General features: G+C 39.8%; 2 protein-coding genes across 3 annotated transcripts; one reads left to right on the forward strand and one right to left on the reverse strand.

Moving 5' to 3' along the window:
- Nucleotides 1-14,180: 14,180 nt before the first annotated feature.
- ATP6V1G3 (ATPase H+ transporting V1 subunit G3) lies at nt 14,181-25,428 on the reverse strand. The gene is made up of 3 exons (XM_063165541.1): nt 25,271-25,428; nt 17,851-17,951; nt 14,181-14,613 (listed from the first exon to the last, which is right to left on the reverse strand). The coding sequence occupies exons 1-3, from the start codon at nt 25,350-25,352 to the stop codon at nt 14,440-14,442; spliced, it is 357 nt and encodes a 118-aa protein (XP_063021611.1). The 5' UTR covers nt 25,353-25,428; the 3' UTR covers nt 14,181-14,439.
- Nucleotides 25,429-48,408: 22,980 nt separating this feature from the next.
- On the forward strand, nt 48,409-105,565 carry PTPRC (protein tyrosine phosphatase receptor type C). 2 transcript variants are annotated; one of them, XM_063165542.1, is made up of 30 exons: nt 48,409-48,478; nt 48,564-48,679; nt 81,100-81,132; nt 82,492-82,590; nt 83,941-83,973; nt 84,208-84,435; nt 84,973-85,110; nt 85,933-86,076; nt 86,711-86,839; nt 87,377-87,535; nt 89,588-89,784; nt 91,466-91,526; nt 92,190-92,298; nt 93,136-93,167; nt 94,322-94,437; nt 94,961-95,051; nt 95,148-95,224; nt 95,454-95,490; nt 95,902-95,999; nt 96,871-96,996; nt 98,414-98,571; nt 98,953-99,088; nt 99,629-99,778; nt 100,223-100,313; nt 100,658-100,791; nt 101,631-101,765; nt 102,079-102,201; nt 102,635-102,813; nt 103,475-103,610; nt 104,362-105,565. In XM_063165542.1, exons 2-30 carry the CDS (start codon nt 48,613-48,615, stop codon nt 104,632-104,634), a joined length of 3,489 nt encoding a protein of 1,162 aa, XP_063021612.1. In that variant the 5' UTR covers nt 48,409-48,478; nt 48,564-48,612; the 3' UTR covers nt 104,635-105,565. The 2 variants fall into 2 exon arrangements, with proteins under 2 accessions (XP_063021612.1, XP_063021613.1); XM_063165543.1 differs by lacking the exon at nt 82,492-82,590 and having other exon boundaries at nt 104,362-105,564.
- Nucleotides 105,566-110,923: the final 5,358 nt, after the last annotated feature.

Here is a 110,923-nt window from a genome sequence, read left to right on the forward strand (position 1 = left end):
TAAATGTGAATGAATGAAATAAATTATTTAATACTGCTGCTGATTACTTTTTCCTTGCAACTGCATTGTGTAACATCAGCTCCTTGTTTGTTTGAGCAGAGCAGCAGCTGCAGCTGGTGTATTTCAGGCTGACTCCCAAGCAGGTGGTGGCTCCTGTTTTGTAACTTTCTCTTCTGTTTTAAGCAGGCACAGGATGCTGTTTTAGTGAAGATGTTGAGCATGGTCTACGGACACTTTGGCACCAATTGAAAATCATTTTTTGTACTGGTGGGAGTTAGAGGCCTCATGTTTAAACTAAGACTCCATATCCTTCCATATCCTTGATATCATGAAAACATAAGTGTCTTCCTTCTACATGGGCACAGCCCTGTGACCATGGAAAGCATCAGAGGAACCTCCTTGCAAGCTCAGAGGTTTGGCAACGGAACATTGGCAACAGGACTGTGCCAGTTGTCTGTGGCCTTTCCTGCCCTGATATTTTGAAAGTAAGTAAATAATGAGGAGGAGCAGGAGGATGGATTCATACCTGAATGGATTCATACCTGAAGCTCTTTGGAAACTGGGGCACAGAGAGACTGCCTACAAATACAGTTAGTTTTCTAATATTAAATAATTACTATTGTCGCTTCCATTTTACAGGCAAGAGATGGAGAAGCTATGTAAAAATGCAAGCTTACCATTGCAGTGTTTTTCACAGAGCTGAAAGCAGATCACAAGACCCCTGAGTGTAGTACCAAGCTGAGGGATGGTCTGAAGAGGCAGGGAGGTAGTGGCAGCACACCATCAGAAGAGGCATCCAGAGCTGTAAAGTGAGCAGTGCCCATCATCCCCATGCATTACTGAATCTAAAGGAGCCAGGAACTTCACAAACCTACAGTCAGCCTGAACCATTGATCCACAGAAGTAAATGTTTTTTATTCAATATAAGGAAGAAGTTACTGTAATTGTATCTTGAACTTATTTGCTAAGACTTTGAAATGTTGTTGTTCAGTCTTACACAGTCATTGTGCCATTCACAGCGCAAATCTGGGCAAGGCAATATCAAGGCTTAAGTTTTCCATCTGACTCAGACCAGGAGTTCGTCTTAATGTCTAAAGCAAAGGTGCCTTCCCTCTGGTCTGGGAGAATATGGTAGCTATCAGGCTGCTACAGAGCAGACCTCTAGTTTTTCCTTTTTCCCCACAGTTCTTTCCCTGTCTGTGGAAAACTTAGCTTTACCCTGGCACTAGGCCTGGAATTGAGGTTGTGTCTCTCAGGTGACAATCCAAAATCTCTCATTTCTGTCCTCCCAGCCAAAATATCTGCCATGCGTCCATGTAAGCACAGAAGAGCATGAAAAGCATCTGGAGGAAAAGATGCTCATGTAGAGGGCTCTGCCACGGTGGTTTGGGTGCACTGTTGAAAGGGCAGGTGTGGGTTCAGGGTGCCTCCTGTCCTTTGGAAGAACGGAGTTATTACCAAGTGTGTAAGTGGCCTACACATCTCCTTTGATTTATAGCAAGCAATTATTTTCCTTTCTTTTTACCACTTGGAAGTGAAGTACACTAGCACAGCAGAAGGGCAGGCGAGAGTTATGCTGTTTACAGAAAGAAAAAGTTAAAAAGAGTTGAATTCCAAGCAATTCTACTGTTGTTTTCCAGCCCAGTTTTCAGACTGGAAACTGGCTGAAAAGTGACAGTGCAGCTGGACATGAGGTTGTATGGCCCACGATTTTTAGAAGAGCCACAAGCGATTTTGCAGCTTTTCCATCAGACAGTTGGTACAGACGGCAAGACTTCCACAGGGATTTGCTCCAGGTCTTCCCCTGTGCCTCTTGCAGGTGCCATGGGGAAGCCTGGAATAGCTGAGCCTCGGGGATGATTTAATTCCTTGCTTCTGCCCTGTCATTTAATCTCCATTGTTCTGCCTTTTCCCTGTGAATATGGCTTCTGACAGTATGTTTGCTGCCTTCTCCATCAAGATCACTTGTGCCTTGCTCTGGGGACAAGTGACATAAAGCCCTTCTTGCTCAACAAGCGAGGCTCCTTGTGCTGCCATTACAGAGCTCTGACTGAATGCAAAACCCAAGCTGGTATTGCTCATACTTAATCAATTGTGTCACTGCTGAGGTATTGGTAATTCCTGTGCCTGCTAGGCAGGCTGGGAAAATAGTAAGGAATGGTCAGGAAGAAAAATCACTTTGCAACAACCAGACGTGCAGAGTCTGAAGTGGCAAAAATTTATGGCATCTGCTTCTTGGGCCTGAGACAAGATGACTCCATGCAATGCAAGGTAAGCTCGTCTTTCTACTTTTGTGCTGCTTTCCTCTCTAAATCTCAAACATCAGAGTTTCACTTCAGTGCCATGGATGAAACTGTTGATTGAATGCTCTCTTCTGTTGGGAAAATATTTGTTTTTTGCGTGGTAGGACTATTGCTTCTCAGAGCAATACTTGTTTACTGAACATTTTAATTATTGCTTATTGAGAACAGGATAAATGGAGCTTGAAGTCCATAGCACTAAAGCTATCCACAGAGAGCCCAACTGTGCCTGTTACTGTGCTTAGATGATGTCAGCAGCATACCATTTACCTAACCCATAAATGTCACTGATGTGATTTGTGCTGCTGAAGAAGATTTGGGGAGAAATTCTAACACGCAGCGAAAGAAAGAAACCTTTAAGGAACAGATGGACAGGCAGGATTTTCACACTCACTGTTCATATGTAAGAGCACAGAGAAGCCCATATTTAAGGCAGCAGATTTCTGCTGGGGGTGAGCACATCTTGCACATCCTTTGGCACCTGTGCCAAGGAACCACCTTCCCATGGCAGTCTGTGCCCACAGCAAAGCCCTGTGTGAGCCTGGTGGGCCTGAAGAGGTGCCAAGTGGGTGCCAGCTCCATGTCTGCCAAAAGAATTATCCTGCCAGCAGGGGTAGAGATGGCATGGCTGGGCCAGGGGAAGGGCAGATACCCAGACACACCAAACTGCTCCTTTGAGCAGAGCTTGCTCCTGCCTCTGCTGGAGCTGTGGGCTCATGCTGTGCTTTTTCAGGGATGTAGGGCACTGGTGAGGGACAAGGGGAAGCTGCCTCTACCAGCCTTTGAATTCCAAGTAGAAATTTTGCTGTTTGAGAGGAAGAAAAAAGTCTTGCAAACTCTTGTGCCCTGCCTGCTCTCAGCCTGTGGTTCCCTGGGTGGGCTCTGGACAGAGTCACTTGTGACTCTGAACCTGTGCTGCAGCAGCATCTGCAACTCTGCCTGCAGCTTCTCCTCTGAGCTCCCTGCTGTGCTGCCCCTGGGTCCCCCTTCCAGCCCAGGGGACACCTTCTACTCCAGAGGTGCTGTAGAGGGCAAGGGGAGGTCAGAAGGAAAGCTGGGATATTTTTTATTTTTTTTATTTTTTACAGTCTCACAGTCAGCCATGAGACAATGTAGGTCAGTGGCAGGGCAAGGCTGGGGACATTATAGGTGTAGCTGCTCTTTGTGCATCAGGGTGTCACACAGCATGTTCCACAGCCTGTTTTATTTTTGGAGGGGTAGCGTGAGGGGAAAGTTACACCCTCTGAATTTAATTCTTGATTTATGTGTGTCAAGTTGGGTGTATGTTTTTTTCCTTCTGTTTTCCCCCCTCCTTTTAGGGGATGAATTTATACTTCTTTCTGGTCTCCATCCTGTTTGATGAATTCATGGTGCCATCTGCTGATTAGAGATGGAATTAGCACGGAGCTCTCGTCTGGGATAGCATTCTGCACTACAGTTCAAAATAGAATTTAATTGTGATTAAACAACATTTTTAAACATGGAAAGCACACAATGCATGGACTTTCTTTTTCTCACCAGAAAAGCTCAGCACCTCTAAATTGCCTTGACTGCTTTGGCATATATTCCTGTCTGTGGAGGAGCTGGAATAAGATCTGTACCTCCAAAATGTCATTCTAAAAGCACAGTGGAGGCTGAAGGATGTCTCCGTGCCCCTGTGCTCAGAGCATTTGTATACTTTTGCCCCTGCTCCTCCTCTCAGACTGAGAAATAGGTCTCAAAAATATTTGAGCTTTTTGTAAAAAGGGAAGATCATGTTTTTTCCCTTTTTTAAAAAAACAGCAGTAACAAAACCCAGCAGAGCAAAATGTATGCTTTGAATTTGTTTGTGAAGCAGACAAATTCTTTCCCCTTTTATTTGAAATCAGCAATATTATGCAACATGATCACACGGGCAAATCTGCAACTTAGAAACCCCAAACAAACAAACCACCAGTGAATGAGGAAAAATTGATCTTGTCTTTACATAGATTATTTCTAAATTTCAGATTTCCAAAAGCCCCAAATCTCTTGACTGGGAAACAAATAAATAATTTGCCAGTTCTACTGATGGTACATGAACAGGGATGAGCTTTGCTCCTGCAGATCTCTCCTCCAGCTGTCTCGTGCTATTATTGTCTTTCCTGAGCTGACTGCTCCTTCTCTCCCAAGCTATCTATTTCTCCTGAAGCAGCCAGCTCTTCAGGAGTTTTATTCCTGTCCCCGGGCAGATGCACAGCATCGCCAACCTGGCAGTCAACCTGGAAAACAGGGTATGGGGCTAGAGTAAGGGATCCAGGACACCTCCCATCCCCAGGTGGCTGTTGTCTTTTGACAGGCTCTCTATGAAGAGTGAGCAATAGAAAATGTGTGGGAATCAAGGGGAAACATCTTTAAAAAATATATGTATTTCACGGAAAGCAGAAGAGCTGAGAGGCTTAATTGAGATACTTTTGGCTTTGCTTCTGAAGTATCTGGTTATTTTTTCATTAGAAGAAAACACAAAATGTATCCAAAATGGCAAACATTTTCCACATAGGCTTTTAAAGCACAGCCCCCTTTCTGTCCTTTTTCTGTAAGCACAGTGATTGCTCATAATAGCTTGCCTGTGTTCCTAAGGTTAACAGATAAAATAGATAAGAGATAATAGTGTTCCATGTAGCGGTGCTTTAGGGAATACTGTGAATATTGAGGTAATTGGGGAAGTCTGTAATGGGGAACAGGGGGTCACTGAAGAGAAGTCAAGGTAAGATTAGAAAAGCTGAGCTGCAGATCTCAGGAATACTTGATAAAGGTCAGAACTAGAGGCCACCGGATCACTTTCTCTTGAAATACAGAGTCAAATGAAAAAAGGAGAGGGTAGGACTAGAGCAGCACCCTTTATTTCTGACATCTAATTATTGTATACATATTGTTATTTTAATAGGATTAGCCAGCAGTAGTGGTAAAGCAGAAGTCCCTTCCCTTTATATACCTGAGAGATTAGTCAGCCTACCAGCAGTGCAGTGGCATGCTTAGAGATGGGCATAAAAGATGATGGATTGGTTAAGAAATAACTTTGATGGTTTCCTTATCTCTTTGTACAATTAGGTTCAACTTTGAACAAGCTGTTAATGACAGGTGGTGGTGAGCCAGCTACAAGTTAAGAACAGGCTTGAATTATGCTATAAATGGACAACCAGTATTTACATGAAGAATGTTTGGAATTTGGATGGTCGTTATTTTTAATCCAGGTCAGACCTGTTAAATTAAAGTCTTTCAGTAAAAACAATGCAAATGGGATTTTTTTATAATGGGCCTTTTTAATCCCACCCCAGGGATAAACACATGGAATATTTTTTGCTTTCTAGTAAGTGTAAGAGGGACAAGTTAGAATTACCTATGGCTTCTCAGTTTAAAATGTTCCTCAGTCATTCTGTTGTATCAAAGCCCATACAAACTCTGTTGTTTAATTGGAATAATTTGTGTTTGATGACTCCTGGGTACCACAGCCGTGGAGCAGGACTGCAGTGAGGCTGGGACTTGGAGCTGAGGTCAGAAGGGTGGATGGTTTGTGTCTGCAGGAGTTGGTAGCACAACGTGGCAAAAGATGAATGGGGAAGTCAGAACACAAAGAAACAGAGATGCTGTTAGGTAGTAGCTTCAAAACACAATTCTTTTTTGCCATGCTCTTTTGGTAGGACTACTAGGAGTGTAGAGAAGGAAAATGAAGCAATGTGATGTGTGTCTATGATGAATTCCTGTTAAAGAAGGAGAAAGCATCAAGATAATTATCTGGAAAAGTAATTAGAGGATATTGGAAACTGGATGCATAACTTAAGTGGAAATTAAGGACGTTATGGTGGGAATAAATTAGGGTACACATTAGACATAAAGAAAAGCAGATTGCATTTTGTGTGAGAAAAATCTTGGCCTGATGAAAGTGATAAGCCAGGAAAGTTTTGGAGGGCCTTATATTTTTGGTTTTTTTCACTCTTCACAGTGGTACTAGTGGCTGTGCCAAAGAGACTAACCAAAAAATCATTACTAGAGCATGCCTGCACTCCCTTGGTGAGATACATATGCTTAATTTGAGCAGAGATCCTGTGAAAGGCAGATGAAATCTGTGTACAGGATTATGAAGAGATGACTTCAAGTTTTTCAGTTAAGTCGGCAGTGTGATCTTTGTAAATAAGCCTTCTCTGCCTCGTTTTATTAGAACAAATACACAAAAAATATAGGGTACCCCACTGGTGTGTGACAGCCCCCACTGTGCAAAGGAGCTGGATATTGCACATCTAGCAATTTCCTTAGGGCAGTAGCCTGAGGCTTTAAGTCAAGAACTGGACCTCCTACAAACCCATGCTGTTGGAGTGTGCCTCCTCTCGTTTATAGGTCTGTGTTAACATTGCTCTTCAATTCCCAGCTCTTCCATAGACACGCTGAAGTCTGAACACCAGGAGCAGCCTGTAAGGTCAGCAAATGCCTCTGTCTGTGCCACTGATGTTCTTTTCTCCACAAACATTTGTAAGCACTGCAGTGCCAGCTCCTGGGCTGACTCCTGCCCTCGGCTGCTCTTGGTGCTCTGCATGCTCCAGTCTTACACGAGCTGCTGAAGGGAAGCAGGGCACTGAAACACAAACTCAGGCAGCTCATGCACCTTCACACTGATCTTCACCTTATGTGGACCTGAATTTACCTGGCAAAGGAATAGTTAAAAGACTTGGAGCCAGTTGCAGATGAGTGAGAAAACAAAGAGGCTCATTAAACTTTATGTCTGCAAGTCAACTGTAAACTGCATAGTGCCATTTTTCTTAATGCTTTGAATTTTAATTGCATGCTGTCTTAACTAGTAAACATTTAATCTTACCTTTTCCACATGGAAACAGAGAATGAATCTCAAGTTTAATTTAAAAGCTGCACAAGATTTTGAGGAGCTGGCATCCATGTTAGTATGTAGGATACAAGTTTGCTCTCCATTTCAAGGACAAGGAAGATATTTTCACTCTGAAGTACATCAGGGACTTGATTTTACTATCCACAAAGCAATTAATAGTATATTAGTAGATATGACTATATTTGGTGTTTGCTGACAAGTCCACATGCTTCTGTGCACAACATATTTTCTTCTGAATACAACATTCTTCTTAACCACCAAAGAGTACAAATATTGGTCTTAGTGCTTGAACAAGTCACATATCAAACAAGTGAATCATTCCTAAACACCATGCTTTACTGTGGAATTGCTGAATTTCTGTGCAGATCAAAGCTGTGACAAATTTTCATGTTTCACTGAACATGGCTGTACCCATTTGTTCTGTTCAAGCAGACTTGGTACAGAGAGTATTGCAGTGTGCTTCAGAATGAGTTCTCTTCATTAAAGCTATTAAAGATATTCACATTGAAAATAATAGAGCACAATTTTAAGCTTGAGCTGATTGAAAAAGTTTTCATGGAAAGTTCTCTCAGAAAGTACCAGTTTTCCCGAGAGGCACTCCCACTTTGAAATTCTCTTTAGTTCTCTGGTGTACCCTGCAGCCTGTGTCATTGACAGTGGGCTATTTTGGGCAGCAGAGAGCCTGCACACAGACCTGGCACAAACTGTGACCATGCACTCATCCTTCTTGTGCCTTCTTAGGCTGGTGACTCCCTCCATCACAAGGTGTTTTTCTTACTGAATCTAGTTTCAGTTAGGAGCAATAGCATCAGCAGAGCAGCAGATGTGCTGGGACATTGTGCAACAGCACAGAAAGTGCCTCAGCTGGATGCAGAGCTCACAGATTTTCACAAACCTGTGTTGATTGCTACCCTGTTGGTATCATCTGATTTACAGAGATTCCCAGCAGCTGACAGTCAGGCCTTTGGTGGTTTTCTCACAATAGTTCTACAAAAACAAAAGTTTGGAAGGGATATTTCCAGGTCTAAAATCCTTTATGATGAATATTGGCTCTGTTAGGTAGTGATTAAGTGGAAACTGGTGAATCACTAAGGCTTGAATTTGACACAAAAAAGTAGAAAAGTAGTTTTTGTTTATTTTTCCAAGGTAGATAGATACTTCTGTTCAGAAAGAGAAGCCGAATGAATAATGAAAATTACTTGAACTTCTTGAATACAAAGGATACATATGGGATGTATATATTTGCTCATATACATAAATGTATCAGTCAAAATTGTAGAAGTTAGTAGGAATTGGAAATGAGTGTACTTATGGAAGTGGGTGAGGATTCTCCAGACTCTTTACCTTGGAGTAAATTATTGTCTCAATGTCACTTTTGTGGGTGACTCCAAAGGATATGGAAGAAAAATGGTTTAAAAACAGGAGAAAAGTGCTGAATGCTAATTTGCTTACTCCAGAGCTGAATGGAAAAGGCATTAGGGAAAATACTCTGATGGATTTGGCAGCCTGTGCCATAAGAAACATTACCCATAGCACATGCAGACAGAGCAGTTAAATGTCAAGAGGAAACAATACTTTGTTTTTTCCTTGAAACTCATCTTAGTAGATATGTTGTTAAGAAGTGTAAATCTGTTATAAGACACAATTATTTCACTTATTAAACATTCTTTGCTTCTGCTAACAGCTGGGAAACCATGTGTAAGAGGTAAAACATATCCTCCTGATGCCTGGGGAGCCAGGTGTTTGGAAAGTCAAGGCTGTGTGTTCATGGGCTGGTAGAAACAGCAATGTTGGTGTGGGGTGCAGGGCAGCCACTCTTGGAGAAGAGACGTGGATCAGAATTCATGGCAGGAGCAGTTCTGAGCACCCACATGCCCTGGCAGTCTGTCCTTGCTGCTACATCTCACTTCTGTACTTGGAGCTGCTTCCACACTTCACCTTTATTCCATTTAAAACACAGGTATGAGTCATCCTGCTGCCAGCAATGGGACTGCTCATTTCCCGTGAGTAAGTCTGCATGGAAACGACACTGGCACAAAATGCTAGATTTATTTGCCAAAGACACACGTGGTTAGATTACATTTATGTTAGATATCTCTTTTTTCTACCCGTCTCTTTTCTACCATAAATCAGTGCCACAGGATTGTTAAATAAATATTTACATGAAATACATAGAGAAGGTTATACAAATTAGGTTATATTGACATTGATGATCTGTTTTATATTAATATTTATGCTCTTTGGTTTGTTACAGGTGAATTATAAATACTGTGTTTCTTAAAGCTAGGTTTATTTAATAGCAAGTTTTGAGGTAATTTTCCTGGCATATTTTGTGGAAAGCTTGTTTTTGGAGCACAACTCTACTCAAAAATCCTGTATTTCCAAAAGTGATAGGGAAATTTGGTAGCATATTGGAGTCTGATGCCCCTGGAAATCAATCAGATCTGGGGCCAGAGGAACTTCCAGGAATCACCCAGGGTCAGGTAGTTCAGTTGTGGCATATCTTTCATAAAAGTAATGAGAAATCTCAGTAAGTTAATAAGCTTGCAAGTCATCAGATTTTCCACATGCAGTCATGTAGTGCAAATGCAATAGAGTGTATTAATAGTACTCCAATGTAACATTTTCCAAGTGTTTTGTAGTAATACTGGTTGGGTCATGTACTTCTAACAAGCATTAATGTTCCTTGGGGAAGACTCAGAGTATAAGTGCCTTGTAGTACCATAAAATGTGGAATAATCAAATCTGTGAAGGACAGGCCACAGTGAAGCTGACAGGAATACACGATGCTTGTGTATTGTGGAACAGACATCCCCTCTATTTCAATGAGGATCTGGAGGAAATTATTTTGAAGAATATGCATTGTATACATTAAGCAGAATGTAATTTCACATAATGCTCAAATTTCCTACTTAATCAACATGTGGCCTTGGGGGGCTTCCAGAATAGAAAAGACCTGGAATTGCTGCTGTTACCCCAAAATCTTTGCCCGGTGTCCTTTGCTCCCCTTGTGTTTACTTTCAATAGCACACCAGGCTCTGCACTGAGTTGTTGGACAGTCAGGGCCAGAGTTTGGAGAAGGTGATGCTGAGGTGCCACATGGGTACCATTCCCATGAGTTAGTCTTTTGGTGAGGACATGTTAGAGTGCGACCCTGACTTGTGGCTGAGGCTGAACAAGAATTGTGTCTCGACAACATTTGGTTAGTCTGCATGCTGTTATTTTGAGAAAAAACCAAACCTATAGTTGAAAGATGCATCCAGTTAAGAGAAGTTCCAGGTGAACATAATGTATTTGCATTGATGGACCACTGGGGTAAGGTTGATTCTTCCTTTTGTAAGAACTGTTCAACTGTTCCTGTTCACATGTCTTTAATTGATGGCAGAATTACCTAATAGCTAACAGCCAGTGCTGCTGCAAATGACTTTATAGCCTAACAATGTCTTTAAATTTCAGCCCCAGACTCAGTCTGATGTCTGACCAAATTTGTGCCCAAAGTTTGACCCTGTCCCCTGCTGCAGGGATGCCCAATATATCCTTACACATAGACATCTTCCCTGCTTTGTCTGCACTTAAGGATGCTTCTGGGCAAGGCTGTGTGTGAAAGTATGGATCTGCAGGTTCACATCTCCTGTGACTGTATGTCATGGCAGTCAGTTGCCACCTGCCCTGTGGTGGTTCCTGAGCTCTGCAACAGCAGAGCATCCTGTCCCAACTTAGAGGGAAACATTCCTCACAGCCCTGGAGCTACAAAATCTTTTAAGTCAGGGACTGAAATATTTTGTTCTGTTAAAACTTCATACACACACACTTATACCCTACATATGATGATTTACAAGAACAACTTATGTTTTACAGATTGCATGAACTTCCAAGTATATTTTAATATGGAAACATTTCAGTTAATATCATAATCCATGTAATGGATTAACATCTGGTTCTGATTTCCCAAACCTCGGCTTCCAAACTCTTCAGAAATTAATGGGAAAGTCAGTAGACAACTTCAGCACAGAGTGTAGTATTAATTCTTCATGTCTGTTTCATTTTACTTTATTTAGACTTGAAAGATATTCTGTCTTACTGGCATGAGTTCAGAGATCTGCCCTCATCACCCATGAATGGGAACCACATCACTACATCCTCATATATTATAACTCAAAGGAGAATTTTGAGGGAGAACAGCCAGAGAAATTCAGCCCAATCCATGTCATGAGCTGTATGAAACAGTTCTTGTACTTTCCACTGGTATGAGCCTTTGTTGTTATTTATGACCTAGTTGTTAATTGAGATACTTGAATCAGCAGATTTAGAATTTATTTATTAAAGAAGTCTTCATTTCCCAACAGAAAGAGCCTTATTAACCCCTGTTCTGTAAGCCAGTGAAGAACTGGGCCAATCTAGGAAACTCAGGTTTGTTGTTTCAGTCCTAATATGTCACACTATGGAAAATTTGCAGTTGATTTCAATGGTAATTATGAAACAAAAGAGGAAGGTTTATATAAGTGCTATCTGTGTGTGGCTTTCTGTGTCTTAAAATCTGTTTGTGTTGTGACATGTGAGATATTGCCATTTTATTTGGCAACTGCATTGGTGCATACTAGGTAATACAGTGTCAGGACACTGTGAGTACTGGGGGCTCCCATGGGTCTGGGAATATCCCCAGGAGATGAAAGGGCATTTGTAACCATCCCTGGTAGGTGACTGCTAATTCAGAGTAACCATTTTAACCTTTCTTTTATGCATTAAAAAAATTTTGAAATTAACCATCCTTTTTTTCCTTTTGCATGGAACAATTTTTTGCCATTAGCATGAGTATGTAACTGTCACATACAAGGTATTTTGTGCCCTTATAAACTCAGCATGTGCTTTTTTGGCACTCCAATGTTCCCTTGCTGCAGCTGCTAATTTACGCTCTTCATTCAATATAATCTTGCTAAATTATATGAAGTCTAGTTTGACCCTTCCCTCTGTACATCTAAAAGTGATGGTATGAGCAATTTTTTTATGTCCAGAAGTAGGACTGAATGTAGAGGAGAGTAAATGCTCAGAGTGCTAAATGCTCTCAGATTTGTATCTTGAGATCAAAGACCTAATCTTATCAAATTAATTCCTTTTTCCTGAGTGGTAGCCACAGAGTAGCCAGAGTTCAAGAACATAAGCATGTTCAAAAAAGTTTCATAACCTAAGACTTGGTGAGTACCTCAGGTATGCAGGTGATAACAAGGATAGAGGCAGGTCATGGCTGTGACTGCAGGGCAGAGGATATTTAAATAAGAGATGTGTCCCTGGCCATTAGGACCAGAAGGGTAGACAGCCTTGAAGGCTTTGCAAGAGAAGCACTTGGTGAGAGAAGACAGATTTTGGCAAGAATGAGGGAGAGAGGGATTGTAATAAAAAGAAGCAGGGTAACAAGGAAGACAAACCTTTATTCCATGTAACTTGGGTTGCTGCCCACTAGGCTGTGGCAATTTTGCTCTCACCATAGCGAGGTGGGAGTGTTTTATCCCATGCAGTTGCCAATGGGAGCTCCATTGCTTCAGTTCTGCAGCTGAACCTGCAACATTTCTGTATGTTTAGAAGTGAGAGCTGGAGGCAAGGGTACTGAGGTAGCCCAGAGGGCACAGAGCAGTCTGAGCACTGCAGTGAGACCCTGTGAGGTGTTAGTGTTCACCTGGGTGACTCTTTAGGCTCACAGATCTGTGTTTCACAGCTGAGCACTGCACTGGGGCTGCAGCCATGACCCAAGCTGGAGGCATGTGCCCCTGGGCTGTGAGACAGTCCTGACTGTCCCCAGCTGTGCAGGAAGGTGCCTGCATTGGGTCCTGCACATGGGCTGGCACTGGAGTGCCTACATCCTCTCAGTAAATCAAAGCCTATCACACATTGATTCAAAGCCCTCCTAAATAAATGAGCCTTTCAGCTGATGTCAATAGGATTTCTAGTTTCTTTCCCATTCCTCAGCATCCTTGGGTCCCCAGGGTATATAATCAAGCACAGGAGACTGTAACAATCAGGGCTTGGAGATTATGTGGTATCCAGGCACAGCCTTGAGGAGTTGTGTTTGCTGACATTAGGTTGACTACAGCTTTACGGTCATTTTACACATGACAGCACGTCAACTCTGTAAACCTTGCTGGAACAGGAGATTGCCTATGACTAGCTGCTGTGAAATGGAAAGGATTTCTCTGTCTCTACATGGACTGAAAATCATGGCTGCTGTTTGCTAGTCATTGCCATTTCTCAAGCTTCTAATTTAGTGTAATTTTGTAGTGGAGACAAGGCATTAAAGGAGCTCACAGTGCAGGTGTGTATCAGATCCCCACTTGATCAGTGCCTCCCATCAGACTGAACGGGCTTCACCTTGAGAGCACAGATCATATTGTATTTTCACAACTTCAGCAGAATTTATTCCAAGGGAAATCTGTGCTCCTGCACAGAGAAGTATTACTCAAGGTTGCTTAGGGTAACAGAAATGAGCTGTAGCTGATGTGATTTCTGGTGGACAACCTGTGGATTCAGGATTTAGCATAACTGGTGTAGAGTTTGAGCCCTTGGATTCCTGTGCTTTCAGGGAAACTGTATGGAAATAATACATGTGCTAGCCTGCCCTTTGCACCATAGCAATTTTGTAAATAATGATTATGCCTGTTCTCATTTTTCAGATTTAACAAAGCTATATAAAGTTTGTGGTGCAGTTAAATTTTAGTATAATAATTTAAGTATGGATTTAAACATAGTTTTGTACAAGTTAACTACATTTTGCTTTAAGCTAACATAGAAAAATTGAAAATGCTTTGACCTATTATTTTTGACCAAAATCAAATGTTCCTGTATGGTCCATAACCTGACCACTCCATGTGTCACAAGAAAAACAGAAATGTTCCATTTTTGTTTTTTGTGATATTCTACTTCACATGACTTGAAGCGCAGTAAAGATTAGGATAAACAGACTTTATGCAACATAATATCCAAGTACAGAACATTTTATAAGACAAAAGGAACAAAGACTCACACTGAAAACCTGCTGGTGCCAAATAATCATTTATTTTGCTGTTGTTGACTTGTCCCTGCCTAAATGACAGGGGCTTAGCCACAGGAAACAATATTTCAACAAATGCTTGTGAAACCCTGTATAATTCCTGTCACATCAAAAGCCTGTGTGAAATTGCGTGCTTTTGGCTTCAGTGCTCTTTTTTTCTCACACATACAGAAACAATAGATGAGAAAGTATTTATGCTTATCAAGAAAGAAGGCTACTTTGCTTTGCAAACACATCAATGAATCTTAAACTGCAGGTCTGAAGTTTGGGTGAATTTCAGGGCTGATGTCAAATATTGTGCTCAAGAGCTTTTTCATCATGCTCTCCATGTTCTTGTGGTAGCTGCTTGTGAGGTTTTGGATGGCTTCTGTTGTTTGCTCTTCTATTTTGGCAGAGAGGTTACCTTGGGAGCCCATTACCTGAAAAGCAGAAGACCTCTGAGCAAAATGAGAGGTTATATATAACCATGTTTATTGTACTTTTCTTCATCATGTAGCACAAGCATAACACAAACACATCATAGTGCCTCTGAACCATGAGGGTTTGATCTGGGTTCAACTGGAGGCATAAAAACAGGATTAAAGGCAACTCTCATATGCTCATTAGCAATGGGAATCTCCCTATGTAATGAAAGTTTCCCAGCTCGCTGTGGGAAAAACATTGTGTATGTTTTGTCTTTTATATGGCTCATTTTAATTTGGTTTCTATTTTAATGACTAGGCAGCTAAGTTCTATCACTGTGTGCCTTCTTTTGGCCTCACTGAGAGTGCCTGTGAGTGCAGCTAAGGACCAAACATGGAAAAGCCTTCCTGAAAATGCATAATTACAGTTTCAGAGTACTTGAAATGTCTTCAGCAGTTAGTGATGTATAACCCTCAACAGGCCTCAGACAAGGTCTTTTAATGTTACATTTTCTTATCTGGCGAAATACCAGACAGCTTCTGGCACAGTTAATATCAGGACATTCGCTTAGAATTTAATTGACTCTGGACTCACTGAACATTTTAGCAAGGTTATGTTATAAACAGATGCACACGTTCCAAATCTGTGACTTTGCTCCCTCCTCCCCCACTGCCCCAACATCCCTTGAATTCTTCCCTTATGGAAAAGTCCTTCAGATACCAGCAGAGAAACTGATTTCCAGCTAAAGAATTCCATGTGGAGAGAAGAAGACATTTCTGCATGCTGGCAGAGTAAGAAAGGAATAAGTAACACATTGTTCTTGTTTCTGCCACGGTTCTCTGGGGTGGACTAGCAGGTGGAGCTAACCTGTGGTATATTAGTGGGGTACCTAGAGCATGACCAGAAACAAAGGAGGGGTCATTGACTCTATTTCCCATGTGGTTTCAGCCCAACTTAGCCCTTAAAAGAAAGAAAAGCATCTTTTGCATAGGCCACCTTCCCTTTTCCATTTATCAGTACCTGGCAACATAGTAAGACATTTGTCCATAATCCACACGTAAACCATTTTTCAGTTTGGAAGAAATGTAGGTTGTAGACATAATAGTAAGTATTGGGAAAGGATTATAGTTTTCTATAATATCTATTTTTAGCTGACATTTTATTAAAACTTTTAGACAAGTTGCAAGGGTTGCATGTGGGAAAGGTTGTACAGCTTAGACCAGATTTATGGAACTGAATTTTTCCACTGGGGAAAGTAACTTTCTAGAGATCCCAGATGGTTGCATGTTATCCAGCGACTAAATACTTTTGAAAAGTCTCAAGAAAAGTATTATAATTTTAAGAGGAGCCTCTGCAGACCCGCTTTCTTGGCTCATGCTAATGTTGTCATTTGAGATGGTAAATTCTTACACTTCTATGTGTTTTCCCTCTCTTCTTCAGCTTCTGAGTTTGAGGACATTTTTCTTGCAGAATGCAGGCAATGCTCTGCTTGGTTTATGATTTTTGCTGACCTTGAAGGTTTTTCCCTTATTTTTCCCATACATACTTTATGCTAGTGTAATTTCAAAGCTGCTAAAATATTACATTGGCTCCGAAGCCACAAGAAAAGTCAGAACTAGGCTGCACATCTCTAGAGTTAGGTGACCTCAATGAGTGAAAAAACAAAACTGGTTTGAGATTCAGGCAAAAAATTTTGCATGTTTTGAAAAGAGATTTTGCGTATTGTCATTCTAACCTCAATATTTATTTTTCTGTTGTTGTTCTTAATTATGGATGGATATGAAGCCTCTCATAGTATAAGAAAATTTCCTCCTCTTTGGATACAAGTGACGCAAAGTATGAGGAAGGATGGCATTAGGGGAGACTGTGACAGAGAATTAAAAATCCTTGTGTCGAAATACCCAAGAAAATAAACTGAACCAGGCATCAGAGCTCCCCCTACACTGCCTTGCTGGAGCTCCTGGCTGCCTCCAGACACAGGTTAATAATGATGGCATTTGTCTGGGAAGGTGAATGTTCGACATAATGGGGTCAGGGAACGTGGAGGAGGACTGCAAGTATCTTGTACAACATGCTGTCATTTGAGGAGCAATATGTGCTCTGTCCTGCTCATGTGAAACCTTCCGTCGACAAATAGTGGCCTTTCCCTGCAGCTTTAATTTGGTTGTGGTGAAAAAAATGGAGTTCACAGAAAAGCAGCATCTTTACTCTTCTGCTATCAGGACCTAGAACAAGAACTCTGGCTTGACTGAAAAGGTGAACAAATGTTAGAGGTATTTATACTTTATTTTGGTGTCAGTAAACAACAGAAACTGTACACTTAAGACATTTTTATCTGGCCTGCCTGTGTGACAGTGTGTCTGGGGGTTGGCAGGGTATGATACCAATACTTTGTGTGTATAGATGTTCCTAAGGGTTGTGATCCCTGCCAGAAAATGTTTTATGTAAAGTGTGACTGAAATGACAGGTTGGTAAAACAGATTTTGTTTGACCTCTTTGGCTTTTTTTTTTGCTTTTTGTGCCTGCTTTTGCACAAAACTTTCCTTGTCATTGCATGATACAACCTGGGAAGAAAAAAACAAGACCAAGAATGTAGGAGGAAGGTCACCTGGTGAAAAGAGAATGGTTTGTGAATTTCATGGAAATACTAGAGAAAAATTCAAGATGCCATAAATGTATAAAATGGGTTTATTCAGATAGGAAAATGTATAAAATGGGTTTATTCAGATAGGAAAATATCGAGTCAGACCACTGTGACTATAGAAACAGTGAAAACCTCTGAAGTTTTGGTGACTTCAGTTGACAAGGGATGTAGTCTTATATGTAATGAAAAGAGACAGCTGAAGTGCAACAGAAATGGAAAGAAACATTTTAAACTTTTGTTTTTACTGACACATCCATGTTACTGAATCCTCCAGTTTCAGGACAGGAACTACGTCTGTCTGTGGTTATAGAAAAAGGACCCAAAAGTATTTTTCCTTAAGGGACATACATCTTCAAAGCATAAACATGAACCAAATATGCAATCTGGGCCATTTTAGTGGTGAATGTCCACAATTTCTTCTACAAATGCACTCAAAGCCTGTGAAAAAGTCCAAATGAAGCATATAGACACTGCAGATGACACATCCTGTGTTTAATCATTATGACCACACTGCTTTGCACGAGTCTCCAGGTAATACTCTTGGAAGCAATTTGGTTTACCATTAAGCAGTTTGGTAAGACAAAAGAACACACACAGGTTTCTTACTTACATTTGTTTCCTTGTTTCTAAATTCCTTCTCCCTCTGTAGTCTGTAGTGGTCTATCTCAGCTGTGGCTTCTTCCTTGGCCTGCTTCAGCCTTTTACCCTTTCCTAGAGGGGCAAGAAAGAGGCCTTTATTTCACACCTTCCCTTGTATCCCCAAAGATGAATCTCTCTAAATCAGAGATACTTTAGATATATCTCTCTAAATCAGAGATACTTCTGCCATAGTAGAACACTAACTTTGCTGAAAGTCTTGTCCATTGGATTTATTTGCACAAGAATGGTCAAAAGAGACAAAGTGATTTATTCAGAATACCTTTTGACTGCAAGCAAGGGGTCATGCAAGTACCCCTCTTCTGAAACTAACTTCCTGTGCAGAAGCACACCTCAAGTGAAGAGCTTCTTGATTTACTGACAACAGAAGTCTTTCTGCAAGTAGACATCTTCCTGTAACACAAATGCCTTTTTTCTAATCACAGCTTGGTGTTTAAATAAATATCTATCTTTTCTTCATCAGCAATAGTAGCATCCAGATAACAGATTTTAGTTGTCACGGATGGGAAAAGACGTTATTCTGTAAGATTTCCTGTATTGATTGGTTGCCAGAATCCCTTCATCCCACACCAACTGGATTCTGCTTAGAGCTGGCAGATATCCAAAACAATGCAAGATGTCTTAACCACTACCAAACTGAGTTGCAACTTTCAAGCTTTGTCCTTTCTTCCCCCACTCTTTTCTACTAACCTTTGTTAAAAGCAGAGGTGGGTGACTAAGAGAAGGAGGTCAATTCTTTGCCAGTGCACAGAAACCACGAAAGGGATTCAATGTTTTTTTGCTTTTCATTTTAAACAAGAAGGAGATCTGTAAAGTGACATTTCAGGGTGTGGTGGAAACTAGAGCCTTCCTCCTCACCAGGCATGCTTACATACCTAATTCTGTTTGCTGTGAATAGTTTGTTTTAGGTAAAACACTATGGGCTTGTCAAATCAAGAGCATGTAAGTCACTGCAGGACTGGACATAAGATCCTTCCTGGATCTAGCAGGGTTGTCATGTAAAGAACAAGAGTAAATAGTTTGATGGAAATGTGATGTTTAAGGTTCTACATGAAGGAGCTGGCAAGCTTGTCATAAAACCCCTGTGGGCTTCTCTGTCATTTATAAAGTCAGTAAAGTTGCATGGAACTCCTCAGGTCCTCAGGATTCTGCTGCACTACCTTGTGAGGAAACAGTAATTTTCTAAGTGTAAACCTCTTGCATGGAATGTTGGTATGCTATACTTGATTCCTGGGCTGGTGCTGATTTTTGGGGTCTCTTTCTGCTGTACAGCCAGAATTTTAGGAGTGGGAGGAATACGGTTGGTCCATTTTCTTAACAAGAGAAATATCTTCAGTGGCTGAAAAATTGCTTAGTTGCTTAAATTAGGATATCACAAGAATGTGAGAGTGGCAGCCTAGGCAGCTGAAAGAGCCATCTTGATCTCTTGTGGCACACTGATTTATTTACTTAAGATAACAACCTATTTAACACCACTGAGCAATACCAACTTTTTTTTTTAGGCTCTTAATTCAAACACAGAAGACAAAAGATACCTTTTCTCCTTTCCTGAAATCCTACAAAACATTCTCTGTCTAGACTAGGAAGACGAACATAAATATTTCTCATTTTCTTTCTCCAAGCTGTTACACTGGTTTGGTTACATCTGAGCTGGGCTTCTCAAGCCTTATCAGGAGTGTCATATAGCAACTTGCTCCCACTGAGCATGGCATAATGAGGAAGCTGAAGCTTGGGAGGAAGACTGTTTTAATACATCTGAGAATCAGCAAAAGCCTGGGTAAAATACCTGATTCAGCAGGAAATTACTTCTCCAGCTGATTGCTCCTTCCAAAATAATTATCTGCAGATGGGTGAGTAGAAGCAGAGAGATGCACAACATGGGAATTACTTTTTAAATCTTGATTCCTGGACTGTTGGCTTACTGTGGAACCTTGGGGGTGGCATGTACACAGGCTTTCTACAGGAAGGAGCAGCCTACTGAGGAACCACATAGCTTTATTGACTCCCGGTCCATCAGTGCAGGGCTCTCACATGGGGGAAATTATATTTCTCAGAGTCCTTCTCCCTTGAGCCACTGTGCTTATGTATGAAGGAGAGACAGGCTGTTTTAAACCTAGTGGGTACTTTTCCAGAGTTTGTATTTGTTTGAAAAAGGCTGATTTCCCCCAGCTTCTCCCACTCACTGTATGAAGTGTTGGGACCAGGATGAGCAAACTGACAGATCTGTGTAAGAGCCTGACATAAGTCTGGACAACAAAATTTGGAACCAGGTTCAAGTCTGTATTTTGAAATTTCCCTTATTCTCCTCTCCAAATTTGGAGCTGATCAGCCTTTTTGTAGAGTTTCCACTTTGTAGGAGTGGAGCTGAGGGGTGATTCTCTGGAGCTGGCAGTCAGGGGGAGTGACTACGATGAAGCTTTGCCAATTTCACCAGCTGAGGAACTGGATCTCTATAGCAAATTAAATTATTTCAAAATCAGTGGGATTTTAATTTCAAATTCCATCTGGGGGGCCATCTGTAGTAAATATGTTGCATATTTGGCCACCAGATAGATAAATATATCCATTTAAAATACAGAAAATGGAAAGAGATTAAGTATAAAACAACAGTTCAGTTGCCTCTGACAATGTAGACAGTGAACCAAAGAGTGTATATATACACACATACGTGTCAGCTCGACAGTGCTCTGGTGTAAGCACAATACATAGGGTGTCACTGGAGGGTGGCAGCCATTTCATTTTTCCATGATGCCTTTAGGATTGGCACAGCAGGAACCTGCTGCTTCTTATTTAATTAAGTGGAAAAGCTGTGAGTAAATTACTGCTAGGCCAACAACGTTGTGGACAGAATCGGCAACTGCCAACATATGCGATGGTGCATATGCTGCACCTGATTAAGTTAAGCAGAAACTAGAGCTTAACCTGCTGTTCCACTAGGGACAAACCAAAATTAATTAATCAGTCTGTTGTTAACCACTTGTCTGCTACCGTAGCTGTGCAATACAGGACCGCCTTTTCAAAGCCGTACTGATCTGCTGGGCTGGTTCTCTGCAGAGCACAGCCGAGCTGAAATCAACCCTTACACGCTGAAGGGGATGGTGGAGCACTGAAATTTGACCAAAATCATGCAAAAAGAGGGAAAGAAGTGCTGGAGGATGGGCAAACTAGCCTGGCCCTATGACATTTCCTCAGGATCATTGAGGTGAGGTACAGAAAACCCCAAATTTGAAGAGATTTTTTGCCACAAAGGTCATGCTGTGGGAGCCAGGATTGCTGGCCCTCTGTCCCTCCTTCCATCCTTGAAGATGGGGAGCAGCAAAGCAGCTGTGCTATGCCTGGTTTCCTTGTCCACAGCCTATAAATTTTTAGGCATTGTGTTAAATTGGCCAAATTTAAAAAAACTTACTGTGACCAGTCAGCACTGTACAGGATTTTCTTGCCTAACGTGGCAAGGTGTTATTAGCATAGAGAAAGGCTGTATTCTTCTTTCTAGGTATTTCTATGATGTTCATTAAACACTTTGCTCTGGTTAGATCCACAAGAACTGGTGTCTTTTAGGTTGTTGGAGTTTTTTAGATCTTGTAAGAAAGACAGTAGGAGGCAAAAATGTTGCATTCTAATTTGTTCAAACACTAAGTTATCTTACTTTCCAAAAATTGCAATGCTAAAATTGGAGTTTTGTTTTCAAACATACCATCTAGGCTCCTAGCTGAATTTCTGCATAGAAATCAAGTCGTTTGAAGAAGCTGCCAAAAATTAATCATATTTTCTTAAAATAGAACCATTTCAGTTGTCTTTGGTAAATTGTCTGGAAAATGGGATTTGGGGATGTGCATTGTGACAAAACAATTTTGTACTTTTAATAAAATAGAGTAGAGGCAGCTGAACATTATGTATAGCTTTCTCAGTAGATAAAATATGTCTTGGATATTGTCCAAGAGAGCGCCATGGATATAATTCTGTTTACAATATCTTATTTTGATTAACATTTGGTTTTAATCTGTTTTTTTATAATCTTTCATCTGAGTTTTCTTTTTATTAGGCATGAGAAATTCAAGGGAATATATAAAAATCTATAGGAGAACAAGTTTTGCTAAGCCCAGTGTTCATGACACATTGTTTCCCTTGTTTTACCCAAAAGGATTTTCAGGAATTGATGTCTTGGCGCTGACAATGCTCAGTTATTCTGGGATCTAAATTGTGCTTAAAGTAAAAATTATAGATAAAGCAGCACCATGTTCAAATTGTCACAGGATTGCAGACTGGTTTGGCTTGTGTTTAATCAATCTAATAATTTCAGCCTTGCACATGTTCATTTAATTGATTATTTAAATATTAACAATTTTTCAGGTATAAATGATATCAGCTAATGATATCATGCCAGAAAAAGGGTATTGAGCAAGAAGTAAGAAAAAGCATGTACAGAGGATCTTTAACATAATATTTTTGTTTTGTTTTGTGTGTATCAATATAATTTTATTCACTGATTTTTTTCAGTTACTTCAAGTGGCTTTTGCATTACTAACAACTGCACATATGTCAGCAAAAGCTAGGCCCATTAACTGTTTATATACAATATTATGTGTGTTCACACTACATTTTGATTGGTTATGTGAGTATCAACTGTAAACATGGAAGGCTTTGCATCAGGGTAGTTTTGCCAGTCCCATTTCCTTGCAAATGCCTTTTCCTGGTGTGTCCCAGGAAGAAGCTGCCAGCTGCTGCCCCAGTGCCAGCACAGCAGCCAGACCCACGGTGCAGTGGTGTTGTGCAATGCCTGCTTGGGGTGACAGACGAGGTCACAGGGCTGGGAGGGCTCAGTGCTTTCCCTGGCAGCCCAGAGCTGCAGAGCAGGCCCTGAGCAGCAGCTGCTGATCCCAGCTGGAGCCAGGTGGATCTGAGCTGCCCATGCTGGGGTGAAGCAGCACCTCCCTCCTTGCTCCACCCAGCTGAGTGTGCACAGGTCAGCCAACTGCACTGCACAGATCTGTTGCATTTCATGTATTGCTTTTCAGCTTAGCTTTTATGCTCAGAGACAAACTCTGCAATCCTTTGTTTTGATCTAACTGCAGAATCAATGTGGGGAAGACACTGCTGAAGTAACTCCAACTTAGAATAGCCAGACTTATCTCTAAAATAATCCCTTTTGCCCTTGTCCCACAGTATTTAACTTATGCTGGCATAGTTATCTAAGGTGGTGTAGTGACAGTGGTATGAAAATACTTTAATCAGGGACAACATGGGCAGTTTGTTTTGTAGCTTCACTGCAAGCTTCTTTCAATGTTGAATATAATGGTTGTCCAGGTATCTTTATGCTGATTACTTACAGATTACCTTTAACGCTTGGTTTAGAACAAAATCCAGGGTGGATTTATTTAAACTGTTTGCCCTTGATCAACGAATTTTGGAAATTCTTGAGGTTTTTCATGGAATCACACTGAAGTGCTGAGGCTGGAAGGAGTCCATGGGACACACTTCCTGATGGAAGCAAGGGCAGCTTGATTGGGGCCATATCCAGTGGGTTTTGAATGTCTCTGAGAATGGAGATTCCCCAGCGTCTGGGCAGTCTGTTGCTCCCTCACAGTCACTGGGTTGTTTTGTTATGTTTAAATTTGTGTATTGAAACTTGAATTTTCCTTAATAATTTTTATAAATGCAAAAAATTATGATCTTAAAAGTAATAGAAAAGAAAGCCATAGTGATGATATATTTTTACTCTGAATAATTTTACTGATAGCAAAATTCTTAATAGCTGTTTTTCTGTAGCTGGTTAATAACTCCTACTGGTGTGTTAGTGTTGAGGTAAACACTGGTAGTGGTTTAATTCAAGTTTCTGACTCAGAAGGGTGTGAAGATACTTTATCTGTAAGAAATCCTGTTTTTATCACAAGCACTCCAAGTGAGGCTGAGGTGGTGACAAGGGAATGTGTCTTTTGCAGAGTAGAGTAAATGCATCCATAACTGTGTCTGGATTCTGTAAGACATTCATCTTTGGTCATCAATTTTATGTTATAATTTCTCTTTTCATTTTTGGAGTTTCTTAATTTATGGATTTATCCTTTTTAAATGACCGTTGTAGAAAAAGCTAAAGTGACTCTTCTGGTTTAAAAACAAACACAAATCAAATCAAAGCCACAAAACCCCCCCTCCAAACCCAAAAATAATCCACTTCAAGCTAAGACCTGATTCTGTAGTCTGTGTTCAGGCCAAACTCCTTCCACTGAGGCTGTGGCTTTCCAGGTAGTGTTCCCTCTTGATTTGAGGGGCAGTGTTTCCTTTGCCCTACATGAGAAGGGAAAAACCATCCCTCCCAGAGCTCCTAGTTTGGCTGTGGAAGAGGTCAAAACACTACTTAACTATCCCTTGCCTTCAGGTTTCTGCCTGAGAGTTCTGTTTTATGAAGGTGGGAGGATTTGCTTTAATCTCTACTGTCTGCAAGGCACAGGCAGTGCCTGGGTGCTTAGTGAGGGGACTTGCCTTTCTATTTATTTTTGTGTGCTGCTGTTCAAATTGATACATCACACTAAAGATTAATGAGCATACAACAATGCTGACTCACATGCAGAAGGGATAGGGAAACTATACAAATTATTCTGTTTAGCTTCCATTTCTCCACGGAAAACAATATTCCTTTAATTGTGCTCTTGCTCCACATGACATCAGTGACATCCATTTTCTTTGTATTCTGCTGCTGGTTTCTGAAGCAAGATCACTCCAGAAAACAGCATTAATATTCCAGTGCTAGTGCAGGTCAATGACTCATGTGGTTGTACCTGCACTCAGGAGAATAATTGCTTGTACCATGTAATAAAACTTCTGTGAATGATCTATTACAGTACTGAGAGTGCTCACGGTTTTACTGTGACTTTGATTACTATCAGGGTGTTGAAGTCTCCCCTTAGTTTTCATATAATTTTTTGAAGCCCAGCTTCAATTAGGAGACAAGTTACTGGATTTTGCAAGTAAGGAGGAAGACCAAAAACTCTTAGCAAAACCTATTAAGAAAAGTAAAGAGTTTGGAGTCTAGTCCTCCAGAGCTGGCAGCCAAAGGCATGTAAGATTTTAATTTAAATAGCAAGGCAGTAATGGCATTAACAACACTGAGATAAAGGAAAAACAAATGCAGCTGACAGGATGAATATAAAAAAGAAAACATTTTTTAATGTTTTAAGGCACATGCACATGTACACGTAGACACAAGCACAGGGGATTTTAAGCAAACTCTGAATATTCAGGCTTGAGTAAGTGCCTGGCTGCAGTCAAGGCACAGCACTAGTGCATGTATACAGATGAAATAATCTTTTTCTGTGAGCTACTGTTATTCTGAAGGGCTTGCACTTGAGAAGTACAGTAAAACCAGGCCAACTACTTACTTTTTTTGGCTTCCTCCAGTTTGTCCTTGGCACGTTTTTCTGCCTGCAAAAGCTGCTGGATTCCCTGAGACTGGCTGGTCATGCTGCTTGCTGGGGCTGGTGAACTTCTGTGGAGACTGGAGCTCAGAGGGAGTTTTATACAGCTGCCAGGCTCTTCCTTGTGTTTATTGTTCTGTGTGCTATTGCAACAAGCTTCCAGATTGTACCAACCCAGCTGGCTGTGCCTGGATTGCTGCTGGGCACACAGGCCTGGGAGTGCAGTCAGAAAAACACAGCAGTGAGGCTGAAGGGAATGTCCTCCTCTCCTCAGGGTCACAGAGAACTTGAATCTCTGATTAACACATTGGGGCAAAAAAGAGCACTTCAGATGGCTTGTATTTTAACAGGGATTTTTTTTTTTAGGCTCTTATTTCTGAAGAAGAATACAGTTAATCTTGTCTAGGAACTGAGGGGAAAAATATTTTCTTGGCATTTCCTTTAAATAAAACTTCCCCTCAAAGTGAAAAATCAAGTTCAGTTAACAATTAATTTTGGTTGAACACCAATAACTGCTTGCAGGCTTCTGTTTAATGTTACTTCTCAACAGTACTTATTGGGCTTTTCACTCTAAAAAAATATACAATAGGAATGAATTCACTGGGGACTAAAGTTTAAAAAAGCATTTAGTGATTGAGGTATGCTCTGCCTTGTAATCTGCCACGATGGAGGTGAGTGGAGGTGAGATGGACTGAGAAACTCTGGGATTAGCTCTAAGACCCAGACTTTTGCAAGGTATGAATGGTGGGCTTGGTTTTACTTTCAAGTCATAATGCACACAACAGTCAAATGAATGCCTGTGCATGACTGTAAATGCACATCCCATTCCCTACAGAAGGGAAGAGTGGTTTGTGAGCTACTGCATGAGGAAGCAGCATGTTCATCTTCTGAATCCTCATTAAAAAAAAAAAAAAACAACCAAAAAATCCCAGCTGTTACAGGTACTTCAGCCATTGCATAGGAGAGGGACATGTCATGTTGCATAATTAAGATAGATCTATTTTTTGTAAAAAAATACCTCACAGCATGAGTAAAGTTTATTTATTTCAGGTTCTTGATAAAGCTCTGCCAGGACTGGAGATGACCTCCTGATATAAAAGTTTTTTTTCATGCTGCAATTCTGTACACATAGTTATATATTTATACATGTGATACAATTTCTGCATATATTATAAAATATATTTATATAAAAATTATTTGGTGCTCTCTGTTAATGGCTCTTATTCTAGGGCCCTTTGTTTTCTGGGGCTTCCCAGGGCAGCTGTGTCATGCTGCTACTTTGCTGTGCTAGGCTGTTACCTGTTCCTGATGAGGAAATACGTACTACGTCTATTAAGCTGTTTTTTTCCCCTGCCAAATAGCTGTAGGTTTGAGAGAAAATGGAAGGAGAACCCTCTGGCCCTATTATTGTCTTTGGCAGTGCTCTGAAGGACAGCAGCACTGAGACCTGGAAAAGGAATTTGTTTTGGTTTTTGTTCTATTGTTTCTGTGCTATTGCAAAGTCAAATTTCACTCAAGCTCCGCCTTTCTTACAGTGTACCAAACACTGCGTTTATTTCTCAAACACTGAGTTTATTTCTTCATCCAGGAGCTGCGTGACATGTTTGCATATCTCCAGCACTGAAACCAGAGGTTCACTCTAACTGCAGGACAGCAGACATGGCACTGTTTTTAGAAGATTTTAATGCGTAGCCTTGAAGTTTATTTTATTCAGACACAGAAGAAATGATGATCAATTCTACAGAAAATGTAGAAACTGTAGGGTTAGGAAGCCATTTGCCACTGTGATTCAGCTACCAGTGATATTACTGGCAGAGAAAAGCAGAAGTGGAAAATGAAAATAAAAAATGAAGAGATCTGGTTTACTTGGGGCAGGAAACTTGAGCTTCGAACTTTAAAGCAGAAGTTACTTAAAAATTAAATAGGAAGTGGAAATGTCAGGCTTGTCTCAGACATCAAAAGTAAATCCCTTTCCAGGCAAAGGGTCTCGTCAAGCAAATCTCACTGCTGCGAGAAATGTTACAGAAGTACTGGCAAATTAAACTGCTTCAGTTTCTGGACTTGGCTGAAAACATTATGGGTGAGACCCTTTGAATCTTCAGAGCAGTTCTCAATAATTATAGTATTTGGGCATCACTAATGATCTGAATTTTGACATTTGCAATCTATTAATTAATTTTTCATAGAAAATGATTCTATATGATGAATTTTTAAGGAAAAAAGATACAATCTTCAAGAGACTATAAAGTTCTTCCATTGTGAAAAAATTAATATATTCCTTAGGCAGATCATTTGAACTGCATATGTCACAGTTCACACTTTTAATATTTTTCTGAATTTAAAAAAAGTCTCAGTTTATAATTTTCCTTGTGGCTGGTTTCCATACAGTGGGGTGGCATGCCATGCTGGCCCTCATGGCATCAGGCAGGTAGTGGCACACATCTGCAGGGGAGAAGATGATAATTTATTTTGGCTGGTGCTCATACACATTTTGTTAGACTCCACACGAAGTACTGCCACTCAGAGCTAATTTCAAAGCTTGTCTGATGATGCTGGCGATGACCTCAGACTATGCTGACATGGCACCTCTATGTATCCCACCTCATGGATAATTCATTAAAATAAAGTAGGTTAAGCCATGGACTGGCCAAACAGGCTCCTACTTCATCACACAAACCAGTAAGAAACTTCTCTGTGTTGTAGTTGCTGGCTTTCTTTCCAAGTCAGCTCCAGACTCATTTAATTAGAAAAGAGAAGCTGATGTGGTGACTGGCAATGGGGGTAGGAGAGGTGTTACCAAAGTGAAAGAGGACAGAAAAGGAGTTTTTTTTTTAAAGTCTCTTTTTTCTTCTCAGCATTTTGTCTATCTGTCTTGGCCTCCAGAATTTCCTGAGCCTTTTCTGGTTATCCCAACAGACAGAAAGGGAAAAATGGGCTCAGTTCTGGCATTCTTACTCCTTCAAAGCAAAGCTGTAGAACAAGAGCTCTTGAAGACTGTTACAAGGGATAAGAGACCCTGCTGAGCTCTCCCTGCTGACCCACAACTTGAACAGCAGAAACACTCTAAATCAGGCATTTAGAGTTTAGATGCAGGCTGTGCAGCTGCTATTTTATCTCTGCAGTGGGAAGGCCAGGGCCAGTGGCTGAATTCACCCCAGGTAATTTAGATTATTTGGAAAAAATCTGTTTGCTGTAACTCAGATTGAGCCTTATCTAGCATGAGTTTACCACCTTCTCAATCCACTTGCTACTGAGCAGCCAAGGTAATGCTGTGGCATCCTTTTATTGTGGTTTAAGTGTGCACAGACTCTCCTGTATGTAGGAGGGCAGTAGGCAGAGTTTCCACTGAAATGTGTTGAACTTGAAGGTCTCCCATGCACTGTCTCTGTGGCTGTACTTCCCAAGGCAAACACTTGAAATCTCTTTTTTTATAATTAGGAACCAAATTCTTTCCAAATGAGCTGCTATGACTGCTAAGTAGCACACTGCTCAGGATGCAGATGTTGATTCACTGATAGAGCCTAAAGATCAGCAGTGTGTCAGGCAGGGCAGCTGCCTCGGGTGCTTTTTTGGGTTTGTGTGCCTTTTGTTTCGTTGCTCTAGAAAGGCCTAAGTGAGGAAAAGCAGGGTGCACACCTGCATGGCTTCTGCAGCACGGTGGGGGCTGTTCCTCCTGAAAATGGAGCACCTTCTGATGCAGTAGGATCTGTCAGGCTGAGAAAGAGAGATGGGCTCCTGTTAGCATCAGTAGCAAAAGCTCTTTGTACACAAGCATGGTAAGTATGCAGTGAAAACCATCACACATATCTGAAAATTCTGGCCTTTTCTCTCTGAATTCAAGACCCCTGCTTGCTTACATTAGAAGAAAAAGTTATGAAGTTTGTACTGAAGTTGTAATCATGTCTGCAAGCTAAGATTCTTTCTGCAGCCATTTTCTGACACTGAGAGTTTCACTCTGATGACCTCACCACAGCTGACTTCAGCAGCCTGAATTTCACGCATCAGCCTGAAAAATATGGGAACGAAAAGGTATGCAAAGATGAATAAATATTAAAATATTGCTAGAGGCAGCTTGCTGCCACACTGTCTGGGTGACCTTATTGACTGCTGGCCAAGTCTGCAACACAGCTCCAGCTTCAGCTGGTGTAGCACTCTGATGACCCTATACTGAACACATACTTTAAACCAGCTCATATTTTTTCCTAAATTTGGCCTGTGTCTTAATGGAAATAATTTTTTTTTTGCAACTATAGGAGGTTTCACATTCAGAGACAGCCAGTGTGAGCTGTATATTTAATAAATTTTCCTAAAAATCTCTTCAACATCCAGGAGAAAAGAATAAAGAAAGTGTCCTTTTAATAACTCTCACTACCCATGTGAAAATTTAGGTAAAGCAAATATTAATTTTAAAAAAGTGCAAAAGAAACTGCAGCAGGAAAAAAGCCATAGTTTCTGTGTCTGTAACTTCCAGGTTAATTTATAATTTCACTGTCATTATGGTTGTGGTTATTTCCTATTCTCAGTTTATGGAGTGATCACCTCAGCCAGCAGATCACATACTCCCCCACAGTGGCATGGAGGAGAGAATCACAAGTGCAACAGTGTGAAAATGTGTGCGTCACGGTATAAAAGCAGTTTTAAAATGAGGGGAAAGGGTAGGAGGACACAAACTGACCAACAAGAAGTCATTTCTGACCTCCCACAAGCACAGCAGTGCCTAGTCAGCCTCCAAAGAGGGAATTCTGAGGAAGGGCCAAACCCCAGCTCTGCGGCTGAGCTGGCACTACGTGACACCCCTTTGGTCAGCCCGTGCTGCTGTCCTGGCTGTGCCCACTCCCAGTTTCCTGCCAGCCCCATGGGACACAGAGCTGAGGAGCAGAGAAAGCCTTGACACACTGCAAGCTCTGTTCAGCAACACCTCCAACACTGGTGTGCTATCAGCGCAATTTGAGCTGCAGGCTGGCAAGGTGCAGGTTGCAATGAAGCAATTAACTCCATTGCAGCCAGCCCCAGCACACAGCTTCATTGCAAGGAGTTTTCTTTTTTTTTTTTTTTTTTTTTTTTTTCTTTCCTTAGTGCAGCTATTTGCTGTCTTCTTTCCCATTCTTCTGTTTCTTCTGCACCATGACAGTGCCTCTTCCTTTATTACATCCTCTCTATGATTCTTCACATTGCTGCCTTTCCCAAAAGAAGTTTGTAACGTCATCAGTGTATTTGTGCACCCAGGCAGGCAGGGAGGGGAAGTGGGGAGCCATGTAAGTATATTTTAAACTGTGTAGGCTAACCAACAACTCATATCCGTGTCACAGCTCAACATTCACTTGAAGAAAACTGAGTGTACTATATCAGAAAAGTTCAGCTCTGTCTCAATTTAGACTTGACAAGATCAACAAAGATACCACAAAGAAAATAGTTCAACTTTGCAGCATAGAGGAGCTGAACCTATGGTCCTCTGCATTGTACTTAAGTGCTGTTGCTTTGTGTATAGTTTAAGATTGTTTAATCAATTTTCTAACTTGTAACACTACTTTAATTTTCTACTCAGTCTTTTCACTGTATTTCATTCCAGCTCTGAGCAACACCAGCTTAAACTAAAAGTGAGAAAAAGGAGTAAGAATTTCCTTTCTTGTAGTGAAAGTATTAATACCTCTAATAGGAAGAAGGAAAGCTTTATTTGGAAAGGTAAGAGAGAAAAGATGGGATGGAAAAAATGAGAAATACTGGCAACCTTTCCCTTATGACTAGAGTGGAAGTTGCTTTAGCTAAGGTAGTCTGTAAATTTTCCTGATGTTATTCTGATACAATTCTGAAGCTGAATGGGGTGTTTTTCTCCTTACTTTGTAAAATCAATTTTTAATTAGTGCTCCCAAACACTAACATGTGCATGTATTTGTGTTAGTACATGTGAGTACTGAGATTTAAAAATCTCTACTCCACCACTTTCCAGTGACCTCTAGGATTTTTGGTGTAATTAAAAAAATAAAAATAGAACTTATCCTCCCTTTTTAAAAGAAATCAGAACATTAACTAATTTTAGCCTATCCACCACTTTACATCACATCTCTGGTATTTCTGTTCTTGTTTCTCTTGCTTGTCATGTGGCTGTGAGAGTAGTGAGTCTTGTCTCAGGCAGTTCCTCATTTTAGAGGGGGAAGGATTTGTGTAGTGCAGTACTAACACTTTTTTTTTTCCTTTTTTTGTCATTCTCTTGGTAGCTCGTAGGGACTTGGGTTTTCCTCTGCAGAACGTAATTCTGCCGGTGAGGATCTCTGTATGATTTAACGTAGAGTCTCTCACAGACTTGAAAAAAGGTCAGAATTCACGATCAGTTCTGCTTTTCTTTCAAACACTTCACTTGCCAGTACCGTCAGAGTTTATGAAGCACCACTATAGCGTGTTAAACATGTCCGAAACCTGGCTGCCCACACGGCTGCGTGCGGACTATGGCTGCGCGCGGACTATGGCTGCGCCTCCCGCCTGGCCTCCCCCGGCCCCGGGCGCCCTTTCCGCTCGGCCCCCGCCTGGGGCCGGCCTGCTGGGGAGGGAAGGCCGGGAAGGCAGCCTGGGGCCGGCCCGCTGGGGAGGGAAGGCCGGGAAGGCAGCCTGGGGCCCGCCCGCTGGGGAGGAGCGGGCAGGGAGGGCAGCAGCCTAAGGAGGAGCGGGCAGGGAAGGCGGGCAGAGCCGCGGCCGGGCCGGGCTGCCGGCGCTGGGAGCGGGGTGGCGCCGGAGCCGCCGGGGAAGCGGGGCCCTCACAGCGCCTCCCTGCAGGAAGGGCCCGCCTCGGCTCCGGACTGTGCTTCAGCCCGGGCTTGTTTGAAATTGTCCTTGGCTGGGATGGGAAGTAACAGGAGTGGTGATCCAAAGATAGGTCAGAGGTGATTGGTGTCATTGTCGTGGAATAGACTGAAAAAGGTGCATTTCTGACAATAATTGTGCTTACAACGGTGAACCTTGGAGCCTGGGCCACCATGGAAGAGCTCCCTGTGGGCCTTCCTCAGCTCCTGTGCGGGGAGTTTGGCTCTGTATTTCTGTGGTTATGGCACAAAAGTTCTAGGGGTCAAACTTTGTCTGGGAGAACAAAGAGAAACAAAAGATTTTATAGAAGAACATTTTGGAAGATCCTAGGGAATATTTTCTGGCTCTGCAGAGAGCCACAGGATTTTTGCTATCACACAGCATTTAAAGGGGAGCCTCACTGCTGTCTGTGCTATTTTGAAGTCATAACAACAACAAGCTGAATGACTTAAAAAAAATATTTTTGATATGAAAGGGAACTTCATTTACATACAGTTAATGTTACTATGAAAAGTTTGCTCTAGTAAATATGGGTTCTGGTAGGAGCTGCTAGAATCAAAAATAAAGGCAAACTATTATCAATTTGGCAATTCTGAGCAGCTGCCTATTTTATCTTTTAAATAAATGCCTGGATTTTGGTTTTGTTTGAGAAAAAATTTGAATTAGGCTACTATGAAAGCACAAAAGTATTCTCCCTATTTCTGTCTGAGGATATTGTGAATATTTGCACTGCTCTTTTTTGACGCTATGGGTAATGGCAGAAGCAGCATGGATTAAACCTTTCTCACAGAGCATGGCATAGACTGTAATAGAAGTCTCTCAAAAAAAATAATTGCTTTGAAAAACCTCAAAAGATACATTAAAAAAGAGGCTTCATGCTTATGGTTATGGTAACCCTTGATAAAAGCTACACAGTGTTGGCTCTCAAAACACTCTTGAAATTAAATTAAATCCATTGAAATTCTTTAGTAAAGGCCTAAGAAGTGATAGCTTTTATTCTGTCAGTGTGCCCTACTGGATCTTTCCCTTCCAAGCCACCTGAGATCCTCCTCTTAATAGCAGAGATGATTGTAGATATGTGTCCCAGAATCCACAGCATTACAGCAGTTCATCTGTCCATTTCACTTCTCCCCCTTTTTGAGGTAGGGGTGAGCACTGTATGCAAAGTACTGAGAGTCTCAGAAATTACTCTTTTTCTCCCTCTTTCTGGCCACTTGACTCCTCTTCGCCTTCAGAACAAAACCAGCTCTGCTTTCATGAAATAAGCTGTGACAGTACACATCCATTCCTGCATTTTGCCCATGCCAGCAGCTCCCTCTCCGTGCTGCTGCCCAGGGCCTCATGCTGAGTCTGTCCCCAGCTGCAGGTGTAGCACTGCAGCCTTTTTGCTGGCTCCTACAGCCATGTTTTTAATGAATCCCACATGGGAAGAAGAGGGACAGACATGGTGATGAAAAGACAAGGCTTTCATCTTGTGAGCTTCAGTGAGGTGCAGGGGCTTACCTGCATATATCAAATAAATGTTGTGCTACAGTGTCAAGTGGGGATGTTGTGCAAACTGACTGTAATAGCAACAGGTTGATATATTTTTCATAATGTGCATATTATGTCCCATATACTCCAGGAAAAAACCCCAACAGGAATGTGTGCTGTTACCCTGGGGACTGCTCTGAAGCATTTCTGGTAAAGCACTATCATTTCCTTAAATTTCCAAGCATAAATTACCCCCTCTTATTGTAATATCTTTGATATCAGTGTTTACTTCTGAGTCTCTCACATTTCTGTTTTTGCAGCTCTGCAGTATGTGAAACACCTGTTGTTAGAAGTATGGATGATACTGAAGAAATAACAAGGCTCTGCAGCATAGAAACCTGTGTCAATAGGTATGTGAATTAAAGGGTAGGAGGGGAGCTGACGGTAAGAAGTTCAGAAACCTGACTCTTTACAGTAACCTTGACTTCCTCTATATAAAATATTGCTGTTTTGAAGTTTGCAGGTTAAATATATAAAGGGATGACTTGGCTGTGGGAACTTTCCCCTTCCTCAGACAGTATCTGATAAGGTTGCTACTGACAAATCAAAGGTTTGTATGAAAATATGCTTATGCCTGTGGTTAGGTGTGTGTTATCCTGTTACTTGGCTTACAAATCTTCATAGCAGCTTTGCAGCCTACCTTGTCAAAGAACATGTTTGTTTTAGAAAACTGACCTAAATAATAATTTTGCAAGGAAAACCCCTAGAGTTCTCTGCAGGAGCATGTTTTGAACACATTGACTCTTACTTGAGAATGAAATTGGTTTAGTTCCACACCTACCAGCAGTTTGCTTGACCCCTGAGGCAGCAGCACAGAGGCATCCTCAGCCCCCAGGGTTCAGAGCAGTGAGTGCCATGGTGTGACAGGGCCTTTACTGCAGTCTGTGCACAGCCTTGTCTGTTCCCCTGCCTAGAGAGGATACAAAGTTGACCCAGTCCTTTCCTGCGCCCCATGATGTCTCTCAGGTTGTGTAACAGCTGCAGGTAGCAGTGGGGAAAAAGTGGTGAAGTTTAATTTCTAAGGTTTGTTCAAGGAATGTAAAGAGGAAAAACTCCTGCATACATCTAGGCTGTAACTGCTAGAGTTAGTGTACTCTAGCTTGCATTAATATCCATGTTGGGAAATGGAGAGGCCTTAGAGACTCTATTTCTTCCTCTGTAATCACCCAGAGCTCAGTTAAATGTTTTCAGGCTCGTGGTTTTCAGTCATGTTACTGAATCACAGGCTCTACACAGCAGCCATACAGCAGCAGGCTTTAAAAGTCCAGCAGAGGAAAGTCTAAGTACTGGGGAATGGCTTGAAGATTTCATTGCATTTACTGCAGTGATTACACAGACTCTCAAAGTTCAGTTTTAGCAGTAGGTGAGGTGGCAGTAGGCTCTGTGTTCGGAGGAAACCCTCATATTAAAGAGAATGTTTCACAGCAGAAGTGTTTCAGACTCCCATATAAATAGGAAATAGGATCCAGAGTGGCATAAATGAAAATAGATTCCCTGTTACTAAAGGAGGTGAATGGAAATGAATTTAGATATTGTGTAGTCTTATCTAATGTCTTGGGTGTTCTTACCCAGGATGTTAGATAAGACTAAACAATATCTAAACGTTCTTACATGGGCAAGCATTGCCAGATTAAAATATATTATTGTGTGTAGGTTGAATGATACTGCAGTGTTTAGTGGGAAGAGATTTCTTTGATGAAGTCTAGAGAGCTCCCATACAAAAACATGGGACCCTCATTCTGCCATGTTTTGCAGTGTGGAATCTTTTTTCAGTGTATACTGGGCAGTTATGGATCAGGGAATAATCTTCATTGGATGTGTGGTGGTGGGGTGTGCATGTGCTCATGCATCATGTCCACAGCAATGTTGATGAAAAGCTACCAGTGCTACTCTGTTGCAAAAATAATTTTCAATCTCTAGCCCTCTCTCTGAAACATCTTCAGGATGATTTCACAGATAAGGAGAAACACAAAGGTAGGATTCAGAAGGCAAAAGTTGTTCATAAACTAGAAGGGGAAAAATCTTTTTAAAATAAATAAAAATCCCCCAACAAAATAAATGCATTGATCACTTTGAACTACCCAGCTAGACCTGCTGCTTCTGTCTTCTGGCTGTTCTATCCTCTCTTCCTGAAATATCATTTTAGTAAGTTCACAAAGCTGATTTAAAACATAAGACACCACGGAGTCCTATCACAGGGAAGCATTAGCTGATGATAGCAAAGAGTGTGTTTGTTTCAAATGTATTCTAACTAAAACTAAGAAGGATGGGACAGGCTTTTCATCTGGATAGCTCTGTGTGGAATGGTGCATGAATATACAAGCATATATATGTGTCTAAATAGACATAGGAATAGTCATATTAATGTCAGAAAAAGCTGCTCAAATACATGGCAATTGGTCTTTAGTGTTTATTTGGTGCATTATAAATACAATTTTTCTTTCATATAGACTGTATTTTCAAGTTCCTTTTCTTTCTGTCCTTCACCTCACTGGAGTATTTCCACCTAAGACCAGCAGGAAGTCTGTAAAATTGCTTTTTTTAAGCTTTTTTAAAATGTTCTATAGTTTTGGTGTAGATGAAAGAAATAATGTATTTCTTTGAAAAAAACCCAAGGAAAATCAGGACCATTTTGTTCAATACTACATCACTGTTTTCAGTAATTGCCTTGTACAGTTTGCAAGTCTTTCCACTTTATGTAAATACATTTACTTCTGAAAATCCCTTCTAGCTGTGAGGTGGGGCCTTTTGAAGGAGGTGTTCTTTTGAACGTTTGAGGGTCTCTTAAACACACATTTTCTTTCTTCAAAGGAAATCTTGTAGACTCCCTGTCACAAATCCTTCTTGTTAGGAATTCTGCTTGAAGAACTGTTTGAATTTCAATATCAAGTATTTCAAACAAATACATCTAATGCCTCAATACATTTTTCTTAGGGTCAGTAAGTGGCCCTAAATAAGAAAGGGAACCTCTGATAATTTGAATTCTATTCCCAGAAACTCTTTGAAGAAAAGAATAAAATAAAATCTGAGCTTTTTTTTATAGTTAATCCTGGAAACCAGGAAAGGGGAAGTAACTGTAAACTTCCAATTTTTGAAGCTGCTTTCTCTGCTTCTTTATTTTGTGCTCCCATTCCCTTTATTTTTGTAAGATGAGTGAGTGGTGAAAAACTGTAACAGAAAAGAATGCAATAACTTAAAGGTAGGTTTTGGTCTTGACTCCTAAACAGAAGGAATAATTAAGTATAAGCATGAGTGTTATTATCAGTGTAAGCTGTCAAGTGAATAACAGTTTTATTTGAGTTTTCTGTAGTGAAATCCTGTTCTAGAAAATTTTAATGATAGCAGGACAAATGGTTTGTTTACACATCATGGAAAAAGTGAGTCCATAAGACTGTAAGCATTTACCTCTGAATTTTTATTGAAACTAAGAATGGATATTTTTCTTGATATAAATTTGAAAATTTACAAACGTTATGATGCAAAGATTGTGTAGGCTACAAATCAAGAAAGAGAAAAGGTACTTTTAAAATTTGGATATGGAGAAAAAGAATCTAATACTCTCAAGAAATGTGCATAATAAAAGCTAGAATTGTGCTCAGTGTCTCTGCATCTGCGGATGTGAGGAAGTACATAGCTCATCTTGGTTTTAAAGCCTTTAGCTATGAGACAATTAAGGAAGAACATAGATTTCTTAAAAGATTGTCTGGTTTTTGTTACAAGATATACAGCTCAGGACACCTTGTTAAGAAAACCAGAAGTATACTTTCTTCTTTAAGTCCAGTCTCATTTTTATAGTCAGGGTCTCCAGGAAATAAAATCATAAATCTGGAACGTTATAAAACACTTTCCCATAATTCAAGGTCAGGTTATAAATCTAAGTTGCCGTGTCTCCTGCTAGATATGTATTTGCTCTGGTTCTTAGAACTAAAAGGTTGCAAGAAGAGACCCTTTAAATGCTATTGACATTAATTTTAGCAGCAAATTTGAACATGACCCTTGCTGAGCTGGGCACTTTGAGCTGCTTAAAACAAGTATATGCTCAGAGGTTCTTGTGCAGCATGGAACACAAAACATTTAAAGGATCATCTTTACCTGATAACACTTCCATTGAGAAATGGCAACTAGTCTGCAACTTCATGCATCTTTACATAGTCATATACATGTTCCTGTATGTACCTACAGATACACTGAGAATCCTGTGGATCATTGCCCTTTGGAACACTTCTTGGGACTTCACAAATGCCTGTAGAGCTGAGGGTAGGGCCCAGCAGCGTGACGTCTGGGTGGAGCTGGGTGTAGTAAAAGCACATTGCATTGTACTGGTGTCCTGTGCTTTCTCTGCTGAGATTTTTACAGCATCCTGCTTGCATATGTACAGCTCTCAGTGACCACTACTTCTTGCTCCATGATCTGCTTTTCTCCTCTGCTCTCCTCTTCCCTCTCCTCTCCTTCCCTCCCACTCACAATTGCATTGCTTGACCAGAACACGAGTGTGCTGCACAGAGCTGGCGGCCGAAGGGTGCCCTTCCCTGAGCACTGCTCTGTCCAGGCACAGCTGGGGAGAAAAGAAAGCCTCTGTCAGTGCTTGTCCTCAGCTTAGGAGAGGGACAGCACAAATCTCTGCACTGACAGTGTATGTCATCCAATGATGAAAGCGTTCAAATTATTCCACACAATCCTGCAGAAACAGCCATAAAGCAACAGCGATATCTTTTTAAACATAGAAAACTTGACCTCACACTTCAGCAGGTAAGGGTAACTGTGTATACCACAGGTAGATTAAAATATGTGATTGAAGTACAAGCTGAGACACACTGAGAGATAAAATGCACCCCATCAAAGGTGCTGCCCCAAAGTGTTTTGGGAGAGCTGTGTAATGGATCATTTTGCTCCATACAAAAGTCCTGTCCTGTCAAAAGGGAGGTATTGACAAGCTGAAAGAGCAGCCAGGGGCCAGGAAGAGCGAGAGATGTGCTCTGAGCACTTGGACTGGACAGAACTTCAAATGTCTGCACACTTCTGCAACATCTCCCCTGCCTCAGAGCAGGGTTTGTAGGTCCTGCAGCACCTGGGATTCAGTGTCAGGTGTGCTTTAGTTCAGTGCAAGCTTCAAATCACCCAATGTATTGTGGCAAGGGCTAAAAAAGCAGCTTATCAGTTGAGGAAAACCTGAGGCATCTGTCTCTAAAAGTTTTGCCAAATCTGTAATATAGTCTTTAGATGAGAATATGCATGGTATTTATCTGTCTCTGTACTTTTCTGCTTTCAGTAAGAAAGTGCTGGCACCTGTGGCAGGGAGATTGGTGAAAAGGAGCTTGGTACCTCTGATGTACAGAATGAAAGCTGAGATATCAGATAGGTTGTTCCCAAGGGATCAATCTTTAAATCCAAACAATCCAAAGGTAAGGAGGCATGGACTCACCTCAAGTGTTTCAGTGTGTTAAATTGAGGTTGGGGATTGAGGGCCAGGATATCAACACTGCCGTTTTCAGCTCCCAGAGTATTCCTTACTTCAGGGACCCACAGTGGGCTGCATCAAAATGCCTTAGCTGATCTCCAGAAAGTCCGTCTGCAAAGAGAGCTACCAGAGACAACATAAATGAAATTGTGGCTTCACTGATGTAGCTGGAATTTCACTTAGCTGGAAAAGAAGGTTATATTCAGTTCCTCAGTTATGACTTTTGCAGCTCCGCACCATTTCTGGGCCTTGGTAATTATCATACAGGAACCACAGAGTGAAACCAGCTTGGAAAGCTGAGAGCAGCAGCGATTTATGGGCCAAGCTGAGGCAAGAGCAAGAAGCAGCAGTCAGAAATTTTTATTGTTTTTCAGTTATAGCTTTATTTGGTCTAATAGTCTTAATCTAGCAATCTTGAAAAACACTGCTGGTGACCTTTCACAACAGTAAAGGTATTAAATATATCTGATGTTGCAGTTAAACAAAACTTGCTTCAGCTACATACATTTTTTACAAGTACAGCATAAGAAGTACTGTCAGTAGTTTAAGTGGGTATCTGCTGGGATTCAAGATAAATCATCTATTTGATAGGATTTTGGGGTTTTGTTTTTCCTTTTGAGCTCTTACTTGTTCAATAAATGGTTGTAGGTGGTTTGGGTTATTGGTAGATAATTTATAAAACTGGTTTCACATAATTTAACTATTGTAAATCATGAAAACAAAACTATTTTGCTCCTTAATTAGTCTGAATGTTAATGAAAGGATAGAACTATTTAAAATAGGTAAATAAGAATAGATGCATGATCTTCAGAGAGATCCCATGGTTGTATGGTTATACAAAGAATATGTACATTTTCAGCTGCTCAAATTTCTGACATGAGCTAGGCCATGTATACAACCCAGGCTTTCTCAAAACTACTTTTTCTACTTCCTGTTACCTCTTGGGGTAGAGCAGAGGCCATTGTGGAAGCAGCAGAGAAAAGCTCTTCCCACCTTGTTTTTGAACTTCTCTTTTCTCACCCTGCTTGTGTTCCTCATGCAGAAATATGCACGGAGCTTATTTTCCTCAGGACTGGTGTTTTGGTGCCTAAAAATTGTAGCAGTATGTGAAAGGTATTTCCAGCTACAATACAGTGTAAGTCTGACCTTACAGATTCATGATTCAAGAAGGTGAACTGTCTGTGAAGAGTAGTGAGATAGTTTAGGATTTTTTTCAGACTGATGTGGGAAGTTTGGAGAAGGGAAGGTTCTGAGAGCAAGGAGTAGCACCAAGGATTCTTTGATCAGGGACAGTGGGTGGCAGGCAGGTCATGTTTTGTTTGCTATCATCTGTCTTTAATTTGTTCCTGTTTAGAGTAGAAGAAGGAAAGGAAAATGAACAGGTTATTTGCTTTTCCTAGGCAAATTTATTTGTGAATCTGTATTTTTCCATGGTCTCCTCCACCTAAAATGACAATGTGCTGATGGAGTGGGTAAAGTCTCTCAGAAAATTCACCCCTCCAGAAAGTGTCTCTATTGATCAGTGTGGAGCAACTTTCTGAGCCTCAGCAAACTGAAAATTAGGCTGGGCTATGAAACTAAAATGAGGTTCAGATTGCTCAGCATAGCTTAGTCTGAAGGAGAAGCCTTACATTTTGTTTACCAGGTTGTAGGTTTGACAGACTGACTTTGTTCTAGGAACTGGCTCTTTATTTTTGGTTTGCATCAAAATAATTTTTAAATAATGCCTCTGTATTTTTAATAGAGAATCTCATAAACTCTAAAGAGGATCTTCTTATGAGAAGAAGACAAAAACAGACAGAGACTCTTGCTAAATAATTGTTGCATGAAGTTTCATCTTCTGTGATATTTCCTAACCTAGTAAGTGTAGGAAGTAACACTTGCTGTAAGGCAGAAAGAGGATGTGCAAATATTTTATGCTGATCTGGGGAGTGAGAGCACATTACCAAATTAGTATATCAGCCTGAGCTTGGTATGGGAAAAATGAGCTATTCTTGATAATAATTTATATTGCCAGCATTTTATCACTTTTTAGAATAAAACTTAAAAAACAATAGTGGTACTAGGTTTTTTGCCTTTTTTTTTTTTTTGATAGAGACTAGAATTTTGGCAGTGTACACATGAGCACATGTTATAAAACAGTTGTGAAATTGTGTTGTTTCTTAGGGTCCTGTTTTATGAGAAACATGGAAAGGGTTTTTTTTTTCTTAAAACAAATGACTCTGATACTGTTTTGCTTCTCTTGTGATTCAGTGGTTTACACTGAGAATTCCAGGTGTTTGGTGAATATCACAGCATGGGATTACCAACCTCCCCTCCTCCCCTTCCACCATCCTTTTCTGGTTATTTTTGGCTCTTCTATTGCACTGTATGCACAGATTGCATGTATTTATAAGGCCTCAGGAATATGTTTCTTGAGCTTTGTGACCCAGTTAAAATAGCCAATTTGTGCAAAATGTCATTGAGTGCTTATTGTGAAATCTCCTTTAGTGAAATAGAAATTAGCTATAAAATCCAAATATCAAAAAAAATCTATTTATGTCAGTGCCTGTCTTCCCAATGCACTCTTTTCTCTTACCTGTTGTAAGTCACTCAAATATTTGCTTGACTCTGCCAAAATTTGTCGCGCACATGTCTACTGTTTGCATGATTGTTATTTTCAAAGTAAATATCCAATATTTTTGCACCTCTGTTAGCTGACTCTAATTATGCCCATTAACAGGAAGTGATTAAGAAATATTTTCAATTACATGAATGACTTTTGCATTACTCTTTTACTTTAAAGTTTAGAATTTATTGTCTTTGCTAAATATTCTGGGGTTTTTTTAGTGTGAGAATAAACCAAGACATCCAGTGCATCTTTAGACAGACTTTTGTTTTTTCCAGAGTATCAGCACTATGAAGTTGTGACATTTTAAGGTGGCTTGTAGTGTGTGTGAAACAAATAAACTGAATGGCTTGAAGGCATGGAAACTGAGGGAGGGAGACACCGACCCTGATGTACCCTGATGCAGGTAAATAAATCAGTGGGATCATTTTGGGTTCCTAACTGTTTCAAATTCAAAGATGACTATTGTGAGTTTAGATTATAGAAATCTCTCAGACTCTTGTAGATTTATAGCAGTAGTTCCTTGACAAGCCACTGAGGGAGAAGTAATGCCTGCCACATGCTTGTTCTTGGAGACATCTCTCTAACCCTTTTGGACAGCCCCAGAGAGAAAATCATGTCCCAATGTGAAGAAGGGCAGGAGATGGGCTATCAGAAGATGACCGACAGCATCACTGTGAGCAGACCAGCCTGCTAGGTAAAGATTTGTGGTTTATGCCTATAAATACCTTGCTCAAAGGCATTTTGTGCTTCTATACAGTAATGACTACAATCAGCAGTGGGACTGCATCTCCATCCAAAACATAATCATAGCTGGGATGTTAGAAAAACATTTGCTATAGGGTAATCCTGTGTTTTATTGGAAAAATGCACACAAATACTCTTGGCTATAAGCACTGTCATCTGACAGATAGTGAAACACCAGGACAGCTTGTAGAGTGCAGCTAATAGGGTGTGACAATCAATCTGGCACCCCAGGTGAGGAGCAGTCTGGGTGGAAGCAGGACACAGTGGTAGAAGCAAAGAAAACAGAAGTTAAAATCACAGAAGATTCCTGCTTGGGAAAAACAGAAAAGGGGGGTCAGAACTCACAGAAAGCAAGCTGGTCTGCTCATTTACAACAAAGACTAGAGAGCAGTTAGCTCAGAAGTAGCATATTGTAGGAAGATAGTCTGAAACATGGGTTCAGTAGCCTACCCTGACCCTGGTCCTGGCTTGCTTCAGCTAAAGTTGAGCATTAAAAAAAGATGAAAAAAAAGAGCCCACCCTGTGTATTACCTTCAGAATAAACAGACTGGTCATTGTATTTGGTGCAGAGCACACAGGAAGCAATATTCAAGAGATAAGGGAATACCCAATGATCTGCAATGAAACCAGAATGTAAAGACTTTGGAAAAGACTAAGCATTTTCTTCTTTTTCTGTGTGGGTTCTTTTGTGTTGTCAGGTGCTACTATTGCTTTACTCATGTTCTGTCAGGCCTTCTGCAAACATGGCCCAACTGTGACTTTATGGTGCAGGTAAGATAGCATTTACTGCAGAGTGTGATGTAATTAAGTATACTTCTGCATATAGTTTGGGAAAATGAACCAGCAGGTATAGATTAGCTAATACCAAGCCATCAGCTGAAGGCAGGGTGGGTTTTGTGCATGTGACAGGGGAGACCCTGCACAGAGGGAGCTTGTTTAGTACCTCCAGCTGGGGTGGTATTCCTGAATTTCAGCCTGATTGTTCAGAGGACAATGCTCTGCCTAGAATTCAGCTCACTGCCCTTTAAAATTGTGGTTCTTCATTTGTTGAGACAGTCATATGAGTGCCTATAGAACCCAGAAGTTGGTACTAGGAAATGAAACTGGGGGGGAAAAAGCAGAATCGGACTAAGAGGAGGAAAAAATCTGCCACTGTTGAAGAGCTCTTCAGAATGAGAGTTCAAGAAGTGGTCCAGGGGAAGCAAATATTCAATTAATTGTCATCCCTTCTTTTCATTTTCCCTTTCAAAGTGAATCATGGAAGGATACAAAGAAAAGATGCTACAGATAAAAATGTTTATTTGATGTTTTATATTATAAAACTATCTCATTCACTGGGCAATAGTTGAACACGTTATACAAAGCTAAATCCTGAGCTGTTCTCAGCATCCAGCACCCATTCATAACCAGGAGGCAGAGCAGATGGTCAACACAAATCTAACAAATCCCAGGATTTATGGTTATGCTGACACTGTTTAAGGGTAGCAATTCTAAGTGAGCATGTTAAAAGAAGCTATTCAAGAACGTTCATTTCACAATAACTGAGCCCACTGTTATCTTGCATTGATTTTATGTGTAAGCAAGAAGTAGGTGCCTGGCAATTGCAAGAGCTTCTTGTAGGCTTATTGCTCATTTTGGGCCAGATTGTGTGCAGAGTGCCTCAGGGATACCAGAATACGTTCTCTGTCCTGAGCAGGTACAGCACAGATCATGCAGGCAACATATGAAGTGAAGATGTCAAATCATCCTTGCCTGAGGGTTGATAGCAGCAGAGCAGTATGCTTGCTCAAAGAGCTCTATTGTTTACTCTTGACCTTAAAATAATTTGATCCAATATGACACATTAAGTAGAAATGTTTTCTTTCTTCAGGAAATAGTTCTTGGCAATTGAAAACAAGCCTGGAAAAGTATGTAAAAAATAGATTTCTTAGCAAATGTTCAGTGAAACATTAAGACTGTTATAAGATATGTTCTCTAGCATGAACAATGTTTTCACAGTAAGACTGTCACATTAATTTTACTGGATAAAATGCGTAATGCAGGTAGCCCCCTTGATTTAAACAGTTGCCCTTGGGGTAAATTTATCCTCTGTCCCTTAGTGTTTGCAAAAGCATGTGACTTCAGTTTCTGTGAACTGCTAAATTCTGATATGCAGTGTGCTGAACATCACTGTAAGTGAGCTGAGTCATATGAGATGACTTCAGTGCAAGGGAAATTATGCAAAAAGAAATCTGCATTACTTTAAATGCAAATGATGTATGGAGTATGTAGAGAATTTACTTTTTATTTAGTTACATGCTTTGTAATTTATTCTTTCAAGGCCTCTGAACAAAAGGAAAACACGAAAACTAATTCATACTACATTTTGTAAATGCATTAACAGAAAACAGCATTAGGTTTAGGTACCAGTGAAGAACACCATTGCCTGAATTAATCTTCCCCCTCCATGCCATTATACCCTCCAAAAACCAAATAAATCCCAGTTAAAATTCTTGGTGATGGATGCCAAAGTGAAACCATAATGACTTCAATAATCTGGACTCAGAAGCTGTGTTGTGTGAGGAATGTGAATGCTGCAGTGTTATCTGGCTAAACTCTTAGGGAAATGAACACAGGGTGAAATTGAGCAGCATGAAAACATATGAAGAGAGAACAGTGAGGTTTCACTAGCATCTTTCAGTCCTGCTTCCTGTGTTTAATGTGTGGCATTAAACACACTGAGCACCAATGGTCATTTGTGGGTGGCAGAGGCCCCGTAGGTGTCAGAGTGCAGGGGAAGTGTGGCTGTTGGTATCTGGTGGCAGATGCAGGGTGGGCCAATCTTTGGTGGCAACCTGTGACAATCAAACCTGAGGCACAAATTTATTTGACTTGTGGCTGTATTAAGATGCTGTTTATACCCTGGTTACTGCTACTGTTGCCTTGCTTTAATATTTCCAGTCTATTTCCTCCTGGCTCAGTAGTACCAGGCAGAGATAGGGAATGGTTTGGGGAACACTCTTGGAGTAGAAAAGGGGACTCTCTGAATAATATCTCATGGTTGAAGAGTTCATGCTTTTCCTTCTTTTAGGGTAAATAGTGGTGAGCTTTATGGATGTTCTCTACTTTGCTCTACCATTCACTGGAATAGGAGGCAGCTCCTTGGCTTCTCCCCAAAGAATAATAAGGTATTTTTTAGCTGCATTAGCATATGGTGGAGTTGTTCTGGGGCAGAAGTGTCACGCATTCGTGCTTGTCCCCTTTCTCTCTGTCACACCCTACAGTCTAATGCCTCTGGGCCACACCACTTACAAAACAGAGCTACAGAAACACCTCCTGGTAGAAGGCAAGTTAGCAGGGACTGTGGAGGCTATGAGAGACTTTGGTGTCTCTCAGCTAGCTCAAGACTGTTTGGAATCTGGGCACAGCTTTTGCACAGTCTAGCATCAGTCACTGAGCACCTACAGCAGTTTTGTCTGCTGTCTGATGAGAAGCTGTGCACGTAGATGGGTGTGTGGAGTGTTTTGAGGATCACAGCTCCTGGCTCCAGTGCTGTGGTCTTATTAGCAGTGAGAGAACCAGACCCTCCCTCCCAGGTTACCCAGGGGGATGAGTACAAAAGAGAAAGACTTCCAAAGAAATGGGTAACTTTAGCAGCTGAACATTTTTAATGTCATTTTAGAAATCCTTATTAATACAAATGGATGGTTCTGGCTTTGATTCTTTCCAGGACAGGGGAAGTATACTGCTGTAGTTACATACTGACATAATCATGTTGGCCAATTAAAAATTCAGGCTCTGTCCTGAGAAAGGATTTATTTTAACAGTCCACTGTTTAATGTGCAAGTGGAGTAAATTAATTCTCTTCTTCCCTCAAAAGGAAAGTTCTGGATTTAACCTTGGGAAAGGAGACTGCAGTTTGTGTCTGGAAAAAGACTTCACGAGTTCTAACAGAATCATAGAATGTTAAAGTTGGAAGGGCCCTTGAAGATCATCCAGTTTCAACCCTCCTTTAGTGGGCAGAGAGATCTCCACTAGACCAGGCTGCCCAAGGCCTTAGCCAGCCTGGCCTTGAACACTGCCGGTGTTTGGACATCCACAACCTCCCTGGACAAACTGCTCCAGTAACGATCCTCACACTAAAGATTTTCTTCCTAATATCTAACCTAAGTTTCCCTTCTTTCAACTTGTACCTGTTATTCCTTGTCCTGTCACTACACTTCTTGGTGAAGTGTCCTTTGGCTTCCCTCTAGGCCCCTTCAGACAAGGTCTTCACACGACTTTCTTCAGGCTAACAGCCACAACCTTCCCAGTCTGTTTTCATAGGGAAGGTGCTCCAATCCTCTTATCAACTTTGTGACCCTCCTCTGGACTTGCTCCAACAGTTCTGTATCCCCCTTTTGTAAATTTGTAACTTTGGTCATTAATTTTAACAGCTGATAGTTTATGGTTAGCAGTATACCTAGAACAGTGGGATCACTGGAGAGTGTGATGTTTTCACTAAATAATATATAGGGCATAGTGCAATATTTCAGTGCTGTGGAAGCTCTGTAAATATCTCACAGCCAGAAAAGATCCATTCTGCAGGAATTTGTGTTGGGGTTGCAACTAGAGTTGAGTGGAGATTGTATAAAACTACTGGGGAAGGTCAGGTGGGAACGGAGCCTGGTTCTCTTTGAGAACCTTTATGAGAAATTCTTCACAGGCTGGCATGCACTCTGCCCATCAGATGGCACATGTCAGCTGTGCTGGTGTCCTGCTTTTGTCTAGGATAAAAGGGACTGAGATGTCAGGGCTGCAGGCAGTGTATGGCTGTAGTCCAAATTTAATTTGTGACAACTCCAGAATGATGAAGTTATTTTATATCAAAATTAGAGTATCTGGAGTGTCAATATCATTGGATCAGTTTTGTTCTGAACACATTTAAAATATAATTATTATTACAGCCACTTTGTATACAGACATACTGCTTAATGAAAGCTAAGATTTTGGTCTGTGTTGTAAGACTTGACTCAAAATTGTAGAAGATGTATTTAATCTTCTGAGGAGTTTGATTCAGTCATGTCATTTGTGAATTAAGTGAATTTTTGCAACCTTTTCCTGTGTGTTGTTAGGAAGTCTCTGAAGGACTTAGGAATAGGCAGCACAAAGGTATTCTCTTCTTTATCTGTCTTATGACAGAGTTCTGCTGGTTCTTTTAGAACCTTGAGATCTTCAATAAGAGAAGCAATCAAACATTTCTTCCCCTTGTAATCTACCAGATAAGGGACATTTGTTACCAATATGTTGAGAACTGCCTCAGTGCATGCAGTGAGGGAAAATGCCTGTGCTGTACCTTGTATTAAGTCCATGAAAGCAACAACAATTCTCCTGCACTACCATGGTAAAGAATTGTATTGAGTTCTCCAATTCTAAACATTACAGAAAACAGAACTGGACTGCCTCTATCCATTTGTTGTGTATGACTGTCATACCCAGAAGAACATCCTTGTAGAAAGATTCAGAAATACATCCCACCAAATCACAAAATAGTTAGGAGTTGGACTGGGCCTCTAGAGATCATCTAGTTCAACCCCATGTTTCAATGGTTTTCATTTAATCATCATTACTTCACCTGAGGATGCATTTTTATGAAGGCCTTGTTGTCAGAACAAGTGTTTTGGTGACTCGTGGTTAGGGTTTCTCTTTCTCTCAAGAGAAATCTCAAGAAACATACATAACATATATGGGAATCCGTGAATGTGAGAAGGAAAGTGCACATGATGGGAAAAAAGTGACTTGGCTAAATCCAGTCCTATGAAAAGTGAAGTCTTGTGTAGCTCCTAAGTACAAGGGGAGAAATAGCTGAAAATAATCTACTTTAGTTGAATTAAGGAAGCTAAGTATTACTGCAGGAACCTAAGAAAAACCCCTTTGACTTCCTGGAAACTGAAAGAAGTTTTTTTGAAGAAGTAATTGTCTCTGACATCACTACAGTGCATTGCGAGTTTGCGAGTGGTTAGTTAGGGTAACAGAGGAAGCAGCTCCTTCACAGATAAGCAGGCAGTGCAATGTATGTGCCTAGTTAGTCTCCTTCTGGGTTCAAGTTTTGTGAAGAAATTCTTTTGCAGACAGATAACATTTATTTTGCTTTCCAGAGAGACACATGCTGTTTCATAAGGATACGCCTGATTTCCAGAAATAACCATGTTTTTGTGGCTTAAACTCTTAGCATTTGGTGTTGCATTTCTGGGACAGGATGCTTTTCTCAAAGGTAGGTCACAAACTGATCTTTCTTTCTCTCATTTTGATCCCTCAGTATCCTCTGTAGATGTAAAACCAGTGAAAAGCTTTGCAAAGTGCAGAAATACCATCTTGGTTCAGAAATTAGAATGCAATTGTATGCAGTGGTGTAAGAACCTAGGTCAGGAGGACTGGTGCATCATGTATGAGGCTAAAATGTCTCCCGCGTGGTCCCATGTGAGAGTCAGACAGACCATTTAAAACAACAACCACATTTGTAGCTGAATTTGAAAAAGAATACATTTAGGTCTCTTCTATAAATCTGTTCCGTGTAGTTTTCATGTTTAGCTTCATCTCATGATGTAGTACTGGTTTTCTGTGTTTAAATCCTTCAAGAAAAAAGTCTTCCCATCAATGTTATCCACTCCCTGATCGCAGAATCTGCTTACAGTTCCTCAAGTTTTGATTTTTTTTTACTGCAGGAGGGTTAGTAACAAGTTCTAAAAGTTGTAAATTAATCTCTACTATTGGTAAATTACTTATTTTGTAAAACATTATTTATTTTCTTTGTAAAAACTGCTCCTTAAATAGTCTTTGGAATATTTAATTACCTTAGTGCTGGTGAATTTGTTGCTTGACTTTTTAAGAGAAAGATCGAGCTCAAGAGGATGATCTTGCAAAACATGTTCGATGCTACAGATAAAGAGTAGCAAGAAAAACAATTAGTCTTGAGGTAATACTTAATGTAAAGAAAATAATTTTTTTTCCTGTTCAAGAAAATATTTTCTTCAGAAGAAAATGCAACATTTTATGTATATGTATCTTCCATCAGTTTAGCTAGTAATGTAATTTGAGATAGTTGATGGCAGACGCAAAGTGGCTTGAAATATTTTTTCTGAAATGGCAGCCCGTTATATGCAGGGCTGAAATATCTTTTCGTTTACATTGAATCTATTCATGCTTCTACCCTCATGTTCACTATAGTAACTCCAGGTTTATACTGATGTAAGCAACAAAATGATCTGCCTTTAGTTGATAACCAGCTAAGAAGAGCATTTGAAGCCTGAGCATTAGCTCTCTTGTCCCTCAAAGTCTCTGAACAGACAGCACTGCATAAATCTGGTTGGTAGCTGCTGGAGATTATAAGAAAACAAGTGAATGCTGCACTGTAGAGGAAGAGAACAAAAGCTCTTGCTTTTTCCTATAGTTTTTTTTTTAATCTGCTGTCCTACTTTCCATTTTATAAGTCCTTTTGAGACTTCCCACTGCTACCTTTTCTCCAGAAAAGGCAGGTTACTGTCTGCTCTCAGCCACCTCCACAGTCAGTCAACGTGTTAGCTGACAGAGAGGGCTGGAAGACAGATAAATGGGTAGTAGCTTTTTATTTCAAGTAATATTTATTTTTCTCTGTTCACAACAGTAGTCTGATGTGAGCCAGTTCATCCCTACATTTTCTAAACTGAAGAGCCTCAAGGAAATATTTTAACTCCTCTTTACTACACTTAATTAAATCTCATGCTGTAGTATCAAGTACAGGGTGACAGAGCCATTATACTTCATATTTGCTGTGCAGATTGCTGTGCCTTGTGGCCAAGGGACACTGGGCAGTCTCTTAGGGAGGGGTTTGTTAATGGAGGAGCAGCAATTTGAAAGGATGGCGTAGGCTTTGGTTTTATGGCAATCACTTATCAGGCACTTGATTGTAAGTGTTTGATGGGCATTTGGACTTTTGTTATTGCTAAAATTATTTTCCAGCAACCTATTGTACCTAGTGATTTTGAAAACTTAGCAGGAGAAATTTCAATGTTGTCTTACTTCCTCCACAAGCTCAGACATCCTATAGAATATCACTTAATTTCTGTAATCACCAATTCACATTTTAGAGCATCAAACTACATTAAACCAAACAAAATAGAAGTTAGAGCCTGCACAAAGGCCTTTTCATGGTGTAAATCCCTCAAATAAAGAGCATGTGTCCAATTAATTTTTCTGATAAGAAAGAGACATGTAGTGGTAATCAAAAACCCTAAAAAAACGACTAATACCCCAAAGCCCTCCCCCAAAAACCCCTAACCCAAGCCAGAAAAATCAGAAAAACACTTTTGCTTCCCTTTAGAAAAAAGAAATGCTAGCAGAACAAGCACTGTTTCCATTAAATCATTATTTCAAGTTTCCCCCCTTCTCCACAAAAGTTTTAGCAATTTGACAGCTTTCAAAAGCTTTCGCCCAGTTTTGAGCCACTTCCTTTATTTCAGGAAACTAAATAATTGCTTGATAGTTTTGGGTGTGACTTTTTTTTTTTTCCCCCCAAGTTAAAAGTATCAAACTTCTGCAGGCACTCTGTGCTGGTTTTGTCTGGGAAAGTGTACTGGACACAGTAGCTAGTATGGGTTTGTGCTGAAATCCATGTTGATAATAGAGGTAGATAACCATCACCTGCCTTCCCATCCTTTGGTGTAATACACAGACACCACTGCAAAGTGTTCATGAGATGTCCACCACACCTCCATTGAGTCCATTTAGTCCATGACTTTGGGCTCTGTGTTGTGGTGATACTCAGGACAGGAGAGGTGATTTGTTTTGTGGTTATTGGGCATCAAAGCCAGCTCAATTTGGATTCCTGGTGCACTTGCTCTGTTCCTTGTAAGGTTTTTCCTCCATAGGTTTGGGTGGTTCTTGTTATAATAATTCCTATAACATGCAATTCAAATCACAGGTTACAACAATTTAAAGGTATTTCTACTACAATCTCTTACCCACTCCCTATTGGGTTTAACAATGCAATGAACTCTTCCCCTTGCCCTTATTCCAGCTTGGATTTACCCACAGACTGCAGTCCCTTAGGGTTGTATGTACTCCAGGTGGAGCCTTGTCTATGAGGCAGTCTCTTCAGACACACCTGCTGGTGTATGGGGTTATCCAAGCCAAGGAGCTCTGAGGGGCAGCTGTTCCAGCACAGTCCTGTCCACAGCCCTGACCTTTGGAGATAGACCTGCCCCAGCACGGCCTCACCCACAGCCACTGTCCCCTCAGAAAGCAATCCTGTCCAGCCTGGCCTTGCTCCTGGCTGCAGTCCCTGCAGGCTGCTCCTGCCCTGCTGTGGGTTTGTCCATGGCCCCACCCTTTGAGGCGCTCCAGCAGGGCCCCATGAACAGCCACTGGTGCTTCAAGGTGTCCCTGCTGCAGCACAGAGCTGGCCTTGGCCCCTGAGGCCTTCAGGGGTGCCCCTGCTGTCCACTGACACAGCCACGGCCCCAGCCACAGGCACTTCCAGAGGTACCTGCTCTGCTGTGGACTTATTAATGGCCAGAGAAGCTTCTGGATATCCTGCTCCCGCGTGGGCTCACCCACAGGTCACAGTCCCTTTGACTCAAGCTCACACTGGAGTTCCAGTATGTCCAGCACTGCAGCACAGAAACAGCAGCGATGCCCTGGCCATGTGCCAGTCCCTGTGCAGCACCATGGCTGTCCTCAAAATGTCCTCAAGCACAGCAGAGTGAGGGGAGCAGCAGCACCACAGAGGGAAAGCAAAAAGCAGCCACAGATGAGCCCTGCCCTGATGTACTGTAAGGCATCAAGCCCAGGGCAAGCACAGGAGCAGCCAAAGAGCAATAACAGCTATAAATTCCATCTAACACATTCCAATCAAAGCTCTTATCTTGAACCTTCTGAGCTCTTTTGGGCATCAAAAGGAGCTGTTGTGGTTTAACCTGAGGTGGTAACTCAGCCCTACACAGCTGCATGCTCACTGCCTCCCAGTGGGATTGGATGAAAAGGTGAGAAAAATCATGGGTTCAGATAAAGAGAGTTTAATAGGTAAAGAAGAACAAAAAGTAAGGAATCAATTCACTGTTTCTTCTGGGCAGGCAGGTGTTCAGCCATCCTCAGGAAAGCAGGGCACCATTGCATGTTACTTGGGAACAAAAATGCTATCACTCTGAATGTCCCCACTTCCTCCTTCCTTCAGCTCCCAGTACTGAGCATGATGCCATATGTAATATCTCTTTGGGCAGTTGGGTCACTTGTCCCAGCTGTGTCCTCTCCCAGCTTGTTGTGCACCCACAATCTCCTTCCGTAGTGGGGTGGTATGAGAAGCAGGAAAAGCATTGACTGTGTAAGCGCTGCTCAGCAGTAATGAAAACATCTCTGGATTATTAACCCCATTTCTCACCATAAATCCAAACATTGCCCCAAGATAGATAATGTGAAGAAAATTAACTCTACCCCAGTCAAAACCTGAAATTCTGGTCATGTTGTCTCCATGCTCGAGCTGTGCAAGTTTCCAGCTGGAAGTGTTGCATTTTCTTTTCAGATAGCTTATCCTATGGCTCTGATTTTCCATTAAAATCTTTTTCACAGGCCAGTCTATACCCTTGGCAAGAGTCTGGCCAACTGAATTTTTTAAGCAGTGGGACTTGGTAATATTGGTTCATTTTATGCGTGGGATAAAATATAAGGGGAATTGCTCTGGCAGGAGAATGTATATTAAGGTAGGAGAAAGTGAAGAGCATCACCACTGATGCTGTCCTCTTACAGATGCCCCACTGCAGGTTCTGTTTGGGACTGTTCTTTTTTGTTGTACTGGTACACTCGAGGGTTTCAGAAATGCATACCCCAGAGTCCTGTGCTTAGGGACCTCTTAACCCTTTACAACAAACTGCTTTACACACTGTGCACCACCCCAGTGCTTTATTCCCAGTGAATGGAGGCAGGGAGAGGTGTGCACACAAGTGCCTGGCAGCTCTGCTCGCTCCCTGGGCTGGCCAGACACAACTGCTGAGCTGGAAGGAGTTCAGTTTCCTCCTGGTGTGATACCTAAGCTACAGGCAGGACACAGGTTGGTTGGAGCTCAGCAGAACTCTGGCTTAACAACGTACTTTCTGGAATTAGATACAGATTTTGACTAAATATTTGATTTATTTTTACTCATTAACCTAGACCTGTTCAAACATAACAAGCAGATGGCTGGGTTGTGGATGTGCTGTAGGTTTATCTGTTGATGCAGACAGCACAAGAGACATTGGTTCTGGACTAGCGAGTCTTTCTTACATAGTAGGGAAAAGACATGTTTGGTTCATTTTTGTTCACTCACATCAGTATATTGATATACTAAGAATATTTTACCAGTGTATTCCTAAAGCCAAAAGAACTGTCATGCAGAGACCAGTTCTAAAGAGGGTCCAGCTCTTGGTGGTTTGGTATTTGGAACCATTTCCTTTAGTTTCAATTTGGTGAACTTTTATTTATATATTAAGGTTCTGAAAAACAAATCAACAGCAAGCATATTAGAAATACTGCATGTATAATGAAATAAGGCAGAAGAAATGGGGGGAGGAAACAGGATGAAGTGATTTTCCAAATGTGCTGAGTGTCAGGAATCAAGCTCTGTTTTTCTGACTCCCATGACCTCTCTTCAGAACTGCCTGCTAGTCCAGTAGCATGTGTATGCATTAAAGCAGCAGTCTCCACGCTGAAGATGGGAATACATTGTATGTATTTTGTTTTCCTTTGCTGTGCAGCTGCATTGTGGTATTTATTGAATCCTGCTGGGAGCTAGGAGAGAACAGCAAACCATGGTAATGTTTCTTCTCTGTTTACATTCTCTATCTACTTTAGGAGTAAATATTCAGAAGCATAAATCTGGTCTGCCAGGAAGGCAGAAGAAATTCACCCACGTTGAAGTCTGCTGACATGGCTTGACTCTCTGTACTCAGTCAACTACCTGGTGTAGTTACCTCAAGTATCTCTGAAGTGTCTGCATGTTAGAGAAGGGCAGACTTAGTCATTCTGCCTTCTTTGGGAGGCTGTTCCTCCTCTGCTGCCAGTCCTAGGGTGAGAACCAAAGTGGGGAGAGCACAGCACGGGGGTGGCTGCAGAGATGGAACCCAAAACAGCAGAGGAGTGAGAAGTGCTGCAGGAAGGTGTGAAGTGCTGGACAAGGCCTGCTAGCATTTCAGCTCAGTGGCTGTGAGCTCCTCTGAGCCCCAGCAGGGGCTGTGTGCTACAGGAGTGCATGGCTTAGGCAGGGCTGGGCGGGTGTTCGTGCCTGCTCAGAGCAGATGGGCTCCCCGAGCTGGCTGCTGGCGCTGTGACTGCCACTCTGCCCGTGAGACAGCGATTGTCCCCGAGCTCTGCTGCTTCCTGCATCCTCCTGAGACACCCATCGCTCACACTGATTTATCTTAAGTCCTATACAACAGAAATCAAGCAGGCTTTTTCTTTCAGACAAACTTATTAAGTGCATCCAGTGTATTTTGGAGGAAGTAGTTGCCTCACAAAGCTCAGTTTAGGCCCTGAAACACTTCTGTGCAAAAAAAAAAAAAGATGAGAAGTTTTAAGGAGTGGCAAAACTCTGACTTCCTCCTGTAAATATCAAGATTAAAATAACAAATACAGTTACAAAAGTTGTTTATTTCCCTGCAACTTGACTGTTCTTTTAGCCTGCATGTCCTGATGTATTTCCAGGCTATCCATGCACTTGCAAACAGGTCTTTTTCACTGGTGTTTCAGTAACTGTTACAGCATTTTATCTATTTCTAGGCTTTTTTCCCTTTCAAGTAAAGCAGTTTGGGGCCTTCAATGCCAGGATTTTAGAAACTTGCTGTGAGCACTTCAGTGCTAGCTTATATTATCCATAGTGTTGTATAGCTAACAGGATCCACTTCTTTTCTTTTATACCACTACTTTGCAGTACTGTTCTTGCAGTTATTCCCTCTGTGTCAGTGCCTTCTCGGCTGGCCTGCTTGCTTAGGTTTCTATTCTTTAGTTTCAAAGACTTCTCTCACAATCTGTCTGTTCTTCATTCATAATCCCACTGCCTTGCAAAGAGCTCTAGAGGTACCTTTTTTAGGGCATGAATGACTTTTTTGTTGTTTCAAAAATGTGGACTCCACGGAGGAATATTTTTAATTGCCTTTTGAAATAGATTCTTTTCCTGACAGTAAGAGAAATAATCAAAATAGCTGTCTAATAGAAAAATGAAGCCATACAATGAAGCTCTTCGTAAAATATATAAGGAAATAGTAGTTAGTTAACTGGAGCATATGTCCTGTATGAGTTCAAAGATTTTTACACTCAGAGAAGTATATAATACAGAACCTCAGCAGAGATGTAACAAAAATATAGGGCTAGCATTGCCTTTCCAGGTAATCATGCACACTGCAAAACTGAATTGAATATTTAAGATAGTATTAAACTCTGAACTGTTTCTGGAGGCTTGAAAGTTAAGATTTATGTAGGGAAAAATAGGGTAAGATAAACAACAAAGCAGAGTCAGGCTTCTAGAATAAGATCTAAGAGACAGAAGTCAGCTGCAGTCTAGGCTGTCTCAGAAACTCCTGGTGTGAAGTGTTGCTTTCATTTCTTCAGACTTCAGTTTCATCATCTGTCAGACTGAAGATAGTAACACTTACCTTGCCGAAAATGTAGAGTCCTAATTCCTTAAATATTTACAGGTATGCTTGTGTCTTGCAACATGTAAACTACCACCAATTAATGCGATGAAACTGGCTGTGGATTAGAGTATTTTGGCTAGAGTATCTGAGCAAAGAAAGCAAAAGTATGGGGCAAATGACTTGTACATAAATTTATACCTTTTTGTCAGTCCTAAGGCACAGGTATTGTCAATGGGGAGCTGATAGTTATGTGCTGAGTAAAGAACAACCCATATTGTGCTTAACCCTAGCAAATCTGAAATTCTGTAAAACATGATCATATCAACTTAATGTCCATTTTACCCATTACTGGGTGAAATATCTGAACCTGGTCAATGAGTTCTTGAGACACCAGAACAGGACCACCAGCCTTTTACTTCCCATCTCTGAGGATGAGCAGAGGTGTGCTAAACAGACCACAGCTGCAAAAGGATTCATGTAAGAAACAATCCTCCACACCTAAGGGTAAATACAATAGGAAGCCTGTCTAGTAAATTAAGTGTTTTAGGAATCTCAGTGGTAGCAGTTATAACCCTGAACAACTGTTCTAGAGAAGTGCAGGCCAAGTTGACTTTGTCAGCATATAATGTAAAATCGTACACTCATGTGACCAAAGGAAAGATGACCAGTGCTGCTACTGCAGCAGTTTGACTAACCTCTTAAGATAGACCTTTGATGTCTAAAATGAATGCAAAACCACATGTGTATGCATCTTAGAGAAATCTTCTGGTTTTAATGAGTTTTGGATAGAGTATCTGGAGCATTTCTTTATTCATATCATACTTTCTTGGAAGACTTTAAATGATGAAACGTGTATTTTTTAAATTACGTGGATTTTTTTTATTCGATCCCTGATGGCAGTAAGAGATGATTGCCCTAGATCTCTTGTATGCAGTACACAAGGTCCCTCCTCCCAAAATGCAGTGTGTGAATATGCATGCCTGTGCAATGTGTGTGAGTGGAAGAGTGCTATTTGGGATATCTCAGACTGCTTAACAAGTACAGAAAAAAGCTTGACTTGGTTTGCAGCTTCATTAATGCTGCTGTGCTCAACTGTGCTGCCTCAACAGAAGTGAAAGATGTTTCTACATCCTGTACACACCTGCAGTCTGGTGTCTTAGTCTGAGGTAAGAAATGTGGTTAAAGTTTGAGGGAAAGATGTGAAAGAGCAGAAAGAAATATGCTTTAGTAGACATTAGTAGCGTTTTTGATTTTGCTGTCTGTCTGCTAATGAAATGACAGAAAGAAATGTTTCTGAGAGATATCCAATATTCCTGCTCTTAGAAAAAAATGTATGAATAATAACAGTTTAACCCAGTGTCAGCTTCCTCTCTACAGTTTAGAAGGTTTACAGTGGAATGGTGCTGAATACAAGGGAGGCGGCTCAAGGAAGTGAATGTGTATTTTGTAAAGAGTTATATAACCTTGACAGTAACGGATCAAGGCTTTGTAATACTCAGACATGAAACTTTCATAAAACCCTGTGTTGTTTGGATGCCAAATTTAGCATTTTTTACTTTTCTGCAGACTGGTTGGTTCAGCCATGAGGATTTTGAAGTGATAAAATATTTAAGTTTTTTCTATGTAGTAAGATATTATTTATAGAAGCATACAGTTCTGGAAGTCATCTACAGATGCCTTTTGAATCAACACATGATGCATTAAATTAATTAGAAATCATAGAACAGTTCAGGAGAAAAATGCCAAGATATGTGCATCAATTATTGCAAAAGATAATAAAAAAGCAACAGCTGCATTTGTCTTCCTCCTGTAATTAATGCTCAGTTCAGTGGCCTGCTAAGATGCAGTTTTGCACTGCCCTAAATAAATAGGCAAGTGTTTGGTGCAGTAGCTGGTCGAAGTTTTTGTGTTAATATTGGAAAGAAAACCATTTACAATGTGGATGTCATCAAGTGTGTTGTCATTGTGGGAGGGTGCCTTAAATGGCGAGGGAAGGACTGCTTGCAAACCATGGCTTCTAAAAACCACACTTTTCACCAAGCAAGGGAGACATTTTCATAACAAAATGCATGTCAGTAATGCCATTTTCAGTTGCTCTCACTGCAGATGATGCTCTCTGTTTCTCTTCACAATAGAATTGCTGCTCACCTGAGTCTCACCTCAGTGGTGACGTCAGTGGAAACTCTGAAAAGGCTTTTCAGTGTCCTACAGAATTTATTTTATCTTTCTGGTTTTGCTGGTTTGGGTTTTGGGTTTTTTTTTGTTTGCCTTTTCTTTTTTTTTCCTTTAAACCTACTAGGGGTCTTTGAACTTCAAGTGCCTGAGAAAGTTGTTTGGAAAAGATACCCCTGGCTTTGACTATAAGCTCCAAAACACTTGGGAGCTGTTAATATATAGAATAAAATGATCAGATTTTCAGAGGACCTCCATGTGTTGGTCACTGACACAATATGAAAAATTGTGGTGTTCAGATGCAAGTTAATATTTTCTGAAAGTTTTTCTGAATACTTGGAAAGGAAAGAAAGAGCTACTTGGGAAGTCAGGAAGGAGCTGCTCCTCTGTGTGGTTGTGACTGTCTTACTTCTGTGTTTCTAGGAGGGCTCTTTTCCATAGCTGTGGTCTTGCTGGGCCAGGTGCTGGACAAATGTAGGATGAAGTCTGGCCTTGTCCTCGAAGAATTTCTGATCTGATTCTGGATAGCATGGATATTTCTTAAAAGGGAATGCTATAGAGGTGAAAGGAAAGATTGAGAATGGAAAAAGTGATAGCAGCATATGTGGCCAGCCAGAGAACTTGCACAATCCCCTGTGGTGTTTATTTCCTTTTCTGAGAAAGGGACATACAGCACCTCATTCAAAGCAGCATGCAATCAATTATTCCCAGAATTCAAGATAAACTGTCTTACACAGGCCCATGTATTGCACATATCATCACATTGTGGTCTTTAAACCTTTATACATGGCAACAACTGGTGTAAGTATTCCTGGGATAACACTTAATGATAAAACTACTGTGGGTAAAAAGGTAGCTTTTCTCTTGCTGAGTGGAAACAATAAAAAATCAGGTCACATACAAAAGCACTATATTTATTTGCAATGATTATTTTCTCCAGCTGTTGAATCCTTTCATTAACATATTGCATTCCCCCACCAGTGAGTGAAATACAGTAAACAAACAACAGAGTGTGTGGATGATGTGTTACAAACACACACACACATTCACTGTCTGGTATGGGAGAGCATGTAATCCCACCCTCCTGATTCTCAGTTCTTGTAGCTGTTGCTCTGCCTGCAGGAGATGGGCTAACATGAATAGCATCTGGATGGGCAAGAGAGGTTCCACATTCCACATTCAGTTCAAAAAGATTTCAGGTTGCATTCAGCACTTTCATATTTAAGTGCTCATAAATAGTAATAGCAATAATAAATTATTTTGACTTGTAATTGATCTAACTGATTTATTTAGACTGTAAAGAAAAAAAATTAAAAAAAATCATATTTCCTCATTATCAGAGGGTATATTCTGTAGATGCAAGATCTGTAGATGCAAGATCTGCAATTAATTCAAGTGTGACCTGGATCTGTAATACAGTACAGAATATCTTTTTACAGATATCTACTGGACACTACAGAGAGTTGAGGGGTTTTGGTTTGGTTTTTGTTTGTTTGGTTTTTGTGGAATTGGTTGTTTCTAGTTGCAGTGTAAGATTTCAGGGTCATAAGGACTTTTGGGTCCTGGATGGCTGCAAGTTTGAGTGAAAAGGTTTTGTATAAAATGTTAAGCATTTGGAATGGCTCTGTTTGCAAATGCAGTAGTTGATGATAAGATACAGCTGTAAGCAGAGCCTTGAATGGAGTTGTGTTGTGTAAGATGTGTGTAATAACTGTTTATTAATATAATCTTTCTGTAAAATCTGATCTCTTCTGGTATGACAGCCTTTCTTCGAGATAATGAGTAACCATAAGGGGAAGGAAACAGGTACAGTAACCCTCACACTTTTTAAAAATTGCTTTAGATCTCTAAGGTAGTGTTTGAAGAGCACTGCAGTTACAGAGTGATAAAGCTGACATATGGCTGATACCAGATCTTTGCAGTGGTGGTGGATGCAATCAGTATTTTCACTGAAAGAAGTTCTTCAGAACTTCAGAAAGAAGTTTTTCCTTTACTGGATTCTCTTTTCTGTGAAGAGAATGAAAACCTGTTCAGTGTTTTATATCTCTGTTGCTCAATGTACAGTTCAGGCCATATTTACAGAATTGCTACTGAAAACTTTCTACAACTAGAAATACTTGTTTCTTTTTATGTTTTTTGAAGCTGCTGCTGCTGATCTTCTCTAGCTAAGTGCAACATCCATACAGATTTTGATACCTGTGATGATAAAATGGCCCAAAGAGAAGATCAGTCTAATAATCAGAAAAATTAACTGAAGTTAGGGGTGCTTTAAGGAGAGGGGTGCTTGTCTCAGATTGATTTTCAGTTTTGAAAGGTCACCACTTCTGTCAGTCAGACTGGTATAATTAGGAACCTGTTAAATACAGACCAATTAATAATGTTTGCTGCATGTGAAATTTAGTCTGAGTACATTATATAACATCATGCAAGAATTCTTTGATGAGAGCTGGAATATTCATCCTGTTAGCTAAGCCACCATTTCCCTACTTAGCTGTGAGATCTCTGTGTTCTCAGGGCTCTTTGCCTCCCTCACTCCATGGCTCAAGCACAGGATCAGCTCTGCAGGTGAAAGGTATCTTCACCACCTGCTCTGGAGCTGTGTTCTAAGCTGGACAAAAGAGCAGTCTGTGATCATGGAATGAAACCTTCCTGTGAATGTTCAGCAGTGTTAGGAAAGGAAAAGGACTGGCAATACAAATGGATATTTGCCAGCTCTTGACTATTCATCTTTGCTCCCTGGACAATGACTTTGGAACAGCTTATGTGTGTGTGATTTTGTTATAAAAAACAGCCCTGATGCTGGTAAATATTATTTGTTAAAGGAAACACAAAAGAAAAGAGCCTTGGGACACCTGTTCATCATAGCAAATTTTCACCTCATAGAGCTGATATAAAATATTTCTACTTCATAAATGGACTTCAGTGCTCCTTTCTAAATATCTTACTGTTCCACAGAGCTCAGAACACTTTATCAAGTAAAGGTTATTTTACTTTATAAAAAGACATTTCTTTTCTTTCCCTGGAAAGAAAAAATCAGTAAATCAGGAAGTTTCTCATGAAAGACTAAATTAGTACTGCAGGCACAATCACCTTTTGGCATTAGTCTAAAGAGGATGAAACCCTACTGGCTTGTCTCCAGCATTTCTTCAGTGATAGCATTTTTTTCGCCCTTTTCTCTTTTTTGGCTTTTTTCTTTTTTAAAACTAGTGCTCGGCCCATACTCATAGCTGTCAGAAGTAGTGCAGAAGTCTAGTTAGCCCTCTAGTTAGCCCAGGAATCCTGACTGATTCCTGCTCAGCCCTTTGTCCCCTGCCCCCAGCTCCAAAGCCAGGGAAGAGCTGATTGGAGGGCCACAGTGACAGAAGCTGTGGAATCTGCTACCATTGTAATTCTGAGCATGCTTGGAAACAGTCATGGAAATAGTGCACTTCATTTTCTTAGTGATTATATCTGATCTGTTTTTGAGGGAAAATCACTAACACTCTCTGATTCATTAGGATAGGTAGCATCTTTGTCTCCAGATGAGTATGAAAGTTACCTGACCTTTGATGGATATTTTGATAAAAGCAGACACACAGGCCTAGGCACAGTTTCCAGGAAGTGTAGGCAGAACATTCTCATTCTTCCAGTCTAAGAAAGAGTATAGGCAATTCTTATAGGTGTAGGGGGAGGAATTCTGCTTAGAGAAAGGATTATGGTGCTCATGGAGCTGATATAAAATATTTCTACTTCATAAACAGACCTCAGTGCACCTTTCTAAATATCTTACTGTTCCACAGAGCTCAGAACAATTTAGTAAGTAATAGTTATTATTTCTGTGTTAAATGGAAACATTCAGATAGCTGACTTCCAAAAGGTCACTTGAAAAGCTGCTGAAAAAAAAAAGAAAAGCTCTTACTTTTGCTGAGTAAGAAGCCAAAAAAAAAAAAAAAAAAGAGGGTCCAAAATGAATAAAAAAGGAGCATTTTTAAATCCAAACATTGAAGTTGATTGTTTGTGACTGTAATTTCATAAAGGAAGTCACATAGTTTGCAGAAAACTGAAGCAAAAAGCCATATTGAACAGCCCAAACAGAGAGTATAACACTGATTAATGCATGAAATGAACCATTAATTTAATGAACGCTCTTGGTCAATCAGCAGCATGGTAGGAGGCCTGTGCATCACCTCAGCCAGTTGCAGAAATCCTGGGTCAACCTTCTGCATAAAATACTTGTCATCCAAGTAAGGGTGGACACAAGAACTTAATGTGAAATTCAGCAAAGACTACTGCAGGAGGACTTGAGGGCATTAATCCTTTTTCCTGGGAGAGAATTTCTTCATCTTCAGAAGAAAATTTCTGCCTAATTCCACTCAGAGTTATTAAATTGAGCACAAATAAAAGTGTTGTTTGGACAGTTGGATCACATCAGAGGGTGGTATTTTTTATTGAACATGAGCAAGAGTAAATCAAGACCAGAGTGATGTCAGTGATGTCTCAGTAGTTTTATAGCAGGGCTCAGTATGTTTAGCAGCTCCATTTATTTTCTGATCTGGAATTATTGTGGCATTGCAGGAGGCAAATGCAAATGAGAATTAACATGATCAGGATGATGGTAGGTCTTAGTGAGGCAGATTGTTATAGACGTTACCATCTACCTTTCTTGTGAAATAAGTCCAACCCCCAAATCAAACAGCTGTGCTGGTGCTGCAGGGTCTGATCCAGGGCTTAAGTCAGAGTGACACATTTCTTTGAGTCCTCTTTCAATCTAAGGGACTGTAAGAGCCTTTTCACTGGAGGTGGAAGGTGTTGCAGAGTGTGTGTTGTTGCAGTGTTGGTGCAGTCATAGAGGAAGATGAAAAGCCTCACTACAGGAAATGTGATCATTAGGGAAATGATCTGTCACAAAATTCATTGTGATGCCATGTTTCAGAACAAAAAGTGCTTCAAAGCTTTTGGCTCAAAAACAAGCTCAAATCCAAATCCCTATGACTTCTTGTCATATAGAGACAGGAGATTTCACTCATAATAATCCTGGGAATGGCTGACAGTGTGTGATGCTGAGTTTTTGAAATGTTAGATGTTTCTTGACCACAGATTCCGTCTAGATGCTTCACAATGCAGTTACTGGAGGAGAAACCAGTTTGATTGCAAATACATCCTAACTTGGTCTCTCTACTCATTATCTTTATGAGTATAATTCCTGCTGTTGTTTTAATATTGAAAATTCTTTCTGAATTTCAGCTCTTTGATGATTCTTTATTAAAAAGAATTAGATTTAATATTGTTTTATTGTCCAGTGCTTGCAGTCTTACTGGGAGTCTTTCTAATATTGTTTTGATGGATTTATTAATATAATGATCAAGTTGGCAAGCATCAGCCCAGTTTGTGCCTTCTTCACAGGTGAAGCCTTGTTATGGGGAAAACAGAGGAAATAAAAGAGATTGCTTAGTTTCTCAATTTGGATAGGAATTGTCTGCATGCTACAGAAACAAAAAAGAAATTTAAACACCACAGTGGGAAGATTTTCCACATCTGGGAGGTTCAAAGGGTTTTGTGGAGATGCAGGGGTTGTTCATCTTCTGCAAAACAAATTCTGACCACTTTCCTGCTTACAATTTCAAGGACACATCCAGGTCCATTGCACTACCTTTGTGCTGTCAGCAGATTAATAATTAAACAGAATGAATTTTCTGTATTTCTTTCCACTGGCATTTATGATCTGTCTGTCAGGGCAACTTTATTGAAATAACTGATTTTTGCTGTTTTCTAATATTTGTAATTTTGTTATGCAGATATTTTTTTTCTTTAATAATAAGGGATTTTTAAGTGTAAATTAGAGAAACTGATTAATAGGAATCTTTTAAAAAAGCTTAATTATGCAAACTATGAAATAAAAAGAAATCTATAAAAATGATAAGGTAGGAGAGGAGTATGGGGTGACATCCTTGCCTGGCTGTCAGCCCTCTGGCTGTCCAGGAAGTCACCCTGACACACGTGGCTGCTTCCATCTCTTCTGCAGGTTTAGGCTTCCTTCATGTAGTGGGGCAGATGGAGGTGCTTCCCCTTTGGTGTCAGGTGCTTGATCTGGACCTGCAATCTTGGAAGCATTGTCAGGATTGTTGGTATAGTGATATTCATCCATTTCTGCTGCTGCATGAAGGATGGAACTTGAGGCCATTTGGATGCCTTTCATCATACTCTTGGGCAGTGTGCAATTTTTCCAGTGACTGATTTGCTCTTGCTGTAGTAAGTCACCACTTTTTACCTAAAAAAACCTCATGGCTTGGTTTAATGTAATGTTTTAACTGATACCTTTTCACAGAGGATATATTCTACTTTAAAAAAGCACAGGTAACAATGTGCAGATGCAGTGATTTGTCTTAATGGACTGAATAATCCTCCATTCCCAGTGCTTGAGAGTGCACACTAATTGAGTTTGCATTCTTCTTTATGAGGACAAGGCACACATTTGTAGAATCTCACTGCAAACACCATGAAGTTAGACTGGAAATTTGGCATACAAAGAAGAGTTAATTCACTGAGTTGTATCAAGCTCCCAGCATACCTAACCAAAGGACTGCTTGCACAGTTTAAGACAGTGGCAGAGATACACCCTGAAGAGCTTCTGTATTATGAGTAGTATTTGGAGTTAGTATTGTAAAAATATGTGCACACTTAGAAAGTGAGAGATTTGAGCATGTTACATAAATGCAATGTATTGAAAGTATATATGCTATCTTCTGGGTGTAATTTAAACAGTAAAAGTTACATCTCCTTTGAAATCCCCAGTGCTATTTGTGCAGAATATGAGCTCTGGTCTTCTCTAGGACAAGAGTTTAAAAGTTAGCTCTAGGAGAAAGCATTTCAGAATGTATGGAAAGAAAGTATACAAATATAAACTGAAATCCTAGAACCTTTCAGGAAATTACGACAACACACTGTGCAAGTGTGTGCCTCAGGCTAAATGGAGAGGGAGCAGTAAAGCCAGAGAAAAAAATAAAGGCTGGGTTACGAGTGTTTGTGTAGGTAGGAGTGGTTTTCTGAAGATCAAAATCCATCTAAAGAGATACTAAATAAAGATATCTACTACTGTGGATAAAATTCAAAGTAATTATTACCAAAATGAAGAAATTAATTCAGGAAATCATATAAACCATGATTAATTAACATATTATTCCAATGTATGAGAAAAGCTTTGAATAGCTCAATGGATCTGCAAAAAGTACTAGAAGCAATAAAACTGAAGACTAAAGTGCCTTTTTACTAAGTTTTCATGCAGTCAGCTCCAGAGAGATTCCTGTTCAGTGCTGGAAAGTCTAAGGCAACAGTAGAAGGCAGGGTTGGCTACAATCTGTTAGTGGTGTGAGGAGGGGGCCCAGCAGTTTACCAGCACAAGGTGTTTGCTTCTGGGAGCACTGGGGAAGAGCAGAAATGGGACCTATTGCCTTCTTTTTTAAATTTGTTTTTTAAACTAATGCTAGATTTTCTTTTAGGAAAGAAAAGCTTATGAATAAGCTTAAAAAAACCCAACTTGTGGATGCTGTCTTTAGGAAGAGTTTCAGAGCTGAATGTTGTGGAATTCACCCAGCATTTCTTGCAGGACTTATGAATATGAAATTCCAATTAAAAAAAACCATACAGCTGCCTGAGCATCAGCTGCTGTGGTAGAGGTAGCCAGGCAATCATCATTTTAATAATGGTGGCTCTTTGGACTTTAGATAGATCAATGAAGTTTCAGTAGTTAAAAAATACTTGAAATAGTAATAGCTGAAGGATAAAAGAAAGAAGTACTTAGGATGTTTGTACTGGGCAGCTCTGCTCATCCTGGCCCAGGATAGTCTCTGGATATTCTGTGCAGTGCACACAGAAGGGAAATGACAGTCTGTTCTTAGATATTTGCCATCCCATAGTGTACCACAAAGTGTGTGTCATTGTGATGGTTGTCTGTGTTGTTGTAGCTAAAAAACACTCTAAAAATGAAGAAAAAATGAATCATTAGGGCAACTACACTTTCTGGTTCTTTAGTTTTGCAAAATTCTGTGTCTTCAAACAATGTAGGCTGAAGTGTTAATGCTTCTGTCCATTGCCACCATTCCCCTTAGCTTAGTGAGGAAGTTTACTCATTTGTGGGTTGACAGGCAGCCTTGCCTGGGAAAAGGAAGGTGCTTGCTGGCAATGCAAGCTGAGAGCTGCTTTGCTAAGTGCAGACCAGTGCTCTGCTAAATGGAGATAAAATTCAGGCACCCACATCCTGTCACACCATTTAGTTCTTGCTGACTGCCATATACCAGGAAATTGAAATTGAAATAAGTCCATTAGTTCCAAACGCTGTTAAAAAACCAGCAAAGACTAAAAAGTTATGCTTGATATGCCTTATACTGTGCACAGTTGAAAGTGTGCCTTGGTAGCTTAACCCTCTGCTCATGCAACTCTTCCTGCTGACGGCAGAGGAAGAGCAAAACCAGCTCTGGCTGCTTCTCTGCCATATTAGGTTTGCAGGTGAACAGGAATAAATTCACAAAACTGGTAGCTAATGCAACTCTTCTTGTACCTCTGTAATCATTATTTGCTGCCAGTTCCTGTATCTGTTACCCTTGTACCAAAGATGTTGAATATGCAGCTTAAAATTATTGAAAAATTCAACTGTGTTTGATTTTTTAAATACATATATGTTTCAGATTAAGTTATTAACCAGGGAAGTAGGTATTCTCCTTTTATTACTCTATAATGTTAGCAACTTTAATTGAACTTTAGCAATAAGTTATGAAATAGGGCTGAGTGGTCTATTTTGGAAATTCTTCTGAAATCAGTAGGTCATTTGAAAAGAAGTACAAATTTTAATTGAGCTTCTTAGTTTACTGAAGTCAAACCTTATTATCCCCGTGAAAATTGGTCAAGACCAGGAAGATAAACATAGTAATATGGTTATGCATCACAGGCTTGCTGGGCAAGCAAATCTGAACTACTGTCTCTGTATGAGATTGAACTAATCCTTGTGATCTGATCACCTCTGAATTTCAGAATTTCTGATCCAGTTGGAAGAGAGATAGCAAACTCTCAAGGTTCCTAAATGGCAGTTTAGGTGGCAGGTCTGAAGCAGCTGTAAGTTCCTAGTGAAACTGGTGCAAGAGCATGTCAGTTTTTGACTAGTGTTAGACTGAACACATCTTTCAGATTGTGCTGTGGAGGCATCATCAGAGTTGTGTTTCCTGAGTGTGTTGTAATCAGATGCACAAAGATAAGATAATGAGGAGCCAGGCAGGTAGGGACCAGCCCCCTGAACGTGGGGCCATTGCAGTTTAGAGGTCACCTGCTGAAGGAGCATCGAGTCAGGAGCTCCTACATTGGCTGGCAGGGAGGGCAGGAGGCAAAAAAGAGGGCAAAAAGCAGCCAATCACATACAGCTTTTGCAATTTTAAGCTGCACAATGGAGAGTAGCATTGTTGGGTGGCTGTGCAGAAGGCACTGGCGCCCTGCAGCTCCTGCCCAAGCCCCCTCTCTGAGCCCATTCACATGTTAGTTGTGCTCCATAAGCTGTTGCCAGTGTCAGCATTAACACAGAGCCTGGGAAGGAACAGAGGCAGACATTTTGTCAAACTTATGCTACAGACCAAACACATGTAGCAAGAGTTTTATCTGCTTTTAAGTGTTAAAATAATTCCCCTGCCCCTTCCTGCTGATGTGGTGGACTGCAGTGGGTTTTATCTGCTTTATGTGGTGTCTCTATATCTCTGCCAAAGCAAAACTTGGAACTGACTAATGGATAAATACCAGCATTGACTCTCAGCTTTGTCCCCTAAGGTCTGAAGGCAGAAACAAGACAATGGGAGCCCTCCCATAGTTAAGCCACTCAAATCTAACCTGAAGCTGATTTAAACTGAAAAGGGAGTTAGATTGTGTGGCTGACTGGCTGTGATGAGTCATAGCCAAAAAGGACAGGATTCCACAGTACAGCAATGCCAGCAGAGAGGCCCCTGAACAAGCAGTAACAGCTCCTGGCGGAAGCAGGACTTTTACAGCCGCATTCAGGAGTGCAGTGCCAAAGCTCATTAACTTTGATGAGGTAAAAGATGACTTTCATTAGCAGCTGCCAGTAACTTAAAACCGAAAGACAAAACAAGCTTGGCAGTTAAGCTATTTTAGCACTGTGCACCTTTGCACAAGTAAAAGCACTTGCACTCCTGGCTGGAGGGCCCATGCTCTGGCAAGAGGCCGCTATTCCTCATGTAATGTAGACCAAAGCCATGGTCAAGTAGATTGCAGTGGTTCTAATGTGAGAAGTTCCTCATGATACCAAGTGCTGTGGCATCCCACTGAGCCATCAGCCACTCATCTCTGCAGAGCCAGCTCCTCTATCTGCCAGTTCCCAGTCACTCATGATGTGGGATTGAGCAAGGGGATCTCAGCTCAGTGTAGGAGATGTTGGGGACCATTAGTGGCACTTCTTGCATTCATTGGACAATTCTGTTAATAAGTTCCATTTCCATTCATCAGAGAATCCTGTTCCTTTGCGGTGGCTGTTGGCCTCATACATGCACCAAAAATGAATTAATAGCCTTTAATTCGATTTTCTGTTACACCATCTGCTGTGGCCCTGGAGGGTTGGCTATTTGTACCCTAACAGAAACACATTATATCCTTGGTACAGGGTTCCATTCCCTGATCATTGTGTTCCTTATTTTCTTGAAAGTTCAAAAGTCTTTGTAAAGCTTTCTTTTGACCCTGTCAACCTTAAAAACAGTTGGACATATCTGTCATTGCATTATTTCAGACTGCTTTGTGCTCTTGTCACTGCAGATAAGGTTCATTTGTCCTTAATTTCTTTGGGTCTTGCTTATGTAAATGTATATAAAGAACATATTTTATATCCAAAAGGAAAGAAGGATCACATTGTGTTAACAAGGCAGAATTTATTATTTGTCAGCAGATGAGCAGAGCATCTTGACCATGGAATTTCTTGACCATCATCCTTGACCATGGAATATCCTACAGAAGGATCTTATGTGGCAAAATGGAAATAAAGAAGCTAGAGTTTTACTTTTTTGTAGATTTTTTAAAGCTTATGCTCATTAGGGTATTCTTGATAATCCTGACTAAAATGCTACAATCTCCTTTTTTTCTTGGTTGCCTTGCTAATGTTGGGCACCATTAAAAATGGTCTTTCATATTTTTAATATTAATTAAACTACCTTGAAAGTTTCTGTTTCAGCATCAAGTATAATGAAAACTGAAAAATTTGATAAAGAATTTGAGTGAGGGTGTTGTAGGTTGTGCAGGGCTTTGCTCATAGTTGTTTATCCAAGTACTCCTAACAGTTTACACACTGGTGCAGAGCAGCCCATGGAATTCCAGGTGATCCCACACTTGAGTTGGTCTCTGTGCACCAAATGGAGGTACAGAGAAGGCTCATGTGCTTTCCTGAGCCAACAGAGCTGAGTGCTGAATTAAGCACTGCCAGTGCCTACTTCTTGCTTCTATGTGCTGCTGGGGGGTTATTAAGAGATCTGTTACATGCCAGACTCTATAGAAGTCTTGATTCACATTATCTTTCTTCAGACTATGATCTTTTTTTAAGTTGTACTTAATTCCTACTGAAGTAAATGACAAGTAACAAATTTCTGTGCTTCCTTGAACACCTACCAGAAGGTTTTGTCTTTTTTAGTTTCTATTATCAGTTTGTGGGGCATACATATGAAATGTAAAATAATAGGTGCTGAATAATATCTTCAAGTGCCTTAGTCTACACAACTGAAAAAAACTTATATATTTCCATATTAAAAATTAAAGAGCAGTAAATGTTACCAGTTCATGTGGCCATACATTCACCACTATTTCAACCAAATGCTGTAAAAGTATAGACTTAGAAAAGCCTTACCCACATTTGCACATACTTGTGTCTTTCTGCTTCAGCTTTTTCATCTGTCATCACAGCAGACTGTACACACACTAATTCCAAATTGCTCCATCTGGGGATGTGTGTGTACAAACTGATGCTTGTGTCACAAATCCAACTGGGTTTCTGACCTCCCACCTCCAAGTGGGATTTGTTATTGTCAGATATGTAATGCTGCCATATACACATTTCTTATTATTAGACATAAGAAATGTTTACAGGTCTGTGGTATTTCCCAGCTTGTGAATAGCTGTGCCTATATAAAGAGTGTAAAATTATTTGGAGCATGAAATTGGACGTTCTCTTAACTTTGGCCCGAGGGCTTTCTGTGGGCCCCTATACATTGAAAGGTCCATACAATTCTTTTCCTAAATAAATTCCTGTCTAGCATCCTTATTCTTTGATTTTTCTTTTATTTCCCAGACCATTCATTTAAGACTTTTAAAATAAAAAATTATAATAAAAAAGGAAACTTGAAATCCTAATGAAAATTGCCTTCCACAGGCAAAAGATGGAAGCACAGACTATTTTTGTTCTTTTTGCCTTGAATTATTTAAAGAGATACTGAAATCAGTCTTGTTCAAATCTTGAGGAACACGAACTTTAGATTTTTGCTGGATTATGGGACACCACAATCCCTGTGAGCAGAGTGGAGTCCTTCCGTTCTGTGCCTTTATTTCTATTTCCTGAAACACTCAGCATACAGCCGTTTAGAAAAGGATGATCAGCACAGGATTTAAAGAAAAATTAGATGAACTGTTTTCACCTCTCTTTGCTTGTGATTATCAGGTGGTTCGCTAAACTTGGATCTCACATCTCCTGTTTGTTACAATGAAAATAGCAAATGGAGAAAGAGGAAAAAAAAAGACACATTTAAAATGCAGTGAAAGGCCCAGTGCTGGCTACCAAAGTTACTGATCTGGTTCCAAAAGAAAAATAAAGAAGGAGAGGGGACCAAGAAATCACTTTCACTTAATGTTTTTATTGAATTCCAGAGGAGTTGTGTGGACTGTGCTCTCTTCTGAAATCTGTTCATCATTGCTTTTGATGTGACATGAAGTAAGGGCCCCTTCTTGACCTGCTCAGCTGCTCAGCTTCCCTGAAGGGACAGAACCCAGGTTTTGCAATCCAGATTTTGAGATAGTGAGAAGCTTTTGTAAGTGTGTGCAGGGCATTCTGGGGAGCTCAAGTTCAAGGAGTTTCTCTCTTTGCAGCCTGTTCCTGTTTATGCAATCAGACGGATGTGGGCATATTTTTTTATGTTACTTTCAGATCCCTTGTCTGCGAACTTCATAATTTTAAATTATTTTCTAATTGCAATATGCCATTATCTCCACTTTGCATGAGATGTTAGAGAGACATAGACATGGAGGGTACATAGAGCCACTCATTCAGTTAAGTGAGTAGAAAGTGGAATTCCTGGGTAGGACTTGGTCACAGTTCCAATTTGTTTCACTAGCTGAAGACAAGATGGATTTCAGGCCACACATCAAATATGGGACATTTTGATTAATTTAAATAGTGTAATTTCTGCTTTTCACAGAATCCCAGAATTAACTAGGTTGGATAAGACTTTTGAGATCATTGAGTCTAACCTATGACATAACAGCACCTTGTCAGCTGGACCATGGAATTAAGTACCATATCCAGCCTTTTCTTAAACACCTCCAGGGAAATAATAAAAAAAGAATGATAAATTTTAACAGGCAGTGTTCTGGAAGATAATGATATGCATCACTGAATGTATTACTTTTAAAATGATTTTTGCATGAATAATGCTGGTGGAATCTGACCCTTACATGATGATTCCTATCAACATTTTCTGTGTATAGATTACTGTGTTTTAAATTGCACCCTAACAAGAATGCAGTTGATTTAGCTGTTGGTCAGTGAATCCTGGCTGTCAGAGTATTTTATGAGAAATAAAAATGTTTTTCAGTAGCATATTTGATGAAGGATATTCAATTCTGATAAATTTTGGCCTGAATGTCTGGAGGAAAAAGAAAAAGTGAAGATAGTAGCCAAGTAAAATCAGTGTCCCTTGAAACAAAGAGAGTTTGCTGGCTGCAGCTGGCAGCCCCGGGAGGGCGAGGAAGCTGCCCAGCAGGCAGAGTTGGTATGGGAACGGTTCTCCACTGAGCTGCATGATTTTTTTTCCTCTGTACTCTCTATCCTTTCAAGAAACAGAAGCTAGTTGTCTATCAGCCAGTGCTGGTTAGGATCTTCTCTTCATGCTGGAAGAAATCTGGGTCATAGGCGATGACTGAGACTAGCAGGATAGTTTAGAGCATTGCTGCTTGGAGATGTGAGGCTGGGACTTCACCTCATGGAGCACAGGGACTGCTGAGGGTCCTGTTAAGCTTGGAGCAAGAAGTCACAGAAATACAAATGACAGATCATTGGAAAAGGAAATTGTTGTGCCACATCTTTATTCTGATTTGTGAATCTTTCAAAGGCTGAGGCTTTGCAGGCAGAGTAACTAAGCACAATAAAATCCTCCAGTGACCGGAGGTACTGAGCAATGGCTCATGCATTCTCTACTGTGGAATGCAGCAACTAGTTTTCTTTAGGCCTGAACTGCACAATCATCAGATAATTCAATTAAAATGTAGTGTTTAATTCTGTGAGTAGATAAAGGCAGATTCTCCCTCAGATCTTCACTCTGACTCCAATGTGCCTATTTGAACCACGAGACCTGTTCTCATCCAAGACAGCAGCTGAATCCCCCAGCCCCAGCATTTGACTCTGTGATAGGGTTGTTTCAGAAGCACCAAACATCACTGTATCACTCAGAGCAGCACTCCTTTGAGCCAGTTGCCATCTCCTAGAAGTATCAGAAATGTTTTCACAGGACTGTCTGAAAAGTGTGATTTTTGCAGCAGTACTGAATTACCTTGAAGGGAAAAGCTCTGGGAACGGTGTAACTTCAGCTGTACATTCACCTGTGTCACTAGGCCAGAGGAGCTCTGTGACTGCAGCCTTGGGGGCTCTGGATTCTCTCTGTCCCCAGCTGCCTCTGCTGAGGGGCATGACACTCAGGTGCTGTCAGTGCTGCTACACCTTTGCAGCAGTTATTCAGTGTTGCTCTCTGGTGAGCTGTTGCTCTTCATTTGTCACACTCTGGTCCTGCTGGCTTGAGTCTGTGTGCCACCACTGCTTACCTTGCCCTCAGCCCTTGGCCAAGGTGAAACCATGGAGCTCCTGTGGTACATTTATATATCTTTTATCAGTAAAAAATCTGCAGTGCAACAAAGATTTTTTGCAAAGGTTTGGTAGGGTGTTTAACATAGCAGTGGATCAGAGACAAATATTATTATGAAAGGGAATAACTCACAGGCAGATGTCAGTTCTTGAAAAAAATGTTCTTTTAAAAAAGCTGAATCTTTTTGAAAATCACTGATTAGAGTCCTCACTGGCATAATGCTCCCAGTAAGTACAGAGCTGTTGATCCAAGGATTTCATGCTAATAGAACTCTGAGAAACAGAAGGTATTTCTGATTTCAACAGGCTTTACGTTATCAGTGGCTAAAATGCTGATCTTAGAATCCCAGACTCACAGAAAGACTAAGGTTAAACTAGACCTTCAACATCATTTACTTGCAGCCTCCCCTACTCTTCAAATGGTACTAAACTGTTTGTGGTTTGAATTTGAGCTAATGAAAGACAGTTTAGAGAAGTATTTCCAAGTTGATTTTGTTTTTTAGAGCAAAAGACCCATTTTCTATTGCTGGCAAAATTACATGAAAGTTATAATCAATCAGGAAGATGTACAAAACCAGATAATGCTTTTAATCTTGAAGAAACTTGAAGATATCTGTCTCTGAACAGCAGAGGAGTGAGTCAGATATTCAAATAAGCCATGGTCCAATGAAGGGACTGAAATTAAGTTTGCCCCTGCCTCACACTCTTCTCCAAGTCAGTCAGTCAGGCTGCTCAGCTGTAGCCTTTTTTTTCTGATCAAAACTCTTGAGAACTGAGCTGTCTTCTGCTGTTCTCCACAGCTTCCTGTGACCAATAGAGTCAGCAATTGCAAAAATCGTGGGAGTACAACTTGAGAGGATGATAAAATAGGTGTAAGTTCTTTCCTCCTCCTGCTTGCCATAAACAATATACATCCAGCAAATCCAGAACCAGTCTGTCACTGCCATTAAGCAGAGCAATATGGAGCAAGTGTTTCTGTTCAAGGTAGATGCGGGAAAGGAAGATCAAGGAAGGATCCAGCAGGGCTGGAAAAGTCATGACTGAAGTTAGAGGCACTGGCCCTGGGGAGCAGAGAAGTTTAGCATGGGAACAACATGAATCTGGCTCAAGACTTTCTGTGCACAAATACTGAAAATATATAAAGGGCAAAGCAAATATGAACACAGATTTTTTTGCATGTTGCACAAAACTGACAAACAAATATCACAGCCAGTCTTTCATTCCTCATGCAAAGGTGTTTCTTAATGACTGTGGAGAGTACCCAGCATTTCACAGCTGAAGGAACTGTTACATCAGGGTTTGATATTCTCCTTTCTTGCAGACAATTCACATGGTGACAAGGACTCCCTGCAAAGCAGTTTGGACTTCATGCCAAAGATTGCCACCCCTCACTGTATCATATTAATGAACCTGTGCAACTGAAAGTAATTACAAATGCAAATGTGATGAAAAGGAGTTTAATAGGGACGTTTCATGACTGCACTGGAGAAGTGGTTTAGCACTAAGATAAGTCTGATTGCTTGGGCATGTGGGTGCTATGGTAACTCCGTTTGCATTTGGAAGCACTTAAGCTCAAAACCACAGTATGCTGCACCCTCTTCCTTTTGAGCAGGGTTCTGTAGAAGAAAGGCAGAAGTAAACAGCATGAGAGAAACCACAGGGCAGCAAAGGCGTCGTTAGCTGTAGCTGTGTGAGTGGGTTACTGCAAAGCCGTCCTGTGAAGACTGAAAATGTCATTTAAAGTATGGTGCAAGTGATAGAAAACCCCTCCTTCTGACTGCTAAACACACAATAGTCCTGGGTATTTATTTTAGGTTTGCAGAAACTGTGTTGGCAAAAAGAATTTGATTTGCTGCTTTTGGTTTTTGTTCTACTTCAGGTTTATGGTTTTGAGAAATTCTACATATCATTGGTAACAAGTATTACTTCCATTAAATTAATGTTTCTTCAGGGAAATTTCTCTTTTGCTCTGTGTTTTTATTTTCCTTTGGAAAAAATATACTTCTATGTTTCTTTTGCATAATCAGAACCAGAAAAATACTTTTTTTTTATATGGTCAGAAATATTCAACATGTATTGTAACATTGTGTTCATCCTTGTATCAGTCAGTTGTGAATTTTTAATTCCCTCCCTTTCTTCTGGTTGTTCCCTTTGTAATTGATTGTTGGCTAATTTGAATTTTTTGCCTTCTCCATAGCTGTAAATGCTGATTAATGCTCACAGTTGACTCTGAACTTGAGAAGGATAGGGGTAACTACAGTCTTGGAAGGTGGACAGCAAGGAGAGGGATCTAGAACAAGCATTAATTTCAGAGGTCAATTTTCACAGATTGCCTAACACCACATCCTATCACTGGCTGTAGTTAGAGCAGCTCTCACTCCTGAGCTGGGCTCTGCAGGCAGACCACGCCTTCCCACTGCAAGTCAGCCTTCAGCACTGGCAGGTGCTTGGGAACAAAAAGGCCTTTGACTCTCAGATAATGCCTTAACCAAAGGCTACAGGGGCAGGAAAGAGTGCCAGGATCAGGCTCTTGGGAGTGATGGACTGTGTGAAGGAGTTGCTCTGGGAGGCAATTAGTAATGAACTTGTGCAAAAAGAAATATTTTGAGAAATCAGATGGAAATTATTTTAATTATAATTTTGACAAGTCAGAATGGACATTAAACCCAGATATCAAAAGCAAAAAATTGGCATTTCTTAATTAGAACACTTTAGAATTTCTGTTAAATGAAAATTTACAGTTTCAACATTTTATCCCTAATTTCTGGCGAAAATAAATGTTGTCAATATTGCCTGTGGAAAAGAAATTGTAATGTTTATTTAGTTCTAACTTCTATGATTGCTATAGGGCTATGAAGACTTTTACCAATTAGACAATGAATAAGTTAGAAGTGAAGTGATCACTTCATCTTCAATTTAACACAAGAATATATTTTTATTTTGCGACCCTCAGAAATGTCTCTGTCACCTGAGAAAATTCTATACTGTAAATCAAATGATTAGTTATTTTTTGACTCAGAGCATGAAAAATTTCACATATTTTTAATATGAAGTCTATATGGCATTCTTTTACTCGATTTTCAAAAAGCAGCAGTTCATCCAGAAACTGGGAATATTATCAGTTTTTTCTTCCCCAGAATTAGAGATAAAGAATAAAGTGTAATTCTGTAGTCTCTGGTTATGAAAGCATTTCAGCACATGTGATCCCACCTATAAAATTTGAGGGCTCCTCTGTGGTATAGAATTACTCAGATGTTTAAGTGTTTGTTAGTTTATTCTTAGGTCTGCCCAGATTTGGTTATAAAGTAGCAATGGATCCCAGTTTTGTGTTTTCAGCAAAAATAGCAGTAGCATCTCTGGCCTGATGCTCATTTACTTTAAGGTCTCGTTAGCTGGTTCTGGCAGCACAAGGGAGCTTTAAAGCAGGTGTGAATTACATCCTATCCCACTTGAAGTTTAAAAATAAATCAAAGGGCGGCTGGCAGCATTTTGTGAGGCTCCTTGCCTTACTCACCCTTCACCTCCCACCAGGAACTGTTCTTTTTTTTGCAATTTAGAGTTGGCTGGCAGGGGAGCTGCAATGTCTGTGCTGTTTGCAAGGAGACCCCCTCAAAGAGCTTTACTCCATCTGAACAAGTAGACCACATCCTGTTGCTTTCTGTGCAGATGTGAAGAGCCCTGGCCCTGCTGAAGCAGTGCCGTTCAGCTGTGAAAAGAGGGAAGGCAGAATCTGGACTTACATTGGTTGCTTGGTGTAAAATGCTGCCTGCTGGGGGTTGCTGGGGTCTGTCCAATGTACTAAAGGCTGGAGAGATCCTGGGAAAAGGGCAGCAGCTCTGCAGAATCAGTAAGCATTTTTCCTGGCTGCAAAACGCGGCTGCCAACTGTTTTACAGACACGAGGCTGAGAGGAAGGATTACTTCCTCTGCCCCCTCCCAGCTCTGGCAAAGACATGAGGAGTGCAGCTGGATGTGAAGAGCCAGCTGGTGTGGCACCAGGCTAGATAAAACACCAAACACACTATTAGAAGAGCATCCTCCTTCCCACATTGCTGTGTGCTGTGTGTGTGGAGGAATGCAGTCCTGCAGCAATCCTGTGCTCAGAGCAGACAGCCTGAGCTGCTGCCATGCAGGTGTAGCCTCCTGGCCAGTCCAGCAGCAAATACAAAGCCAGGTCCATTTTACTCACTGCAAATTAAGCAGCGGAATAGAATTAAAAGATGTGTTCCATGTCATCAGCTAATGGATTTCTGCCCCTATAAACATGATCGCATTTTTAGGCTCTTAATGCTGATTCAACAGGATCTCCATCTTATCAGCTGGAGTTTGTGTTATTAATAGCACATGCACACAGGAAACGTGTGCTGGTTCTTCCTACTGCTCAAGAAGATCACACCCTGGACTTCCTTGAAACATATTTTTATTTTTTAGCATATTGTAGGTCCTAGTTGTCTTCTGATGAGTTGCTTGGTCCTGCCAAGTGAAAACATTTTTCTAAGACAGCAAAAAGCTGTCTCCTTATACAAGTGGACTTCTTATACAGGTGCAACCACAGCACTGCAGTGAGTGCAGAGTCAGTTCTGCAGAGGTGATGCAGCAGCTCCTGTACCTCCACATGTGACCCAGAGAGCCTCCTGTCCTAGGGGTTTGAGAGATTGGCTTTTTTTTTTTGGTGGCCTGGATTCTTTCATGATTTTTCCATTTGCTCTTCTTTTTGAACATCAAAAGTACTTAATAACACAGTATTCCCATGTTTCACTCACAGGGCCAGTACCTGTTTGGGCTTTCAGGAGAAAGGGTGATGAACTCATTTATTATAGGTGTATTTTGTTGTCATCTCAAACCTTTCTTTGAAGCAGCAGCTGCATTCTGTCCATTGATTGGTAGGAAGGAGAATGAAAGTGATTAGCCAGGCTCCCAGCTGCCCGAGGGATGAGCTGCTGGTTATACCTTTTTCCAGGGCATGTGATTAAGGCCAGATCTGCTCAAACATTACTGATGAATCATTTGAAATCTTTTAGGTATATCTGCAGGAACCAACTGGTGGCCAAATCAAGAGAAGGGAGAGGGAAGCTTAAAAACTTACTACAGTAGTAGGAACTTTTTCTATGCTCTAATTCTTCCATATGGGTTATCTGATGTTATCCTTGTTATCCTGCGCATATCATCTTAAGAATGTCTTATGGTTGGATGCAGTTTAAGCTCTGAGAAAAGTTTTGGGGTAGTTCCCATTTAAACTCAGACCAACTTGCTTAGTTTGGCAATCATCAAGCTTTTGTACTGCACAGCATGTGTTTGGGGGATTGGACATCCTCATTACATTTTAAAGATATTTTTGGATTTCAGCTTTCAAGTTTCTAGAGTTATGTTTTAGAATATAAACATGAGCAGACAGTTTTGTCTTGGTTAGTCTGAGGTTAGCTCAGACATTGTTAGTGCTGGGACATGTTTTTGAAAATTAAGAGTAGCAATATACCTATTAATCTCAGAGTAACAGTCTGGAGTGTTGAGATTCTTCTTGATTTTCCTTCATTTTACCCAGTACCTCTCAAAAAGGTTTCATGGGGAAATGCATTTGCTTTTCTTTTTGAGAGGATTTTTTAGTGTTCTGGTGCCACCTATTGAATTCTTTTCAACTGCATCTTCTTCCATTGCTATAATAAAGCATATCAGGGAAGGGAATCACAGGAGAGCAGGAGACCCTTGAAATGCTTACAAGGGCATAAAACTGCCATGAAGTTCTGTTAAAGTGATAGTTCTTAGTTATAGGCAGGATAAAAGGGCAATCTCAGACTATTATTTCCCATATTGTTTTAAGCCACTGCTCTGAGCAAGGCAGTGGGACCAGGTGATCCTGTGAGGTCTCTCATAACCTGGAATTCTATGACTATGTGTAATGTTTAGCTTCTCTCTATGGGAGTGAGCAATAAACCTGACACTCTATTTAAGCTGTTAGCATTATTCTAACTTTACAAGGGGAAGAATGGGGAAAATTATTTTCACAGGAATCTTGAGGAAGTAAATGAGGCAACACAACCCTGACAAGCTTATGATCCCTCTTATCTTATATTATCTCACTTTACTTGGAAGAGGCAATCTTGATGTGTATCATTTTGTTTCTATTATGTTTGCATCAGAGATCAGTAAATAGCTTGAAAAGTATTTCTGAATGTTTCACTAATCTGGGCAGAGTTTAATTTAGAGTTTAATTTTTCTGCAACTTCTTTTATTCTGTTCAAGGAAAAGTTTTTAAGTGAAAGTTAATCTGTGACAATGCTCATGGAAAGTTAATATTTGGCTTTAGGTATATTTGATGTGCTAAACCAAAGTAAGATCTGGAAAAGGAGGGGGAATAATTGATGACTAACTGCCAGCTTTCAAACACTGAATTGAAAACCATGAAAATACATTGAAAATTTATTGTTTATGGAAAATACAGATGGATATGAATGTTAGCTTTTAGAGGGTTCCCTGGCATTTTAATGCATATAGTTAGAGATCATGCAGTTGGTGTAAAGAAATGTTGCAGGCAGGAGGTTTCAGATGCTGAAGGTACATTGAAAGTTCAAAAGATCACTTTTCAGTCTGCTGTATTTTAGAGCTTACATTCTTACAATTAAGAGCAATGGTTTTTTAAAAGTTTCATAAATGTTATTTTAAAAGTTTCATAGGATTTTATGCAAACCTCGTAGACCCATATCCTCATCTCATGGACCAGATTTTAGGCAACACTCCTCCCTACTTCTGTAAAGACATAAATGCTGCATTACTGTTTTTAGCCAAACTTCATTTGACTTCTGTTGATGCTTTTTCTGTAAGGTATCAGGCTACTGGCTTTTTCCAAATTGTCAGCTGTAGTAAGAGATCTTGCACAACAAAAAATTCAGTTGCTGACTAAAAAAGCATTTGCAAGACTAGCTTTTGTGTACATTCATATTCATATCATGGCTTAGACACACTTCATGACAGTTCTGAGCACCAAGAAATTCTCACTCCCTGCAGGTGACATTGCCATCACTGGTTGAGTGTTTTTAATGTCTGTTGCCAGCCTTCTGAACTGTCCATGAGAGGTGGAGAATCCATGGTGGCCACTGAGCAGCCAACACTGCTGCTGTTTGTCAGGACAATAAGGAGAAAATCTCTGGAGTCCCAGCGTATCTGCTTATGTTGATCTTCTGTGCCAGAGATGAGGGACATGATTTTGATGCTGATACATGAACAGGATACTTATGTATCCCTCACAAGTATGACAGTTTCTCACATAAACCTGGCTTTTTGCTTTAAAGGTTAAAGGAGTTTATTTTCAAAAGAGTAAAGATACAGCAGTTGTGAAGTGTCATGAATTGAAGCTGAAGTAACAGAGAAATGATAAACAGGGAAGTTCTACCTGAAAAAATATGTGACACAAGAAAAAAGATAAATAAATTCCAAGAAACAAACATAGTAGGAAAGATCTGGTAGAAAAAGAGGAAAAGAGGAGGAAGGAAGAGCCAAACAGGTGGCTGGAAGTTTTTTGGACGGGGCCCTGAGCAGCCTGATCTGCTGTGTGGCATCCCAGCTCATGGCAGGGGTGTTTCAACTAGGTGATCTTTAAGATTCTCTCTAACCCAGACCATTCTGTGATTCTATGACCATATACTTGGTATTTTGGTCATCTGGTTGTTGCTATATCCACTAAATGTAACTTAAGAATGTGTAATTTCTTGGGGAAAGCTTAGCTGATATTTGGGAGGAAGGAATGTGTCTTTATATTTTTTGGCAAATTCCTTGAAAGTTTAAGTTACACTTTCTCTCTTTTTCTCTTTTTCAGGGGAGGAGACAGCAACGACCACACCTGGTACTGGTAAGAAACAATTTACATGACAGAATTGCATTGATTTTTTTTTTTTTCCCTTGGCATTTTCTTCTTTCATTTTCTCACGCACAATTACCTCACAGAGTGTTTAATGCCTTTTCATTCACCCAACAAAATGAAATATGCTGTCTTAATAGGCAGGAATATCAGACAAGTCTGGTTTTGAGTAATGTATTTAGGTATATTTTAAAACATAGCATGAAAGGCACAATCATAACAAAAACAGAATACACTCACAGGTTGTTCATCTGACACCTGTTGAATCCCCTGCACTTTGAATGTTTGATTTTTCTTTGTTTCGTTAAATTTTCCCAGTGTGTCAGTATGGGAGTGCTGCAGCCCTGCACCCTGGTGGTGTGGGCAGCTCTGTCCCTCTGTCCCGCGCGGCCGGGCACACCGGCTGGAGCGTGTCCGAGCCCGCTGTCCCTCTCACCGCAGGTGCCAGCCTCGCACACAGCACGCACCTCTCCCCGCACGGCACGGCCCCGAGCAGCCCGGCTCGCAGCAGCGCCCCCGCTGCCCCCACCGCACGCACTCCCTCTGCCTTCGGGGATGCTCCTGCAGGTTTGCTCTCTCCCCGTGCAGCCACGCGCTGCTCTCAGAACTCGAGGGGGAAACGAGGTCGTTCAGCACCAGGGTAGCCTTTTCCAGCTCTTTTTCATCAAATGGAAAAGGTGTCTGTGCTTTGGCATGGCGGCAGTGCCAGGGTAATGTGCAGGACCTGGTATCGGAGGGCCGTGTCTTGCAGTCACCATATTAGCATCAAAATGCCAGCTGCTGCCAACAATGCTGCCCCCAAAGCCAGAACAGTAGGAATGAGCCTAAAAGGGAATATACAGACTGGTCAGAGATTTATAAACAGGGAGATAAATAATGAAGTATAGTAAGAAATACAGTGAGAGAGTAAGGTACGTGACCCAGCAAAGGAGCACGACCTAGAGTTGCTGTTTGTGAAACAGCGCAAGCACTGTTTGTAATTGTGTTTTATTGTAAGACTATAGAAAAATGTTCTAGTTTTCCCCAGTTCACAGATTGTAGTACTGTTTTTATTTTGACTTCATCTGGAATTATGGCTAAGTGTTGACCAAAAAAGAGTCATTGTACATACAGAATTCATTTGTAAGTGGTGTAGTCCTAAAAATTTGCTTTCTATTTAAATACTCTTTTAAAAAAATTAATATATCAACATCACTTTTCTTTCAGCAGTTTTCTCTAAATTACAGAAATCCCCCAAGAAACAAAACAAAAACAGAGAAGTGCTGTAGTGTAAGACATTTCTGATGACAAAGCCATATGGAAGAACGAATTTCACTTTTTAATGCTGATATGTTGTTTATTTTCTTACAGATGATTACAATTCAACATCCTTGCACAGCACCACCTCATCAGTCAACATGCCAGCAAGCACTGGGATGAGCCCCACTCCCAGCTCCACTTTCACAATAGGTGACAAACTTGCACACAGTTACCACAGTTCTGATACATCAGGCACAGAAAATGCATTTGAATGAGGCTATTCATTTGGAGTGTTTTTAACCTAAGCATACAAATTAGACATACAACTACATTAAACTTAAGGATGTTTTTAGGAACCTTACTAACTGTTTATGAGAATATTAAAGATACCAGATTTGTTACTTGTCAAGCAAGTGCAAAATAGAAATTATTTCCACACAGTGGCATATAATAGGAGGGTAAATTTGTCAGTTACTGTGTCAGTACTTCTCTTGTTATTCACAGAAATTTGCCCAAGCAGCAAAAAAGTGTGAATACATCTGAGATCTGTGTGCCTTTCTGTCTTCCAATGTCTTCCCTTTGGTTTCACACAGCAGTAATACCTTCTTGGGACCTAGTAGTTCAGGCACTTACAGTGATTTTAGTTGCCATTGGGCAGTAAGGAATTAGTCAGGTCAGCAAAATATATGTATGTGATTGTGCAAAGAACCTCCAGGAGCTGGACACTTTCCATTTTGAACTGTCCTTCGAGTAGCTGTAGGCTGCTGTCTGCTCTTTGACAAATTGAACTTAGCTTTTACTTGTGGCTGTTCTACCCCTTACAGTCTTGGTGACTCTCCAGCGGTCCCTCTGTTTGCCCTCTCCTTAAGGCCACCATCCAGCTGGTGACTCCCAGCCTGGAGGCAGGAAATCTAGGGCCTACCTTCTATGAAAAAATTAGATTTTGGTGTGGTTTAGTGACACCTTTACCTTGGGATATATTAAGTAACTGTTTTCAGGATGAAGTCCTTTGCTCAAGCTTCTCTACAGATAATAGCAGCAAAAATTTCTTTTGGGTATCCTGGTGTAAAAGTAGTCACTAAACAACCTGCACTGTTTTATGAATCTCTTTCCAAAGGTAAGATGGCAGTGCAAAAAGCAGATAAATTTGTTTCTTTGGTGACATTTTATACTACTCAGTTACCCATTCCACAGCATAGATATCCTGGAAAACTGCTGTAGTTTATCATACTGCTATGAGAGTATGTGATTTTGGAATATTCTTGTGTAATTTTGTACTCAGAAATGTTGCTAATAACCTGTTTGATTTCTAGTTCATTGATCTCATTGGAAAATTGTGAAAGACACATGATCCCTAAAAATAACTAGTTAAAGAGTCTTATGTATAGCTGATGTTTTCTTCCCTATTTCAAATGCGAGAGAAGTGCTAAACACATTTACTTGTATTGAATGTATTGAAAAAAGAGTTTGGGGCAGTACTGGTCACCCTTCTCCAATGCTTTGTGGAAAAAATACCCAATCTGTTAAAACAGACCTTCATATTGTTTTCTTTTTTTATAGAATCTACCACAGTGAAGCCTGAAGCAACTTGTGGTAAGAACCATACCCCTTATTCTCCTTCAGTGTTGAAATGTGACCAAATAGTAAACTCAGATACAGAAAATTGGCAAAGCTGATAAAGCAGCAAAAAATAAAACTGATCAATTAGCATGTATAACTGGTAATTAGTTATTTTATAAAATGTCTTCCAGTTCTGGAAGAAGTAAGATTAAAGTTATTTAACAATTCTGGTATTTCCAACTCCATTTACAGTAGCTTTTGTTTTAGACATTATTGAAGACATAAAAGACTCTAAGGACGGCTCTAACATGGGTGAAGTTTTCCTGAAAATTGGCACAAAAGACACAGAATACATTATTTGGTGGGATGATGGAGAAAAAACTGTGAGTTTCAGCGACCATTCAGTAGAGCTTCCGAATTGCTGGAATTACACTGTCAAAGTTAAAAATGGCACGTGTTCAGATGGTACTTCTACTTCTTTTCTTGTTCCAAAAGGTAGGTGTACAAGGCTTTTAGTAGTTTCTTTTCTTATTTTTTTAAAAATTCATTTTTACATGCAGTAATTCAGCTTCCCTATATTTCTTTGTGTATTCTTGTTGCTTTTCAGAGAATCAGACAGAAAGTTTTCATATTTTGTCCATGGTTTGCAAGCTATTCTGAAGTTGTATATTAAAACTTCGCAGTATTTTCTCAAAGAACAATGAAAGCAAACAATAGTTTTTTCATTCTAAAGAAAAAAGGGAACTTAACTTCATTGGTAAACAATAGCAAGACCAGCCAACACTTCAAAGCTGGTGTTTATGCTGAATGTTTGCACTAAAACATTAATTTATTATTTGAATACCTGTGTGTCTTTATCTCATGAAGGCTTTTAAAAATTTTGCTTTCCATTTCTTATTAAATTCTTTGTATATCATTCTATGCTGATTGTACCTTCATATTGCAGAACTAGTCAAAAAACATAAATGAACTGTTATTTAAAGATTTGATATAGCCAATATCACAATGATGTATAATATTCTTCCATTGCAGTCACCAGTGAATTTCTTAAAGTCGAGGACTCAACCAACACATCTGCCACGTTATGCTGGAGTAGCTCACTTACCTGTGCTACGGTGACTGTCACCTGCAACGGGATATCACTTCAATTGCCTCCAATGCATTCTGAATGTGGGTTATTTATTTATTTCTCTTTAAAAGCATTGTTGATGTTGTCTTTTGGTGAAAGACTGGCAGATTTAAATTAATTGTGCCAGTCTGAGGAAAGGGTAGCTCAGAATTCCTGGGATTGCCAGTTGGAGGACTATCATCCCCACAAGTGCAGATCTGGGAAAGTTCAAACCCAGAGACCTCTTTTGCTGAGTTCAGCAGTTTCAAAAGTTGCATGAATTCTGGAGATTTTGAGGTCCTGTTTGATTTTCTGAAAGGGTGCTGAGCAGTTTGGAAATGCCGCAGTCTGTGCTCGTGCTGTGAGCTGATCCCCTGCAGGCTGCCTTGGCCAGTGGCTGTGCAGGCTCCTGGATGGTGTGAGGCCAGGCTCTCTGCTCTTGGAGTCAGCCAGCCTGAGGACATGCTGGCTCAGAGGCACCTCGTGTGATAGGGCAGATATAGATGCTGAATGGCCTCATGAATGTCCCAGAAACATGGGTGATGAATGTCTGGGGCTGGAGATTTCCTGCTTCAGGGAGCTGAAGATCTAGGAAGCCATTCCAGGGTTCTGCCAGACTCCCCATGACATTTCTGATTTCTGTAGGAAAGCTGTTTCCTTGGAAAGTCAATTTTTGACTTTTACTGATGAGAAGTAAAGGTCTTTGCAAACAAAGTTAGTATGTAAGAACCTAAAATCTAGTCATTGGATCAGGTTGTCCATTTTTCTGTTTGGAATATCATGATAGTTTATGACAAATTATATCAAATAAATACGATAGAGAATGGTGCCGCATACTTTAGGAGCTGTGAAAAATATTGATAAAGCTCTTCTTTTGTCTACAGATTCAAATTCTAGAGATAAAAATCAAACTTGTGCAGTGCTGCAAAATTTATTGCCAAACCGTCCGTATGACTGCGTTGGATCCATAGATTTTAAGAAAAACAATGTTGCCAAGCTAAGCTTCAAAATACATACAGACTATGGTGGTAAGTGTAATGCTTACTTCTGGTTTACATTCCATATATTTCTGGGAACTCCTACTATGAAACCCCTTCTCTGGGTTTCCTGGGGTTAAAGATACGCTTTGAGCAGCACTCTCTGCCACACTCAGCTTCTCCTTCAGCTCCTCCTTCCTGGTCTCTTGCCCTAGTTGTTGTTCTTTCATTGCAGACCCTCTCAGTCTTCCAGCCTGAGCATTTCTTTCCTTCTATCAGAGACTGTGATTATTTTTTGTTGTTGTTTTGGAGACTGAAAACATGGTCAAGTATATGGAATTTTGAATGAAGATGCACATACAAAAAAAGTGCAGACCTAGTCTGAGACAAGTCTTAAATTCTTGATTTGAAGACATAGGACAATTTTAGTAAAATGTGATGTTGCTGTATTCACCTTGTCCTGAATTAATTAAATGTATGAAATTACTGTAATATGATGCTTTTACATATACTCAGTTTATACTTATGTATACCTTCTTGAAACAGAGTACAAAAAAAATTACATATTGTTGGTATCTTGCTTTAGTGTCAGATGAAATTTCATCTAATTAATCAAAACAGGTCAAAAGAGGAATACTTTTATTTTCATTCATTGCAAATTATTGTTATCTTTCTTTTACAACAGTCCCAGAAGCACCACAAAACCTTCAAGTAGTACATAAAAATATGTCAGGTGTAGCAGTCAATTGGACAGCACCTGAGAACACTTCCAACGGTCCCATAGATGGCTACATCGTGCGTTTCTCGGGGAACAGTAAGTAATTAAACAATTTATTGCATGTACATAATTACAGAGCACCAGGCAAAATGCACTGGTCAAGTCCTATTGGACTCTCTTTACACTGCAATTTATCCTAGACAAATGTTAGAATTTCCTTCATTTAAAGTTGTTCCAGTTGAATTTTCAGTTGAGATTATTCAGTTTACCATGTCAGGACATGACCCTGTTACCCTTCAGTTGGCACAAATGCATGGCAGTTAGGCATAAACAAGTTTAGATGGTTATAGCCAGGGGATTGTCTTCTGCTAAATGGCCACTCCTTCCAGATATGCTGGTCTAGGCCATCTTACATTTCAAGGAATCTTTATATGTAAATACTCTCTATGTATTTATGTATTTCCTCTTTTTCCTGAGCCTTCACTTAGCATTGGTAAGCAAAGCAAAGCAACCAGAATAAGGTAGTTAAATTAGAAGTACACATGACAGTGGTTTCAGGTAGCTCTGATAAAGTGTAAGAGTTCCTGTGCTCCTAACACAGATTTAATTAATTTCATTAATTTCATTTTTCAGATTCTGATCCCAGAGAAATCAGCACAACTCACGATTCTTTCTATAAATATGGACCTTATACCAGAGCTTCTGTATCTGTGACTGCATATACAATCAACAAACGCAATTACAAACTTGAAGGTAGAAGCGAAAGACTTGAATTTACAACAGATGCAGGAGGTAAATCTGCTTGCTAACTCTTATGACCTAGGCTGATACTAACACAAAGAATTTGTACTTTCCTAGTGTCGTTCATTGTATTTCATACATAGTATTACTATTAGCCAAGAAACTGATTAAAATTAAAATAATGGTACTGACATTCATATAATTAGTGTCCCTTTAAAAATTACTTAGTTGATCTATTTCTTAGTTATGCACTTTTTATGATTATTTTTCTTTTATATATATAATTTTTAAAAGAATATTTCATTATTTGAAAGTCTTATGAAGTCTTTAGGAAGCATTATATCCCAATATAAATAAAAAAAATGAATTAAACAAAAAGATAATAAAAAAGTTTAATTTTTTTCTTTGTGACATGAAGACTTCTGTTGTGTAGTTACTTTTGTAGTTTGCTTGAAGTAGACCCAGGCTACACCAACACTGTCCATCTGTAATGGATATCAGTTAGTTTGGATGTACCTGTACACAGCTTCCAGCATTAGGTTAGGGATGAAAAAATGTGTGTCATCCCTTCTGCTGACAGAAAGGTCTGGGCATCTTTTTGGGACTATCCTTTCAAATGCATAGTTTGAAGTATACAGGGATCAGAATTCTCACCTGAAGCCCCACAAAAAAAAAAGGTGATAAATTAATTTACTGATAAATATAAACGGGTTGATCTGAGACTTCACTGTAATACAAATTTAAATATGGCTTTCATTTTTAGGCAGCCCTAATATATGAGCATGACTGTGGTTCTTTTCTCTGCAAAAATCTAGTTTGAGCACATTATCTTTTGAACCCCCCCACTTTCTGCATTCCACTCATTTTAATAACTCATGTGAAGATTAAAGTCTTCAAATAAGTTTATGGATGTGCCAACAACCTCATTTCCCTTATTTTTTGCAAAAATAATGAGTTGCATCATGAATTAATGGTATTGATTAGACCTTCTCAACTGTCACAACAGCTAATAACAAGTCAGGCAGGATGTGGAAGAGTTTTATGGCTTCTTGAACTGAAGAATGTAACAGTGGAACACACGTCCTTGGAAGCAGGAAAACCCCTACATTTTATAAAAGGTGTTTTCATTTTCAACAAACATGGCCTCCAGAAATGTTAACTTTCTCCTTGTCACATCTGTCTCAGCAGCATGTGGAATAGGAATCTAACAGATCTGCTCTGTGGATAAAAATGATCAGCTGTGATGTAACCTCACATTCAGACAAGTCAAATATCCTGCCACTCCTCACCTGGGATATTTGATCTGCTTTTAGAGCCTTATAGGTCCTAGCTCTTCACATGAAGAAAAAATCAGCTGCAGTTTTTTGGTTTTATTTTTTCTCAATATGCTGTTTTGCAAGTTGACATGATTTTGTAGAAAATTTCCATGGTGGTGTTCTACTGAAATGTGGCTACTGAGATATGGCTTCTGAAATGTGTCTGCCTTACAAAGGCTGCCTCATTTACTTTCTGAAAGGTTTTACCAGCTCATAGTGAAAGGTCCCTTGGCTGTGCCCCTCAGTCTGAAGCCTGCAACATTTGCAGCAACAGAAGAAACTAGAGTTTGAAACCACAGATTAGACTTAACAGATTCTGTATCATTAACAAGTTCTTGTGGCTTTAAGCCAGACTTAAGTGTAAGGACACTGTTCTAAATATTAGAATATACTAGTGACTTCTGGGAGAAATTTCATTTAAAATAGTTTTGAAACAAATGTTCACATGGAGAGCTCTTTTTTTCTCCTGTCTTGTCTGTTGCCCCATGTTCCTCAAATGAGAAAGTGATGTCAGATGTAAGAGAGAGTTGCCATCTCACTATTTTTGCAGTCTGTCAGTAGAGCATTTCATTTCCACGTCACATCTGTTTCAGCTTAGATAAGCTCATGATTAAGTCAAAGTTGATTATTTATCTTGTTACTTATTAAATTGGGACTGAAATTTTTAAGGAAGAAAATATATGAAGTTATTGAGAGAAGACAGGAAACAGACATGAGCACATACAGCTTGAAATGTTGAGCTTGAAATGATGAGAATAGAGCAAGTAAGCCTTTTTTTTGTCTACAGTACCAGAAAAAGTGAAGCACGTTAAAACAATATTGACAGCTGATAATGCTGTCCAGATTACATGCAAAAACCAAAGTGTGTTTGGACCACATGCAAAATTTATATTGATTTGGGAGAATGAAGAAAAACCTGATAATGAAAGCAAATGTGAATTTAAAAAAGAAAATCTCCTTTACCTCAAAAACTATACATTTAAGGTAAGTTAGCTTATTGCATTAAAATATATAAAATATTGCTGCATTTTCACTGTTTAAGTATATTATGCTTGATTTTAGGGGAAAAAGGCAAATTTGGTGGCAGACAAGAAAATTTTTAATCTATAGGCCTCAGGTATAAAAAAGTAATAATTATTTTGGAACTAAAATGCATCTGTGCCTAACCTATCAAGCAATCTCTGGTGTGCTATTCCACATAGGTTCTAACAGCAAGAAAAATTCAAGCAGAATAGACTGTACTTGGCTCATATGATTTAAACAGTTTCTTGAGTATGACAGATATTTTAGTTTTTAAAACATATTCCATTTAAAGAATGAAGATGTTTGGTTCTTCAGGGCCTAATTAGTGTAAAGCAGTTCAGATCCTTTTGCATGCCATTACATCAGCCTCTAACAAGCCAGTCCTTGTGTCCATACAAAATATAGCATCCTCTGTTTATGCCTTCACTTTCCTGCAATTTTCTCTTCTATCAGGCATTTCACCCTTTTGAGGTTGCCTGCAAAACCAATGGTCTTGTGTGATTCCCTTAATATGGCCAGTAGGAATATTTCTTATATCCTGATAGCTCCTCTCAGTTAAGTTTAGGCAAGAAAGAAACCAGTTTATTACTTATAGGAAGCAGTTTCACTTATTCCCCACAGTATTTTCCTCCTTCTCTGACTTTACCTGCACAAATGCAGTATCAGGGAACTTGAGTAATCTCAGTTTCATGTCAATATTTTGTCAGGCTTTTCCCAACAGATGCTGCTCAGAGAGCTTTATATTTGAAAAATTAAGATGTGGTCCTGTAGGAGCAAAAAATCCTTGCATTGTCCCAGTAGCACAGAACCACTGTGCCATTTAAAGGTTTTTGTTCACCACTTTCTGTGAGTGGTTTTCCTTACAGGAGGAATTTGTTTCTGCACCTCTAAATCCTGGCTTCTGCTTTGCAGATATTTTGCTTAATTTTTTCCCAAAAACTGGAGAAAGCCTTATGGGCTTAGCTGGTAAGGAAAAGACTCTGGTCAAGTTATAGAAAATTCACAAGGAAAAAAAAACCCAGTGTGAAATACTTGACTGCAAGCTGTCTTTTAGACCTGATAGGAATTTCCATTAAGGAAATATAAAAGATCAAATAAATATTAAATATATGACAAAACAAACACAGTTGAACAATGTGTTTTAACACCATTTAACGTACCCAAAAGTTAAAGATGCAAGAAAACACCCTATTTAATTAAACTTCTATGAATTACCTACCCATACATAAATTTGTACTAAAACCATCAAATTCAGTGGACTATTTGTATATTTACTACTGCAGCAAATGAGGTTTTTATATATTGCACAGTTATTTTTCAGATTTAAGAGGCTTAATGAAATTGATTTTACTTTGAGATGCATCTGTTTTTTATTTTTTAAAGTGTGTTTCCTATTTTTCTAAATTCTTTTTCCTGTCAGCTCCATATTTTTGAATCCAGGTCTTGCTGTAACTTGGGTAGAAACCTGATCTGCACCATAAATGTCCATACAGAGATTGACAGCAGACACTGCTGTCAATGATGTTGTCAATAGAGGGATGAATTTGAAAAATCCATTGTAATTTGTTTTTTAATAATTGTATGCAGAAATTTTTACTTGTTATATCTGAACATCTCTGTTATTGTCACCCATTACATGCAGATCTTTGTCTTTAATGGAAAACACAATGGGCCAGCAGTAGTGGGGAGTATAAAAACCAGATGTAAGTAAATATGTACAGTATTTTTCCCTTTTGATTTTAGCATAATATAAATAATATAAATTGTAAATTCGGTTAAATTACTCCTAATTAAAAATCCAAACTTCCTGTTTTATAGTTAATATTTGATCTGCATTTGAAAAATATCCCCATTCAGCATTAATATAGCAGATCATGTTGACAAGTCATTAATCATAACTCAGAATTATTACACAGCTGTGGTTTCTTCAGGAAACGTTCAAATGCAACTAGAAAGTAATTTCTCTGACTGACATGATTCACTTTTGGATGATTTTCCTGTGTTCGGATCCTGCATTTCAGGAGCTGAACATCTGTGACTTGGCAGAGGTTCCCAATTCCCAGATCAGGAACAGCTGAGAGCTGAACTGTACAGGTCACACAGAGCAGGAGACAAGCACAGTAATGCTGAACCACTGAGTTGTAGCATTTTGGCAGGTGGACATGGAGAATTTAAGGGAAAGTTTTCTTAATGAAAACATAAAATTCCTTCCTCTACTTTGGCATAGCAAAATCAAACCTGTTTAGTTTTTTTCTCAAAAAGGACCTCAAACCAAAAATTGATGAGCACTGGTTCTAGGGAATATACAGGTCTCTTTTTTTAAAAATAATTTTAAAATAATAAATGTATTCTTTTTCTGTTGGTAGATAATTCTAGAGCCTTGATTATATTTTTGGTATTCTTGATCATTGTGACTGTAATTGCTTTACTGCTGGTTCTGTACAAAATCTATGATCTTCACAAAAAAAAGCTTAGGTAAGCTTCATGTTTGTCTCCCTCTCTTATATAAATGGATGGGAATGGGTGTGGCTTTGGTTTTTCCACAAGATTACACAGTGGGTAATGACAAAATGGTACAAATTTGACGTTTCATTAATCCTGGGAAAAGGTATCCTTTTACCTTTAAATCATTTTAAAAGAAACTATTTTTTTGGTGTTTGTCAGCAGAACAAATATAGCGAAATAGATTTAAAATCTCACTGCTCTACCCTTGTTTGGGGTGCAGAACGAAATTACTTGTCCCTTGTTTTGTGAAAAAAAAAATCACAAATATCTGGAAAACATTTCCTTCATGATTTAAATCAAAATTAATGAAAATAATCCACACTTTCTTGGAACTCTTTTAAATACTTGTTCACCCTGAACAATAGCTCAGGGAGGTGTTGTTATTACAGTGCCCTCTCGATGGCTCAGCAGCTCTGTAGCACAGAGGATGGCAATAGAAGGATGGCCATTGCATTCCCTGATGCCTGTGGCTACTTAGCATTTCAATGTATGTGTTAGTTTTCTGTCACTAGCAAGAGAAGAGAAGATGGTGTGAGCAGTCACTTCAGTGAAGAAATTAAACACATTTGTTGTAGGTGAGATAGGCAAAGTCATCCAGGCACTACAAGTTTTTGATGTGGCCACCTTGTTTCTCTGCCTTGGGGCAGGAGGGCAGGAGGAGGAGGAGGATCCCAAGCACCTCTGCATAATCCCAGGTGTAGAACTCTTCTTTCACAGACAGCACTCTTGTTTCATGATTTTATTAACTTATTATTATATATATATCTTACTAGTCAAAGCATTTACAGGTGCTTTTGCTTCTTCCAGCAATTCTTCGGAAGGCGTGAACCTTGTTGCAGGTGAGTATCTTTATATATTTAGCAATTCATATTTATTTCCATTTAGCAAATGGAAATAAAATTAGGCTCAGGTCTTGCTACCAACTTTGGGTTATTTACATTCAAGGTTGGGTGCACAGATTACAGATATCAACATGATAACACCTTATATGGAGGACAAAATGCTTCAGTAAATACAAAAAAGAAGTATTTATACTTGAGTGAATTGAAAGTTCATCAGTGTTTGAAAAATTCTTATTTATTAGTCAATTAAAAACCCAGTTAGTTATCCCAGACAACGTTTGATATGTTTAACAGTGAGAATAAGTCCAGAATAAAATCCAGTTTAAAACATGATTTCCCTTTTCTGTGCACCTTTTTCCAAAACAAGAGACTCAACATTAGCCAGTTATTTTTTACTGAAAAATTTTGAAGACTGTCAAATCCCAAAGAATGGAATTTTTTTGCACCTTTTTGCACAAGATTTCAAAACCTGTGAAGAAGGACACGATCAGTCAATACCAGAAAGTTTCAAGAAAAAAATAATTTAGAACACTAAAATTTGCAGAAAATAAAGAAAGCATTAAATGGAAAGTAGGACTTAGTTGAAATTCAAATCCATATGCTTAGACACAACTTTTCAATGTAAATGAAAAATTAATGTATGTCTAATAAGAGGTGTTAAAAGTTGTTCAATTGGGTTTTTTTTCATTCAAGATGATATTGCAGATTATTACAACTCAGAACACAAATTGGAGAAAATGTGGAAAGTTAGGTGATGCATGTTGTTCTATTTTAATCACTGACAAAGACTGAGCAGAACTGAGGCAGAAGGCAAGACTGTGGAACTGTTGTGGCTGTTGAGGCAGTTGCTGTGCACTGAATATGGCAGTCACCATTTTGTGCAAAAGTATTGATGTGCTGTCCCTGCATGTGACCTCCTCCAGAGGTGTCTCCAGTCAGGCAGCAGAGCTGGAAAAGTTCTCTTATTCCCACAGCCTGTTTGCTCACAGCTGCCTCAGGCAACACCAGTTTTATAAAAATAAATACACCAAGTTAAAAGAAAGAGTTTAATCCTTTTCTTAATTTGTCTGGCAGTTTTAGAATCATGTTTACTGAAGTGTAATGAAAATTTTCAACATCAGCAAAAATAAACATTTGACTTATTTACACAGTTAAAGATGATGACAAGCAACTTCTCAACATAGAGCCAATACCCTCAGAGCTATTGCTGGACACATACAAGAGGAAGATTGCAGATGAAGGAAGGCTCTTCTTGGAAGAATTTCAGGTTTGTCCTTCACTCAAAATATACCACAGGTTTTTATCCAAGTGGTTGGAAGAATTCCGTCCAGGAGCATGTTTGAAGTACATGTACTGTTGTATTTATACTAGTTAGAAAGAAATGATGTAGAAAGGTCAAATAGTCTAAGCTAAGGTCAAATAGTCCTCAGTTAGTTTTGCTAGCAGTCTCTCCCCATTGTAAGATGAAAATACTCTTTTTTTTCCTGAAGGTGTTCTTCAGCAAAAGTATAAAGTATGCAGTCTAAGTACCTCTCATCCTAAAGTGCCTTTTAACACATATTTTTAAAGTTTTGTCTTACTGCATAGCCATGGGGATATAAATAATATTTAATTGTGGAGATATATTAAGGAGAAGATTTTTTTAAACTTTAGATAGAAGAAATGTATGAAGTAATATCTTATGAAGTATAATGTTACCTTCCAGATTCAGTAATTCCAAATTATTTCCATATTCATTTGACTATTTTAAATCTAGGCTTAACTAATAAAATAAATTTTGTATTTTACAGAGTATTCCTAGAGTCTTCAGTAAATTTTCTATAAAGGAGGCCAAAAAGAGCCATAATCAGAACAAAAACCGTTACATTGATATTCTTCCATGTGAGTATTTGTAATAATTTTAACATGGTTTATATATGTTTGATTTGTCACTGCCTTGAGATAATGTAATTGTTTTGGTTTAAATGATTTAAACAGATGACCATAACCGTGTTGAGCTCTCAGAGATGCCAGGAGATCCAGGATCAGACTATATCAATGCAAGTTATATTGATGTGAGTGACTTTTACTTTAAAAAAGTCTTAGACACTATGAAAGAAATCCTGTTGTCTGTGCATTTGAAGCATCAGTACCTTGGAGGATTTCCATTGGGGTTGCTTTCACCTTTGTAATGTATTTGGTATTATTGAATTGTTGCATATTGAATTTTTTTTTTTAAGTTGCAAACCTTTGAGATTGTTCATGCTTTCTTTCTAAAAGTTGATAACAATGTACTTTTTACAGGGCTTCAAAGAACCAAGAAAATATATTGCCGCACAAGGTAATTTAAAATCTTCAAAGAATATGCTTTCTTTATTCACCCATTTTTTTGAGTAGTAAAATCCTATTAGTAATGAAATGAAAAAATGAAAATCTGACATATTGAAATTTAATATGACAAAGTTGTCAATGAGTTTTTGCTTAGGAAATTTTGTGACAATTACTTCAAAGGCAGATTTCTCATGTTGTATAATTTTACACTAGAAGTTTTCAAATTTCATAGCTATGCACTAAAGATTCAGATGAGAGTTTTTAAATGCTGTAGTCTAATGGCTGCAGCCATAATGAAATTAAGTGTGTGACTGTTTTTTGTATGATCTCTGGTTAGCTCTTCAGATTGCCTGGCTAAGCATGCAGGTGTTTTTCCATTTGGTCGCACTCTGAAAAAGGCCCCTAATTTATCTCCTTCTAGGCCCCAAGGATGAAACCACAGATGATTTCTGGAGAATGATCTGGGAACAGAAGGCAACCATTATTGTCATGGTGACTCGCTGTGAGGAAGGAAAGAGGGTGAGAAATATCTATCCTTCTCTCTTTCTATCTTTCCCTCCTTCTTTTTCCTGAAAACTAAGTGGATTGCTGTGCTGTGCTGAATTTCATATTCTTCTTAAGTACTTTTTTTTTCATTCTGTGCTGTTCTCTCATTGTGGCAGAACCTGTGTTGGAAAGCATGCCAAAACAGTGTTGCCTTATGAATTATGAGTCTTACCAGAAAATATTACTTTAGTCACAGCAGTATGTAGCAGAGGGTGAGCTTCCAAATTATAGCTAATTAATCCAGAAAAGGGCTCAAGGTAGAACTGTAGCTCCTCATAGATCTGTCAGAAAAGATATGGTTTCTATTTTTCTCCTGTCTATTCTGATAACCTGGCAGTGCTCTCAGTAGATCCTAGAAAGAATATTTTAGCTCTGTTGCCTTTTTTAAAGTGGAAGGCTGGGTGCTTCTGGCCTGCTTTTTTCCTTATTCCAGGTACAGCATGAAGAAGGGGAACTGCTGTTTTAACTGCAGTTAAAGATGTTGACAGCCTGCAGATCTGCAGCACACCCAAGCTGATGTTATAGGCAGGCAGGAGCAGCAGCCCTCATTGAACACTGAAAAACAAGGCATGGAAGTAGCTGCAAACATTTCTCCAGCCATCAGGCAACAGTAGCAGTCATTCTTCATTGTTTCACTAGTGTACAGGATTTTTTTTCTCCACTATACATCTGAAATTAAATACCATGGCCATAAATTTCAGGTCAGAGATCTGAGTTGTTGGATATTTGGAATTGAAAAGTTGGAAAACTGAGTTGCCATTTATTTTAAATTAGGTTTTTTTTCTAGCTTTCAGTTCTCTGCTACATCACCACATCACTTACTTTACTTTATCTCTCTTCACAGAACAAATGTGCCCAGTACTGGCCATCAATGGAGAACGGGACTGCAACGTATGGGGACATCATTGTGAAGATCTATGAAAGTAAAACATGTCCAGACTATGTCATTCAGAAACTGCACATCACAAATGTAAGTTGAGTCAAAAGTGTGAGACTGACTGGAACTAGAGTGTCAATTTGGAGTCTGTATTTTAAGAGAGAAGAGTCAGCGCTCAGTGGAAGATGCTCTGCTGACTTTCCTAAGCATCATGTAGCTTAAGGGAAAACTTAGACCTAGATGTAATTCTTTGCAAGAAATATGAGTTAGATATATATTTCCCAACTTCAAAAGATATTTTTCCTTAATCCTCTGGAACCTTTATTTAGGATTATACTATTAATATGCTGCCAAGTGGTAAAAAATTAATATATACACTATGGAGTATTTATATATTTAGTTTGTTCTCTAACACAAAAAAATTGCTGCTTTGTGTGTATCTCAGCATAACCCTCTGCAACTAAAATCAGTGCAACTCATTGGTAACCATCATTTCCCCTTCTGATAATTGTACAGTGGGACAATCACAAATTCTGGTGATCTCAAGTGTGTTTATAAATATAAGTGTTTTAAAATTACCATTTAGAAATGTGTAAAGTCATTAAGGGTGGTTAATTGCTCTCTTTCACACATCTGAAATCACATTAGTTGCCCTATGTGTAATTGAGAACAAAATTTGCCATCAAAGGCTAAATGCTCAGTTCAGGCCCTTTGCAAAAAAATTTCAATGATAATAAATGGAGCCTAAATCATAGCTAAAAGCATTCAGTCTCAAAGAGTAAATCTGCTGGCAGCTCTTCAGCAAAGCAACAGAATCCACCCATCTTGATTCATGATTACAGCTGGAAATACCTATTCTGCTGTCTCATATTGCATTAAAATTCACTCAGGAAGTGGTCTGATTAAAAGAAAGCTGTAACTTTGTGTGGTCAGTGAGCAGGTCAGGATGTTAAAAATTACCTATTTACAAAGACATTACTCTGTCCCTTAAGAAATGAAGGATTGCAGCAGGTTGAGGGCTGATATTTTTAGAACTGTCCGCTCTTTGTTCAACTGACATCATATCAATAAAGATAAAATGGATATTGGTTGGGGAATTGAAGAGTGGTTCGTGGCAAGAAAGTGGAGACTTCTGTAGTTCTGGTAGAATAGTGATGTGTAATTACTGAAACCATGGCAAACAATTGCATGAATAGCCACAACTGGATAACTCAACTATGAGTAAGAATTTTGAAGTTAATTAATGAAAACATGCCTGTACAGGTGTATGAAATCTTGGCCAGTAAACAAATGTCATTAAGGGTTTTTTCTAATTTAGTTTTATAATCATGGTTATCAAAATTTATGTCCTTTCTTTTAGTCTAGCAGCAACATACCAAAGTCCACTCAATAGTCTCATGCTTTGGGCTTTAGTCTAGTCATTTAGATTTATGTATACATCTGTATACACATACTAATGTATATATAGGTTGATATATGTATATAAAAAAACACACTTCACTTTTTCTAGGGAAGAGAAAGGACAGCTGGAAGAGATGTCACTCATATCCAATTCACAAGCTGGCCAGACCATGGAGTCCCTGAGGATCCACATCTCCTTCTCAAACTCCGACGCAGAGTTAACGCCCTCAGCAATTTTTTTAGTGGTCCGATCGTGGTTCATTGCAGGTAAATATACATTCTTCTTTTAAAAATTTGGTAATGTTAAATGACTGTAATGAAGCTATTCAGAGCAGGGATCTGGCAAAAGTCTTTGTCTGATCCCAGACTTTGTGGGATTGCTTTAAATACTTGAAAATGAGGCAGTAAAAGATACACCAGGCCTGTTTTTGAAGGATATGAAAGAAATTCAGGTTGATAAAACCTGAGGATACACAGACTTTTGAAAAACAGCCAGATCAATGTTGAGCTGCTCTGGCTATAAGCACCATATTTGGCCATGTTGGCCTTGCTTTCACTAAAAGATACTAAAAATGCAAGCTGATGATTGTTTGTGTTGCCAATCAATGGCGTTGCCTGTGGATAACCAAGTCCCTCTGTGCGCGGCAGTGCCGGCGTTGGGCGCACGGGGACGTACATCGGGATCGATGCCATGCTGGAGGGGCTGGACGCAGAGGGCAGAGTGGATGTTTATGGATACATCGTGAAACTGCGCCGGCAGAGATGCCTCATGGTCCAAGTAGAGGTATCTCCCTGCAACTCCTGTCACCACTCTCCTGGTCTAGGGCTTCAGCAGTATTTCTCACAAGTGCATTGCTCAGTTCAGTTGAAGCTGTTCATAGAAAATACAGCTCTGAAAAGTATTAAGAGGGAAAAAAACTTCCAACATAATTTTTTGATTTTAGGAACTGCAACTTTTTAAGTTCGTACTTTAGAAGAGGAAGCCAAGGAGAACAGCTTTTTGGCATACAATTCATAAATGCAAAACTGAGCTTACAGGGTCAAACTGGATTTTAAAAATTCTAAATTACCTCTGCCCAAGTGCAATTTTCATATGAGTTGAGTACAACAAAAGTTATGGACTGATGCATTGCATGTTTTTAACTTATTTCAGCATTTTAAAGTTTTAACACTTGAATTTGATATCTGTTTAATATTAATGCTTAATATTAATAACACCACAGGAGTAATAGCTTTTAATAATGATTTAAAAAAATTGTTATGATTTTTTTTTTTTAACTCTTTAATAACTTCATGTGTAAACTCTTCAAATGGGAAACACCAGTCACAGTACATCCTTATTCATCAAGCACTGGTGGAATACAATCAGTATGGAGAAACAGAGATCAGTCTCTCAGAACTGCATTCCTCCCTTAACAATCTGAAAAGAAAAGACCACCCGAGTGAGCCTTCTCTGCTGGAGGCAGAGTTCCAGGTAAATAAGTTTTGCATTCCAGTAGCCCTTCCTTCCCACTTACGTTAAAAATGGCCTTGCACAATAGTCATGACCTAGAGAGATAACACAGGTTAATAGATCATTTAGGTGCTATTTTATTTCTCTGGCACAGAAAGTTTCTTTACCTTCATGAAAAAAAGCTGTATGTTAATGAAGCTTTATTTCTGCTTTGGTGTTAATATATTTAAGACGGATGGAGCTCACAGAATGATTACTTGTGTGTGTGTTCATGATTTCCTGCGCCATTGTACATCATGTAGCAGGCATTTTTAAATGGTAGTTCAGATGTTACCAGAGTTTAAAGAACTAAGGTAAGGAGAGAGGCACTGCGAGATGAAGGCTGCGTGTGAGAGTCCTGAGGGGAGACAATGATGTCAAGAACCATTTCAATCGAGTATAATATCAAATATCCTCTTTCTTCAGCGAATGCCTTCCTATAAGGGGTGGCGGACACAGAACATTGGGAATCGGGATGAAAATAAAAGCAAAAATAGGAATGCCAACTCAATTCCTTGTAAGTATTTTCCATTGCCTTATTTTATCTATTTTCTTCTATTAGAAAAATTTTGAAAAAATGAGCAAATCACCTTATAGAGTAGTATTTGATTAATTTTCTGAACACTGTGAAATTCCAAACTTCTTATAGTGATTAAAAAAGAAGAGCTGATTTTTTACTAATGTGAATTATTGGGAATGTTTATTTCAAACAAGGTGGCCTTGGTTCTGCAGTTTATTGTGAAAGGACAGGCCTTTTCTATTCCCTGGCCCCCACAAATGCCATTCCCAGGGCGTGTGCTGTGACAGTGACCTTTTGTTTCACACAGATGACTTTAACCGGTGACACCTTGTCTCACACAGATGACTTTAACCGAGTGCCCATCAGGCACGAAGAAGATTGCAGTAAGGAGGCTGAGCATGATTCAGATGAGTCCTCGGATGAGGACAGTGACTGTGAGGAATCCAGCAAATACATCAATGCTTCCTTCATAACTGTATGTATTGAGAGGATCCACTATAGGCATTTCACAAGCTTTCCGCTCAAACTCTTATTCTCTTGTTGGCATCACAATAGAAAAGAATTTAGATGAATAAGGGAGATGGAACTGATGGCTGATTGGCAAATCCAACTATGTTTAAAACCATTAGCCTTCACCTGGCCTCATGATAACATATATTTCCATTAGTGGGCAACTGTCTACAGGTGGAACCAGATTATATTGTCCCTTTTAGTGAAATATGACTATAGTTATTCACATAGACCAAACCCTACCAGTGAAAATTGGAGCCAACAATTTTTTGGTATCATTATATATCCAAAGAAGAACAATTATTGGTCATAAATGAAGTCACTGATTTTAATGGAATCACTCGCTAAGTTCCATTTATCTGAATCCTTTGAAATGCTGCACAGTTAAGATACCTGTTCAGGGTAAATGTATCTTTATTTTTAGGAAGCTCAGTGTGAATTGACTGGTGTACCACCTTTTATGGTGTAAACACAATTTCTTAGTGGTAAAATCAAATGGCTGTGTAAAACAGAATGTTTTACCCCTTGAAAATATGCTTTTCAAAAAATGACAGGGTGAGATCTCAGCCACTGCAGCATCAATATATCTTGTTGTCAGTCTGAAGTGATATTCTTAGGAGGACTGAGGTTAGTGTCATTTGGGTAGTAGAATTCCTGTAAGACCGATTCCTACTGTGAAAGGCATGTTTTCCCTATAAACAGACAGCATTAATTTATTTCACAGGGTATTCCTTAAATGATGAGTTGTATTGTTTGACAATCATATTTCAAATGAATTGAAGAAAAAAATTATTTCTTTTATAGGGTTACTGGGGTCCAAAAGCCATGATTGCAACACAGGGACCACTGCAGGAAACTATCTCTGACTTCTGGCAAATGGTGTTCCAAAGAAAAGTCAAAGTCATTGTTATGCTGACAGAGCTGAAGGAGGGAGATCAGGTGGGGGCATTGTCTGCACACTGACACACTGAATATCTTCTACATGCAAACAAAACACTGCACTGCACTCTCTCGTTCCCTTGCTCAAATGTTTTCCATAGGGTGAGGAATTTGCATTTCCAATATATTTTGCCTTATCATTTACCTACTTAATTTACTTTCTAATGAATTTTTCAGGGAAAAGTGTATGATGCCATATTTTAAAATACCATGGAACTCCTTTAAAGTCAGTACAGTCTCTAAGTGCATGTGGAAGGCAAAGTAAAAAAGGATATAAGTCCTAATCACTGACTTGTAATTTTATCCATTTTAGGAACTCTGTGCACAGTACTGGGGAGAAGGAAAGAAAACGTATGGTGGCATAGAAGTTCAAATGGCAGATGTCAACTCTGGTCCTAGCTATACCATACGTGCATTTGATGTTGCACATCTGAAGGTGAAAGTTTCTTTGCAAATTCTGAAACGCTGTTTTCATGGAGTTTTTAAATTTAAAACTAAATTTATAAACTTAGCCTCAAGATAGAGAAGAAACAGTTCCCTCTGCAGTTCTAGGAGCTCCTGCTCTAAGAAATGGAAATATTTTTCTCTTCCAGACCAACAGTCAATCATGAGAAATGCTATAAATTATCTCAAGTTTTCTATTTAGTGAGTTGCTGAGATGGTGGTAGGGGAGTCTCAGGAGATCGGCCGTCTTTTGTACTTTGAACAAAGCTTGGATGTCTACCTACCTCATATTCATGAGGCAGAACCATCACCCTGCAGTTCCTCAGGAATATAGTTCTTTCCTTGTTAATCCACAGCAATAGAGTTATTGTGTGAATCTGTATTTTGTCCTGAACATTAACCACATCTCCACTGCTGTTTTGCAGACAAAAGAAACTCAGAAAGTGTATCAGTATCAGTACCATCAATGGAGTGGCTGTGATGTTCCAGAAACCCCCAAAGATTTAGTCAGCATGATTCTCAATATTAAACAAAAACTTCCAGCCAGACCAGTCACTGAGGACAGCAGGAGAACCCGCAGTGTCCCACTGCTTGTCCACTGCTGGTGGGTTTGAATTCAGCACACACATTCACCTAGCTCTAAGTTCTGGGTATACATAGCAACCATCATTTTGGGATGCCTACCTTTTCTCACAAGCCTTTCCGTGTGTCTGGAGACTCAGCTTTCCCAAGAAGATCCCTTGAATTGCTCAAGCTTGGCCTTTTGGATTGTAGTGATGAAAAGAAAGCACACTTTTCTTGGGCAAGTGTGGGCACAGAGCAGGTGCTATGAGCAGCTCCTCTTGGCTGGTGCACCTATTTTGTGGGGAAATGCTAGGTCAGAGTGCACTTGCAGGGCGTACTAATGAATGTCCAGTAGAGTTTTTAGGATCATCTCTCGCTCCAGGATAGAAGTGCACTTTTCTAGGACCATTTCCAGGAATAGCCTTGCATTCCATCTAAACCAGAAGATAATCCTGCTAACAATAGTTGAGACTGTAAGTCTCAAATTTTGAATTTCCCTCTTCCCTCAAGTGGTACTTCAGGGATAAACTATGTTCTGTGTGAATCCTACACGTATACTTAATTGTGACAATTTCAGTCCAGTAAAAAATACTTTGGAAATATAATTCAGTAGAAAGTTTTAAAAGTATATCTAACATTTAGTCAGAAGACTTCTGATTTTACTTTGTAAATTTACATGTGTATTTTGCATCATCTTCTAGTGATGGATCACAGCAGACTGGTGTATTTTGTGCTTTAATGACCCTTTTGGAAAGTGCAGAAACAGAAGAAGTAATAGATGTTTTCCAAGTAGTAAAATCACTTCGTCGCACCAGGCTGGGAATGGTCTCCACGTTTGTAAGTAAATCTTATGAATTAATAGAAAAAAAAAGACATTATTTACCATGATCACTAATATCCCCATAGCCTTGGGCATAGTTTCTGTATAGGGAGCACTGATTCTAATCAGAACATTCACACTCCACCATTTGGGCAGCGGTGCTTGCTGGTAGGAATGAAGGAGTCTGAGATATGCAGAGCTGCAGTTCTGTACTGCCTTTGGCAAAGGGTGTACAGTATCAAATTACAAATGGCATAAATTGCTGCTCCTGCAGGTGGTTCATGATGTACAAGCAGTGTCCTTTCTGCAGCTGGGAGATGAACTCCATGTGCAGGCTGGCAGCCACTGACTGTTTTGTTTAGTCACTCCAGAGGAACTGTGGCACACACTGTGCAATTACCACAAACCAGACCTGGGTGTCATCAATATGGACAGGTTATTACATGGCCTTCCTGACTCAGTATAATACATGTTATTTGCAACTGAGGTACTCATATTTTTGGTACTTTATGAACCAAAAGGGCACTGAGTGACAACTTGGAATATCTGATGCAGACAGTTTCAGAGATGTTATGTACACATGAAGTCAGAATAAACCATAGGAACGACACTCTCTATGCCAAAAACTGTGGAAGTGCTTCATATGCAGTCTTGCTTGTCCAACTACATGCTACGTTTCTAAAATGTAAGAGAAAAAAGAAAGAAAGGATTAATTCTTGGACTCAGAGCATTCCATTAACTAACTAACTTCTTCTCTTTATTTTTAAGGAACAATACCAATTTCTGTATGACATCATTGCCAGTACCTACCCTGCACAGAATGGACAAATAAAGAAGAATAGCCAGCAGGAAGATAAAGTTGAATTTTGCAGTGAAGTAGGAAAATCAGATCAGGAAACTGATTTGATCACAACTGATCTTGCCCCACCACGGCCAGAGGAAATTGAGGCACCTGAAATATGTGATGGTTCTAAGGCTGCAGATAGCACTAAGGGAACAGAAAGCTCTACAAATGGCCCCACAACTGCAGTTCTAACTTAGAGCTAGATTAAAAAAAAGTGCTTTTTTGTCTGCAAAAAACTTAAGCAAAATGGGAGGTATAAGATTTCTTCTTCTTCCCACGTTTTTTTTTAAATTTTAGTTATTTTTGGTTTTTGAAAGGTACAAATTTAAAGGAATACTTGAAACTTGTAGAGAGTGACAAAGAACTGTGGAATTTTAATTTTTGTGTAGATTTGCATTTAATACTTCTTCAGAAATCTTCACTGTTTTTTACTTTTCCTTTTAAAAACATGTACAGTTTAATACTATGCTGAGGAGCGCAAAGCAAAATTTTTTATTTCTGTAACAAGGAGAAAAGCAACTCAGAACAAGATTATTAAGTTGCAAGAACAGGTCTATCCTCCAAACTACTAGCAAGTAAGTGAACCTATAGGTAAGCATATATTCTACTATTTCAGGACTAATGAGAGCATTAATAATACTCATGGGACTTGTGGGAGTTTGCCAAACAGTTTTAAGAGTTTATAATTTACATCATGTGGTAATTCCAAGGAATTTTGGCTTACAAAGGATGTGTAAGTCCTCCCATATCAATGCAGAATAGAAATTTTTGCATTTTTCTAAGTGTCCTCAAGGTGTCCTTATTGCTCCACATATATTAATCTGATACTCCTATAGGAGTTTGGAGATTGGCATTTGATCATTGAAATGGTTCTGGTGGAAAACACATCCTGTTTACTCTTAGAGCTTAAAATACTGAGTGCTTTCATATCTATTTCTTATGCTTACATTTATTTAAAGGACTATTCCATGAATGCCTCCAACCTCTTTTCAGAATTGGAAAATACTTTGATAATTTTACTTGTAGATTTTAATTGGTACAGGATATTTTTTTTCATAATGATGTTTTGTATGTTACAATTTTGATATTTTTACTATTTCTTGCTGGATTTTAGCCAACTGTTTTTAGAACAAATAAAAAAGTTAATTAATAGTTGACAAAATTAAAATTATTTTGCTTTTTAGTACTATGCAAACTGATAATTTACTTCTAAATGTATAAAATTTCGTGCTGTCCTATACATGGATAAAATTCACAAATGTCAGTAGGAAAACACATCATTTAATTCTTCTAAAACTGTGTGTGTACCCAGGTAAGTGTCATGACTTTCTCAGAGCAGAGGAAAGAGGCTTCATTTTATTTTGCTTGAAGCCATCAACAAAACAGTCACGCAACAGATTCATTGCCCCAAGTTTCTCACTGTTCATTCCTAATTTCTCATTACAAAACATAATTGAAATCACTTAGAGAGCTGTCTAAACAACATGTACAGTCACACTTGGTTAAAGCCCTGATTTAATTGTGCTGTTAGCCTAGATCAAATATATCATTCACAATTATCAGCTCAGCCAAGTGCTTGCTGGCAGCCTTGCTTCAGTAAGTGGCAGCAAGCAGACACAGAGCAGGGGGATTCCCCTTGGCTGTCAGCTGAACTCCCTTTCCAGCAAGGAGTTGTGTTAGGTGATAAACTAACAAAGCTGAAGGGGTCATGTGTGGAGGGACTACATGGGACAATAATCTAAAATATACTGTAGGCCCAAAATCTGTTAGCTGGTTTTAGAGGACCTAAAAATAAAATTGTAAATTTAGCATACCTTGAAGATCAAAAGTATAAAGACCCTTTGGTGCAGATTGGTTCACTAGTGTTCATTGCATGTCAGAGAACAATAAATTTCTTTCCCTTTGTTTAAGATTTGGCAACTGTAAAACCTCTCACTTAGAAAAGCTAAAAAGTGAGTGCTGCTGTCTAATGTAAGGCTGTGGAGACAGAGACTAGTCACACTTTTAAAAATAACTGAAAGTGTTTCCCAAATCAAAAATTACACGACACATTTCTTGTTTTAAATCTTAGGGCAATCATATACTTCAATTCCTTGAGAAATGATTCGTATGTTTTTTAGGGTCCTGCAGCACTTAGGCTGTAAAAACCTTGTGTAATTATAATTTATTTAATTTTTTTCTAGAATGATTTCAATGTTCTTTTGCTGGTATTTTTTAAAAGAGAAGAATGCCAAGTTAACTCTTGACTTCTGCATGTACTTTGAAAGAAAAATCATTAACTCTGTTAAATTTTCCTTCATGTATGTCTTCATTATTAGAAGAATGGAGCTTTACACTGAAACTGCCCTCATGTCCTTATGTGAACCACTTTTGCAGTAAAGCTCCTTACAGTCACAAGGAGGTAAACTGAGCTCTTGGCTTTTAATTATTTTCAAATTAAAGAACCTATTGTAGAATTAAGCCTCATTAAATCCCAGTTCAATGACTGAAGGAGCCTGTCTTAACACAGTTTAGAAGTTCTGATTGCTTGCAGGAACTCTCCATGTGTGTGCCAGGGATGCTTTTTTGCCTTCTGTATTGTCCTTTGTTTCCTGAACATCCATGAGGGGGTGATACAGAGCTTGCAGAAGGTGGTCCTTATGCTGGATGCTGCACAGTCACTTGGCTGATTCACTTGTAAGATTAATCTCACATTCCCCAGGAACATGGTAAAACATTTTGCAGGTGAGACACGAACCCTGAGCTAGAAAGCTTTGCTAGGAACTGCTTTGGCTCTATCAGGGCAAGAACAATAGTGTAGCTCACTGGCTTTGCATAGCCTGAAAGTTGAGAAACGGTCTCAAAGTAAGATGAAAAAAGTTTATCTCATGAAGTGCAGCTAAACCACAGAAAATATGCTAACCACTGCCTCAAGCTGAGCAAACCCCTCTTGGAGAATGGTTTAGAATCTGAAGTCCAGGATAAAAACAGCTAAGCAACTGATGAGCTGAGAGGACTTTGAGCAACAAATAAAGGTAATCAAGTGCTAATGTGCCCAGAGGGACTAAATTTCTCCCACGATTTTCTGGGTCGATGCTGACATAAAGGTGGGCATGTAAAAATTACAGTGCTGTGATGGTGGAATCCAGTGTGGGAAGATGGGGAAAAAGGACCTTAGAGTCTACACAAGATTCTGCTCTCAGGTAACTGCAGTGAGGAGTGAAGTGTGAGTGTGTGCTTTCGTTTAGCTTTTTTCTGTTTCTCATGCTCTGGAATGAACAAGGCAGTTACATTAAGACCTTTCAGAGGCTGTACATTATGATGCAGCACAAAACAGGGCCAGCACACAGAGCCCTGGCAGTCAGGGTTCTGGGAGATGGCAGAAACCCTGCTGCTCTCCCACAGCCCAGCATCCAGTGCTGGATTTGTGCTCCTGAGGAAATGTCTGTGCCTGCTCCTTTCCCCCACACTGGTGCAGACATTGTCCACAAACCCGCTCTCTCCACTTCGAGCCGGCTGGTGCTGCTGCAGCACACGCTCCGGCGGCACTGAGCTCACTCCCACCGGGAAAGGGAGGGCGTTCTGCCCCTTGCCCCCAGGATGGGCTGGGCACAGCTGGTGGCCACCGCAGGAGCCGAGGGTCGGGGCAGGCCTGGAGGGTCCCCACCCGTCCCAGCCCCGTGCTCCGGGTTACCCCGAGGACACCCCCTGTGCCGGAGGGCTGCTGGGGGAGTGAGGCAGGGAGTGTGTTCTGGGCTTTGCTGCAGGCCAGGAGAGCTGGGTGGAATAATCTGGGGCGAGAGGCACAAACTGTGCTGGGTAGTGGGTAGAAAAGGGAAGAAAAATCCTGCCATCCCATTGTGAGGTGTTTGTTTGTGTGAGATAGCAAAGAAAGTAAAGTGAGTGCTGCCTCCAGACAGGTGTTTCATTAAGCAAGAAGTTGTATATTTAACAGAAATTCCACGGAAAAACGATCCAGCACCAATGCTTATCTCTTTGACAAGGAATCTTACTTCTGTAAAGGCCCAGGGTTTTTTCTGACATGGTACATTCTACAGATTGCCTCTAAAAGAAAATCAGAAATTCCCTGAGGGCTCTACACAGCTGTATCACAGCTATTTTTCCATATGTAAAGCAACTGTTTGCCAAGGACCAATGTGCTGGTTTTGGACTAGGGAGAACTACAAGAAAAGAAAAGGGAGTTTCAGTTACAGAATACAGAACATTTCTGGGTACATCAGATCTGCTTCAGAAAAACCTCAAGTCTTTGGATAAATATAGTCCAATTTTTTGGAAGGTACGGCAACAGAGAATATTTTATACAAAAGCCGAAGTCAATCTGTTTTTTCAATGTAAAAGGAAGGAACATGATTCCAAAAGTAATGTGCAAGTAGATGCTCAAAGATCTTCTTTATAGTGATAAAAATATTATTTAGGAAGGATACTTACTACAAATTATAGTAAAATACAGCTTTAAATATTTTTAGCTTTGAATAGTTATGTCCTGAGACTCAGAATTGTCAGCATCAGCAATGCGTACTGTTACTAAACTTTCTAAAATTAAGATAATAAATCATTTTCAGAGGAATAGGCATAGATCTACTTACAGCTGGGTGTCTCTTCAATCCCACATCTGTGTAGTGCCCTGGCAGGCAGTACTAACATAGCCATAAGTGTGACTGTCTGACACACAGAGGGAAAAATAAAAGGAAGTTTATTTTGGATCAGTTTCAGCACTCAGACTCAAATTTTTGCTTTTGGAGATGAACCCCCCGATAGCCTGACCTTGCCTGGCAGTCAGCTGGGAGTCAGAGCTTGCACATGTCAGTGCTGCACAGAGTCCTTGGGGCAACCCTTGTGTATTTTCAGAGCTTCCCGGCAGGCTGTGCTGAAACTCTTCAAACGCCTTCTGCTCACTTCCAAGCCTCCTGCAGTGCATCCAGCTTGCTCCATTTCAGTAGCATGGAGCCATTTGAGGTAATGAAGATGGCATTTGTTTATGCAGCACTGCAGAGCTTGTCTACCTGTGTGTGTGTGTGTGTGTGTGTGTGCATTGCTCTTTGCCTCAAGTGTGAGATTCCATCCCCAGCCAGAAATCCATGAGCTGCTGATTTGGCAGCTGCTTGGCTTAAAGGAACGAAAATTGGAGAAACAGGAATGATATGGTCATCCTGTACTAACTTTTTTTTTGTGGGGCAGTGCAGCTGGTGGTCTTTATAAGCTGGTTTTCAGAGATGAACTTGCAAAGTAAATTAAAGGTGAGGCGCAGGAGACTGCGTGGCTACAGAGCACTCCTGTTGTCACAGACTAAATCAGCACTGGCATCAGGGGCTACCAAATACATATTTGTTAGCTCTCCTGATATTGCAATAGAAGTCAGTGTGCATGTTCTTCAACTGCAGTGAAAAATGGTAAAAAAATGACAACAAAAAGTTAGCACTGGAAGATGGTGTTCTTGCCAAATGCGGACATTTGGTAAGAAATGTCAATTTTGAATATTTTTTCTTGAAGAATAATAAATAATTTTAATCCTATTTTTGTAATGTTAATATGTTATTTTGAGAAAACCAATATCTTGTTCTGTGTTTAGCACTATAGTTCCTTTTACTCCTGCTATTTTCTGAAATACTTAAATATATTATTTTTAATACATCATTATGTCACTGATACCCCTTCAAGACTAAAACAGTTCAGTATCATTAAGTGTTTCCTTTTTCTAGGCTGCTTTCTTAATATAATTTCTATTCAGCAATAAAATGAAATTCTGACTTCATATATTGATTTAGCATAAATAAAATTCTCACAGAACAGGAATTCAATTTCTTAAATGGCATTAGTAAATTATTCCATAAAGAGTTATGTCTTGTTTCAAAGAAAGCAAGGCATTTCCACTCTCAAATAACACCTTGCTGATCTTCACTTGCAATGGAAAGAGTTTTTGTGGCAGTGCAGGGCAGACAAGGCTCACAGCTCCCTCACAGAAAGCTCTGCTCTCATCTTCACAGTCCAATTTGTTGAAGACTCTGACTCTTCCTTCTGTAGCTTTTTCTCAGTTACTGAATTGTGGTCTCTTCCCATCTGAATAATTTTGTCAGCTTTCTAGGTTTTCTTCTGATTTGGAACCTCCAGCATTTCACTGACCTGAAGAGCTATCTGTTTACCACAGCAGCTTTCTGTTTCCATCTCCCAGCCCAGCCCTGTGCCCGTGCTCCCTGTCCCTTTCCCCCCATCCTGGGTGCCAGGGAGCAGCAAGAGCTGTCTGCCCTGCCAGGGAAGCAGAGCCCAGCTCGAGGCCAAGCAGGAGAGGGCCAGCCCCACATGGGCACAGTCTCACTGTGCTGAGCAGGGTGAGCAGAGCAGGGCGGGGACAGTGACCAGCCTCACTTGTGGCACGGTGCACAACTCCGTGGGCCCTGCTGTACTACTTCTGAAGAGTGCAGATATTTTAGGTCTTGACATTTTAGGTGTAGATGACAGAAAAAACTACTGATTCCTGTAAAATCAATG

This window comes from Melospiza melodia, chromosome 11 (assembly GCF_035770615.1).
Source record: "Melospiza melodia melodia isolate bMelMel2 chromosome 11, bMelMel2.pri, whole genome shotgun sequence".
Classification (NCBI taxonomy): domain Eukaryota; kingdom Metazoa; phylum Chordata; class Aves; order Passeriformes; family Passerellidae; genus Melospiza; species Melospiza melodia.

Bases quoted from the DNA above. Each gene is read 5' to 3' on its own strand.
- ATP6V1G3 (XM_063165541.1), bottom strand. From the start codon at position 25,352: ATGACCAGCCAGTCTCAGGGAATCCAGCAGCTTTTGCAGGCAGAAAAA. The intron at 17,952-25,270 runs GTAAGTAGTTGG...TTGCCCCTCTAG, and splicing joins ACTGGAGGAAGCCAAAAAAA to GAAAGGGTAAAAGGCTGAAG. The intron at 14,614-17,850 runs GTAAGTAAGAAA...TCTGCTTTTCAG, and splicing joins TTAGAAACAAGGAAACAAAT to GTAATGGGCTCCCAAGGTAA.
- PTPRC (XM_063165542.1), top strand. From the start codon at position 48,613: ATGTTTTTGTGGCTTAAACTCTTAGCATTTGGTGTTGCATTTCTGGGA. The intron at 87,536-89,587 runs GTAAATCTGCTT...TTTTGTCTACAG, and splicing joins ATTTACAACAGATGCAGGAG to TACCAGAAAAAGTGAAGCAC. The intron at 99,779-100,222 runs GTAAATAAGTTT...CTCTTTCTTCAG, and splicing joins TGCTGGAGGCAGAGTTCCAG to CGAATGCCTTCCTATAAGGG.